Source organism: Lycium barbarum, chromosome 8 (genome assembly GCF_019175385.1).
Source record: "Lycium barbarum isolate Lr01 chromosome 8, ASM1917538v2, whole genome shotgun sequence".
NCBI classification, from domain to species: domain Eukaryota; kingdom Viridiplantae; phylum Streptophyta; class Magnoliopsida; order Solanales; family Solanaceae; genus Lycium; species Lycium barbarum.
Window position 1 is genome coordinate 104352625 of NC_083344.1, and position 121813 is coordinate 104474437.

General features: G+C 34.3%; 6 protein-coding genes and 2 non-coding genes across 11 annotated transcripts; 4 read left to right on the top strand and 4 right to left on the bottom strand.

Annotated features, from left to right (window-relative positions):
* Positions 1–5942: 5942 nt before the first annotated feature.
* On the bottom strand, positions 5943–9554 carry LOC132606507 (caffeoyl-CoA O-methyltransferase 5). Its single transcript, XM_060320042.1, has 5 exons — positions 9395–9554; positions 8909–8988; positions 8660–8804; positions 7018–7149; positions 5943–6443 (listed from the first exon to the last, which is right to left on the bottom strand). The coding sequence occupies exons 1-5, from the start codon at positions 9473–9475 to the stop codon at positions 6150–6152; spliced, it is 732 nt and encodes a 243-aa protein (XP_060176025.1). The 5' UTR covers positions 9476–9554; the 3' UTR covers positions 5943–6149.
* Positions 9555–24139: 14585 nt separating this feature from the next.
* On the top strand, positions 24140–24598 carry LOC132608068 (uncharacterized). Its single transcript, XM_060322140.1, has one exon. It carries the CDS (start codon positions 24140–24142, stop codon positions 24596–24598), a length of 459 nt encoding a protein of 152 aa, XP_060178123.1.
* Positions 24599–37888: 13290 nt separating this feature from the next.
* LOC132606508 (E3 ubiquitin-protein ligase MBR1-like) lies at positions 37889–48346 on the top strand. Of its 2 annotated transcripts, XM_060320044.1 has the most exons (7): positions 37889–38199; positions 41189–41343; positions 43442–45211; positions 45908–45958; positions 47508–47603; positions 47673–47816; positions 47927–48346. In XM_060320044.1, exons 3-7 carry the CDS (start codon positions 43496–43498, stop codon positions 48056–48058), a joined length of 2139 nt encoding a protein of 712 aa, XP_060176027.1. In that variant the 5' UTR covers positions 37889–38199; positions 41189–41343; positions 43442–43495; the 3' UTR covers positions 48059–48346. The 2 variants fall into 2 exon arrangements, with proteins under 2 accessions (XP_060176027.1, XP_060176028.1); XM_060320045.1 differs by lacking the exon at positions 41189–41343.
* A 2424-nt stretch (positions 48347–50770) lies between these two features.
* On the bottom strand, positions 50771–50990 carry LOC132608555 (small nucleolar RNA U3). Its single transcript, XR_009570462.1, has one exon. It is a non-coding gene; the product is annotated as a small nucleolar RNA U3 (small nucleolar RNA).
* Positions 50991–57547: 6557 nt separating this feature from the next.
* On the bottom strand, positions 57548–57620 carry TRNAR-UCU (transfer RNA arginine (anticodon UCU)). Its single transcript has one exon. It is a non-coding gene; the product is annotated as a tRNA-Arg (tRNA).
* A 3398-nt stretch (positions 57621–61018) lies between these two features.
* LOC132608069 (protein DMP7-like) lies at positions 61019–61663 on the top strand. The gene has a single exon (XM_060322142.1). It carries the CDS (start codon positions 61019–61021, stop codon positions 61661–61663), a length of 645 nt encoding a protein of 214 aa, XP_060178125.1.
* Positions 61664–61861: 198 nt separating this feature from the next.
* Positions 61862–67104, bottom strand: LOC132606509 (ABSCISIC ACID-INSENSITIVE 5-like protein 7). Of its 3 annotated transcripts, none has more exons than XM_060320048.1 (5): positions 66952–67104; positions 63511–64542; positions 62988–63059; positions 62874–62903; positions 61862–62272 (listed from the first exon to the last, which is right to left on the bottom strand). In XM_060320048.1, exons 2-5 carry the CDS (start codon positions 64510–64512, stop codon positions 62198–62200), a joined length of 1179 nt encoding a protein of 392 aa, XP_060176031.1. In that variant the 5' UTR covers positions 64513–64542; positions 66952–67104; the 3' UTR covers positions 61862–62197. The 3 variants fall into 3 exon arrangements, with proteins under 3 accessions (XP_060176031.1, XP_060176029.1, XP_060176030.1); XM_060320046.1 differs by lacking the exon at positions 66952–67104 and adding an exon at positions 65264–66910; XM_060320047.1 differs by lacking the exons at positions 62874–62903; positions 66952–67104 and adding an exon at positions 65264–66913.
* Positions 67105–82071: 14967 nt separating this feature from the next.
* LOC132606510 (cold-regulated protein 28-like) lies at positions 82072–94796 on the top strand. The gene is made up of 5 exons (XM_060320049.1): positions 82072–82259; positions 92185–92364; positions 92519–92756; positions 94143–94237; positions 94325–94796. Exons 1-5 carry the CDS (start codon positions 82119–82121, stop codon positions 94406–94408), a joined length of 738 nt encoding a protein of 245 aa, XP_060176032.1. The 5' UTR covers positions 82072–82118; the 3' UTR covers positions 94409–94796.
* Positions 94797–121813: the final 27017 nt, after the last annotated feature.

A 121813-nucleotide genomic window follows, 5' to 3' on the forward strand; every position in this document is an offset into this window, starting at 1 on the left:
TTTTTAACCGTTTAAGTTTTTGGTTGAGATAGTCACACACACAATTCAACATGAATAATAGCAGACAAAGATGTTGGTTCTTTAGCCCAATGGCTCACCAATTCATCTATGATTGATTATAACAATTATTGAGAAATTAAATTTTAGGGAAAATTTTAGAGACTTTCCTTTAGGTTTTGATTCGTTTCACTGGCCTTCCCTCCAGTGGCGGAGCTAGGATTTTCATCCAGGGTTCAAAAATTCTAAAAGGTAAATACACGAAGAAGTCAGGGGGTTCAACATCTATTATATACACATAACAAAATAATTTTAACTTTGAAAATACACTGTAATTTTTTGCCGAGGGGGTTCGGAACCCCCTGGAGCCAATGTGGCTCCGCCCCTGCTTCCCTCACGTTTGCAATATTACGACTACCTCTCCTATTTAAACTTTTTTGTAGCAGCTATTTTATCTTATTTTTATTAATGAAAAAATAATATATCTAGACTGATTTGCCCTCTCTAAGATCATACTCTCTTAATTAATTATTATTCTATCAATATATCCTTCAAAAAGTTATTTCTTAGGAATAAATAAATGAAATACCAAACATGTCCCGGACGTTTGGCCTCTTTTGTCTCTTCCATGAGCCATGTTTTAACTTTTTGGAGAAAGTATCTTGCCCACTAACCCCTGATTGATTAGAGAAATATAGAAAAGAAATAGATAAAAGAAATTTTCACCCAAGATTTAATAGTTCGTTCATTCTCGGTCTCGATAAAGTCCATCTTGTTGCAAGAGGAATGAACAAAAACAAATAAGTTTTTTCACAAATAAAAGTGTTAATGCTACAAACAATCCATAAAGCCGCCAGATACACCGGCCAAGGTTTCATGATGGTGTTAAAAATCAGTGAGATTTACTCTTCCTTTTTGATGCCCATGGAACTACCGTCAATGGTTTAATCAACGGAAAAGGGTCAAATATACCCCTGAACTCTGGGAAATAGTTCATCAATACCCTTTGTTACTATTGATCAATTATGTCCTTACCGTTATACTTTGGGTTCAAATATACCCTTCTTTTATACTTTGAGTCCAAATATACCCTTTATCCGTTAAAATTATCCAAGGTGGACATGAGATATGACGCGACACTAACAACTTGGTGAGGTGGACACCACATGGCATGCCACCTCACCACCCCAACCCATTTACCCCTCTCTTCCCCATCTTCTTCTACCACTACCATCTCTTCCCCTCTACGACCTTTGCAACAATTAGTACCACCACACCACCACTTTTTAAGGTCTTTAAAAAAAGAGACAAAAGAGAAAGCTAAACATAAATTTCTCTCCTCTATCTCTTCTACTCTTACCCTTTTTAGTTTTCAGTGGATTAAGGTTGTTGGAAGTCAGGAACTGAAAAGTCCGTGGAACTTTAAGGTTGTTTGTTCTTTATTTGCTTGTTTGAGCTCAAGTACTATAAAGAAAAGTTGGAATATTGTTTTGGAATATTGTTTATTTTTTAAAGAGTTCAGTGATATATGATATCTGTGAATTGAATATTTTGTGGGGCGAACAAGGAGGAGTTGCAGAAGGTCTATTGAAGTGGTATAAGATTTGAGTTGCAGTGTATATTCCTTTGTAGTTGTAGTTCTGATACGGAGGATTAAAGATAAAATCTTTTGAAGTTCTTGAAATTATTGAGAAATGGATAATTCAGATAGGTCGTTCAATAATCAAGAGGAATCCTGATCATTTGGGTAGTGCTAGTGGTTGCAAAGGTTGTGGAGGGGAGAAAATGATAGTGATAGAAGAAGGAAGGGGAAGAGAGGGGTAATGGGTTGGGGAGTGAGGTGGAATGCCATGTGGTGTCCACCTCACCGAGTTGCTAGTGCCATGTCATATTTCATGTCCATCTTGGATAATTTTAACAGATAAAAGGTATATTTGGACTCAAAATATAAAAGAAGGGTATATTTGAACCTAAAGAATAACGATAAGGGCATAATTAGTCTAATAGTATAATGAAGGGTATTAATGAACTATTTTCCAAAATTCAGGGGTATAGTTGACCCTTTTCCGTTTAATCAATTACTTCTTGGGAATGTTAAAAAGTAAAAGATTACCCGTTGGCCGAGGAGCAAAAGGAGGAATCCGCCCGAGGAGAGACGCGCAGTGAAATAGACATGTCTGTGAAGATGCAGACTTAACATTTTTTTTTATTAGTGATCTTAATTCCGTGAATTTTGAAGACGCGATCCCTTTGATTTAATTATACAAACGTCATCTATGCAATTATCGGAAGAAGGATGCATGCATCAAAGGAGTCAATGAATGATCACAGTTGATATGCATTTGATTTGAAGCTGACAAGGAGCATGGATCAAGACAGATATTTTAACTTAACTATGCTAAGTCAAAGTTATTGTTAGGATGAATAGTAGGGGCTGGCAATAGACGTTTTCCAGAAGGGCTTAAAGAATGAGATCTAAAAGGATGATAACTACAATTCAAACTCCATAAAGCAAACTACTACGGAAAGATGATAAAAGCTGTCATCCTCTTCAACACTAGATGGCCTATGCCCGTGCGTCAACACTTCGGATTATAATGTATCTATGTATATGTAGTTATGTTTAGATAGTGATAATATATATATATATATATATATATATATATATATATATATATATATATACACACTGCGTTCAAAATACGATTAATATAACATTGTAGTTTGTGCTCCGTATCTAAAACTTTATTATATTCATGTTTGCTACGAAAATTTATTAATACTTTTTAAAAGAGAAGAATCGTTTAAAAGAAAACTATTTTCCTCTCTTTGAGATAAAATAATAGCAATATTTAAGCATCAGTTGATACTTTCAATTTTAATTCGATTAATTTAAAGGTGTAAAATACTTATTATTTTTTATCAAATTTTGATTTGGATAATTCTAATTCAAATTATTAAATTAATTTTACATGTTTAAAACGAAACAAAGTAGAAATTGATTTTCTATTTAAACGAAGAAATGCTATTTTTTAATTTTTGGTAAATATTCTCGGTTTAGCTCATTTTACTTGTCGTGTTGTCTTTTGCATGGTTTTTTAAGGAAACGTGAATTAGAATTATAATTTGACTAATTTACCTTATTCATTATTTGATCTTCATTTGATATTGATCTCTTTTCACATTTATTACAGTAAGAATAAAAATAAAAAAGTAATTAAATTGTATCTTATTTTTTAAATATATAAATTTTAAGTATATTTATTTTAGTAAACATAACAAATAAATGACATGGCGGAATAACAAATACAACAATTAAATATTTTGAAGAAAAGTAATAATATGGGGTCCATGTTTTTTGCTTGCAATAATTTCATTTGCTTCTACTAATGGGTTAATATGCATGTGGCAATGAATCCACTATTATTGACTTGATGGGGATACTTTGGGAATTACATGAATATTGTTTGATTTTTTAATATATGGGGTGCACGTTTTTTTTTTTTTTTGACGTTGCCTTTTTTTTTTTTTAATATGGGATCTACTTTTTTTTTCATGAGTTTGGAGAGGGTCGGGTCCACCTTTTTTTTTCATGAGTTTGAAGAGGGTGGGGTCCACCTTTTTTTTTTTTTTTTTAAGAGTGACTGACGACGAAGCATGGGTAAACCGATACTTCTATACAGTAGAAAAATAGAAATATAATAAAGTATTTCTATCTACCTTTTAGAAGAGTTGGTAATATAAAATATAAAACGTCATTTTTTTACCCTTAAATAAAAAAGTGGGTGGGACCACAAAGGATTTTTTTGCCCTTAAATAAAAATGTAGGACCGAACACGGACGACGATCTTGCCTCTATAAACCGGCTCTTCTATATAGTAGTAATAGTAAAGTAATACATATAAAAAAAATTTATCAAATTTTGATTTGGATAATTCTAATTCAAATTATTATATTAATTTTACATGTTTAAAATGAAACAAAGTAGAAATTTGATTTTCTGTTTAAATGAAGAACTTCTATTTTTTATTTTTTAGTAAATATTTTTTGTTTAACTCATTTTACTTGTCATGTTATTTTTGACACGGTTTTTTAAGGAAACGCTAATTAGAATTATAATTTCATTAATTTACGTTATTAATTATTTGATCTCCATTTAATATTATTTTTTCTTTTATGACATTAATCTCTTTTCACATTTATTAGAGTAAGGGAAAAATGAAAAAGTAACTAAATTCTATGTTATTTTAATATATAAGTATTTTACGTATGTTGTTCTACAATAATTTCATTTGCTCCCACTAATGGGTTGATACGCATGTGGCAATGAATCCATCATTATTGATTTAATTGTTTGATTTTCTAAGCACTTTTTTTTTTAACATTGTTTGTTTTTTTAATATAGGATTCACTTTTTTTTTAATCTTGCTTGATTTTGTTAATATGGGGTCCACTTTTTTTTCCCCGTGAGTTTGGATGTGGTGAGTTCTACTTTTTTTTTTCTTCTCTTTTTTTTTTTTTAATACTGGTTGATGTTTAATATGGGTCCATCAAGAACTTCTATTTTTTAATTTTTAATAAATATTTTTTGTTTAACTCATTTTACTTGTCATGTTGTTTTTTACACGATTTTGTAAGGAAATTTCAATTAGAATTATAATTTCACTAATTTACCTTATTAATTATTTGATCTCCATTTAATAGTATTTTTTCTTTTATGACATTAATCTCTTTTCACATTTATTAGAGTAAGGAAAAAATGAAAAAGTAATTAAATTCTATCTTATTTTAATATATAAGTATTTTAAGTATGTTGCTGTACAATAATTTCATTTGCTCCAACTAATGGGTTGATACGCATGTGGCAATGAATCCATCATTATTGATTTAATTGTTTGATTTTCTAAGCACTTTCTTTTTAACATTGTTTATTTTTTTTAATATGGGATTCACTTTTTTTTTAATATTGCTTGATTTTGTTAATATGAGGTCCACTTTTTTTTTCCCGTGAGTTTGATGTGGTGGGTTCCACTTTTTTTCTTCTCCTTTGTTTTTTTAATACTGATTGGTGTTTAATATGGAGCCCAATTTTTATTTTTTTTAATATTAGTTGTTATTTTTTAATATATATGGGGTCCATAATTATTATTTTTTAACTTGGAACGGCCGACAAAAAAGGAGTTGATTGAACGATGAAAAAGGAGCCCAACCGGCTCTTCTAAATAGTTAGAAAATCAATAATTCAGAAAATTAATTCTGAAAATGACTAATAAGACTAGTTGATTTGAATTTGGGCCTAGGAGGAACAGGCCCACTAATGACAGCACCATTTTCAAATTGACTAGTAAAGATATAATATAATGTGTCGCAGCGAAATATATATCATTTTTTGTCAAAAAATTTAAAGCCACCTTGAGGGTTGGGGGTTAGGCATGAGTATGACCCCTACCTCATATATTAAAATTCAATAGCAAAAGGCAGCGAAATGTCTAAAGATGAAATAAGTATCATATTTTTCTCGTTCGATATTTAAAATATATTTAACCTGATTAACTCAAATTCATCCGAATAAAACTCGTTAAAGGATGAAGTGCTTTCTAACCGCGAGCCTTTAAAAAAAAAGAGAGAGAGATGAAATGCCTATTAAACCATGACCCCCTTCTAATGGTATCATGGTTTAACATTTGTTTCATCATTTTTATTTAACTTTCGTGTATAATTAGTCCTTACCGAAGTTTTTAATTCTAATTCTAGCAAGTCTTTCTTCTTTTACATTTTAGTTTAAGTAAATGATGGTTAAACTATAACAACTTACATAAAAAGAAAAACATATCATGCATTTTTCTTTTCGTACATTAACCTTTTTTGTCAACTAAGGCACTTTTAGAGTTAGAAATATCTAACTTCTCCATCTCTAATTAGACTTTGTAAAAGACATATAAAAATAAAATAAAATGTAATGCTCAATATTACTTTTAATTATAAGAAGTACATTAAGATGCAGTTTTTTATCATTCATTACAAATAAGGGGAACCCTCTCCCTAGCATAATAACCAAAAAAGAAATAACAAACATACATTTTTTTGGTTAATAGGAAAAGGTAGTTGAATAAGCTTTAAAAATAAAAAGAACCATAAGAATATTAGAATGATCAGCTGATACGGCGGCACAGGGTAATACCATCACCAACAGGAAGCATACAAATCTCAATCCTTGGATCAACGGCTAAGGCTTTGTTAAGTTCCAATACAAAGTCTCTATAATACCTTACATATTTTCTCATTGGTGCATCAGCTGGTGCAGCCACAGAACCATTCCATAGGGTGTTGTCATACCCAATCAAACCACCAACCTTCACTAAATCTATAATCCTTTTATGATAGTTGATGTAATTGTCCTTGTCAGCATCCACAAATATGAAATCATATGTGCCATGATTCTTTTCCTGTAACCAATTGAAAAATGAAAATTATATTAGCTTTAGTGTGAAGAAGATTTAGATTACAAGTTGGTTATATCGAAAAAAGATAATATTTTAAAAGTTAAAAGTTGTATTTTGAACATTAAATTTATGTGAAAAAGCAATTGTGATTGAAACGATTATTATATCATTTGAGAGACAACTCAAATAACGTTTTCAATATTTCACTTATATTTTATATACTGAATTATTTTTATTTATAAAATTAGCATATAAAAATACTCGATAACTGTCTGTTTGAATTAATATTGGTAATTTAGGAAAAGAAATTTGGCCAAACTTCTACAATAGCTAATTTTGAAAAATGATTTTTCCAAAAGTGTTTTTTCAAAAAGTATTTTATGTGAGAAGCAATTTATGTTTGTTTAATCAAATTGAAAAGCACTTTTGAGAAGCAATTACTGTTTGATCAAGCTTTTAAAAAGTGTTTCTAAAAGTTGATTAAATTATGTTAATGTTAAAAAAATAAAAAAGATAAGAAATAAATTATTAAAAGGAAAAGCAAATGACAAGTGAATTTGGGGAGGAGTAAACTCACATTTTCAACCAATTGATCAAGAACAGGCAAAGCAGGCCCTTCTCTAAAATCAATCTTGTGAGATACACCGGCCTTTTCAATTATGGGCAGGCCTATTTCGTAATTTTCCCTGTTAATGTCCATTGCCAATATCTGCCAAAAGGAGAAAAACATTTTTAGTCATGTTAATGGGCAAACGGGATTTAAAATGCAATTTAATTCATGAAAAAGGGATATTGGAAATTTAATTTTTTGTTTTACTTTATAGGCTGCACGTAATCTTCCTCCCAACAAGTCAATTTTTATTTGAAAGACAGGTGTTGCATTCGATTTAAAAGACTTCCCGGCTTTCACAACCAGTCACTAACCTCTTTCCTACCTTGCTAGTTCTCCAACTAATTGTATTAATATCTTTTTTAGTTTGATTGTGAAGCATGGTTTAAAAAGGTCAACTGAAAGATGGTATACATCCACATTCAATCTTATTCTTTTGTGGTTGACCCCAGTGCTTAACATCATTATATAAATATGATCACGTATACTTTATCTTTTGGGTCTTCAAATTAGACTTATTGTTGACACTTATACCCATTAATGTTGTCATTATAATGTAACAGTATAAACTAACGTATAGAAGCTAAATTCTGATTAATTACTTTTGGTCACTTGGTGGGGAATCCCCCATGACTCTTTTACATGTGTAAACTTTATTGAGAAAAAAATGAATTAAGATGCAAATTAAGATTGTAGTTAATTAGAATCTAGCTGTTGTAACTCCAACTCCACAAAAGGTGCATGTTTTAATGATTTAATCCTACCAAAGACGCTTCCTTCTTTTACTTTTCTTTACCAATAATGTGAACCACTCCCATCTAACAAGGATTTTAAATGAAGAAAAAAGAGAATGACAACTAAATATGTTTATTTAAGTCTCCTTTCCTCTCTTGCTTTCTTTCTTTAATGCAATTTAGTCGAATGTCTCCGTCTCCTCCTGGTAGGAAGTTTCATTTCTTTTCTCTCCTTCTTTGTATGTTTTCCCTTTTGTTTTTGGACATCATATGTTGGAGTTATCAAAGCAACTAGAAAACCCCCATAGCTCTTCTGGTTCCTACTTCCTAACTATATATTGGTAAAACTTGTATTGGATATGTTTACATCAAACCAACCCAACTTATTATAGCAAAGTATTTCATAAAGTGAATATATTCATAATTAATTTACCACAGTTAAGTGGTAGAGGCATATGTACAAATACATGTCTTTCATTTATTCATTTGGTGTAATTAAACACTCGGTACGGGTAAATTTTCACTACTGGCTCACTCTCATTTTGTGTGATACATTTTCTTTTTTGTCTTTCCAAAAAAAAAAAAGATATATTTCTATATTTTCAAAAAAAATTAACTTTAATCTTCTAATTTCACTCTTAATATCGTGATTTTATAGCCAACGAATATATGATGTGTTTTATACTATAGATTTCAAAAGTCTCTTTTTCTCATTTTAAACTCATCTCGTCCTTCTGTAAGTTCGAACCATCAAAGCGATCTATTACCAGTTTGATAAAAAAAATTGAATTTCCACGCAGTTAAACATCTTTACATAAAATGAAACGGAAAAAGTAAAAAAAAATCGATCATTTTCCCCTATGAATGTTATGTACCTTTCCATCATCAGGAATAGCAAGGGCAGTAGCAAGGAGGGAGTAGCCAGTGTAAACTCCGATCTCCATGGTGTTTTTGGCATTGATCAACTTCAACAACATGTTCAAGAACTGCCCTTCATCTGCTGATGTTGTCATTAGATTCCTGTGTTTCCAACAAACAAAAAGAATACATATATATTCAGTCAAAAAAGACAAAGAAACTATATATTCTGCAATAGCCATTAATTAGATATCAAATAAACTCACCATGGATGCTTAGCAGTCACCTCCCTGAGCTCTTTCATGGATTCTGGCTCTCTTGGGTATACACTGGTCTCAAGTATATACTACAACAAGAAGCGATCATCAATCAGAGGCGAATTTAAGATTTCATGTTGGATAGAGAGAGTCCTATTGCATCTACACTTACCAAAAAAGCTACATATATGACACTTTTCGCTTATTGAGAATCAATTTGACTAATATTTGAAGCTAAATCAAATTAAATTAACAAAGTATATTCTTAAATTAAAATTTAGATATTCAAAAACAATACGAAAAATATCATAAGATGCACTTCTTCTCACATCAATATAATGAAAAATGCATTCTAAAATGTTGGTCAATGTTCACATAATTTGAATCTCATTTACGAAAAGTACATAAATTGGGATGGAGGAAGCATAAACATAAAGCTTAAATCTAGACACAAGATTAAGAGAAAAAGAAAGTTGAGGAATATAGTTGTTATACCTGGTAAAGAGCATCACTTTGCAAAAGGCTCTTGTGGCCAACCTCTTGGTGTTTGGATACCTGATTACCATCCTCAGCCATTTCTTTGATATTTTCTTGTTTTTTTTTTTCTCTCTCTTTTTGATTGTGTATTTTCTATGTACTTCTGAGTTAGAAACCTATGGAATGGAACGTATATATAATTGAAACAAGCATTCCGGTTCAGACCGGTTCAATGTTTTTCCACAGTGCATTGACTTTGTCTCTTGATCTTATGTTTGTGCTTATAATTATCGTACATGCATGGACCGGCCGCCAAACCGGATTCGTGGTTGGTGAGTTTTGTCCATAGACCATAGTTGAGGCTATGTATGGAACCCACTCATTGTGGGACCAATGGAAGTAGCTAAGGATGACTCTCAGTCGTTAGATGACATCATCAGAACCCTACTTTAACGGTTGGATTTGATTCAAAGACTTGGTAAAAGCAAACATGAAAGGACCTGATCTGTAAGTATTATTCATGCAAAAAATGTTTTGCTTTTGTCAAATGTCTAATGTCTTAAAAAAAATACTCAGGCGTTTTGGGAGAAGTAATTAAGAGTCTGTTAGGCTAAAAATTACTTATTTTGAGAAGTGTTTTTCTTACAAGTGTTTTTCAAAAAAGTAATTTTGGTGACAAGCAGTTTGTGTTTGACTAATCTTCTTAAAAAAGTATTTTTGAGTGTCAAATTACGAAAAAGAACAATTATCAATGAACGTTTACTATCAAGATTATTTTACAGAAAAATTATTTAAATATGTATTATGAAAGATTTTAAGTAAGTTTTTGCTTTTATTTAATTAAAATTTAAAAGTACATATTAAAAATTTCAATTAATATAATACATATAAAAATCAAAAAAAAATATTGATATTATATAAACACGATGATTTAAATAAACTGAAAACCTACTGCCAAGTAAAATTCAAAATCATTCCACAAATTATAAAAGTCTATTACATACATTGCTAAATCTATACTACATAAAATAAAATAAAAATAATTAAAAATTAAAAATTAATGGATTAATGAAGGATATACTTGGTAATATATATTTATGGTAGGGATATATTTGTCTTGAAAAAAATAACTTTCTGCTACTTCTACTTGAAAGCAGTTTTACTAATTGGTCAAACACATCAAATATCCTAAAAAAGTGCTTTTTCTCCTAAAAAAAAGCGTTTTTGGCCTCAAAACCACTAAACCAAACAGGCTCTAATATTGATTAGTATTTTGATATTTTAATTCATGTATAAATAGAATTTGTTGTTAGAAATTAATATAGGAATAAATTTTTCTGTTTTGAGTTAAATAGGTTTCATTCTATTATAAATAAGGGTGTTGGTAGCTATTTTTCATACTGTAGAGATTCCAGAGAATAATAGCTTCCGCTGCCAGCAGACGACACCAGTCAATATGTGTCGCTCGCCTGGCAAATGATTATATTGGCAAATGTAGGTAATGTATATGCATGAAAAATAATTCTGCTAAGAAAGGAAAAGGAAGTTGAAGAGAAGTGCTTCGACATTTGAAGGTTAAAGGGAAAGTACTTCAACAATAATTAAAGGTTAATGAGAAAGTGCAACAAAAAAATTGAAATGTTTGAAGAGAAAGTACTCCAACAATTAAAAGTTGAAGATAATGTGTTTCAGCAAAATTGGGTGTTGGAGAGAAAGTGCTTCAACAAATTGAAGATCGAAGAAATAGTGTTTCAACAATTGAAGATTGAAGATAAAGTGATGCATTCAATAAATTGGAAGATGGTGATAAGTACATCAAAAAAATTGTAAGTTAAACTCAAAATAATACGAAAAAATAAGAAAAAGTTGCACTACTACCTAGAGAAAACCGAGCAAGAGGACACCAAATGTCCCTCATGTCGACGGAGGCCACAGCCACCCTTTCCACCACCCCAAATCGTCGTTCTTACCGTTGAATTATGGGAAAATGTTGGAAAAAACAGTTTACGATGGTAGGAAATCAAAATTGATTAGAATTTGATATTTTAATTCATATCTAAGTATGATTTATAGTCAAATTATATACATATAAGTTTCCTGTTTTGAGTTAATTAAGGTAGGTTTCATACTATTAAAAATAGGTGTGCTGGTAGCTATTTTTCATGGTATGGAGATCACATAGAATAATAGAGAAATAGTATAGAATTATAAAAAGCATTCAAAAGTTTATGATATTTATGACTAAAATATTATCCTTCAAGGCATATACGTGCTGTGGATATCCCAATGTTTTAAATAGAATATATGAAAAGGTTAAAAGGGAAAGTTGCACCTGGAGTTATAAACTAGGTACATGAGTTTTTTTTTAATGCGCAATATACTTTGACTGGCTCTAACAGATTAATGATCTGCTTAACTAAAAGGTTTGGTCAATTTTGCCGTATACTATTCTAAATAAATTTTGTCCTCCATTTCGCTTTTGGTCCAAAATAATTGTTCGAATTAATACAGAAACTTTTAAGAATGAATTCTCGTACTTTGGACCTCTTTATTATTTAGTTTCTAACATATAGGGAGCATGATTAACAAGCAAAGAGGGTTCAAGAAATTTTGTCCATTGACATGATTAATATAATCAAATACAAATATTCTAAAAGCAAAGATTGACCAGGGACAAAATTGACTATTTAATTTTTCTTTTGTTTTAAAAAGGTGTGGAGGTATGTTAGGGGAAGACAAATGTGAGCTACTTGGCTAATGACGGAGGTAAATTAAGGACGAAAATGAAACGGAAAATAAAATTATGCTATTTTGAATAGTTTAGTGGCAAAATTGACCCTTTTCCTCATATAGATAGATTGAAAACGTTACTGACAAGTCAAATTCCGTCGAAAACCAGCAATTTATAGTAATAAAAATTGTCATTTAATTTAATGATTACTCCTTCACCATATGATACTACTTCTTCACCAGATGATACTTGAGTTTTGGGTTTAAATCTCGCTATAGTTTATTTCTTCTTTGTCACTCTTGTCTTTTTGTTCATCGGTCAATCCCACCCCAACTAAAAATATAATTGTTAGAAGTATATTGGTGGGTGGGGAAAGCAATGGGGAACAATATGGCATGCCTTTGAAGTAGGACGTGCGCCCAAAAAGAAAGTTTGTGGGTATGGTAATTGATCATTGTCAAAGTTGGTGAGGGGTTGGTGCAAAGAATTTGGATCCACAATTATTTTGGTAAGAATTAATTGAATAAACAAAAAGAAACCTTCTTTTTGGAAAATAAATAAAGAAACTAACATGCCTATAGTTGGTAAAATGGTTACCTGACCACCATCTTCTTCTACTTTTTTCTCTTTCTTTTGTTCCTTTTTCTCTTTGTACAATGATGAAAGGTAAACTTAGTAGGCGTTTGGACATGCGGTTTGAAACCATGAGATGAAACTAGCGTTTGGACATGCATTTCATCTCATAGTTTCAAACCATGGTTTGAAACCCCAAATCATCTAAAAAGAAATGATTTGGGGTTTCAAACCATGACTTCAAAAATTTTAAATATAAAACTTGACTCATAAGTTTATATTTTATAAAAAAAAAGACCCATAAGTTGGTAAATATTTTTAACAGTTACTCCCTCCAACCATTTACCAACCTCATTAACTTCCACCAACCTTTATTTATGTCTACCATGTGGGAGGATTAAATTAAAGAATAGTTACATTACTATCCAAATTACATGTCCAAATATAATTTCAAACCATGTACAAACGGTTCCTTAGGGAGAAGGGACTCCACTTCTTTTTGTTTGTTTGTTTTTTATATTTTTGGAGTCAAAACTATATCTCTACCTAAAAATGAAATTTTCACCCTTTAATTTGTCAAGAATGTTGGAGTCTCGGAAGTACAATTGATATGTTTCTTGATAATATTACCCCTTCGATCAGTTTCAATTTATATAGCTTATTAATTTCGTTTATTGTCTGTTCATAAATAATATTTTTTTAACTCTTTAGTTTCAATATTTTTGTTTTACCCTTAATTATACTCCCTTATGTAAATAACGTGACGTGTTTAAGATCACAAGATTTAAGTGATATCTTAGGTGTATTAATATTGTTATATACATCTTAGTTTAAAACAACAAAATTCTAAGAAAAATATTAAAATTCGTTCCTACTGATACTACGACACATAAAAAAATTGAATAAAAGAATAAAATAAAGCATTTGATTCAAAAAGTCGAAAAGAGTAAGTAATAAACTAATAAAAAGACTGAAACATAAGCAAAATACTAGAAAAGATAAGAAAGATGTGTCCGAAATGAAAAAGATATTTCTAATTATGAGTTTGACTATGTCCACTAACACGATGAATTTTTTTTACAGCGATTAAAGTGTGACATATAACAACATGTAATTGAATCTAATAAGTTAATAATCTAGTACAATAAATAACATAAATAATATGATAGAATAGATAAAAATACACTCATAATATAAATATAAATATTAGTTAGTGTGTAAATAAGCTACTTAATTATAAGTCGCTCAAAATCTTGGTGACCAAAGTTTTAATTTCGTTGCTGCTGATGCGATGGAAATTTACGATGCAAAGTTTGGTAAATGTCACCAAACATACGATTTTAACAAAGCTAAAAACATCATGTTTGTAGATATTGTCTTTTTCGATCGCATTTACGTTCTTTATTATATCTCAACCGAAAATGCCTGGCCATAATATTTGACCCTAAGCAATACACTTATCTAGAGAAATTTAAGCAAATTCTTTCGAATTTATATTTTGCCATCACACTAAGATATTTTGATTATCGAAGTATCATTTTCTTATCCGGCAAATGTAAGAATATGAATGTGTAAATATAAGACGAGACTTGGTATCTTTTTGTTTCTATTCTCCTTCTCTTAAGACGTTATCTTGCATTCCTTCACACTTGTCCCTTATGTTTATCAAGCACGATAACTTGGATCCTCTTTGTTTAACTTTACTTATATTAAGTTCTTTTTATACTTAAATGAATTTAACTAATTATCCTCTTATAATTTTGAATTTAAAGAACAATAACTCCTTTATATCAGGACAGAGACCCCTCCTTAATTAAATTGAAGGTCAATAGTCAAACTAAGATTATCATGGTCGAAATTTTCTAAATGTTAAAAATGTTCCCCAATTACTAATAACTGTTAGTGTGGAAACATTACTTTAATGAGTCGATTTTATGTTTGGAATTTTCATTTTACTTTATGTCATGTTACATGTTTCATGGTCTATTATTTCAAAATATTTCATTGCTAGCAATTAAAGAGATAAAGCAACAATAAGAAGTTGATGACTCTAGACACCCTTACCAATTTCTTGAACACTAACAAATTCTCATCTTGAATGCTAACAGATTCTATACTCAACATTAACAGATTCTACATTTTTTATTTGAACATCTATCAATCAATCAATATTTATTATAAAGCTAGGCATAGACAAGGTGATGTGGCATCACTCTATGGCCAAGAAACCTATTTATCTTTTTTCTCCTTTTTTGACCTTTTCTCTAATTTTAAAATGAAAAACTCTAATTATATCTTAATTATTGGGTTTAATAAGGGACAGCTAAAAAGACAGCTTATTGAATTTAAGCTTGACATCTTCTAAGTGAAAATAGGGGAGTGCGAATGGCTAATTATTTTAACGTCTTTGATAAGAGAGTAATGGCAAACTTAAAGATGGTAATTAACCTGCTAAGTGGGAAGAGGAAATAAACGGCAGATATTAATTGTATTAAATTCATCAAATAGTGGGCATAAATTAGAGTTGTGTCGGTTATGAGGTAGGCTATATAGTTACTTGTGGTTGTTTGCATCCAGGAAAATTCTCCCAAGACCAACCAACAATGATTTAGTTGGAAAAAGAAGAGCACAACTGCACAAGGATTTCTTAGCCACTGCTTGACAATGAATGTGAAAAGATCTTTAAATTAACCTATTTGTGGCTTTGTTATATATTGTCTACTTGTGTAATTTGCTTATTTTTCATATTTCATAGTCATCGATTTTGTCACGAAGAGCAAGACCATTATTTAGCAAGGAGATTTTCAATTGTTATTTTTTTTTTTTTTGGGTTCAGAAGAGATTTTCAATTGTTGTCTAAATACAAGATCAACATTATTGTCCAGAATTTTTTTTTCTCCTTTTTAGATTCTTACATTTGAAATCCTCTAACATATAATATTGCGTTATTGCGTTATTCCATTATTTTTTCGCGGAGGTGCTTGTGCTTGAATTACTCCATTAAGTTTGCATAGTAAGATTTACATTCAATTGCTCAGTTATGACAAGATTAATTTGAAGAAACACTCATACTTCAGTTAAAAAGTTCAGGACTTTTACAACATACCAACACCATCAACCACAGTGTATATCAAGGTATGGTTTCTTAAACTACAAAAATATTTTTCTCCTATTTTTTTCCGTTAATTTAGGGTTATGTAAGTTATTAGATGTAATTTCCAATGTTTGAAGGTGAATGAAGTATTTCACGCCCCTTGAAACTGCAATTGAACAACGAACAAAGAACAAAGCAGCAGAGAAGTCAAAATCAATAACCTTAACAAGTCCCAAAAGAGAGAGTCAAGGCTATGTTACGAATGATAATCAAATTTGAGACATCTCGTGAAAAATTTCCTTTTTTCTTTCTATTGTATGCCTTTGTATGTTTAATCATCACGAGAACAAGTCACAGTGATTTAGTGAATGTAATCTATCTGTCTTTTTATAATCCATCTTTTTATTATGTTTCTCTTCACATTTTTTCCTTGTAGTGATTCTTCGTTAACTAGAGAACAAATGCTAAGATTCTAATGATGATATGAAGCTAAGGGTGAAAATGCTATGTCCTTATGAGTGATAATAAAAATCACATCTTTAATCATTACTGGAGTAGTACTGCTTTTATACTAACCTTTATTTTTCCTTTTCGTTTGGTAATTGCCAGGTAATTTTTATTATTTTTCTTAAATTTATTTATTTTGTCCTTGGGTTGTAATTGTTTTGGGATTTTAATTTTATTTATTTCCGTATCAAGCTGATGCTCGAGAGAAGTTAAGTCTAACAAATACATGCTATGTTCTTTTTCTCATTTTTCATTTTGCTCCATATCTTTTTCTTTCATTTTGTAAATTTACAACTTTTATACTTTACTAACATGTTAGTTCTGCTTTTTGATCATTTATATTGTTAAATTTCATTTCTTGATAGAAACAAATGCAGGAACTATACCTTTATAATTCTACTTATCTACAATAATTTTTATTGTAGTTTTGCTTATTCTTCCATTAGAATTTTATATTTGTAAAAAAAATATTTTATAACTGCGCGAAGCGCAGGCATATTCACTGGTAATATTGAAATAGAGGCCATGCCCCTTCGGCTATGGTTTACCGTTGCGATTGTTCCTTCGATTTGAGGTGATGACGAAAACTTAGAAATGCCAATAAGGCAAAAATTGACGGATGTTTCTTGATAGGACTAGACGGTCTATGCCCGTGCTGTACACGGGCCCAACACTTTAGATTATAGTGCATCTATGTGTATGTAGTTGTCTTTGAATAGTGATTATATATATATATATATATAGAGAGAGAGAGAGTATATATTATGTTTAAAACACGATTCATATAACATTGTAGTTTGTGCTTCGTATCTAAAATTTTATTATATTAATGTTTGCTACGAATACAAAATCGGCAAATTTATTAATATTTTTTAAAAGAGAAGACTTGTTTAAAATGAAACTATTTTCCTCTCTTTGAGATAAAACAATAGCAATATTTAAGCATCAGTTGGTACTTTCAATTTTAATTCGATTAATTTAAAGGTGTAAAATACTTATTATTTTTTATCAAATTTTGATTTGGATAATTCTAATTCAAATTATTAAATTAATTTTACATGTTTAAAACGAAACAAAGTAGAAATTGATTTTCTATTTAAACGAAGAAATACTATATTTTAATTTTTGGTAAATATTCTCGGTTTAGCTCATTTTACTTGTCATGTTGTCTTTTGCATGATTTTTAAGAAAACGTCGATTAGAATTATAATTTGACTAATTTACCTTATTCATTATTTGATCTCCATTTGATATATTTTTTTTACGATATTAATCTCTTTTCACATTTATTAGAGTAAGAATAAAAATAAAAAAGTAATTAAATTCTATTTTATTTTAAAATATAAATATTTTAAGTATATTTATTTTAGTGAACATAACAAATAAATGACATGACGGAATAACAAATACAACAGTTTAATATCTAGATTAGATCTCAGGCTAATATAAAAAAAGAAAGAAAACTGTATGGTTTGACTACTTAACTTTTTGAAGAAAAGCAATTTCATTTGCTCCCACTAATGGATTGATACGCACGTGGAAATGAATCCATCATTATTGACTTAATGAGATACTTTGGAAATTACATGAATATTGTTTGATTTTTTAATATGGAGTGCACTTTTTTTTTACATTATTAATTTGCACTATTTTTATGCATATATATATATTATGTTCAAAACACGATTAATATAACATTGTAGTTTGTACTCCGTATCTAAAACTTTAGTATATTAGTGTTTACTACGAATACAAAGTCTGCACTTTTTTTTGACATTATTTGTTTTTAATATGGGGTTCACTTTTTTTTCTTTTTTTTTTATATTGCTTGATTTTGTTAATATGGGGTCCACTACTTTTTACATTGAGTTTGGAGATGGTGGGTTCCAATTTTTTTTTTTTTTTATATTGCTTGATGTTGTTTAGTATGAGGTCCACCCTTTATGGGATGCACTTTTTTTTTTGACATTATTAGTTTGTACTATTTTTATGCATATAATATATATACATATACTATGTTCAAAACACGATTAATATAACATTGTAGTTTGTGCTCTGTATCTAAAACTTTATTATATTGGTGTTTGCTACGAATACAAAGCTAGCACCTTTTTTTTTAACATTATATTTTTTTTAATATGGGGTTCAATTTATTTTTTTATATTGCTTGATTTTGATAATATAGGGTCCACTTTTTTTTTTCCTTGAGTTTGGAGATGGTGAGTTCTACTTTTTTTTTCTTCCTTTTTTTTATTGCTCGGTGTTATTTAGTATGGGGCCCACCCCCTTTTTTTTAAGGGATAATGAACGACGAAGCATGGGTCTAAACCCATGCTTTATATAGTTTCTTCTTTTTTTATTTTTATTTTTTATATTACTTGGTGTTGTTTAGTATAGGGCCTACCCTTTTGGACATTATTAGTTTGCACTATTTTTATGCATATAATATATATATATATATATATATATACTATGTTCAAAACACGATTGATATAACATTGTAATTTGTGTTCCGTATCTAAAACTTTATTATATTAGTGTTTGCTACGAATTCAAAGTCTGCACTTTTTTTTTAACATTGTTTATTTTTTTAAAATGGGATTCACTTTTTTTTATATATATATTGCTTGATTTTGTCAATATGGGATACTTTGTTCAAAACACGATTAATATAATATTGTAGTTTGTGCTCCGTATTTAAAACTTTATTATATTAGTGTTTGCTACAAATACGCACGTGGCAATGAATCCATCATTATTGACTTAATGAGATACTTTGAAAATTACATGAATATTATTTGATTTTTTAATATACGGGGTGCACTTTTTTTTTGACATTATTAATTTGCACTATTTTTTTAATATTAGTTGTTGTTTAATATATATGGGGCCACATTTTTTTTTTAATTAAATTGGAACGGATATATATATATATATTAGAATTATGGGGCCCACAATTTTTTAAATATTAATTATTGTTTAATATATATGGGGTCCACATTTTTTTTTTATTAAATTTGGACAGACAACGAGAAAGTGAGCCGCTCTTCTTAATAGTAGAAATATGTGGCTGACGAGAAACCAGTATCCACAAATCACGACTTGACTCAATTTCTTGCCTAAGACTTAAAAAATATATTCAAGCCTCTGTAATTAATAAAGCTCTTATTGTTTTGATTTACGTGTACAAATCCAATGAGAATTTTTGCTCGTGTTTATTTTTATAAGGCCAAAGTCATAGATGGACCCCTGAACTTGTCCTGATTTTTTATTTAACCCTTTAACTCAAACGTTGACCATCTGGACCCTCGAATATAAAATAAAATGTGCCATTTGAACCCCTCGTGCCAGCTGGGCACACGCGTGCAGTGCACTGCACTGCTTTAAACAGAGCGTGAGTTACCAATTTTTTTTTTTTTTTTTTAATTTTTAATCATTAAAAATTAATTTTAACAAAAACTCTATTTTAAAATCTATTTAAATAATTGCAAAAATTGAAAAACCCAACCCATCCTCTCTGATAGGCCACTTTGCCGCCGCCACTGCCGCCGCCGCCGCTACTCCACTTCAAAATCTATTTAAATAAATCTCCGACAAAAAACGACACCATTTTTTTAATTATTTAAATAGATTTTGAAGCGGCGGTGGGGGTGGCGGAGGCAGCAGCGGCGGTGAAGTGGGCTATCGGAGAGGATGGGTTGGGTTTTTCAAAAATTTTTAAACTATTTAAATAGATTTTAAAATTAATTTTTCTTAAATTATTTTTTTTTTTGTTGACATGGCTTATTTTTATTGGTCTATTTTTCCATGTCACTGTAAGTGGACTGCATGCGTGTGCCCAGCTGGCACGAGGGGTTCAAATGACACAGTTTATCTTATGTTCGAGGGTCCAGATGGTCGACGTTTCAGTTAAGGAGTCTAAATGAAAAATCAGGACAAGTTCAGGGGTCTATCTATGACTTTGGCCTTTTTATAACTCCACACTATAGGATGGCGAATGTTTAATCTAACTATTTTTTTTTTCCAGGCACAATCGGCTACGAAAGTTACAGTCCCAAATTGAACATTCCAGAAACTTCTAGAGACCGGCGCCTGGATTCGACAATTGAGGTTGCTCCTGCTATAATTAAAGGGTCATCAGCAAAAATGTCTCGAGGAGCAGTTAAACGTAACAATCCTCTTTCAAACGATTTTTTTTTTTCCCACCCCGAAAATTTATAGTGTTTTCACACTTCCCCTCCAGTGTGGCTCGAACCCAGGACCTACCGGTCTTTCAAACGAATTAAAGAAGTAAGAATCTCGGGCTAGAAGCCCAAACCATTTAATTGCCTCTTTAATTTTAGGGGAAAGAACATGAATGTCCACTAAAAGCAAATAATTTATACATTCATACCCCTTTACTTTGATGCCACCTAATCTAATTACGGTAATGCCCCATTTGTTTTTTTGGGATGACGTCATGCTGTCGTCATCATGATGGGTGCGTCAGCTTTTTAGTCCTTTAGTGTTTTGTCCTTTTTTGGTTCATTTTGAAATGCTCTGGTGCTTTCGTTCACCTTTTTTCTTTCTTTCTTTTTTTGCCTTGTTCTTTTCTTTTCGTCTCTTTATTTTCTTCTTAAAAATTAAAAAAATATCAAAATAAATATTATAGCTAACTACTACTAGATTAATAAAACACAACAAGAAGTAATTAAGAAAAATATTAAAATCACTACCTTATTTATTAAGACCGTAAATTAATAAAGAAATATATAAGTTTTTATTTTTTTGCAAATAAATATAAATATAAAATACATTTTGTATTTTTTTTTCTTTTTATGTCAATAAAAAGATAACTGATATAATACTTTTTTTTCTATATCAATTATCAAAAAAACAAACTTATTCTAGCATAAAGTATATCAAATCAGTAGCAGTTGAAGTATATTTTTGCAATATATTATGATATTCACATAGTATATATCACATATTAACAAGGTATCATAAAAGATTGGTTCATTCCTTCAAAATACTATTCAGTCCTAAATGATACCTACATGATATATCATATACAGACAGGGTATCATAGAGGACTAGCAGTTCATTCCTTCAAGAAAAATACTCAGTCCACTATGATACCAACCTGGTATATATCATATACTCATACGGTATCATAGAGGACTGTCAATTCATTCTTTCAAGAAAAATACTCATTCCTCTATGATACCAACTTGGTATACATCATCTACCAATAAGGTATCATAAATGGCTTGTTCATTCCTTCAAAAGAAAACACTCCTCAGTCCTCCATGATACTAACATGGTATATTTCAGATACTGACAGAGTATCGTAAAGGATTGGTTCATTCCTTCAAGAAAAACACAACTTATTTCTTAAAAATTACCAAAAAAAAAGACACTTCTCAGTCCTCTATAATACCCACATGGTATATCATATACTGGTAGGATATCATAAACTGACAATTCATTCCTTCAAGAAAAAACACCCAGTACTTTATGACACCAATCTGGTATATTCATATACTAACAAGGTATCATAGGGGACTGCCATTTCATTCCTTCAAAAAAAAAAAAAAATCAGTCCTCTATGATACCGACATGGTATATATCATATACTGATAGAGTATCATCAAATATTGTATTATTCCTTTCTTATAGATGATGATGGTTTAATGTAGGACTGTCTCAGTCCATCAAAGAGGCACTTTTCAACAGTCCTCAAATGATACCATGATGGTATACTTACACTAAGGAGTGTCTCATTGAAGGACTGCACGAGTCTTGACCAAGTCCTTCATGATGCCATATCAGTATACTTATGTACCAGGATGGTATCATGTAGGACTGCTTGGTCCATCAAAAGGGGCACTATTCAGTAGTCCTCAAATGATACCATGATGGTATACTCATATAATGAGATGGTATCATGATGGGAATGAGGAGTATCTCATTGAAGGACTGAACCAATCTTGACCAAGTCATGCGTGATACCAAATTTGTATATTTATATACCATGATGGTATCATGTAGAGCTGCTTCAGTCTATCAATGAGACACTCTTCAACAGTCTTCAAATAATGCCATGGTATACTCATATACTTAGATGGTGTCATGATGGAACTAAGGAGTGTCTCATTGAAGGACTGAACCAGTCCTGAGCTACTCTTTTATGATATCATCTTAGTATATAAATATACCATATTAGTATCATGATACCATCATGGTATGTTGCATATACTGAGATGGTGTCACCAAGGATTGTCTCAGTCCATCAATGAGAGGCTTTTCAACAGTCGTCAATGATACCATCATGGTATATTCATATTCATTTTTTTAAAAAAAATCTCGGTCTTTTATGATACTTACATGGTACACCATATACCGATAGAATATCATAAAAGATAGGTTTATTCCTTCAAAAGAGATTTTTTTTTTTTTTAAAATAACAACCAAAATAAAGATTAAGCTTAATTTTGATATTTTAGTATTTATATCATTTTTAGCAAGTTTTAATTGTGATTTTTTTTAAAAAATAGAATCATATTTTAGATATAAGTTTTCTTTTTTATTATTCAAGAAACTAATAGAAACATATTTTCGATTAGTTTAAGTTTTAATACATAAGCTAGTGACATGGACAGTATTTTACTTAATTATTGCTTTTTATAATCTAATTATATAATTTTCTTAAATTTTTTATTAGTCTAATAATAGTTATCTAATATTTTTATCTTTAAAGAAGAAAAAAAAAAGAAGAAAAACAAAATCAAAAGAAGACGAAAGTGAAGAAAGAAAAAAAAACATAAAACAAAGCATTAATTACTGGGTGTTATGAATTATGTTACAAGATATTTGGATGTATTATTAAGTGTAAATTATACCACTTGCACATTAAGTGATAAAATACAACTTGCACTTGCAAGATGTATCTTAGTTGTAGCAAGTTATATCTTAGTTGTACTTTTTAGTTGTAGACTAGTTGTATCTTAGTTGTAGCAAATTGTAAATCAATTTGCACAAGTTGTATGTTGAAGATTGAGGGGCAAAATTCTTCTATAAATAGAGACCTTTGCCCTCTCATTTGGGACACCATCAACAAGTGATAATACAATATCTTCTTTCTCTCTACAAAGTTATTTTAGTTTGCTTCTCTTGTTTATTTCCAATTATATAGTTTTATAACACGTTATCAGCATGAGACTCTGCCGCCTCAAGAAATTTTTTGAAAGCTAAGGTATTATTTTTATTCTCTCTATTTTATGGCTAACCTTATAAAACTTGAGTTCGTTGCCCTTGATATTTTGGGCAAGAATTATCTATCATGGGTGCTAGATGCTGAAATCCATCTGAATGCTATGGGTCTTGGAGACACCATTAAAGAAAAAAAATATAGCATCCAACCAAGAAAATGCCAAGGCTATGATATTCTTGCGTCATCACCTTGATGAGGACCTAAAGATTGAATATCTTACTATTAAGGATCCGCTCATTTTATGGAAAAACTTGAAAGAAAGGTATGACCACCTGAAGATGGTCTTCCTCCCAAAAGCATGACATGAATGGATCAATCTAAGGCTACAAGATTTCAAATCAGTTATGAAGTATAACTCTGAGATGTTCAGAATTACTTCTATATTGACACTATGTGGAGAAACGATTAGTGATTCTGATAAGTTGGAAAAGACGTTCTCCATTTTTCATGCCTCGAATATGCTCATGCAGCAGCAATATCGAGAGAAAGGTTTCACAAAGTATTGTAATTTGATTGCTCATCTTTTTGTGGCTGAACAAAATAATGATTTGCTGATGAAAAATCACGAGAATCGACCTACTGGCGCTGCACCATTCCCTGAAGTGAATGAGGTGTATGCCCACTAATCTAAGGCGTGAAAAAGGTCGTGGCTCCGGTCGTGATCATGGTCGTGGTCGTGATAGTGATCGTGGTCGTGGTCGTAGTTATGATAATGGTCAAGGAAGAAATAATTTCCCTGGCGTTAATCATTCTTCAAAGAAAAATTACTACCAAAAGGGGAAAAATAAGGATGAGGGGCATGAAGTGCCAGAAGCACGTGACTTAGAAAATAAATGCTATCGTTGTGGTGGAAGTGGACACTGGTCACGTACATGTCGGACGCCAAAACACTTGGTTGAGCTTTATCAAGCATCAATAAAAAGGAAAGAGAAAAAACCTGAAGCTAATTTTATCTCTGAAGATCAAGTTGATATTACTCACTTGGATGTTGTCGATTTTTCCGAGCACACTGAAGGAAAAATAGATCACTTGATTGGTGATGGATCTATTGTTAAGAATGATTGATTTGCTTAATTTTGGTTTTTGCTAATTCGTAGTAGTAAGCAAACAAAGATCATGTAATCGTAGTACTAGTCTATTTCCATTTTCATGCTTATTCCCGTTTTTATCATAGTAGTAATAGATCATGTAATCGAAGTACTAGTCTATTCTCATTTTTATATGTTAAACATTTTGGGTTTTAAATGATAGTAGTAATATTTACTATTACTTTTATTTATGTATGTCATTTGAAGATATGCATATCTCTCAAAGTGAGTTTGAATTAAAATTCAATTGTGAAGGCATTTGTTTGATTGATTCAGCTACAACGCACACAATATTCAATGACAAGAAATATTTTTCTCATTTACTCATGGGCAAGATAAATGTTACTACGATTTCTGGTAGTACTAATTTGATTGAAGGCTCCGGAAGAGCCATCGTAAATTTGCCTAAGGGAACAAAACTCATTATAAACGATGCCATATTCTCTCCTAAGTCTCAAAGGAATTTATTGAGTTTTAAAGATATCTGCCAAAATGGATATCATATTAAGACAATGAATGAGATGAATCTTGAATATCTTGGTATCACCAGGAATGTCTCGGGCCAGAAATATGTTATAGAAAAGTTCCCTGCTTTATCTTCTGGCTTATATTGGACAAAAATTAGTGCAATTGAGGCACATGCTAATGTAAACCAGAAGTTTACTAATTCCAATACTTTCGTACTTTGGCATGATCGACTAGGACATCCCGGATCTATAATGATGAGGAGAATTATAGAAAATTCAAACGGGCATCCATTAAAGAACCTGAAGATTCTTTCAAATGATGAATTTTCATGTACTGCTTGTTATCAAGGCAAGTTGATTATTAGGCCATCACAAACAAAAGTTGGGATTGAGTCCCCAGCATTTTTGGAACGTATACATGGGGATATTTGTGGACCTATTCACCCACCTAGTGGGTCGTTTAGATATTTTATGGTCTTAATAGATGCTTATTCTAGATGGTCTCATGTGTGCCTACTGTCGTCTCGCAACCTGGCATTTGCAAAATTATTGGCACAAATAATTCGATTACGGGCACAGTTTCCTGATAATCAGATCAAGTCTATTCGCCTTGACAATGCTGCTGAGTTTTCATCCCAAGCATTTAGTGATTATTGTTTATCAATTAGGATAAAAGTTGAACATCCTGTAGCTCATGTTCACACTCAAAATGGTCTTGCAGAATCATTAATTAAATGTCTGCAGTTGATAGCAAGACCATTACTTATGAAAACAAGGTTGCCCACTTCTGTTTGGTGTCATGCAATTTGCATGCATCAACACTTGTTCGTCTCAGACCGACAAATTATCATAAATTCTCGCCGTTGCAATTAGTTTTGGGTCAAGAACCTAATATATCCCATCTAAGAATTTTTGGATGCGCTGTATATGTGCCTGTAGCACCACCACATCGTACAAAGATGGGTCCCCAAAGAAGGTTAGGAATATATGTTGGGTTTGAATCAACCTCCATTATTCGCTACCTTGAACCATTGACGGGAGATTTGTTCACTGCTCGATTTGCAGATTGTCGATTTGATGAGACACTTTTCCCAAAATTAGGGGGAGAAAGTAGTGAAATCAGAAGAGAAATTTTGTGGAATAATCCATCATTGTCTCATCTTGATCCACGTGCTTCTATTTGTGAGCAAGAGGTTCAAAAGATTATTCACTTGCAGAAAATAGCAAATCAAATTCCAGACGCATTTACAGATTTGAAAAGAATTACCAAATCACATATCCCTGCAGAGAATGTCCCAGTTCGGATTAATGTCCTTGTAGGATCATCTACTAGTGTCGTAGCTAATGAGTCCAAATCACGCCTGAAGCGTGGTAGACCATTGGGTTCTAAGGATCGAAATCCCAGAAAACGAAAAACCAATGAACAAGATGACACTACGAAAAAATCTCATAAAGGAATTCAAGATTTGAGTAATCCTATGATCCTTGAAGAGATCAATGAGCCTGAGACTCAAGAAAATGATGAACTATCAATAAATCCAATTGATGATGGAAACAATTTGAATCGATCAAAAATAGTGGTGAATTATGTTTATGCATATAATGTTGCAACAAGAATTATGCAAGATAGTGAGGATCTTGAACCTCAATCTATTGGAGAATGTCGACAAAGATGTGATTGGCCAAAGTGGAAAGAAGCAATTAAATCAGAGTTGAATTCACTTGCCAAACGCGAAGTTTTTGGACCTGTAGTCCAAACACCTAAGGGTATTAGACCTGTTGGTTATAAATGGGTTTTGTGCGTAAAAGAAATGAGAAAAATGAAATACAAAGATACAAGGCACGCCTTGTTGCAAAAGGTTTTTCACAAAGACCTGGTGTCGATTATAAAGAGACATACTCACCGGTTATGGATGGGATAACATTACGTTATCTTATTAGTTTCGCTGTCTATGAGAAAGTTGAGATGCATTTGATGGATGTGGTTACAACCTATCTTTATGGGTCACTTGATAGTGAGATATCTATGAAAATCCCTGAAGGATTGAAAATGCCTGAAGCATATAGTTCAAAGTCTCGGGAAATATACTCAATCAGATTGCAAAGATCATTGTATGGTTTGAAGTAATAAGGACGCATATGGTATAACCGCCTTAGTGAGTATTTATCGAAGGAAGATTATATAAATAATGCCATTTGCCCATGTGTTTTTATAAAGAAAACAACATCGGGGTTCGTTGTACTTGCTGTTTATATTGACGACATAAGCCTTATTGGAACTCCAGCAGAGCTTCAAAAGACAATTGATTATTTAAAGAAAGAATTTGAGATGAAAGATCTTGGAAAGACAAAATTATGTCTTGGTTTGCAAATTGAACATTTGACAAACGGTATCTTTGTCCATCAATCTGCCTGTACAGAAAAGGTGTTGAAACGATTCTACATGAATGAAGCATATCCATTAAGTATTCCGATGGTTGTCCGATCACTTGATGTGAATAAGGATCCGTTCCGACCTCAAGAAAAGAATGAAGAGATTCTTGGTCCTAAAGTACCATATCTTAGTGCGATTGGTGCACTAATGTATCTTGCTAATACTACAAGGCCTGACATAGTATTTTCAGTCAATCTGTTAGCAAGATATAGCTCTGCTCCAACCAGGAGACACTGGAACAGAATCAAACACATACTGCCGTATCTAAAAGGGACAACTGATATGGGCTTGTTTTATTCCAACAATTGCAGTCCCGATCTTGTTGGTTATGCCGATACAGGGTATTTATCTGACCCACACAAAGTTCGATCTCAAACAGGCTATGTGTTCACATGTGGGGGCACTGCCATATCTTGGCGATCTACAAAACAATCTATTGTGGCTACTTCATCAAATCATGCCGAAATAATAGCTATTCATGAAGCAAGCCGAGAAAGTGTGTGGCTGAGGTCAATGATACATCTCATTCGAGAAAAATGTGATTTAAAATGTGACAAAGTACCCACGATCTTATATGAAGATAATGCAGCGTGCATAGCCCATTAAGGGAAGGATTCATAAAAGGAGATAGAACGAAGCATATTTCACCAAAGTTATTCTTCACACATGATCTCCAGAAGAATGGTGATATCAACGTACAACAGATTCGGTCAAGTGATAATTTAGCGGATTTGTTCACTAAGGCATTGCCAACCTCAACATTTAAGAAGTTGATATACAAGATTGGAATGCGTCATCTCCAAGACATTACTTGATGTTTCCATTAGGGGGAGTGAAATACGTGTTGTACTCTTTTTTCCTTAACCAAGGTTTTATCCCATTGGGTTTTCCTGGTAAGGTTTTTAACGAGACAGCTAGCAATGCGTATTACCAGATATGTGTACTCTTTTTCCTTCACTAGAATTTTTCCCACAGGGTTTTTTTTAGTAAGGTTTTAACGAGGCACATTATCTATTAATAAAACATCCAAGAGGGAGTGTTATGAACTATGTTACAAGATATTTGGATGTATTATTAAGTGTAAATTATACCACTTGCACATTAATTGATAAAATACAACTTGCACTTGCAAGATGTATCTTAGTTGTAGCAAGTTATATCTTAGTTGTACTTTTTAGTTGTAGACTAGTTGTAGCTTAGTTGTAGAAAATTGTAAATCAATTTGCACAAGTTGTATGTTGAAAATTGAGGGGCAAAACTCTTCTATAAATAGAGACCTTTGCCCTCTCATTTGGGACACTATCAACAAGTGATAATACAATATCTCCTTTCTCTCTACAAAGTTATTTTAGTTTGTTTCTCTTGTTTATTTCCAATTATATAGTTTTATAACACTGGAACTACTCAAGCCAACGAAAGGGCTTGTCGGCCCATCTGTTAGTGTGAAGGAAAAGGTGCAGTCGGTTAATTTGTTTTAGTTGCACAGGTAATTACGTAATTAGAATAGAAGGGGGCATATCCGGGTAAATATTTTGCTCTTCGTGAGTAGTTTATGTTATTTTCCCTTAATTTTATTTTGTTTTGTTATTGTTTTATTTTGTTTTGTTATTGGGTCTACAACATAATTACCAACTATTTTGAGAAAATGACCAAAATGGTCCTTAATGTATGGGGGTTAGCCTATTTTAGTCCTTCACGTATCACGTAACCGATACAATCTTTAATGTATAGAAAATGTGATCATTTTAGTCCTTCATACATATCACATAATCGAAATAATCCTTAATGTATGAAAAAAGTGTTCATTTAAGTCCTACATATATAGCATATTCGAATTAGTCCTCAATGTATGAAAAAAATGATCATTTAGTCGTAAACCTTAAAAGTAACTGTGCAAGTCAAAAAAATCTTTTAAGTTTAACTAGCAACAAACATGAGGGAAGCAAAAACTACAATTTTTTCTCCTGCCATCACGGTGTGGGCCTGCAACTATGGAGTACATATTTTTCTTTCTTTCCTTATAACTTAGTTTTCGTTCTTGCATCAAAAGATATAGTTGGGCTATGATTTCAAAGGCAAAAACAAACGTTAATTACTGGTACAATATTTCCATTAAAAATGGCAAAAGTTGACTTTTCTTCTCATCATATAAGATGTGTTTGTGGAAGAAAGATTTCAATCCATATTTTATGTTTTTATACAACTCATGTGAGTTGCTAGTTAAAATTAACAAATTATTTACTTGCACCATTACTTTTAAGCTTTAGGATTAAAATTATCACTTTTTTTTATACATTAAGGACTATTTCGGTTACGTGTTATATATGAAGGACTAAAATGAATGTTTTTTTTCCCATATATTGAAGACTATTTCGATTGCGTGTTTATATGGAGGACAAAAATAATCACTTTTTCTATCATTAAGGACTATCCAGTTACATGATATATATGAAGGACTAAAATAGTCCAACCCCCATACATTAAGTACCATTTGGTCGTTTTCTCAACCATTTTTTCTATGTTTTCTTTTCCTAACCCAGATGAATTCGCATTACCAACTAATATTAAGTTAAGTTGACTCTTAACAACCTTTGCAGCGTTGTCATTAAAACAATGTTCAGATTTTGTTTGTATAAGTTCAAACGGAGATAAACAATTTCAAAAATCTACTCTTGGCAGCCTTAGTCGGATTCAATAATTTGGACTTTGCTAAGAAGAATTTTGGAACTTACAAACTTTTGGGCTTAAGACCCAAATAGGCCAATTTGCACGATTTTCCTTATTCGGGGGTGGTCTTTAATTTTTGTCCCTCAAATTGTTGGTCTTTAATTTTTGTTCTTCACCTAAAAATTCATGGGTCTAGGATTCGAACTCCGCTCAGTAAATTTTTTTTAAAAAAAATTCGCAAGGCAGAATTTGACTGCAAACTCTACCTTATAACGCAGAGTTTGCCTTAAGGTAAGGTAGAGTTTGAATCTAAAACTCTGCCTTGTGATTTTTTTGTTAATTTTTGATTGAGTGAGGATTCGAACCCGGAACCCATTGATTTTTAGGCGAAGGGAAAAAAATTAAAGACCAATAATTTGAGGGGTAAAAATTAAAGACCAGTATCTTTAAAGGACAAATCCGCGCAAAAAAAAATGAATATATTTCGAAAAATACAAAAGTCCATTTTGTGAAGAGACTATTTCATTCAAAAGTTTAAGAATCTCTCAGAACTTTGGGCTAATTTTCAGATTAGTTTTAAGGCCCCAAAACAGCTCAAAAACTATTTCCAAATTGAGAATAAGGGCCCAAGACCCAAACTTGTGAAATATTTTGGAAGGTTAACTATGTCTTCTTGAATTATTGAACAAATGACCATGCTGAATACGACAGCGAAATTTCTATGTATTAGAAGAGCTCAACTTTCGACTTGGCTGCTTCCATGTCAATAAATTTAAGACTATGGGTATATAACCCATTTAACTTTCAAGTTCACTTAGATGTGTCTTTTCACTTAGCATACGTGTCTTACAAATTTTTACTCATACCATTACGTGTAAATTGGATAGATTCATATCACACCTTTCTCTTCTCTTTTTTTCTTCCAGAGAATGTTCCTCCATTTTTGCAGGTGTTCTCTCTAGATTTCTTTATGTGCTTGTTCTCAAATGTGTTGGTTTTGCAGGTACATTCCTCGTCCAATTAATTTGCCCCTATCTTCTTCTTTTTTCCCATCATTTATTTCCTTTCTGGGCTTCTTTTGGGTTCTCTAAATACATAAATTTTGCAATTTAATGGATGTTGTGGGATAAAACTACGAGTGTGATTGGAAATAGATAGCAGCAAGGAAACAGACGATATAACTTCATTTGCTTTAGACATCTTTGGAGAGATGGATAGAAAAGAATGTATATATGCCAAAATAAGTTACTTTGAATATAAATAACTCAAGAATTAGTTTCATTAGTTAAATGAATGATAAAATTATGCAGTATTTCAATTTCGTTATAGTTATAAGATTTTTTTTGTCAGACAGTTTGATGAAGTTAGCGTTAAGATGTCAAAATTTATGTTGTCATCGGTCTTGATGAGTTGAGCCCTGAGATGCTAATGCTATATCAACAGTTATTGCCATCCTTATCTTTCTTCTCAGGGCCATTCAACTATATCAGTAGATTATACATTGAAGATCATACATGCAGATTAGATCATTGTATTGAATTTTTGTCCAAATTTTGAGAGAGTTTTCCCTCATATTGGAATTTTACAACTGTGAATTATATGGGTTGATGATTTCTTTGCCAGGGAACAACAGAAGAGGCAAGCTGCAGTTCAGACGGAACAGGGAAAAAGCCAGTCAGGAAGGTTTAATATCGAAACACGTACTTGATAATAATGAGTCGGATTCAAAGAAAAAGCTTCTAGCTGTTGTAGTTTCTCTACAAATTTTGGCAACAAGAAAAACAAAGATGCGATTAGCAAAGCATGGGATGCCTGTCCCCTTTTTCTTGATTTCTTTAGGTAACTATTTCAGCTCACCTTGCTGATGCAATTTTTGTCTGTTGAACACATTTAGACTGGATTATGGTTGAATTGATGGCAATATAACTGATCTTCATTATAAATACAAGACATGGTTGATTATTGATATGGCTCATTGTCTAAATAAACATCTGATTCTTGACTTAACTTGTGATCATGAAAGGAATCAAAGACTTCTCTGGTTCTTCATTTATCTATTGCAATCCCTGTTATAGCGATATCACAAAACATTCTTTACTTCATCTTAACATCACTTAATGGAAGTTGCTTATATTCAGAGAGTTGTATTTCTGCATAAGAGTCAAGAAGAGTGTAGAGTGCTTGGTTATTTTTGAAAAGGAAAGTCTTTAAACTCTTATCTGCAGTCATATGAACCTGAAGGAAAATATCTTGAGCTATTCTTTGGTGGAGAAAGGTTAAAAATCTTTAGGATAAGTTACAACTCCAATCTGTACTAAGACTTTAGTATATATTTTCATTTTCCGGTGATATCCATTGGCCCAACTTGTACCATGTCCACAATCAAGGATATGTTCCAGAAAGCTACAGTTGTTTATGTATTTCCGATACTATCATGAGAAAGTTAATATAGAGCTGAATAGTTAAACAAATAGCATATGTTTAGTATCGACAAGTTGGACGATCAATTTTGCTGCTGGTTGGATTCGTATGTAAATGCTTAGAAAAGGAAATGAAGTACCTGTAATAACAATGTGAAATTTCTCAATGTCTGGCAGATAGTGGCATTGCCTTATAATTGATATTCCTTGTGATAAATGTCCAGTAAACCTAATAACAATGTGAAATTTCTCAATGAATCTGGTCCCCTTCCATAGCAAACTCAGAACAAACAACTATTGGCAAAAGGTGTGACCTGTGATAGGGAGTTTTGTTTGTTGGCTTTGAGTAGCTGATGAATTTTTTAACCCAACCCCCAGGCACCGTCCGCTTTTTATAGTTCTGATTATATTCTTTTTAGGTTACAGCAATGTCATAAATCCGCATATAGATTTTATTTACAAGAGATGTGGAGTAGAGTAGTTTTTTCGATTCTTTAAAAAAGTGCTAGCTAGCATTGGCGTGCTTTCAATTAACAAGCTGATATTCTCCACTCAAACATGTATTTTAAGTAAATGGACTATTTAGAAAACTGAAGTTCTGTCAGAGTTCTTTTACCTCAATAACATGGATTTGATCTTAGTTTGCCTGAACAGTATATTCTCTCTTTTTTTAATTTTATTTTTATTTTTTGGTCTTTGAGACATCAACACTAACAATTGATCGGATGTTACTTTGCGATTGTGCAGTTACTTTCTGTCAAATGCTGCTAAAAAGAAGGCCAACTGAGCAGCACCATTTTAACTATGCAAAAACCATATAATATTTGAGATTGGATACTTTTACCCCTGATGTGTATATAAACAAATAATATATATGCTAATTAGCTAACAAATATGCCCCACCATGGGGCCCGTGTTGGCACGGGCCAACTCTGCCTAGTTGAATTAATAATTTAGTTCAAAGTCCAAAACTCATATAAACACATGAAGTCTTTTAAAGAAATAATCATATTTGCAGAGAATATATCTTGTGTATATCAGTTAAAGAGAATGACATACATGATGTTGATACCTGTTGTACATCTGCTACGTATATTGTGTTTATCAATGTATATCACACACATATTTTCGTAGATACACACACACATATATATATGTATGCTTTGAAAATATATACACACACAAATGTGGTACCCAAGTGATACAATTATATGCATAGAAATATATGTGGTTTTACAAGTGGTATATATCGATATTCAACTTAATACACTAATATACAAGTGGATATACATTCAAATTGTTGGATCTTCTGGTGTATTTTACTTGAAATTAATTCATCTAAACCACCTCTAAAATGCTCCAAATCATCCCAAATTTGATATATGAATTGCCAAAGATATTCCTAATTCTTTGCAAGACACCCACTCCGAACTGAATATAATTACGAAAATCGATTTTTTTAAATCTAAGCGTTGAAGCTTTTTTAATGGAAATTCTACTTTTCTTCTCCGAGTTCAGTCGGTTTTCAAGTTTCGAAGTCATTAACATCATCGGTAGAAGAAATTTTGACAACTTTTTAAAAAGGCATGCTTTCTCGCCATCGAATTTCCTTAAAAATCGATCAAAAACTACTGAAAAAAATCAGCACCTGGGTCACCCGATTCAATGTGTAAAGCTCGATTTCTTTAGCATATACAATAGGTGGATACAGAAATAACGATAGCGAGAACTACTAATTTAGTTCAAAGTCCGAAACTCATATAAACACATGAAGTCTTTTAAAGAAATAACCATATTTGCAGAGAATATCTCTTGTGTATATCAGCTAAAGAGAATGACATACATGATGTTGATACCTATTGTACATCTGCTATGTATATTGTGTCTATCAATGTATATCACACACATATTTTCGTAGACATACACAGATATATATGTTTTGAAAATATATACGCACACACATATGGTACACAAGCGATACAATGATATGCGTAGAAATATACGTGGTTTTACAAGTGGTATATACCGATATTCAACTAAATACAATAATATACAAGTGGATATACATTCACATCATTGAATCTTCTGGTGTATTTTACTTGAAATTAATTCATCCAAACCACCTCTAAAATGCTCCAAGGCATCCCAAATTTGATATATGAACTGCCAAAGATATTCCAAATTCTTTGCAAGGCACCCACTCCGAACTGAATTTAATTGTAAAAACCGAATTTTTTAAATCGAAGCGTTGAAGCTTTTTAAATGGAGTTTCTACTTTTCTTCTCCAACTTCTGTCGGTTTTCAAGTTTCAAAGTCATTAACATCATCGGAGAAGAAATTTTGACAACTTTTTAAAAAGACATGCTTTCTTGCTATCGAATTTCCTTAAAAATCGATCAAAACCACTGGAAAAAAATCAGCACCTAGGTCACCCGATTCAATGCGAAAAAGCTCGATTTTTTTTAGCATATACAATATGTGGATACAAGAATAATGATAGCGAGAACTAGGGGATATGCTTTGAGAGACTTTCAATTATGATTTGTGAGATTTAGGGAGATGAATTGAAAGAGAGAAAATTTTTAGGAAGCCAAATAAAGAGTGGTTCTAAAATTTGTGAAGCTATTTAAACGGACACTTTCTCGATTATGTGTTGCTAAATGTAATAGTCATGAAGTTTGCGGAAGGACTATGCAATGCCAAATATACAAGCTACGATTATTTTATGCCAATTAGGTCTCTTAGATGATATACAATGCCAATTTATCGTTAAAATTTATGAAAGATACACAATTCATAAAAAGTTCTGAGTCGATCCAATTTGTTAGGAATTGAAGTATAATTATAATATTGTACTCTAAGCCCAGCCAAACTATCTTAAAATTTCCTTTTTCATTTGGCTAAGATTAATTGAGTCATATATGAGGTTAGGTTCTGCATAAAACTAATATATATATATATATTATATTTGTAGGAAAAATTAAAGTCAAATATATTCAGCAGTATATACTTTATACTAAATATACATACACTATACATATAATATACATACCTATACACAACATATACAGCCAAAGTGTAAAAGTAGTGTATATTTTGTCCATATTGCTAAAAATACCATTAAAAGCTACTCCTAATAAGCTATAAAAGATTAAATAGACGGCGAAAGGATGTGGTGCAACGGACGGTTTGCTCCTTCCTTAATCAGAGATCTCGAATTTAAGCCCTGATATGAAAAAATCCTTTGGTAGGGAGCGCTTCTCTCCAAATGAGGCTCTACGCAGCGCGAATGCACTCTTATGCAGGTAGTGGACACCGGGTGGAAAACAAATCTATATATATAATATAAAGCTAGGCATAGACAAGGTGATGTGGCACCTCTCTATGACCTCCATTGCTATTTATCTTTTTTGTGATTTTTTTGCATTTTTCTCCTAATTTTCTGTTTTTTAAAAATTTAAAAGTGGCTAAATAATTACATGATTAAATGAGGAGGAAATAATTGCTTTATTAAATGGGGAGGAAGTTTGGAAGTTTCCAGCATATGAACCCACGATTTACTGTTACAAGAAGCTTGAAAGTTTCCGGGTTTCTTATTTCCCAGGTCCACATTTTCTCTTCCTTTCTAAAAGATACTCTTACTGTTTTTGTCTCTATGAAGTGTTATTCCGCTATCTTTTTTTCTTTACGTGTGTATGTGGAAAACATAATACTTAATTATAAGAATTTTTCCTCCATAACTCATACGTTTTATGTATGGCTGGGTTTATAATTTTCGTCAGTTTAAATTTCTATATTTCTTCGTCATTCATCATCTTCTTCCCATCTTTATTTATAATAACTATTGCTCTCTCTGATTGTAAAACCTGACTTATTTGATTGGGGTAAGCTAACGGGTCTTGGCTTTCGTGTCTTGATTGCAGAAGAAGATTCACGAGAGTTTTAGCAATAATTTGGTATGAAGATTATTACACCATCGAATACAAGATTGTTCTAAAAACTATTAGAAACTAGAAAAGGTATAGTTCCTCTATCCCAATTTATGTGATATTTTTTGCTTCTGAAGAGTTAAATTATGTAAAGTTTGATCAATATTTTAGTTTTAAACTACATCTTGCCGTATGACATGAGAAGATATCTATATTTCAATTTTATAATACTTAGTTGATTTAATCCAACATAAAAGCCAAATTAGTCACATAATTTGAGACGGGAGGAGTATATTTTTTTCCCTTTTAACTCAAGTGTTCAATTGTCCAATTGCCGCTTTTCTTCTTTTTAGAAGTTTGGTTTTAACTCTAATTGGGATGAGTTTTTATTTTATTTGGTGACATGCGATTAGGGTTGGATTGAATTTTTTTTTTGACAGATTTATGGGTTGGTGTATATCTGTTGTTATAGGATCTACCAAATCAACAAATTCTAAATGTTATTAAGATTCGAAAAGGGATCAATATAAAAGAATGACTAAACAAAAGCTACCATAACTCTTAAAACTCCTATGTGATTTTTATTCCTACCGATCTCTTCCCCTTGCACAACTACACGCGAGTTTGTTTTTTAAATTTTAAATCATCAGAAAAAAAATTGACAGTCTATAACTATAAAATATTTGCAGATATTGAGGTATCCATTCCTATAAACTTTTTGTAAATTTTTTTTTAATTTCAGATCGATGTGCTCAAAGAGAGCATCACGGCTAACAAGCATGTGTGTTCATAATTTTTTTTTATGGACAATGTATTCAATATCTTTGTGCATTAAAGAAGAAAAAATGGTTGGCGTTAAAAATATTCCTTAATGTTTTATTGATCGACCTGTAAATATCATTAATTTTCTTAAATTGCTTTACTTTGTACTTTTCGATTTGTAATCTTTTTGAAATTTTAATATTTTTGTTTTTTTTTGGGTATCAAGTCAATATTCTCAGAGAGGTTTAAGATATAAAAATATGTTATGCTTTTATACCCTTTTTTCGTTTTTTTCTTCTTCATATATTTCTCTTACTTTTGAGCAAATCTACAATTGTTATGCTTATTAGCATGTGTTTACTTTTTGTACTTTTATCTGTAAAATTTTATTTCCTTGGAAGAAATAAATACTTTAAACTAAATGGGGAGATTATCTATATTTATATTTATTTACGTCAAACTTTTTGTATCTTTTATTTTTCTTTCATTAAATCTATGATTCTTATATGTGTAAAATAAATTCTTTCTCGATCGCGCGCGGGCAAGTACACTAATAAAATAAATAAAAGATTAAATAGGCAGGCAATTATGAATGGTTAATCCTTCTGTTTGGTCCTCTCTTCCCTTACTCCCTCTTTCTCTAAGAACCACACCTACACACACAGCTGACAGCACCCAAAATGATTATTTTTCTCAGTTTGCTCCTCATTTATCCATATTCTTGATTTCCTAGCACCATATAACAAAAACGTCACCAAATGCATATCTAACTTTAACCAAATCCAATAATCTAAGCAACCTCTCTTCCTCTATACCAAAGTTTCTGCCCAGAAATTCCGGTCACTTAACCGATCATCTGATTCTCAACCTTGTCTCTTCGACCCATTATTTTTTCTCAGGTTGTCTCTTCGACCCATTAATTTTCCTCTTCATACATATATAGTCCAAATTCCACCTTTTTTTTTTTTTTTTTAATTCACTGGTTAGTTTTTGCTCTTTTAATTCATTTGATTCTCAGGTTGTCTCATCGACCCGTTAATTTTTATGCTCATACATATATATACACTAATTTCCACCTTCTAATTAATTATCTAAGTTCTTTTTTTTGGTATGTTTCCCTTGAATTCACTTGTTAGCAATATAATTTGGTTGATTTTTTTTTTTTTTAAAAAAAAAAAAAAACAATAATTAGGATCTGTAATTCTACTGAGTTGTAATAGTTGTATTAATATAAATTGGGTGATGATTAATTTTGAGTTTTTTAGTTGATTCTAAAACTTGGTCGGTGATATCGAGGATTTTTGTTTGACTTTATTGGTCAAAGTCGTTGAGTTTTGGTGATAATTACAAAGCTATGATATTATTAATTGCACCCACATTTGTGGCAAATTCTGGATTTTGTCTTTTTATTATTAGACAGCTCAAAAGTCTTTTTATTCTACTTAGAAATGTGCAATGTAAAGAACCCTTATTGTGTGTTTACATATAATGGAATTGAATAGAGTGGTAAAGCATATATATATGATTCATATAATGGACTTGGAATTGAGGTAGTTGAATCGTATATTACGTTGGAAGTTACTCCCTCTGATTGTCTTACTTTCCTTTTTAGTCCGTTTAGAAAAGAATGCGTCTTTCCTTTTTTGACAACTTTTTAATTCCAACTTTCCACATGGCATGTTTAAGACCACAAGATTAAAGGGTATTATGGTACATATCTTTAAGTTAAGGCCACAAGATTCAAAAGTCTTCTTTACTCTTTTAAACTCCGTGCCAAGTTAAAACCAGACAAACAAATTTAAACGTTGGGGGGTAATATACATATCCATCCTTAACATAAGGTATGAGGAATCTACTTTTCTATTATTTTTGATAAAATACCGAATAGTGTTGATGATTGCTTTCTCAGGCATGAGCATTCAAATTTGTACTTTTCATTTGAACATTCTAGTTTCTACTAAATATCGGGAAATAGCAGGGATTATGTCTCTCCTCTGGGAGACAGAACGGTTTCATCTTTTGTTGAATTGAGTTTGTGCTAATTGTACCGTGTTATTCGCACTGAATTCGTTGGTTATTCCCTCCCCTCACTTTGATAAATTTCTTAGTTTTATCTGTCTCGTCACTCGTGGTGTGCTCGTTTATACATAACCAAAGTGTATTCATTATTCAAAGATCTTAATCACTTCATTTATATGCTAGTGATGCTACTTTGTGTAAGCGATTCATTAGGACTACTTAAGCATCTAGTTTAGCACTAAGTACCTACCTTTTAAACAATCATTTTGTCCAATGAGTAATGACTCCATTTTTATGTTTTTGAATATTCAAAAGAATGGAGTGGTGTGATGCAAGGGATTATCACTTCATGTGTCATGTGTGAGCAATGTGCATCGGAGAAACATGTATTTTGGACAATGAGATGTAAAATGCTCTACGGAGAAGCGATCATTTTTTTATAATACAACATGATAGATGAAAAAGAGAAAAATAATGAAAAATGGTCTTTTTTCTATTAAGTAATAGACCTCCTCTTCATGTACTGTTATGTTCTCTTTGGCAACAACATTATCTTCTTCTTCTCGAGTTTGTAACACCTATACTACTTTTGTGTTTTGTCAGTTCTTTTTTTAATTTTCTTCTTCAAAGACAGGCTTTTTGTCTTTCTTCTAATCTGCAAGTCTCCCGCTCTCCCTCTGCCATTTCTTATTCTGAGCTTCTTGTTTGCTTCTCTCTTCTTCTATCCTAGTACATTTACTAACAATAAAATATATGATGATGGAAATGGTTGATTAATTAAAAAATTGAAAATCAATTTCGTGGTTAAAGTTATCATTCCATGGACATTGAAATAATGAAATTTATATGTTCATGATGCTTACAATTAGTTGTTTGACTACTACTATCGTTATTATATATTGGATTCTAAAGCTAGTTGCTATTTCAAGTATTAAGCACAAACTTCTTACTTCCTCTGTCCCAGTGTATGTGACTTGGCACGGAGTTTAAGAAAGAAAGACTTTTGAAACTTGTGGTTTAAAGCAAGTCATAGATGGCTATAAATCATTTTATTAAGGGTAAATTGGGAAATCTAAATTTGCATCATTCCTTTAGGGACAAACTAAAAACGAAAGCTTATCACATAAATTGGAATAGAGGGGAGGAGATGGTTATGATATTTTTTGTTTGAATTGTGTGCTTTACTTGGAAGAAGCGAGTACTTTGTTTTTGCTTTTTGCTTAAAGCCCTTGTGCTTCGTCCCTTTTACTTCGAAGAAGTGCGCTCGTTCTTGTTGCTTTTTAGTTTTTTGTTGATTTTCCATTTTGTTAGTTATTACCTTTATTCTTATTGTTCTTTTTTCTTTTGAGCTTGGGAGGTGGTTTAGAGGGAAAATCTAGACTTCTTTTTTCTTTTCTTTTGGGATTTGGGGGGATTTTTTTTTTTTAAATACTTATTACATTTATCTTTATCCATATTTATTTTTTTCTTTTGGGTTGGGGGTTGTTTAAAGGAAAAATCTAGACAAAGGTTAGTTGAAAATGCTTAGTTTACCATTCCTAGTCACCTTACTTTTGGGTATAAGTCTTAACCTTTCCTAGTCATTTTGGCAATTTAGTTATGTTTTACTCTTTTACTGTATTTAGCAGCTTCTAGATTAATACTGGTGACGTAACACTTGTTAAGGAGGTAATCATACCTTTTCATTTGTGCTAATTCAGTGGATTAACTTTAAAGAAATATCTCATTGGATACTCTGTGAAAATTTGACTTGCATGTAGCATATGTAAATCGCATCAACCAAGGCTTACTTTACTTATGAGGATCTTCCCATTTTTTTGGTTTTAAGCAACACCATCATCTTTACACTTTTGTCTGTCTCGAGTGAAGATTTGCAGATAGGAATGTTTCAAGAAATCGCTCAAGCAGGGGGATGTTTTGGGGCGCTGTCTTTAAGAGATTCAGATTTAGTCCAGGCAGCTGTCTTTTGTGGTCAACCCCAAAATTTTGGCTGAATATTTTAGCATAGTTAAGGTGCAGATTTGGTAAGTGCTAACTTGCTTATGTCAGCCAACGAAGCCAAAATTGATAATAGCTGAACAGTTTCAGTTCAAGCTCTTTATTCCAAAGAGTTTTTTCAAACCACTGATTATCACTTATTATTAGGAAAAAAGCTTCTGATTTTTCATAGCATGTCTGGTTATATTACTATTAGTACTTGCTATAACTTGACAAGTCAAAGTATTTAGGTGACGTTAGGACAGTTTTTTGGTAAATAGCTTCTCTCTCTCTCTCTCTTTTTTTTTTTTTTTGAAAAAATTGTTGAAGAAAGTTCTGTGAAAAAAATTTGTGTTTCGATGACCCTTTGAATAAATTTTTGGAGAACACTTGGGTTCGATTGGATGTTTTTCCAGAAACAAAAAACTATGTTTAACAACCTTTTACTTTGCAAAACTCTTAATCAAACCTTCCCGTCAATAATTCCATCAATGTTATGCAAACATCAAGACCAAATTTTTGAAAAGAACATGCATTAGCCTAATATTAAGTTTGTAACATAAAAAACATAGATGTAGCAGAAAAAAAATGGTAAATTTATATTTTTGAAAATTAGCTTAATGTTAAAGGAGTTTTATGGAACTTGTTGAACGTAACAGTAATGCAGAAACATAGCTGAAAAATTAAAAGAGCAAAATGACTCGGTAAAAAATGAGGGTCAAGGTGATAACATTGAAAATTTGTAGGCTATTGTGGAAGTAAGTTTGGTTTGGATTTGGCAAGAAAAACCTTCCGGCTGGCTTTTGCTTTTTGTTTTTCTTCTTTGAAGAAAATGCTTTTTAAAAGAAAAAATTCTTCTGATAATTAGACAAAGGATTTCTTCACAATAATTTGTCTTAAGCAAGACTTATTCAAGCAGTTATGTATCAACTCCAAGAGGCGAGAAGTATAAAACTAGATGGAAGTTTTGCATTATTCGATTATATTAAATATAGTTGCTTTTTCGAGCCGTGGAAACAGCCTCTTGCAGAAATGCAAGGTAAGACTGCGTACAATAGACCCTTGTGGTCCGGCCCTTCCCCGGACCCCGCGCATAGCGGGAGCTTAGTGCACCGGGCTGCCCTTTTAGAGCTTTAATTTCTTTTCAGATAAGCAGAAAAGAGTTGGGGTCACTTAAATCAGGTGCTTCAATGGATTCAACACATTCTTTAAGCAACTCTAATTATATTGATCATCTAGCAACTCAAGTAAATAGATCCTGTGTATCCCTCTATCTGTATGAACTTCTATTCATATCATCAAATCCTAAATCTTAGATGATGATCAGGGCCGGACCCACCCTATTAGGAGGGGGGTCACGTATCCCCCCTAACCTCGGGAATACCCTGTACATATATGGTATATATGCCTTAAAGAATGTATATGTATTTAAAAGGACCCCTGAGAGATATCCATTGCTTTGGTGCATTTGGTTGTTGTGCCCTTTAGGTCCTTATATGACACCTAAGGTTCGAGTCTCGCTTGCAACACCTTTATTTCTATTTTTTGTTGAGTTTGTTTTGTTTCCGTTCTAAACCTATTTTAGTTTCTTCCAATTTTGAAGTTTATTCTTTATACTACAATAACTTAGCATAATTATTAAGTTTTCAAAGAATTGCGCGCCAAACTTTCACATAATAAGTGACATATTTATATTAAGGCAGTGGTCATTGGTGCCCCCTCTGCGTCAAAATCCTGGGTCCGCCTCTGATGATGATGATCCTACTTCACGATCGATACATGTATTAGATAGCCGCATTTGTTTCCATATAACATAGCTCATATTGTTCTTCACGGACACATCAAAACTAGAGAAAAAAATTGAATGATCGTTGTTGGTCCTGTAATGTGAATGTAGAGAGCTTTCTTAAAGCTGTCTTTGTATATGTCATTTAATGCTTTGCAGCTGTATCATGTTTTTTCTCTCAGAATGTGACTACTATACACTATGTTTGCATAATCTAAACATATTCTTTACATAGTTGAAGTAGATGATTCATTTCAGTTTTCCATAAATTTTTGAACAGCTAACACTTAGATTATGTTGTAACATTTTTCCGTTTTTTTTTTTTGGCTCTCAACTTCTGTTAATGTTGGACTTTTCAGATAATTCCTTCACTGGTGCTCTTAAGGCCCTCGTGTTTCTCAAAATTGGCCCACATGCAAGGGGACAGAAGTATTTTGGACTCCTTTCCAGAAACTATTGATCTTAATCAGGGATCCGTTTCAAATAATGCTTCCGTGGATCCGACAGCTTCCTGGGATAGCTTTCTAAGTCCGGTAGAAAATCGATTGTCGAATTCCATGCTTTCTCCCGCTGGAAGAAATCCTAGTTATGTTAATGGTGTTAATTATTATGCTCAAAGCTTTAGTGGCTGGGATCAAGGTGAGTCCAGCTCCACTGCTAATTTGCATGACTGCACACGTGGCAGTGACTTGAGCATTGGACAAGGCTGGCCTTCTTCATCGAACGATTATGTTATTACTAATTCAAGGTCAGAACGGCTATTTGAACCTTCTAGTGTCTTCTCTACAAGCGGTTATGGTGGAAATCATCCAATTGGCAGGCCTCCTAGTGTATCGTCAAACCTTGCCTCGGATCATAGTCCAGTAAATGCTAATTTGAGTGGTGGATACAATAATGATGATGGTCGGCTGGTCATGCGAACAAGCGTACCTCCACTTCCGTACAAATCTGACAGGTCAGAAGCGGAGCGTCCTCCGGCTTTTGGTGCATCTGATCACAGTGGTACCTCTACAGGTAGTTCTGGTTATTTGGCACGGACCAGTGATATATCAGGTTCTTCTATGGATAAGTGGGGTTCGTCCGTCAAGCGCAAGGCAATTGAAGGTAATTCTGGACATTCTTTTGCCGGTGGAAGTTCAAGCTCCAATGCAGGACCTGAGAACATTGTACAGCATAACTATCCAAGTAGTTATAATGCTTCTAGCAGCTTAAACATACTATCACCTGCTGCAAATATTCAGAATGCTGGTTATCTGGAAAATACTTATCCAAGAAATGGGCTTGGTACAAGTATGTCTGCCTCTGATATATTTCCTCCTTTAAGTGCTGGTCGAATTGCAGAAAGCTCTGCAAGAAATTTTGGTGCAGCAAATCGTGTGAATCAGGATCTCATTACACCTGGTTTACCACCAATTGGGACTACTGTAGGGCATTCTAGTGTCAGCCCTGCCCATGTGCCTGGACCTGCCTCTAGCTCTTTGGACTTGAGACAACCATTTTCACTGCCAATGAATTCAGGTAACCTTGGAAGCCAGTCTCATGTGATGCATGCTCCAGGTCATTCTAGAGGTTTTCACTCCCTTCCCTGGGATTTACCTCCTAGTTCACGAGGTGGTAGTTCATCAATGATTTCTGGAGATAGAGGTGCTGCATTGGGAGATGAAGCTAACTTCAGTACTATCAGAAATAATCGGGAGGTACATCCATTTGTTCCTGTTCCTGAGTCAAGAAATATGGTACTTGACCCCACAAATTGGAGCTTAGCTACTGCAAACGCAAGCTCTTCTAGAAACAGTCCTAGTTCTGCAGTGGGTCCTGGTTCAAGAGCACACAATTCTCCTACTGCTTGGGCTAATCAGAACTCAGCAACTACTAGCCATCATGGATTACCAGAATTTGCTCCTTGGAATCTCTTCCCACCAGTTGAGCCTGAGTCTGGAAGTCAGAGAGGTCATTTTTCTCTGCTGCCTTCGGCTGCTTCTTCCTCAGAGGGGCCAGTGATGTCTTCCCGATCTAGTAGCCGTGGTAGCCGTCAACCACATCTTAGATCAAGTTTGATGGTTGATCCAGGTGATGATGTGGATGGTTGGCGTGCTTTAGCTGCTGATGTTGGGGGTCGACACAGACTGGTATGAGGTTTGCTTTCCATAATAATATCTAAAATTGTTGTATTTTGGTTATCTATGTAGGTATCTTAACTTGGCTGTCTTGTGTCTGGCATGATGAATGTAAAGATATTTGCTCCCGTATTGCTATTTTGTCCTCAAGATTTCTCTTTATTTATTGCTTGGTTTAAATTGCTTTACTTCCCGTTGGCTATTTGGTTATTTTTCTGCAGTCTTGGTCACTCATAGTTTTTAGGATAGGGGGATTTGTGCTGACCTCAACATGCATGTGGATTTACATAATATAGAGAACAAACGCAACGAGTAATTTTCCTCGTCAATCAGCATCTTGGTATCTTTATAATGGGATTGTAGAAGTATTCTCACAAATACTTCTCCTGGTCAGAAGTCAAAAGTTTGCATCTACACTATTTGGTCTATGAGTTTGAAGTGGCCTGTTAGCACTCATAAATGATCACTGTAGGCTCAACTGCAACTGATATGTTATGGTTTTACAAATAACTGTGCTTACCATGCTATTTAGTTTGTCCAATCTGTGAATTTGATTTGTAATGATTCCCAACCTATGCATCTGTCCGTGTTGTTTCCACATGTCTTGATTATGAGATATTTTGAAACTGCCAATAGTTTTTACTTTGCTTGCTGAATTGTACACTTTGTCAGTGCTGATTAATCTTTTCTCCTACTTATGTACAACAGATTCGTCAAGTCCTGAATGCCATGCGGAGGGTGGAAAACTTGAGATCAGAGGTTTTATTTCAATCCTTATAATTATCCAATGAATGTATTAGTTTGCAGATATGAGTTGCAGCTTGTTATCTGAGCAGTGTGTGTATACACACACTTTTAATCCTTATCAGATCCCTGAAAGTTTGAAAACATTTGCATTACCTAATACTGGTAAGCAAGGTAGGAAAATTATAGGCTTAATACATCGACAGCCCCTTAAGCTTGTCAGCAAATTATTTAGACACTCGAACTAAGGCTTGTTCAAATTGAGCAGCTGAACACATAATAAATGTTCCTATTAGACACTTCCTGTTCAAATTTTGAAAAATCTTTAGTGCATATTCTCAACCGTCCATTATGTAAATACGTTAAACACTTAAAATGTGTCACCTCCTTTAGTTATATGCATTTGCCTCAATAAGTCGTAAAACCTCATGCCTATTCCAATTGATGCTAATGCGTATACTTAAAGGAAATGACATATTTTATGTGGTTAACTTGACTACCTAATAGACACTTGAGAACACATGCAAAAGTTTTTTCAAAATTTAAACAAAAAGTGTTTAATAGGAGCACTTTATTATGTGCTCAATTGGAAAAAGCATTTGTTCAAGTGTCTAAATGGAATTTGCTAGAAAGTTTTAAGGGGTTGTCGCTGTATTAAGCCAAAACTATGTGGCCTGCATGGTAAACAGTATTGCCCGGAAGAGAACAAAAAGTACTTGTTATTAAATAGAGTGAGTTTGATGTTTTCCAACGATATTAAAAGAAACAAGTCTGAGTTTTCTGATTGCAATTTGGATGGATAATATTTGTCAGCATTTTCTATTAAGTTATATTTCCAACTTCCTCTATTTTTCCGTTTGTTTTCCTGCCAAGAGGTTTTAAGTTTTGGGAGCCAGTCATTTATAGCCTATTTGGCCAAGTTTATTTTTCCCTCAAAAGTACTTATTTTTTTAATAAGTATTTATTTTTAAAAAAGTGAGGTGTTTGGCCAAGCTTTTGGGAAAAAATAAGTGTTTTTGGGGAGTAGCAGAAGCAGTTTTGCAGAAGCTAAAAAAAATAGCTTTTGCCCAAAAGCACTTTTTTGAAAAGTACTTTTGAGAAAAATACACATAGAAACACTTTTTAAAAGCTTGGCCAAACACTAATTGCTGCTCAAAAGTTTTTTTTTAAATTAATTGGGCAAACACAAGCTGCTTTTAGCCAAAAGTACTTTTTTGAAAAGTACAAAAGTACTTTTTAAAATAAGCTGTTTTTAGAAGCTTGGTCAAACAGACTATTAATTAAGTCTCGATGACAAGATCTAATTGCATCTAATTTTTCATCATCAAGGTTCTAACTCTTCGTTCCTTTTTAGAAGAGAGCTCCTTGATCCAGACTTCCTCATTGGACAGGGTCCTCTTCAACCCTACATTCTTTATAAAAATGCTCATTACCTGATCCAACTGCCAACTGATGAACTTGATACTGACTGCCAATTAGAATAGCTGAATTTTTCTTGGCTACTTTATGCTGAATTCTTACTGGTGAATGGAATTTCTGGTGACTTTTGTGGACCCTTTCTCAGGATCTTATGTTGGTTGATCCTTTTATCAATGGAGTTGCTGAGTTCCATGATAGGCATAGAGACATGAGGCTGGACGTTGATAATATGTCCTATGAGGTAATGTAGTTTCGTTTTCTTGTCGCTAAATTTCTAGGTGCAGGTCTCACTGATTGCTTCGTCTATTAGGAACTATTGGCATTGGAAGAACGTATAGGAAATGTAAACACAGGATTGAGTGAAGAAACCATTTCGGTCAACATGAAACAGCGGAAGCATGAGTCTGTACGCCGACGGTCCTCATCCAACTTGGAACCTTGCTCTATATGTCAGGTAAGAATCTTACCTCATGTTTTCACATAACAGAGTTATAGTTGTCCTGGAAGAAACTTTTTGGCGGATTTGTTAGCTAAAGTTTTTCCTATTTCTTGCGATTAAATCAGGAGGAATACACAGCTGGAGATATCATGGGCATGTTGGATTGTGGGCATGAATTCCATACTAATTGCATTAAGCAGTGGTTAGTGCTGAAGAATACATGTCCCATATGTAAGATGACTGCCTTGGAAACTTGAAAGAAAACCCGCGACAACTATATTTTTGTCTTTCTTCTATTAAAGATGGTGAACGAAAAAAGAAAAATAAGGGAGCTTCTTGTCAACCTAGTCATACTGTATACTATGGCTTATGAAATCCTACTCATGATGGAACTGAAGGAGTTGTAAGTAAAAAGATTTGACTGTGTTGAGGGAATTGTTTATACCCTAATCTTATTAGTGTTACAGATATTTGCATAGAGTAATACATCACGAGGCCAATAATTGGCTTTGGTGGTATTGCCCATTACTTTGTTTGTTGTGGGATTGTAACACGACACATTTAAGGGGTCAGTAGTCCTATGGAATAATTTTATCGCAAGCACATACCTGCTCGTTAGGTTTCTCAACACTACCAATCGATTGACGAGAAAGTGAAAAGTGATCTGCACTCTAGCTTGGCAAAGAGAGATGGAGAGGAACTTGGATGTTGGGAAAAAATGCCTTTACATCATTGGCCCTGTTCGCGGAACTAACTAACTGGTCCTGATACTTGGCTCTGTGAATTTTTGACCAACAAAACATGAGAAAATTGAAAAAAACATTCTTAATTTTTTTTCTTTTCATACCAAACACACCCATTGTCTCCACTTTTGAGTCCACTGCCACCAATCTGATCTTTGCTACCATGAGAAAGGGGCGACGAATGTTGGATTGCCTAGAATGATGACTTTAATCAACACATTGTACTAGATGAATAAAACGAAAACACCCTGTAGGCAGGGGCGGAACCAGCCCTTCGGGTGGGGGTTCGGCCGAACCCAGTAGCTTTTGTCCGAACCATATATTTGTATTAAAATTTTTGTCAAATATGTACAAATTATTAATTAAGAACCCAGTAACTTTAAAGAATTAGAATTCCGAACCCACAAGCTTCGAATCCTGGCTCCGCCTCTACCTGTAGGTATCGTTGTGGAAGCTAGTTACATAACCAAAATTAAGATTCTACTAAGAACCGTTGCTTCATTGGTTGCAGAATAACCTAACGCTCTGATACTAGTTTTATCATGATTACAAACTTTGATCACGCGGCGATTGGCATTATGACACCCTAGGCGATTGGCATTATGACACCCTAGCAGACCTAACATATTCTTAGTCTAATACCATATATTTCGTCATAAGTTCTGATAACTTTAAGCATTTACCAAAACCATTCATATCGATTATTTGTAAAATTATTTATTTTAGTAGGTAATACACCATAATATTCAAGGTGATATTAAAGAGTTCGGAGCCTAAAGAGCATATTTTTGAAGCAAATAAACCAGAAGGGATTGTAAAAAATGAGACAAACCAAAAGAGATTTGTCTCAAATGGTGCTACGACTTACAACACTCTCAGCGGCCCACCAAACCAAATAGACGTTTGGTCTGTGGGCCCTGCATTTTTGTTAAAAGAAATTATTAGGGCCAATTTGCACGATTGTCCTTCATACGGATTGGTCTTTAATTTTTGCCCCTCAATTCGTTGGTCTTTAATTTTTGCCCTTCGCTTAAAAAGGTGGCCGAAAATACCTCGAGGTTCTGGATTCAAAACCCAGCATAGTTTCTATGAACCTATGCCTATTCGGGCGAAGCTACATAGAACCTATGTCAGAGATGGCAGACTTTACTTTAAAGCATAACTAAAAGTCTACCGGAAACGGTAGACTTTTAGTTATGTCTTAAGGCAAAGTCTGCCGCATAAGGTAGACTTTTTGCAAAAGTATTGCCTTGCGATTTTTTTTTTTTGGCTAAGCGGGGGTTCATACCTAAAATCTCGGGATATTTTCGGTCACTTTTTTGATCGAAGGGCAAAAATTAAAGACCAGCAATTTGAGGGGCAATATATTAAAGACCACCCCAAAAGAAGGGCAATCCACGCAAAAAAAATGAATTATTAGTAAGTCGTATGTTAGCCTACGACTTGTAAATTTTTTTTTTTTATAAAAATTAAATTATAAGTCGTTGGATAGCCTATGACTTGATACTTGTTTTTCTTCTTTTACTGCCAACTACTAGATTTTTTTGTCTACGAGTACTCCACCATTTACTCCTTTATTTACTTATTTAATTTCTTTGCAAATTACCTTATTGATGAGTTATACATGTTTTCATTTGGTTAGTATGTTGATTTAGAGGTAGTATGCTGTTTTTAGAGGTGGTTAGCAAGTATTTCCTTCGTATTAATTTATGCAACTTAATTTGAATTGGTATAGAGTTCAAAAAGAAATAAAAACTCTCGAGACTTGTGGCTTTAAACTGTTAAACATGTGATAACATTTGTATGGTTATAAAAACTTCTCATTAAAAACTAAACAAACTGTGTAAATGCATCATTGTTTTTGAACTAACTAAAACAGAGAGTGTATTAGTTAATTGCTGCCTTATTGATGAGTTATACATGTTTTCATTTGGTTAGTATGTTGATTTAGAGGTAGTATGCTGTTTTTAGAGGTGGTTAGCAAGTATTCCCTTCGTATTAATTTATGCAACTTAATTTGAATTGGTATAGAGTTCAAAAAGAAATAAAAACTCTCGAGACTTGTGGCTTTAAACTGTTAAACATGTGATAACATTTGTATGATTATAAAAACTTCTCATTAAAAACTAAACAAACTGTGTAAATGCATCATTGTTTTTGAACTAACTAAAACAGAGAGTGTATTAGTTAATTGCTGCCTTGATGGTGCAGCCAAAAAGTTTCAATAGTCTGTCAGACAACCATTAGACCATCCCGGCACACCCATGATTGGAGCCGAGAACGATCATCTACAGCACCATAACCCGAGGACCATGAAAGTTGTTAATCACGCTCTGGTCTAATGGACCTTGTTCATCCACCAAACTTGATTTCCTGTCTCCTTAGAACTCAAGGATACAGTGGTACGAGCCTATAGAACAGATCCCAGTGCTCAACATAAAAAAGACCTTTTTGTTGTGTTATTTCAGCGATGTGGGATAACTAGACGGTCCTTATTTTTCAATTAGCATTTGTTAGATTCGTGAATAGTTAAACTATATGTAGAGCCCGTTTGGATTGGCTTATAAGTTGCCTATAAGCTGTTTTCAGTTTTTTTGAGTGTTTGGCTGGCCAGCTTAAGGCCATTTTGTGCTTAAAATAAGCCCAAAAAATTAATTGGGTTGAGCCCGTTTGGATTGGCTTACAGCTTAAAGCTGTTTGCAGCTTATAAACTGAAAAAAATAAGTTGGGGTAGTCCAACTTATTTTTTTTTGGCTTATAAGCTGTTTTCAGCTTATAAGCCGCTTTAGATAAACTAAGTCAAATGAGTCCAATTATTTTTTTGAGCTTATTTTAAGCATAAAATGACTTTAAGCTGGCCAGCCAAACACTCAAAAAAGCTGAAAACAGCTTATAAGCCAACTTATAAGCCAATCCAAACGGGCTCTTATTTGACTTAACTTATCTAAAGCAGCTTATAAGCTGAAAACAACTTATAAGCTGCTTTTTTTAAGCCCATCCAAACAGGCTCGTAGTGTACTTTGATGGGTCTTTTCTTTCTCTATACTTCTGCGCAAAACATGCAAATCAACATTTCCTAAGGGGATCATTAAACATTGGTACAATATTGAGAAAGGCTCCCAGACAGAAAAGGAATAAAAGTTGATGTTACATAGGTTGTCTGAGTTGTAACCTAGCTGTTAGATAAAATGCCTGACAAAAGCAGAATTATTTGTCTGAAGTGTTGGAAGTTTAGCCTTCGGAATAAAAGATTGAAAAAAGTATCCAGTTCTTGTAGTACTTCTTATCCTCTACCACTCTGCCAATAACTATGAGTAATTCTAACAGTAACTGACTAAGTATGTACTCCCCCGTCTCAAATTATGTGGTATATTTCGGATTTCGAGAGTCAAATGAGTTTTTCTTGACCGCGATTTACTGATATATCTTTTAAATATTTTTGAATTGGTAATTATTATGACTTATAGGGGCGGCTCAACAGACTTGGTGACCTAAATCCAAAATATATTAAAAGGCCCTTAATTTTTTTTTCTTCATAAATTGATACAATAACGAGACACAAAAGAAGTCCACATGACTTTGATCTAGTGGTGAGAGCGCAACACGAGATGTGTGGGTTAGGCGCATGTCACAGTATGTCAATCTCTCATATACCAAAAAAATGGTATTTAAGTGAAAAAAGGTAAAGGTCGGGGTGTGCCTATTATCTACCGAATTTCGAACCTTGCGACACTTGCCTAGGGATTTCTTAGTTTAAAATATGAGACACAAAAGAACTTGCTTTCTAATGTATTTACAATTAAATATGACAAAACGAAATAGCTAATTAAAAAATAACTGAGTTGAATTAGAAAATGAAATCGTCATAAGCTTGCTTTCATTCCCATTTCATTATGTTTGTGACGAGTTGAGCTGGGAGCTAATGCTGGACTCTTTCGATTTCATTTAGTTGATGGAGTTGTTGTTAGCGGTCGTAATTCGAACTATTTCCATTTTGTTATTTGAATTGAGCTGTTAGTTCGTGTTTCTGCGAAACTGAACTGCAATTGTGTTGGATTGAGGCGAATTATAGTTTGAATTGAGCTGTTGATTTGGTAATTACATAGCGAGTTCATTACATACCTCAACCATAACTCAAGCACAGAAAGTGATTTTTCTAATGGGCTTATGTTGCGAAGGGCAGGATTTAAATAACGTGAATAGTTTAAAAAATTATTATGGACTTCCAACGTAAATTACTGGTCTGAACTATTATGAACTCATAGTAAAACATTCCTCATATTACGTGAACTTCACACCCTCCAAAAGCTCCTTCAAAGAGTTCTAACCGGCCATACATGCGAAAAGAATTTTGAGTGAATAGGTTAAAAACTCCTAAAACATCATTGGGACGAAAACTTTAAGGTTTATCAAATGAGAAAGAGTTTCAGGGTCATGATCGTTGTACCTATTTTATTTCCTGGGTTATTAGTTGACAGGTTAATATTTACTTTATGAGTATCTCTCGAATTGCTCACAAGTCTATTCAAGCTACTCTAACTTCTATATCTGTATGATTGTCAGAAAATAACAAGAATACATTTAAATCTCTGCAACAAACTTAGTAAGGCTAAGGGGTATATCTCTATCCTCAATAACGAAATGATTATCCTAACTCCTAAGGGATCTCGAACAAGCTCGATTTATTCTTATTACGCATGTAAGTTCCCTTTTTCAAGTTCAATTCACTATTAAGATATCATCAAACCGGTAAGTTTAAGAAGGAATGCATTGATTTTGTGTTAAACTATTGACCAAATAATCAAACAATTAAGCACAAGAATAAATATTAACCCAAAGATGGAAATGCAATAGATAAAAACTGTTGTCAAACCAACTATCATGTCTTTGTCATAACCCTAGAATTAAAGAGTTTAGCTACTCACGATTCGAGAAGAGTTGCAAGAATTCATGAATAACATAGGATTTAGTGATGAAAAAAAGAGGAAAAGAGAATAAACCTAAAAACGACGGCTTACAATGCTCAAGATATGTCCCAGTCGTTATTCATACAATAAAAACCTATATTTATAGTCTAGGGTTAAGTCTGGAATAAGTAAGACCAAATCCCGATCGAACTAGGAAAAACTGCACCGACACGCTCCTGTGCATCGCTCAGGTGGCGTGAAAGAGCAAAAAAAGTTCAGAGGCAGTGTCCATCGGCGGCACCTGTCCACAGGTGCCGCGAATCCTTCAGTGATTCCGCTTTTCTTTCAACTTTCCGTCTCTTTTCTTGAACACAATTCTTCCAAAACTTCACCAAAATGCTCGGAATTCATTCGTTCCTTCTCGTTGTACCTAAATATCACAAACACATCGACATAAGCTCAAATACAATGATTATATCACAAAGGTGTGATTAAAGTACAAAGAAATAGAGGGAAAAAGATGCGAAATATAGATATTTGTACCAAATATCAAGACATAAAATTATTCATTCAACAAACACACTCTTCTAGTTTCTCAATTACTTATTGTGCAATAGAATGTCGATAAATTGGTTCTTTTTCATCTTTTTGAGAATCCATGACACATAGAAAAATGAAACACGAGAGAAAATAAAAAAGTGATGAACAAAATCAATTCTTATTGAAGAATTCACCTTCTAGGTTTCTTAGCTAAGAATTGACTTTGTTCATCACTTCTTTATTTTCTCTCTTGTTTCATTTTTCTCTGTGTCATGGATTCTCAAAATGATGAAAAAGAATTAATCTATCGACATTCTATTAAACAATAAGTAATTGACAAACTAGAAGAGTGAGTTTGTTGAATGAATAATTTTGTGTCTCACTTTTTATACTTTTTTTTTTCTATGTTTTACTTATTCATGATATTGTTTATATGTGGCGGTCTTTGTTGTGCATCGATATGAGGGTTTTAAGATATATGTCTAAAATCATGTTCTTATTTCATTTTTGTTTTAAATATTTAAAAATGATCTTGATTATTTGAGATATGATTTTTAAATTTATCATGGATGCAATTTTCCTTTTCTTATAATGTATCTGATTTGTTTGATATTTAGTTTTCTATATGAATAAAAACAGATTCACATGTCTCACTAAATTTTTGATAAAGTAAAAAAAAAAAAAAAAAAAAGGTTGACACAATTACGTAAACCATGAAGGAAAATGATCTCTTACGTGGTTATAAATTTTTAACCACGCTCAACCCACACTTCTTAATAAAAGGAATTTGAGTTACAAAATTCATCGCACATTTATCGCTAAATATTTCGTAACTAACATGATTTTTTGATATTCTATCGTTAAATAGTATTAACTACTACTTTTTGATGTTTAGCGATAAAATTACTCGACCACCTTTCAGTAAGAATATATTCATTTCTATTGCTTTGCTAAAGCCTACAATAAATTCCAAATTTTAATTTTTTTCTATTTGATATTTCATACCTTTATATCAAATAAACTACAGTAGATTTCAACAAAGGCTAAGAGAAACATAATAACAGTTTAATCCGAAAACGAGTATTGCAATATCACTAGAATTTCAAGATAATCAGGTAAAAATAACTAATGTTACTCCTCCAGAGAGAGTTACAAAATTATTTTTCTTATTCCTCTTTACTGCAATAAACTTGTAATATCCGCTCTCATTGAATGTTTCTGGGGCTAACTCTACTCTTCATCATGTAATTTCTTAATAAAATCAGCAAAATCAACAGTTTTTCATTTTGCAAATGAAAAGAGACAAACAAAATCAATAATCTATAGGATTTATATTATTTATCTTGACAGTGCAAATAACGTTTTACGCTATAGCATATTAGTTACCATTCTATCTGATTATCAGTTTGTGCATTTAAAAAAATTTAGTTATTAATACCTAATAAGTGACATGATTATATACTTGTATTTTTTTTCACCTGTTCGGGCATAGAATTGAAACTCTAATATATGCGATGAGATGAAAACTGACCTCTACTTTCAATTAGTCAATCTTCTCAAACAACTTTTGGTCTTCACTGCAAGTTAAGCAAGTTTGATTTTCCATCCTCCCACTCAGCAATTTGTGTTGCAAGAAGAGCATTTTGTCTTCAAGCTTAAGTGTCTTGTTTTCTTTCTCGATTTCTCTAAGAATTCAAAATAGCATAAAAACATCACGAAGAATGTAAAATAAATAGAGTTTAACTTATATACAACATAAGTGTAACAAAAACTATACATAGTCAGGTCATTTAGAAGATATGTACAAACCCTCCATAAAAAGCAAAAGTTATAATCTTTAAAAAAAAATAAAAATCTGTTACAACAAGTAAAGTTAATCTGAAGTGTAAAATATCTTTACATTGTTAGTGGATAGAAAAAAGGAGAAATGAAAAGAAAAGAAAATGAAGAAGAAACTAACATAATAAATTCTTACTTTGAACTAGAACCTTTTTTTGCAGAATCCATTGGTTAAGTACAAACAAGAGCAGATTAAGAATAAAGAAGTTTTCTTCACTCTTTAGTTTGACATGTGCTTTGCTTATCAAAAGAGGAGAAAGCCCTTTAAATATACTGAGTTCATAAAGTCCTTACCAAACGAAATATTAGAGTGCTGATTATTGTAATAGAAAATTAATGAGTTCTGAAATTTTTGAATATCTTAAGAAAATGGTAAGTAATTGAATTTTGGGATAATAGCATTTTTATTCCCTAAATTATAGGTATATTTTGATTTTGGTCCTTGTGATATCTGATAAACCATATTTAACCTCCAATTAGTCGAAATGTGTGTTTTTTGTTCTTTTGTGTAAGAAGTATGTTGTATTTGAAATTTTAAACTACTTTTAAAACTATATTACCGTCAAATAAGGAGTAATAGTACAAGCTTAACATAATAAATGGGAATTAAGTGGCGGAGTGAATAATAATTCACAAGCAAATGAATCAACAGTACACATTTTTATCAGAAAAGGCTCAAATATGTCATCCAACTATCGGAAATGGCTCATTTATGCCACTTGTCAATAGTTTGGCTCATTTATGCCATCGAACTATAGGAAATGACTCATTTATGCCATCAAACTATAGAAAATGACTCATTTATGCCACTCATTAATATTTTGACTCATTTATGCCATCGCCCCGTTACCAAAATGACTCATCCATGCCATTTTTTATTAACGTCGGTTTTATAATACTAAATATGACACGTGGCCTCCAACTAAATTATGGTTGTGAGTGGGTAAGGTGTAGGAGTCGGGTTTTTTATTAATTTGGTATTTAAAATTAGGCTAGTTTAATTAAACGACGTAGACCTCTAATTGGAGGCCACGTGTCATATCTAGTATTATAAAACCGGCGTTAATAAAAAATGACATGGATGAGTCATTTTGGTAACGGGCGATGGCATAAATGAGTCAAAATATTGATGAGTGGCATAAATGAGTAATTTCCTATAGTTCGATGGCATAAATGAGTCATTTCCTATAGTTCGATGGCATAAATGAGCCAAACTATTGACGAGTGGCATAAATGAGCCATTTCCGATAGTTGGATGGCATATTTGAGCCTTTTCCGCATTTTTATTGATTGAAGGTTAAATATGCTTAGTCAATTATTATAGGAATAAAAGTTATAATCTATCAATAATTAAGGGACCAGAAGTGTTATTAACTCTTTACAAATTTTAGACAGGAAACATGAACCACTAGACAAGCATCTTGGCTTGAAAAGAGAAAACATGCACGTTCAAGGTACCAGCATTTTGCTTTGCACCAAAAAAACTTTAAAGAAAAATAAAAATAAAAGGTAATTCTACACACAACCCGGTGGACTCGAAAGTGCATATTTCTATTAATTGAAGGTTAAATGTATTTAGTCAAAAGAATTATCAATAATTGAGGGATATTTCTATTAATTGAAGGTTAAATGTATTTAGTCAAAAGAATTATCAATAATTGAGGGACCAAAAGTGCTGTTAACGAAAAACAGATAAGAAACAAACGCAATTGAGGCGCACACCCGGTGGGACTCGAACCCACAATCGCCTGATTAGAAGTCAGACGCCTTATCCATTAGGCCACGGGTGCTTTTTGAGTGCGTTGGCCTATTAGATCATTATTAATTTCAAATGCTCACTAATGTCAAACCTTCAACTAGGGGTGTACATGGACCGGGTTGGTTCGGATTTTTTAAACACCAAACCAAACCAATTGCGTCTGGTTTTAAAATTTATATACCAAACCAAACCAATAAAATTCGGGTTTTTCAACCTCGGGTTTTCTCGGGTTGTTCGGGTTGTTCGGTTTTCTCGGATTTTTCGGGTTTTTTTTCGGAATAATCTTGATACAAAACATATAACTTTTACTTTAAATATTTCTCTAGTCCTAGTAAGATACAATTATATAATTAAGGTGTTTCTTAAGAAAATAACACAAAATGTGAGAAGAGTGATGACATTGTATTAAAATATTCAACAAAAGCTAATATAGTCGGTCAAAATAAATATTGCTAATTAATAGGCCATAAAAGAAAATGACCATAATCTAAAAATACTAAGTCATGCTAAAATAAGTATTAATTATATGACAAAGAAAAAAAAACTTAAGTTATGTATTTTTACTCTCTAAATCAATTATGCAAAACTAAAGAATAAATATCCAACATTATTGTCATTTCTAGTGATAAATTGAATTTCTTTTGTTAGGATTAGTGTTGAGTTGGTTTTGGTTTGGACTTTATTTGAGTTACTAACATCCATAAGATATAAAACTTATTGACATTCAAAATTCTAAGTTCAAGCTTGAATAATATGATAATAGATAAAAAATTACAAAAAAATTTAAGAAATATTTATAAATTACTTTACAAATAAATATTTTTATGTATAAAATATTTTAAAAATTGAATACATGTAATGTCGGGTTGGTTTGGTTCGGTTTGACTTTTTTTAGTTAAAACCAAACCAAACCAATTATGATCGGGTTTTTTTGTCCAACACCAAACCAAGTCAAACCAAACCACTAGTCAGGTTTTTTTCTCGGTTTGACTCGGTTTATCGGTTTGGTGCGGTTTGTCGGTTTACTTTGTACACCCCTACCTTCAACACGTCTGTCTAGACTATTGAAAGGATGGGAAAATTACGCTCGATGTCCATTTTTGAAAATATTTACATTATTATTTTTGAAAGATTCATGTAACACAATTGCATATCTCCGACCAGTAAATTCTAAACATCATATTACTATTTTAACCAACATTTAGATATCATTACTAATTTTTATTACTCAAAAATTTCATTAACACACTATGTTGTTTGCTAATATTATTATCAATCTCTAGTAAATGTATCATTTCTTGTTACTAAACTAAAATATTTTCCACTAAGCAAAACAGTGGAACATATTTTCCAAAGAGATAATTACGTTGTATGTTAATTAAGGTAATAATGTTACTAAAATTGATCCACTTTTTTAAATCTTACAAAAAATGACCCAACCTCCTTTTTCTCTCGTGCTCTCTCTCTTCCGTGCCTCCCCCCCCCCCCCCCCCCCACCACCACTCATATCCGCCGCTGCCGTAGTCGGAAAATCCTCCTCCTCTCTCTCGCTCTCTCTCCTCCGCAAACCCTAGATCTAGTTCGCCTCCTCTATTTACTCCGCCTCCTACATCTACCACTGGTGGCGTTGGGTTTGGTTCAGGTTGTTTGGCCGGAGATGGAGCAGCGGCGTTGTAGTTGTTGCACGACGGAGCTCCGATGATGAGTTCTGGAGAGAAATCCCGGGTCGCGCCGACGGCGAGGAAGTCGCCGGAGGTGGAGAAACCGGTAGGTGCAGGGGTAGTGGGTGTATAATAGTGTATAATATCGTATATGGGTGTATACACAGCTCTTATACACTATTATACATGTTTATACACCAATATACATACTGTAATCAGTCCAGATCTATGTTTTATACCTACTTACACAATATTGTATAATTGTGTATAAATGTGTATTAGTGCGTATTTTCGTGTATAATATTGTATAATTATATTTTTTTGTGTATATACCTAGACATTATACAATATTTGTATAATTGTGTATAAATATGTATACATGCGTATTTTCGTGTATAATCTTGTATAGTTATATTTTTTAGTATATATACCTACACATTATATACCTTCAAACACCTATATACATAATGTACCTGTTCTTTTGTTATGAGTGTATAACACTGTATAAATGTATTTTTGAGCTAAAACTTTGCAACGTAAGTTTTGAGCTACTTTTTGTAATGTAAGTGAGCAAATATATTTCTGAAATTTTCCCTTTTCCGAAAGGTAAGTCATTTTGGGAAAATATGATTTTTTGTCACGAGTCAATGAGATTGGACCAATTTCCTTTTGTCTTCAGTTATTGGATTCCTAATACCTAACACATCATTGACCTCCTATCCTAAAAATTCTGCTATGAACTTCTGCTCCTCTTCCTTCTTTTGCATCACATTCACGTTAATTAATAAATACAATCGAAAGCATAATTAAAGATTGAAGAGAGGGATTCATTGCTATGTTGAGACATTAAACTTTCAATAAAATATTAAACGTCACTTGTCTATTTTCTGTGTTTTCTTTCATAATAATGTGTTGTGTACTAATTATCCTCATTGATTAGAAAGAGAAATAATTATGGAGTTATAAGCTGAATGAACTCTCCCACCTAATATGTCAAGTCTTGGGTTAGGCTCTTCAGCTCTGCTTAAGAACATTTTATTTCTTGCTCATCTTCTTCCATAAGTTGTTTAGGTAAAACCTTACCTGCACTGACTGTGGGATTAATTTTGTATCATATTTGGTAGAGGTAATAAATCTATACCTCGTACCAAACAAAGTATAAAGTGCATTACAAACTTAAAGATGAGATATCCCATCTTATCCCATTAATCCTGGGATTATTTTATCCCATCTCCTAGATGGGATAAATTAGTCCCAAGAGATGGGATAAATTAGTCGGATTATAATCCTGGGATAATTTTGTCTACATACCAAACGACCACTGAGTGTTTACACCAAAGATATATGTCATGTTTTCGAATATAGAGACTTTTTTACAACCATAACATGTATCTTTTACATCGTTAAATTACTTAACCACGGAAGTTGTATTGATTTGGTGTAAACATCAAGTGCGAGTAAATTTTTATCAGCTGAGGTTATTTTTGGAAAAGAAAAAAAGAAGAAAAAACACACACAAACCAAAAAGAAGGGGAGAAAATGTTGATTCCCTCTTACGCCACCATCCACCTTAAAACAAAAGAAAACTCAACCCAATAATGATACCTTTCCTAGAATTTGATCTAAAGGAAGTAAACATGAGAAGAAATGGAATGCCTTCTTCCCTAAACCTCAGCAAGTAAGCTCTTTCAAGATCATTCTCTTTGAGTAAAGCTTTTGATATAATGTTAAGACCACCTTCAGAATTCAACAATCCCACCAATTCAAGATGGACGACAACAACTTCATGTACCAATATTTAGCTGAAATTGAGGAACCTGATGAGAGTGAGAGTGACTTCTATGTCCCAGATTATGATGATCAAGAAGAGGATGATTCCAACTTCATTTACATCATCAACACAATCTTAAGTGGCACCGCTCGTCTCAACGTCCTCTTACCCACTGCCACAATCCTTGCATTCACCATATTTGCACCTATATTAACCAATGATGGCCAATGCAACAAGTTTGAGCAATGGATGACAGCGATTTTCTTGGTCATATCGGCTGTTTCTTGCGTGTTTTTCTCGTTCACTGATAGCTTCAAATCGGCTACTGGGAGATTGCATTATGGGGTGGCAACTTTTAGTGGCATTTGGACTTTTAATGGGAGGAGGATTAAGCCTTGTGTGCCAAGAGATTATAGACTCAGATGGTCTGATATCTTCCATGCATCACTTTCATTGATTGCTTTTCTTACCTTTGCAGCATCACACAGTGATGTGCTTCAGTGTTATCATTTTGTTGTTCCAAGAAAGGCCGTCAATACCGTTCCATTGGTGATTGGATTTGTCATTAGTCTTCTTTTTGTGATTTTTCCTTCTAGGAGAAGAGGAATTGGGTATCCCTTCTTGTTGCAAAGTGATATATAATGCAGAAAAACTGAGCTAATGTTGTTCTGAGCTTTTCATTATACATGAAAAATGAGAAAATGTAACGCCCAAAAATACTTTTGTCCCAGTGTGTTATCTTAAAGTTGCTAGAAGCCATGTATTAGTCTTTCTTTCTTGAGCTATAATTTGATACATGGTATTCTTGGCACCCTTGTGATGTGTTCTTGAACCAAACAAAAAGCAGAAAAAGCAGAAACTTTATACAAGAAGCTCATTTACATGATATTAATAATACATATATATAGTACATGGCACTCTCACTTATGTACATATAGCTACCAACAATATGGTGAAAAAAGATCCAAATCAGATCATAACTCACATATTACAACTCTTTTGCCATTTACATGATAATAGTAATACATACGTCTAGTAGGACATGCCACTCACTTATAGCTACCAACAATATGGTGAAAAAAGATCCAAATCAGATCATAACTCACATATTACAACTCTTTCGACAACTCTAACTATTCTCTAAAATTGTATGCTGGATGTGGCGCCGGTGGAGGTCTACCAAGGTCCTGTCAGTGTCCTTTTCAAGCATTTTAACTTATTTCCCCATGACATATTAGTTTTTTCCAATAACTGCATTTTGATAGAATAGAAGAGTTAACAAATGACGGGGGCATTCGAACAGGCAATCACGTTTAACTAATCACATGCATTTGTCTCAATCTCTCACGTAGACACATTCACTTTTAAAATTGCGACACCTTTAAGTGATACCATTTTCACAAGAACGTATGATTATGATATTCACCCAGGTAACATGATGAAAACCATTGCTAGTTTCCTTGAAACATTATGGGATAATTACATTTTTGGACCGCTCAAAAGAATAATAGCCAGCAAATGTATACGTTTTGTAAATTAAGTATTATAATAATTATACATATTGTATGCACAAAATATACATATAATATACATACAATAAACATAATCAGTGTATAAGTTGTGTATATTTTCGCTGGCACCGTAATTAATTTTGGCCGATGGGCCAAAATGAAAAAATCCCAAATATTAGTCTATCTTCTGATATACTATAGGATTTATTTCATTAGCTTACCCTATGGATCATATTCTTTTAACTTACAATCGTTGTATCCAGTCCATAATGAAGCAGGAAAGATAGATAGTTATTGACTCACAACAAGAGGTACTTGTTAGTTGTAAAAGAGGTTACTACCTGATTTTTCTGCATGTCGATAAATTCAGCCTGCGTGAAACATTCAAAAGCAAGCAATTATCACAACTACTTTCTTGTAGTGGTGCTGTGAATTTCAATTCATTGTCAACATACCTGTTTTTTCTGCAACTCTTCATTAATTTCTTTAAGCTTCTCCACTTCAGCTTCCAACTGTAAAGTATAGGCCTGCCATAACGAAATATCATAATGGAGTCATTCATACAAAATCCAATTGTATAAACACGTTCAGTCTCAAAATTTGACTACAACTGAGATTCAAGATTCTAAAGCTTTAGTGAAAAGCATATACACTTCCCACAAGTCAACCTGCAAAGTTAAATGTATTTGCTTCATAAATTAGATACTAAATCCCTATGTCAAAGTTCTTTATGTATTTATGTTTTCCCGGGAAAATGTTGTGCTTATCGGCTTCACTTAACATTTAGCGTGTCATTGTTGAATGCAGATTTACCAATGTTAAATAATATAAATGCATTTCTCTAATAGATGCTCATCGAAAGGCAAACAGTTCAGTTATGTTTCTCTCAATTGTATGAGTCAGTTTTATTGTGCAACAGCATAAGCAAAAGAAACTTTGAAATAACTCAATATGTAAAATGTTGACATATTAGTTCACCTGCTTCCGAGCCCTTGATCTTGCTGCGGACTCTCTGTTCTTAATCATCCTCTTATGCCTTCTTTCCACAACTTTTTCCAATGAGCTGCACGATCTCCTCCCTCTTCCACCTTCACTAAATGCATAAGGTGAAGGTGAAATAGATGTATCCACATTGTTCTTAGCAATCATGTCGAGTGACAGTTGATTTCCAGCGGATCCTCTTTTTACTGATGTAAGTGTAACTCCACCCTGCATAACACTGCCTTGAACAACCGGAGCCCTTGCCCCTGGGCTAGCCAGCTGGTGATTGTTCTCCAATTGCATAGGAGATGCAAAGGCAACATTCGTTTGTTTTGGAATAAGAGGTTGCCGCTGCTTTGGCTGTTGTTGGGAAGATTTTTCACTAACCACATTCAACACGTTATTCTCAGCAAATTGATTACTCCAAAGTCCAGGGCTTTGAGTTGGTTGCTGAAAACCGATGTTTAGAGCATTGTTGTTAGTACTCAGTTGACCTAAAACACCGGTGAATCCAACATCGTTTGAGGCTCCAGTTGGTTGAGTATCTTCTCTCACCACTCCTGCTTTTACCAAAAACTCCTCCAATGTCATTTCACCCAAGTTAGATCGTTTCTGCCCAATATTTGAACTAACTGTTGTCTCTTTATGGAAATCTTTCCATACTTCATCGACCGTTTTCTGACTAAGTGTCCGAGGCAGTGCTAATGAACCTTGTCTCTGCAAATTTCCCGCAGCCATACTCACATCTCCAACACCAGTGGAAGATGCTAAGCCTTGAGACGACTCTTCAGCTGTCCAAATATTCTTCAAGAGGTCCTCCAAATTCATTGACCCAAGATCTTTTCCGAGACCGCAGGTAGTCTGGAGCTCATCAAATGTCAAGGAGTATATGGAAGATTGTCTAGCTAAAGGAAAATTACCACTTCCCATTGACTTCCCACCATTGCTTTCTGTATGTGGCGTGTCAATAAAGTTCTTGAAGTTCAAGTAAGATCCCATTGTACAAGAACTCTCAGCGGAGATTGAAATCTGACCAAAAGTTCAGTAATAAGAACATTATCAGAAAAACTAAACTTAGTATGATACTATGTATCCTCAGCATCTTAGTAGTTCAATTAGAACTCCAGGTTCTTATTAAAGGCCTTAACCGCAATTCAAATAGAAAATTTGAATGGGCACAAATCTCTGACGAATTCGAGTCTTATGCTTCAATATAAATGTATAATATTGAAGATTAGAAATGCTACAGGGATGAGGGGTCGTTTGATTGCTGGTTAGGAAGTGAATTATTCATGTATATAAAACCAGCGCAACTAGTATCCATGTTTGGTAGCATTTTAGTTGCTATGTATAAAATTCAGCACACCAAGTACGGTGTTTTGTTATCAGTTTACAATCCCGCATAATTAAAACGTGTATAAGTTATGAGTCAATTTTATGTATTATTTTTTGCAGGGTAGAAAATGGAATAACTAATACTTATGAATTAGTAATACATGAATAACGAAACCCTGCATAACTAATCCCCGCATTACTAATATTTGCATAACTCTAACCAACAACCAAACGACCCTTGAGGGTTAGGCCCAAATTCACACACACAACTCATTGCCAAATTGAAGATGACTCTTTGACTTACAATAAAGATGCAACCTCTAGGATCTTACTTCACTATAGCTGTGAAAAACTGAAAACAGCAGTAAAGAAAATAGAGCTATATGTACAGACCACGGTTTTGACCTCAACTCACTTCAGGGCACTCTTCAAATGAGTGCGGACCAAATTTTAACAGCACCCTAAACTTCAAGATCAACAACAACAACATTACCAGTGTAATCCCACAAGTGCGGTACGGGGAGAATAGGATGTACGCAGACCTTACCTCTACCTTTGTCAGGTAGAGATGTTGTTTCCGATAGACCCTCGGCTCAAAAGAAACATAGTCAATGTAGGATTGCAAGAAAAATAAAAGAGCAAAACATCAAGATTACAAAACAAATGAAGCAACACATAGTAATACACACATAAGGGTATGGATCTACGCAATACCTAAATAATACTACTAAGAAAAGGAGAAGAGGAGATGGAGAGGCTAGCCCCCCACCTCTCTCACACACCGTGCGACAAAACTCAACTACTTATTAACCTTCTATACTGATCCTCGACCTCCAAATCTTCCTATCTAAAGTCATGTCCTCGGTCAGCTAAAGCTGTGCCATGTCCTGTCTAACACCCTAAACTTCAAGACCAAAGGTTGATTTAAGAATCAACTTCAATCTCAAACTCATTCAACCAGTGTCAGCTGTAAGTGAAATAAACTCCACAACGAAGACAAACAGCATAAGTTTTATCAAAACAAAGAATCTCGATTTATTAGTTTTCTACAAGCTTATCTTTAATCCGAAAAGAAAGATTCAATAACTTGAAATAAGAATACTAATTACTAACACAATATTCTAATTTCAAAAACAAATCAAAACCAAAACATTATATGCAAAAGGTTTGATCTTTATTTTTATCTATTCGTGAGTGAAAAGGCTTGATCTTTATTATGTTTGTTCTTAGCAGTATCAGACAAAAGAATATGTCAAAAATATCCAGGAGCAAATAAATAGTAGTGGACAGGACAGTTAATTAGTCCTGTGCAAGCTCATTTCAAATCAGGAAAAAGAAGAAAAGAAAAAAAACTTCAGATATACCCTGGAAAAATGAGAACACTCAATTACTACTACTATATTCAATGTTAGAACCCGAATCGAAAATCAGAAAATAATCGAGAAAAAGGTTTGATCTTTATCAGGTTGTTCTTAACAGAACAAACAATAGACTATGGCAAAACACCTACTCATTTAAACCCCTCTAAAAGAATAAGCAATTACTACAACACCACTCTAATAAGAAATTCAAATCAAGATCAAGAGAACAGGTTTGATCTTTATTAAGTAGTTCTACTACTTAGCAGAACAAACAATAGAATATGTGAATTTGATTTGAATTCAATAAGAATACGCAATTACTACAAGAAACTGCAAAGAATTAGCGACGGAAAATATTCTATAGCAAAAGATTAAAAAATCCCATCCTATTCCAATTTAATAGGAGTTATTTAGCGATAAATTTCATAACTAATTTCATGTTTTCTAGTTAATATTCTAACAAAAATTAATCAAAATAAAAAAAATAAAAAACTTTATTAGGTTGTTCTTATGTGCCGTTTGGATATGGTTTGAAAATCATAATTTAAAATTCAGTCTTTTTAGATGATTTAAAATTTTATCTCATGATTTAAAATTATAAAATAAAATCACATGTCCAAAAACTAATTTCAAACTATAATTTTAAATCATAATTTCAAATCACATATCCAAACGCGTGCAGCGGGACAAAATAAGATAGTTTGGAAATGCAGAGAAATAACAGTACAAAACACAAATTCACCTTTTTTACGGTAGAGAGAGAGAGAAAGAGCAAGCGTGTCGATCTCTTCTTCTTCTTCGCTAACTTTAAGGCTTTGGTATAATCGACAAGTGTCTCTCTCTCTCTTTTTAAACTTACAGTTTCTCACTCTTTGGGATATTTTTTTCAATTGAGATAGGTGATGGATTCAACACGTGGGCCAATAAGAGAATAATATATCTGTTTCAATTTATGTTAATTTATTTAATGGGGAGAAAATTAAAAAAAGATAGAAAATTCTTAAACTTATAATGTTAAATGAATCACATGTATTTTATATGGCTATAAATTATTATATAAACGTAAATTATTTTTAAATATAAAAAGAGATTATTTTTTTTGGCAAATATGTACACAACAATTGAAACGGAGTGGGTGTTAAATTTGATGTGATTTTTAGCCAATTAAATAGAGCAAAATGGAGAGATCTAATGGTGCCCGACAAGGTAGTTGGTTTGTTTTTATTTGTGTTTTGTCTTAAAGGGACTTTAGGAAAGAGGGAGAGTACGCAAAGAGATGGGGTTTGAGCTGCGCTTAGCTAACTCTGGGACTCCAAGTGGGGCTGGGTTAGGTCAGATGCGTTTCTTAATTTCTCTTCCGTTGAAAAAGGGTTTACAAAACTTAAAGATAATATTTCACCTAAGTGTACTCGGTTTTTAAACGGTCTTTATTTCTTTTTAAGAACCTTGTAAGTACAATTTCGTGCTGAGGCGGATTTAGAATTTTGAAATCATGGATGCACTTCTAACTTTAACATAAAATTGATGTTTGTCGTAATGTCAATTGACGTGAACAAAATTAAGGGTTGTTTGGTTGCTGGTTAGGAAAGAAATTATTCATCTATTAAAACTAGCATTGGTAATATTATGTTTAGTAATTTTTTAGTTGCTATGTATAAAATTCGGCACACCAAGTACGGTATTTGGTTATCAGTTTAGGATCCTGCGCATAACTTCAACATGTATAAGTTGCGAGTCAATTTACACGAAAATGGAATAACTACTACATGAATTATTAAATCCTACATAGCTAATCCCTGCATAACTAGTACATGCATAACTCTAACCAACAACCAAATGACCCCTTAATGAATAATGAATCGAGGGAATTAAGAAGAAATGAATTGCCAGAAATCTTAGGTTTACTAAAAATGTATTACCAACACAAATTCAACACTTTAGAAGTGTTGGGTGTGCGAATAAAGTACCACATTGGTAGCTGAAAAGAAAAAAAAGCTACTTATAAGGAGTTGAGATACTCTTAATGATGTGAGACTTTTTGGGAAAAACCGTGCGGGCTTGGCTCAAAGCGGACAATATCACATCATGTTAAAAATATCTTTGGACCGTTTTAGCCTAACAAGAAATTCCTAAGCTTCTCTATCTAGAGATGCACGAAATATCTTTTTCTCCCAAAAACATCATTAACTATCTACATTGCATCTTTTTATTTTTATTTTTTTTAAAGGTGCTTTTACTTATGCCAAGCCTACTCTCGCCACTATGTTGTTGGGGGCACGGCCAATGATACTTACCCGATATAAGCTGTTTATTATATTCATGTTACACTTTGTTGCACTTTTTGTACAAATATCGATCCCTGAACTAGTGAAGCACCTGGTCAGCCTTAGGAGCTGATTTCAAGACTACCGTGGCGAGATGTTGTTTCGCAAAACCCAATATTGTCCTTCGTTTGATGTCTTTACCGTTTCTATCTTTTGAAACAAGGTTTATATTTTGAGACTAGATTTATTTATACTTTTAGCTGCTCATGATTTGTAGCACCAATTTTAAGGGCTTTTATGTTATTTTCCGCAGTTAAGACTTTAAATCCTTGCTTTTGGTTTAATACGTATTTTCCAATCCATTACATTGTTGTACACGTAAACTTTTCAAGTACTCATCAAAGAATACATGCAATGATGTTGCCACCAAAAGAAGAAACCAAGTGAAGAACACTCCAATTTGAAGTCTCACTCTGTCCAAGGATTTAACTGACCAAATTACTTTGCCGAACTAATACTGTAAACACAATTCATTCACCTATAAAAGAAATTCACCAACAAGCAAATAAACAAGTGACTAGAATAGAAAAAGAAAAGAACTTTTTCTAGCTCCTCTGATCTCTTGACTTTTTTTCTCCTTCACCCGTTTTTCTTAATTTCTAAAAATGGCACTAAGGTGCACTACTCTCACGTATGATACCAACAATTTGTCTCCTATGAAGCTGATGCATGGGAGAAAAAGGCCCTAGTCCATTCCGTAATTGAAAAAGGACTTGTACTGAAGGGGACGTGAAGAGATTCGACACGTCCTTGAAATGATTGAACGGATGAACTGGATATAGTTTACCAAAACCCAGGACTTGTCTCATTCCTAGTTCGTGAGTTCTATGCGAACATGGATGTCGAAACCAATACTTTCACGATTCAAGCAAATACTATTACTCCCTCGGTCCCAATTTATGTGATATTTGACTAGGCACTGAGTTTGAGAAATTAAAGAAATGAAGACTTTTAAAATTTGTGGTCTAAAACAAACCATAGATATTTGTGTGGCTGTGAGTCATTTCCTTAAGGTAAAAGAGAGTTTTAAGTTAAATTATTTCTAAATATAGAAACGTATCATTCTTTTTGGGACAGACTAAGTGTATCACATAAATTGAGACAGAGGGAGTATTTTGGATCCGACGGTCATTAATAAGTTGTATGGCTTGCCAAGCCGAGATGATGCCGAGTTCCACCAGCTTTTGACCCTTCCGAACATGGATGTAATATGTCTGTCGCAAGAATTATGTTCCTTTGGTGTGGAATGACACACATATCCGAATGACAGAAGAGTTTGGTTTCAGCAGAGAAATTTCAAAATATAGGTTTTGACTTTCCTGTAGCACCACAGCAGTTTTTTTTTTGGGGGGTTTTTACAGAGAAGCTGCATCTGAAGTAGCACCATAAAAAGATATTTATGGGGAGTATGTTGAACCTTGATCTTGGACTAACAACGTGTTCTTCTCTTCTTCTTTTTCATTTACTTTTGATTAAAAGCATCTAACAATTTGTTCTTCTCTTCTTCTTCTGTTTTTTTTTTTTTTTTTTTTAATTGAGTAATACTAATAATATCTTCATATTATAGGGATTGGATGTAATACAAGCACCTTAAGCAATTATGATAAAAACATGCATTATTAAAATAATGTAGTATATAATTTTAAACTTTGTTTTGACAAGGAAACATTTCCATGATCACAACAAAAGAAAATTATAACCTGAAGAAAATAGAGCTAGTCACGTATTTTCTTCAAACTCTTATTTCTGCGGAACTTTTATTTATTTATACTAGTAATTGTGTTGGCTGAGCTGATGAGTCTTCCATATTTTTAATTTTCTCCTTCCTCTTGTTGGTTTTTCAGTATTCTCCCTAAGGGATCCTTGCATTTATATGATTGTCAATGAGCCACAAGTTATTCTAAGAATACTATGACTAAACATTGTGCAACCATTTATTACTTAGACATGTTTTCTGATACTCCTAATCAACCAACTAAAATATCTCACTAGATATTTATTGGGATAATTACATTTTGAATCGCTTAAAAGAATAAGAACATCAAATGTATAAATTTTGTATTTCAATATATATATGCACATATTGTACACAAAAAATATACATATAATTAAATTGTGTATTTTGGCTAGCGTAATTAATTTCGGCCGATGGGCTCATCTTATTGATCTTAACCTCTCTTGATTTTAGTTTCATGCATCTTTCATTATTCTCCAATTTAAAAGTTTTAAAAAGGTAATCCTCAATTTAATTTCCAATCTTGACTCCGATAGTTACTTTATAAATTCACTTGAAGGGAAAAAATAATACAAAACTAAATAAGAAAATACGTACTCACTCATCCCAATTCACATGATACTTCTTTTCCCTTCATTTTGAGACATTTTAAAATACTTATTACCAAAGCACTACTAATAAGTTATATTATACTTTATAAAACTTCAAAAAATCGTATTCGTTGAAAAGATTTTAATTTAGAATTTTCTTTTGAATTCCATTTTGATTATTATCATCGTATTTTTTCGAAGTGGAGACGATTTTATTTGTTGATAACCACTTAGTTGGCATTACATGAATTGATCACACTTAGATTTCCTAATTAACTAGATTACTGCATGCGGTGGAAGAGACTTTTCTAATATTAATCAAATTAATATCACTTCGTATTTATAATATAGAAATTACTTGTAGACATTCAATATCTATACAAAATCAAATAATTAAATATTTAAATTTTAAAGTACAAATACATATTATATAATTATTTTTAAATGATAAAAATCTATATGTAAAAATATATTATCTTGTACTCTGTCCCAATTTATGCGATACGTTTTCTTTTTTAGTCTATCACAAAAAAAAGATATTTTTTTACATTTACAAATAATTTAACGTAAAACTTCTTTCTACTGTAATCAAAGAAAGGGACATAGAAAGCAAATAGTGGAACTGCAATCGTTTAGGGACAAAACTAACAGAAGAAAAGGAGATAAAGCTAGAGATTAGCTAGAGATTGTAGAGTTTTATAAATCATTGATGGGAACTGCTAAAGATTCACTACCTGCAGTATACAAAGTGGTAATGAGAAATGGTCATATTTTATCATACCAACAAAGAGTGGACATGTGTATGGAGGTAACAGAAGAGGAAATTCACAGAGGGTTGTGCTCCATAGGTGAAGACAAAGCACCAAGGGTGGATGGATTTAATGCCTATTTTTATAAAAGAGTCTGGCCTACCAATAAACATGACATCATTGGAGCAGTTCAGCAGTTCTTCACCACGGGTAAATCGTTCAAAGCCTTCACTTGTACTTCTATCACTTTGTTGCCAAAACTCCCACCCTCTCATTGTGAAAGAGTATAGGCCAATAGCATGTTGTACTATTATATATAAACTGATAGCAAAGGTATTAGCAGCTAGAATGCAAGCAATTATGCCAATTGTTATTAGTCAGGCCTAGTTTGGTTTTATACCAGAAAGGAAAATAGCAGACAATATCTTTCTAGCACAAGAATTGATGAAAGGGTGTGCTAGGAAACATATGTCACCTAGATGTATGCTAAAAATAGATTTGCAAAAAGCATATGACTCAGTGGAATGGCCTTAGCTAGAATAGGTATTGCAATGTCTAGGCTTCCTAGATCAATTCATTTCTTGGATCATGGAATGTGTGAGACCTGTCCATTATTCAATAGTAGTAAATGGAGAACCATCCCCACTTTTGATGCTAAGAAAGGACTCAGACGAGGAGACGCAATCTCACCTTATCTGTTTTCCATCTCAATGGAGTATCTTAGTAGGCTCTTATATGATCTTAAGGGGAATAAGGAATACAAATATCATCCAAAATGTGAGAAACTGGGCATAACTAATATGTGCTTTGCTGATGATCTCCTTTTGTTTGCTAGAGGGGATCTACCCTCAATCACGGCCTTACAAAATTGTTTTACGAAGTTCTCATCTGCCTTTGGGTTGCAAGCAAATATGGGGAAGAGCTGTATATACTTTGGGGGAATTTCGATTTAAGAGAGAAATACTATTGCACAACAACTTGGTTTCAATGTAGGGGAATTGCCTTTCAAGTACTTGGGCATCCCTTTGTCCACCAAGAAGCTCTCTTTAGTTCAGTGGATGCCTTTGATAGAAAAAATTATGGCAAGAATTACCTCTTGGACAATAAAGAAGTTATCTCATGCAGGGAGGGTTCGACTAGTATAATCAATGTTATTTAGAATCCAAGCTTATTGGGCACAATTGTTTATCATACCAGCTAAAGTATTGAAGACTATTGATGCTTAGTATAGATCATATATGTGGGCTGGCACAAATTTCTTTACTAAGAAAAGTCTGGTAGCTTGGGACAGCGTTTGTAAACCAAGAACAGCAGGAGGACTTAATCTTATTAACATTCATCTATGGAACAAGGTAGCATTGGTTAAAACCTGTTGGGACCTGGCAAATAAACAAGATAAGTTATGGATGCATTCTTTCTATATCAAAGAACAACCCTTTTTCAATGCTCCTATTCCACAACAAGCTTCCTGGATGACCAGAAAACTTATGGAGACAAGACATATATTACAAGAACTTCATATCAGGGCTTTAGGGAATAACAGTGTGATCAAGCAGATTTCTCTACAATTGATAGGAGACAGACCTAGAATCCTTGGCAATGTATGATCTTCAATAATGCATCTAGGACAAAGGCATAATTCATAGTCTTGATGCAACTTCAAGGTAAATTACTCACATCAGACAGACTAGCTAAATGGGGTATGAATGTGGACCAAAAATGTGTTCTCTGCTAAACTCAAAATGAGTCCAGAGATCATCTCTTTCTTCAATGTGAATTTTTATTGAAAGTATGGCACAAAGTACTGATGTGGATACAACAACCAAGCTTTATGAATAGAGACTGTGTACAACCTCTTTAGTGGGTTATGGTGAAAGCTAAAGGTAAATCTCAAGCTGCGCAACTGTTTAGAATGGTTTACATTGAGACTGTCTACGCATTGTAGATAGAGAGAAATCAGGGAGTGTTTGAAAAGAAAAGAAGAGAATGGAAATTGATAGCTAAGGAAATTGCATACACTTGCAATTTACGAGCATCTGAAGGCATGAGGCAATATGAGTACCAACTTAAATTTTGATTTCTATATTGTTCAGCTAGCTATGTAGTATGTTTAATGTTGCTTTTCTTTTAGTCAAGAGTAGCCAGTTGAGTTGACGTGGCTACTTTTTGTAATGTTCACTTGGTGATTAATACAACCGTTTAGTTACCACCGAAAAAAAAAATCCTTTTTGCCCTTAATGAAATAATTTACAACCACACAAAATATATATGACTTGTTTTAGACTGCAAATTTCAAAGTTATTCATTTCTTTGTCAAAATTTTATTGTTTAGTGTATAGTAGCTACTGAATTTCTCTCTCATTTGCTTTCTCTCTCCTCTGCCCTCCAACTCTCCACCCCACCCGCCACTCCACCCCACCCGCCACCCCGTCAGGCGACCAGATCGCATCACTGTTCAGGTAACTCCGGCGACCAGGTAACGCCGGCCACTTTTCCGGCCAGATCTACTTTTTTCTCTCTTTCCTTTTCTTCTTCTCCTCTTCTTCTTCTCTTCTCCTTTTTTCCTTTTTTTAGCTGCTTCTGCCGCTGCCAGAACACAGCTGCGTCATCGCCGGAGACTTTTTCCGGCACCATTTTTCGGCCAGCCCTCTTTTTTTTTTTTCCTTTTCTTTTCTTGTTCTTTTTTTCTTTCCCCCCCCCCCCCCCCTCTCTTCTCCCGTTTCAGGTCTCTGTGAGCAGAATTCCGGCAGTGAACAGTAACTCAACAGTGAATAGTGTGAACAGTACTCGGACATTGAACAGTGTTTTCCGGCGGCGACCAGGTTCAGTTCAACTGGAGTTGGTACCTCCGGTTGCCACATCCATTATTTGTCCATACACTTATAGTTACATTTTGCTAACTTTAGACTTTTGAATAATTTATTAGTTCATACTCATTTTCGTGGCTTTGCTTAGTGATGGTAGACTAGGGTCATGTTCTCGTTCGGGGACGGGGGCGAGGGTTAGGAGGGGTAAGTGGGTTAGAGGAGCGTCTAGGTTGAGAGTAGGATCTTGGAACATTGGGACGTTAACGGGGAAGTCCATAGAGCTAGTTAAGATTCTTAGGAAGAGGAAGATTAATATAGCTTGTATCCAAGACACCAAATGGGTAGGTCCTAAAGCTAAGGAGGTAGACGGGTATAAGTTGTGGTTCTCTGGTAGGTCGAAGTATAGAAATGGGGTGGGCATTTTAGTAGATGGTGAATTAAGGGATTATGTGGTAGAGGTTAGGAGAGCCACTGATAGGATGATGTCGATTAAGGTGGTCGTCGAAGGACTCACTGTGAACATTATTAGTGCATATGCGCCGCAAGCGAGTTTAGGCGACGAGGAGAAGAGGCGCTTTTGGGAGGATTTAGATGAATTAGTGGGAGGCATACCGCCTACTGAGAAGCTATTTGTGGGAGGTGAATTCAATGGACACATCGGGCCTATTTCGGGAGGTTATGATGAGGTGCATGGAGGCTTTGGCTTCGGGGACAGGAATGGAGGAGGAGTCTCACTTTTGGATTTTGCAAGAGCTTCTAGGTTGGTGATAGCCAATTCGAGTTTCCCAAAGAAGGAGGAACACTTTGTAACCTTCCGTAGTTCGGTGGCTAAGACTCAGATAGACTTTTTACTCCTTAGGAAGGATGATAAAGGTTTGTGCAAAGATTGTAAGGTCATTCCGAGCGAATATCTTACAACCCGACATAAGCTCTTGGTGATGGATTTAGCGATCAAGATAACGAGGAAGACGAGGGTCGTGGAGGACCGACCTAGGATCAGATGGGGGAGTTTGAACACGATTAGTGCCCTGGAGATGGGAGAGAAATTGAAGGATATGGGGGCCTGGGATAGTAGTGGGGATGCGACCAGTATGTGGGATAAGACGGCTAGTTGCATTAGAGTGGTAGCAAGGGAAGTATTGGGGGTCTCGACAGGTAGTCGTGGTCAGCATCGAGGGGACTGGTGGTGGAATGGAGAAGTTCAAGGGAAGGTGGAAGCAAAGAATGTGGCGTATGCGAAGTTGATAGAAAGCAAGGATGAGGTGGAGAAGTGGACGAATACAGAACTTTATAAGATGGCGAGGAAGGAGGCGAAGTTGGCAGTTTCGACGGCAAAAACGACAGCTTTTGAACGCATGTATGCTGAACTAGAAGAGAAAGGAAGGGACCAGAAATTGTTCAGGCTAGCCAAGGCGAGGGAGAGAAAGGCACGTGATGTGGATCAAGTAAAGTGCATCAAGGACGAGCATGGCAAAGTATTGGTAGAGGATACTCTCATTAGACGGAGATGACAGTCATACTTCTACAAACTCTTGAATGAAGAAGGGGACAGAGACATTGTGTTGGGAGAATTAGAACATACAGGAAGGCGTCACGATTTTGGGTATTGCAGGTGTATTAAGGTTGACGAGGTTAAGGGTGCTGTTCGTAGGATGCGCAGAGGAAGAGCGACCGGACCTGACGAGATTCCTGGGGAATTCTGGAAGAGCGTGGGCCCGGCAGGTTTGGAGTGGCTGACTAGGTTGTTTAATGTCATCTTTAAGACGGCATTGATGCCCGAAGAATGGATGGCGAGTGTAATGATCCCTCTATACAAGAATAAGGGAGATATCTAGAGTTGCAACAACTATAGAGGTATCAAGCTGCTAAGCCATACTATGAAAGTGTGGGAAAGGGTGGTGGAGATGAGGGTGAGGAGAGGTGTGTCTATTTCAGAGAACCAGTTCGGATTCATGCCGGGACGCTCAACTACAGAAGCCATCCATCTTGTGAGAAGGTTGGTGGAGCAGTATAGGGAGAGGAAGAAGGACTTACACATGGTATTCATCGACCTAGAAAAGGCTTATGATCCAAGACAGATCCTATGGAAATGCTTGGAGGATAAAAGTGTACCTGTGGAGTACATTAGGGTGATTAAGGACATGTATGAGGGAGCCAAAACCAGGGTAAGGACAGTAGGAGGAGACTCAGAGCACTTTCCAGTTGTGATGGGGTTGCATCAAGGATTAACTCTTAGTCCGTTTTTATTTGCCTTGGTGATGGATGAATTGACACGGCAAATTCAAAGTGAGGTGCCATGGTGTATGTTGTTCGCGGACGACATAGTCCTGATCGACGAGACTCATAGCGGAGTTAACGCTAAGCTGGAGAGTTGGAGACATACTCTGGAGTCTAAAGGGTTTAAGCTAAGTAGGACCAAGACAGAGTACTTGGAGTGTAAGTTCAGTGAAGCACCTCAGGAGGTTGGCTTGGAAGTGAGACTTGGTACCCAGGCCATCCAGAAGAAAAGTAGTTTCAAGTACCTTAGGTTTATTCTGCAAAGCTGCGGGGAGATTGACGATGATGTCACATATCGTATTGGGGCAGGGTGGATGAAATGGAGGCTTGCTTCCAGAGTGCTATGTGACAAGAAGGTGCCACCAAAACTTAAGAGCAAGTTCTACAAAGTGGTGGTTAGACCGACTATGTTGTATGGGGCGGAGTGTTGGCCAGTTAAGATCTCTCACGTTCAAAAGATGAAAGTTGCCGAGATGAGAATGTTAAGATGGATGTGTGGCCACACCAGGAGTGACAGGATTAGGAATGAGCATATTCGGGATAAGGTGGGGGTGGCCTCGGTGGAAGATAAGATGCGAGAAGCGAGATTGAGATGGTTTGGGCATGTGAAGAGGAGAGACACAGATGCCCCAGTGCAGAGGTGTGAGAGGTTGGCCATGGATGGTTTCAGACGAGGTAGGGATAGACCGAAGAAGTATTGGGGAGAGGTAATTAGACACGACATGGAGCAACTACAGCTTACCGAGGACATGACCTTAGATAGGAGGGTTTGGAGGACCCAAATTAGGGTAGAAGGCTAGTAGATAGTCTCGTTTTCCGTTCTTATTAGTAGTCGCATTATCGCAATATAATTTCTTCTGCTCAGATTTCTGCTATTATCTGTTATTTCCTGTGCTTTGATTATCCTGTGTTATCTGTGTCGCTTGCATTATTTCATTTCATATCGCTTTGATTCTCTTAACCTTATCTGACTTCTTTTTATGCTTTATTGAGCCGAGAGTCTTTCGGAAACAGTCGTCCTACCTTGGTAGGAGTAAGGTCTGCGTACACTCTACCCTCCCCAGACCCCACGATGTGGGATTTCACTGGGTTGTTGTTGTTGTTGTATTCATTTCTTTCTTAAACTTCGTACCTAGTCAAACTATATCACATAAATTAGGACAGAAAGAATCTATCAGTATTTGCTACGTGCCTACAAAATATCGTATACAAATATTCTGTCCGTCCCAATTTGTTTGACACTTTTCGCTTTTCGCGAGTCAAATGAGTTGTTCTTTGACCATAATTTTTTCATATGTTTTTTAAATATTTTAAATTATTAATTATGGCAACTTATACTCTTATAGTACTTTTTACGTAGTTTTCAAATATGTAAATTTTATTTCATTTTTTTTTTAGATTCTATGTTAATACACACGATCAAAATTAATAAGTTTGACTCTCGAAAAGCGAAAAATATCAAATAATTTGGGACAGAACACAGAAGGAGTAGTTTTTTTTCGACTATATATTTTTATTATTTATTATTATATATAAACGGTGAAGGAGGACGAACACAGTGATACGCTCAAATTACACCTATAATGGTATAACGCGGACGTGGTCAAATATAGTAACCCAACGAGGTTGGGGTCGAATCCCACAGAGAATATGGTGTGAAAAGTTTACTAAACAAGTATTATACTAATCTTGCGGTCCTGGTGTATTCCAGAAAAGGGTTTTATAGTTGATTTGGTTTGTGGACTAATGTAAAGTGACTGGAAATTTAAAGTTGTAAATATATGGGTAAAAAGAACCAAGGTTGTGTCCCCGTCAGATAAAGTGTATGATCATGGGTATCGATCTTGATATACTTCTAATGGACTGTTTGTATGAATGCACTTAATCTCTATGTGAATCTGAACTATTTCCCAATAAGAAAAGATTATCTTTTTCTATGCTTTTTCCAAAGATAAAAAAGTATGCATGAAGAACGGTTAATTATGCCAAGTAAATTCCTCTTATTCTCTAAGTGAATTTATTAAACAAGGTTTAAAGCCCTGCGTTCTTGTAATTTGTTCTTACCTAACCCTAGCTATTTTCCCAAATAAACTAAAGTTTATAGCGTTAGCTAATGTTTGCAACCACTAACTATATGATGAAAACGAAGAACAAATAAACCCTAACAATCCATTATGCGTATATCTTTCACGATCCCCAATCATAACACACTCATCCTTGGGTTCACAACCTTAGTAAAGGTGTTTAGCTACTCATGGCAACAAGAAAACAATAAAAGATTGAAGATTGCATAATTGAAGTATTGTATTAAACTTACGAATAAAACTTGAAAGTAATGAATGTAATTGTCTGGAAATCTTCAAAAGCAATAACAACTCAAAGTAATTACTACAAGTCTAAAACTCCAGATGTCTGAAAAACTAAAACCTAAGCAGGTATTTATACAAGTAAAACTCGGAATAATCAATCCAGTCTTGTTCCAACTCGGCTTACACTTCGATGGGTCGTCTTCGTACTTCGACGGTCGTCGACATGCTCAACGACCATATCGATGATCTAAGTATACTTTTATCACTCTGCAGAAACTCCATCGTCGAAGCATTTCGACGGACCGTCGATCGTGTCGACGGTGCAAGTCGACGATCTGATGAATTGTCACTTCGCAGGAACTTATCGACGAGGCAACTCGACGGACCGTCGAGCATGTTGACGGTCTGTCCTTATGCTTATCAGAACAGATTGCTTCTTTTCCTCGTTTTTTCGCTTTTCGAGCATTCTAACTTCAAAATACCTACACAAAACACATCAAACTAACACAAACTTGCTCGAAAACAAGTAAAACTTAGAGTTAAAAAGCATTAGATGTGCCAAAATTCCCGGCACATCACACAGTTGTACCAACTTGTACAAATAGTTACACGAAATGTACTTTTGGTGCAGAGTCAATGTGAATTGTACTGTGTAATTGGGCCCAGTTCATTAAATGATTTCATGATTGTTTGTCAATTATACCCTTGACCTACACCATCCATTCAATTTTATCTTTTAGGCAAAGTGGTAATTTAATTACTTCATCATGTTCCTGTCTAAACGCGTGTATTCCACTTTCAAATCATATGTGTTTGTCTTTCTCCCTCTTTCTCTTCTCTTTGTGACTCTCTCCATTCATCTCTCTTTTCTTGGATCTTAAATTTCATCAACTTCTTCCTGCTGCAATAGTCATCTTTATAATAGTTCTTCTGATTTACTCACGCATATTTGGATTTATTAGATACCTTTTCTATTTATATTTTTCTATTATATATAAGTGTCCAAGAGGGACGAACACAACAATACCAAAATGTATAAAAAGCTGTCTGAGTTGTACATTAAATTTGAACTTATTTCAATTGTACTTTGTTTTCCCCCTTTTTTTTTCAGTTGTGGGTCCACTTCATTTAACAAGTACTACTACTTGGTTTGCCACCTATTCTCTGTACACGTGTAATCCACTTTTACGTTATCATATTTCTTACTTGTACACTTCATTTTATTACTCTATTATAGAAAGCACATGAAATTGTACTCTAAGCAGGGACTAACATGTGTGCATTTAAGAAATTTAACATTTATTCTACCTCTTGTGTATTTATTTTTTAGGTCCTCACGTGTCTGCAGTATCTCAATTATCCTTTCATTTGGCATATACTCCCTCTGTCTCAATTTAAGTGTCTAAGTTTGACTAGACACGGAGTTTAAGAAATAAAGATAGACTTTTGAATCTTGTGGTTCTAAATTAAAAATGTGTATAATATAATAAAATATCCTTTGAATCTTGTGATTATAAACTTGACATGTAGGATATTTAAATTGTCAACTTACTAAATATAAAAAGAGGCGGACATAACCAAAATAAGACAAATTTTAACAACAATTGAGAAATTAAGGGGAAAAATAAGAGAAAACGAAATAAAATATGGAGACTCACTAAGGAGAATCGCGATATCCTTTGCAAAATATACAAACCATAAAGACTAACCAAACTTATTTTTCATGCCACTTGGACATATGTCATGGTACTAAATATTTATTCTCTTGTCCTATATACACGTGTATGCACTTCATTCTAATCCTCCTCTTTTGAGTGAAACATATTTACACTCTCCGATTCAAAATAATTGTTTACTTAACCTTTTTCACATCTCTTAAGAAATGACTAGCTCCTAGAAAAAAATAGGTATTTTGACTAAACTACCCTTAATTAATAAAATTTTTGCTTATTTATTGTCTTGAATAAATAGAGGCAAATCTGGAAGAATACAATTAACTCCTTCTTGATTATGTAAGTTAACACTTATTTTGAACCACAGTAAAAAGGCTAAGTGGTCACTTATTTTGAATGGAGTACCTTTTTATTCCCTTTTTCCTTCTTTGACATTACTTTACTTATTTTTATTCTCCTTTGTATTATCTGATTATTGTTTCTTTACATTTTTAAAAATTTATTACTTTATATTTTCATTTAGGAATTTGATAATTTTACTTATGGATTAAAACTCTATGATTTACGATATTATGTCTATCTTTCTAATTTTGATTTCTTTGTAACAATTCTTTTAATCTATAATTGTTAATATGAAAAATTCTAATGTAACTAATTTAACCCTTATTAACTTATTTTTTGTTTAATTAATTTTAACAATATTTTATTAGATGAATATCAACTTATCGGGATACATATTAGATATTAAAAAAAAAAAACTAGAATCAAAATATTAATTTTTCCTCATATTCTTACTAATTTGCTTTTTCCCATCGATGAACAAATTTCATTGATATGACAGCGAGGAAAAAGTCCAACTCTTTCCATCTCAAAGACTTAATTCTATGATACATGTTTGCGATTTCAAAATAAAATGATTTAAAACACATGAAACTTATTTGCATTAATGTTAAAGTTAGAAGATGTATTTAATTTTTAAACCCCACTTTTTAATTTTAACTAAAGTAATGGTATGTGAAATACATTTTGTATATAGTAGAAAATTAGAATGTTACTAAAAGTTGTTTACAAAATAGTAACTTTAAAAACTAGATAAAGTGAATAATCAAATTAATCATGTTGGAATACATATTTTGCTACTATTTTTATAATATGCGGGAGGGAATAATAAAAAGGTGTAAAAACCAGCGTAGATCTGAGATGCCCCACGTTTCTAGAAAGTTCGTCACTTTCCAAAACTGTCCCTGGGAAAAATATCTGGGTATCATTGGCTCTTCAGATATTATCATCGATCCTGCTGACGTGTCGACATGCAACGTTACCACCACGTGGAAAAGCGTAGCCACGTGGGCACTTCTCGGGCCCCACCACCCCCACCAAATAGGGTTCTTTTTTCTCTTCTTCTTCTTTCGAGAAGACCTTAACATTTAACGGCACATCGGAAAATGGAGAGAGCCCACTGGAGTAACTCGCCGGCGCCGGTGACTGAGAGTTTCACTGATGAGTCAAACTCCGGCGAGTCTTCTTCTCTCGCTCTTGAGAATTTCAAAGATGATTTGATTCACACTGCAAATAATGCTACCACGGTAATCTTATATTCTTTTACCTTGTAATTTTCGGGTATCTCTTATATATATTCAGATACGATTTGTTTAGATTTTTTACCTACTTCGGCACACTTTCCTTTTTAGTCTTTTATCAAATATCTAAAACTTATTTTAGACTACAAATTTAAAAAGTCTTTGCGTATTTTCTTAAACTCCGTGCCTGGTCAAATGGTACCAGGACGGAGGGAGTATTTGCTAAAGGATCACGTAGTTGATTATATTTTCAGTGTTTTCTTATGTATTCAGAAAGGTATTTGCTTATATTTTGAGAATCTCAATGATGATTTGCTTCAGAGTAGAAATGCTACCAGGGTAGTCATTTTTGGGGGAAAATTACGCTCTATGTCTACTGGGAGAAAATATTTATGACACGTAGCCCATACTTTGAGTTTGTTACCTTGTTTAGCTCATAGTTGTGTATAAACACCTTTTATACAAGGTTGATACATTATATATAATGCTTTTACCCAGGTATAATGTTGTATATTGGACTCCGTGGCGTAATATATTATGTTGGGCTGTATATTTTTGAAAATTTCCTTTTTTTTTTTTTTTTTTTTTGAATTAACCTTTTCCTGATAATTTTTGGTATATCTAATCAGTTAATGAAGTTTCGTGTATCTTCAATTCGTTATGTACTCGATAAGTATTTACTAAGATTTTTCTCAGTTCTTGAAGATTTAGCGATGCATCTGTAACACAATTTGCTGAAACTCAAGTAGTGTTGAGTCGATTGAACTCAAGTATCCTTAATGTTTGAAATGTTAAGTTCCCAAGATTTAATAATGTGTTAATTCCATTTTATATTTACTAGTAGAGAAAAATTACACTGGTGATCTTCGTAGTCTGCATGCTATTATAGCCAGAGCAAACCGAGAGTGGATATAAGAAGGATATTTGCTGCATGGAAGAATTAGATGAAGGATTTAAAACTAGTCCATTGTAATTTCAGAATCCCAGCTGAGATAATCGTGGAGAGGCTTCGAGAAGGTGCGATGTGAGTGAATTGAGAAGTAGCGACTGTCTTCATTAAATGTTTTCTGAAAATACATCACCCGCAGTTATCTTTTCGTGTGTAAGAATCCAGAGGGATTGTAGGTGTTTGGATGGAATTTCAAGACTCTCTCAAAGCTAAATGCTTACTTAATCTTTTTTGCTGTACTAAGTTAGCTCCTGTAAGTAGTACTTACCAATTTTTGGACATGGTTAGCTCCCTTTTTTTTAGATTGACACGTTGTAATGGGGCTAACATATCTCTTTTGTTTTTCGAATTTCATCTTCTTGTAAATATGCATCTTCTTGATGCCTTTTTTTAATGAAATACATTACTTCATAAAAAAAAAAAAATCACGTGTGGTCCTTTATATAGTCATTACAACCTCCATTTAACCAAATAACTAGCTAGCTTAGCTATTAAATACTCACCTACTTAAGCTAATCAACTAATCGCACCGTAAAGACTATTTACCCTTCAGTTCACTAATTTAGAGATCGTATTGACAATATTATATGTGGTATGTGTCTTTCCCGAAAAAGCTCTGCGTCAAATCTGAGGAAGAGGCAGTTAATACAATTTTCGTGTATCTTCATTTAATAAGATAGGTACTTTGAACATGTTATGATGCAACTGTAACATAATTTTCTTAAAATTGCATTGTTAGATCTTTTGTGTATCTTACTGTACTCAGATCAGTATTTGTTTATTTTTTTAATCAGTTGATATAATGCTCATGTATATTATGTCCTCAGATAAGTATTTCTTAGGATATTCTTTCTCAGTTCGAAGATTTTGAGATGTTCCTGTAACATAATCTTCTGTAAATCATTTAGTTGACATGATTGTACTCAAGTACCCAAATTTGAAGTTTCATGTTTTTGGGATTTAATTAATAATTGTTAGTCTCATTTTTCTTCTACTAGAAGTAAAAATTCACTCTGGTGACTGTCCATGTCTTAGTTGTCCTTGTGCTATTATACCCATAGGAGAAACTAGTACAAGAAAGATATCTCTTGTATAAAAAAACTGGAGGAGGGAATTTCAGATGGTTCTACAATGTGAAGATCAGATTGAAGATTTTATACGTAGGTGTTTTATACTTAATGAAATTCTGCTTCTGATTGCGTTACGAAAACATCTTGCATGGCATAAGTGGGTTTATTTTAAGATGAAAATGACCTTCACTTATCCAAAAAAAGGGTGCAAAGTGACTTCTAATTGGAAAAGAAAAGCGCACTCTATTGTTGAATTTTGTAAGGCGAAAATAGAGTTCTTTGCGGTAGGGGATGGTCTAAATATATTTCAGCTTGCAATTACTACAGGCTGCAATTTTTGCTCACACAACTTTTGTCTTTGTGAAGCCGCAGTGGAGTTGTAACAAATGTCAACCATCCTGTGTAAGAGGGCACCTTTGTTTGTTGTTCTTCTCGTTTTTGATCCGTCTCTTTCTCTGGTATTGAGACTGAACCAGTGGCGTAGCCAGGAATTTGGCTAAGAGTGTTCAAACTTATAAAGTAAATAATTTTCATAATGAGTGGGTGTAACAAAAGTTTTAAATCACACTACATAATATTTAGCTTTGCCATTTTGCTTTATAGTTTGTCCTCAAAGCATTATTCAAGGACTAAATTTGAAATCTGTATTTTGTGGATTTTCACTGAATATTGTTGTTAAGCAAAGAAAGCCACTCAAGGGAGTCTAGTAAAGAAAATCACTAGGCACCAGTAAAGAAAAAGAGTCGGAAGTAACAAGAGAATAGAAAAAGAAACAGAGAAGAACGAACCAGCTAGTAGCTTCGTCGGCGTCCGACGGGTGGAGATGATGAGGTTTTAAACAAACTTCTTGGAGTAATTTAAAGAGTTTAAGTTATATACATACTATAAATAGAAAGGAATTTTTACACTGATAGTGTATATAAATTCTTTACATTGATAGTGTATATAACTTAAACTCTAACTAAAAAGCAAGTCAAACGGACTTTACTTTTAAATAAAAGTAGCATTCTTATATGTGCTTCGGTGTGAGTAACATCAATAAATTTTTAGATAAATTTTTTATAAATTTAGTTGAAATATTTTCAGGCATATATTAATGGGACCACAAATATAAACATCTTTATTAGAATTAGAGTTTATACTGAATTGTGTTTTCATTATCAATTTTCTTATTAAAAAAAAAAAGAAATGAAAGGAAATTTTCACTTTTATAACTCTGAAGTTAAGCGTGCTTGGGCGAGACTAGTACTAGGATGGATGACCCACTGGGAAGTCCTCGTGTTGCATCACTCCTTTGCTTGCCCTTTTGCCGAGGGTCAACCGGAAACAACCTCTCTACCTCCCAAGGTAGGGGTAAGATCTGCGTACACTCTACCCTCCCTAGACCCCACTTTGTGGGATTTAACTAGGTGTTGTTGATGTCTCTGGGGTAGGAAATGGTCTCCTATCAAAAAGGGAAACCCGATGCACAAAGCATCTCGCATTAGCAGGGTACGGGAAAGTGGTCTCCTATCGCCACTAATAATTTTAAATAGAAAAAAAAATGACTTTTCCAAATCTTTGATGTGTAAAAATTAAGACGTCTTGTAAAAGGGACATAAAACTAAAAACAAATTTGTAGAGGATTACGAAATCAATTGACCGGGTTTGGTAAGGTTTAATACATAATTTTATATGTCTTAATACATTTATATATTTAGTTTTCTTCTTTCATAAGATGGTAAACGTTTAGACGATATTGGTGTAATTTGAAATTTCAAGGTCTGAGCAAAACCTTTCTAGTTTACCTGTTTAAGACTAACATTTACTTGAAAGGATACTTAAAAGGAAAGAAAGTAAAAGAGGTATTGGCACCAACTAATCTTCCTTTGACTTGACGCAAGATCCAAACAGCTATAACCCGAGTATCCCGAAGAAATGCAATGCTGGTCAAACTTCCTGTTTTTAATTAAAAAGAAAGAACGAAAATTCTTTACCACAGATTTGAACCCGTGACACGAGAGTCAATTTGAACACCCTTCGCTACTGAGCTGCAGCACTCAGATGTTCCAAGAGTGTTCTATACGTTTTATCTGTAAATTACAATATTTGACCTATATATCTGATATAATTTTCTGGCGAAGGGTGTTCGACTGACCACCCTTGGTATAATATAGCTCTGCTGCTGGACGGAACAGGTGGGGTTTAATCATATGACCAGGAGCTCTTGCGCTGTAAAATTAGCTAATTGAAAATAAACTAGGAGCATGTAGAGGATTAATCATGAAATTTAATCTTCATCTTCCCTCATGGTTAGCCGTTTCCACAACTTCTCAAAAAAAGGATTTCCACTGTGCATTACTTGTACCTGAGTCACTTTCTCATTTTTATTAGGTTTTCAGATATTCGAACTAATCGATAAAAGGCTGGCTGTTGATTATCTCATAATTAGCTTTAAATAGCTGATGTAATTTTAGAATAGACTTGGCATATCTGGCAGAATTGTCTTTTCTAATTGGCACTAACCTATGCTGATTCATTTGTTTTAAGTAGTAGTAGTTAATCATTATTACTAGTCATTGCTGCAGAATATCATTTATTACGTAGTTGCTTTTAGAACCCAGTCTTCTTAAATGCTATGACAATCATTATTCAATATTAACTAAATATTGCCTAGTACCTTTTCTGATTAGTAAAGTAAAAGTTTATTGCAACCATAGCACCCAGAAGGTGCCTCAAAAAGTTAAAGAAGAGCTGGACCACAACCCTTCAAAAATGCAAGGAATCCGGGAAATCCAGCAGTTGATCATTTTCATATACTACCTAATTTTTGCACCAGAAATACAGATTCTGTAGACATTTAAGCTTTACTAAAGAGATGGATGTTTCTTTATCCTCAAAACACCTATGATTTCTTTCTAACCTAACTGTCTAAAATATACATAGGGGATGACTCTCCACAGGTTCTTTTGCTGCTTCCATGCTCTGCCCCCTATCAGGATTTGTTTGCAGATACCAAGTTCCTAGGCATTATCCTCACTGCTCCTAACAGGTTCGAGAACATACTGCCATATTTGCCAAATGAATCTACAGAGTAGTTGTAAGTGTCTGACAGATTCTGAGATTTCTTTACAGAAGAAACACCTGCTGCATAAGCTTAGCACCCTCTTTTGAAGGTTTCCCTGCGTTATACAAGCTTCATGCATGGCTATCCAACCAAACCTGGCCACTTTAGGAGGAACCTTTACCTTCCATATCATCTTCCATGGCCGTTGCCTTTCACTCCTCTTGCCTGTGAGCACGTTGTAGCTTGATCCAAAATGATACCATCCTTCTTGGCTGTCCAAAACAAATCTATCAAGAATTTTTTATGCACTTCTTGGATATTTATGGATACTAGTGGAGATGCATTCAAATCACTTGCTGCCCAGATGGTTTGTCTGAAAGCACAATGCATGCTTAAGGATACTTTAGTCTGAAGAAGTACTTTTTTTTTTTTTTTGATAAGTAAAGATTTTATTAAGTATCAAGTTGGTAGAGAAAAAAAGTACAGGACCTAGCCGCAAACTCTTTAATCCATATTACATATTATCTCCTAGCAAGTGTAAAAAGTCCAAATACTTCTCCATCCTATCTATAGTACTGCTATTACACCAAAAGTACAGATTTTTAATGCATTTGTTTTTTACTCTAGAAATCTGTAACTTCTTCCCATCAAGGCATGCCTTGTTTCTTTCCAGCCATAAGGTCCACATTATGCAATTGGGAATAGTTCTCCATATTGGTTTTAAGATCTTTTTAACCTCCTGAGATTGCCACACTTCCAACAGGCTACTAATTTTCTCTGATATGCCCATTATGCTAAAGAAGAGTTCCCAACATTGCCTTGAAATCTGCAATGCAAGAAAAAATGTTCAACTGTTTCCTCCTCCGAATTGCAGAAATAGCATCTACTACACAAGGAAAAACCTCTCCTTTGTAACTTGTACTGTGTTTGGCAAGCATCCCTAGCTGCTAACAAACCAAAGAATGCTGCTTTCATAGGTGCTTTGGTTTTCCAAATCATCTTCCATGGCCAGTTAGGAATTCCTTGACTATACTGTTGCAACAACATTTTGTAGCAGCTATTGACTGAGAATACCTTATCCTTGCTGTTGACCCAAACTAGCCTGTCTGCTCTGTCTTGTTCTATTGAGCATGAGTCCAATTGTTGAAGTAGTTGGCAAAAACTGTCTATTTCCCAATTATTTAGATTTCTTCTAAACGTAACACTCCATCCAGTTGCTGAGTTAAAATTTACAATATAACCCTCTTTATTTGAGGCACAGTTGAACAAGTCTGGAAACCTGCTCTTGAAGCTCTCATTTCCACACCAAGTGTCCATCCAAAATTTAATCCCCCTACCAAGTCTGAAGAAGTACTTCAAAGTTTTCCTAGTCTTAACCCAAGAATTATATAAACTTAAACTTTTAAAAAGTACTCCTACAAAATGCAGTTGTTCTCAAATACCTTAGGTTCCCTAGTCTCTGCATGCAAATCTAGTTGTATTGCCTCCTTCGGTTAATTTAACTTATTTCTACTAAGATTTGGTACATGTTATTAAGGAGGTGAAGTAATTTTATCTTATCTTCCAATATCGGCTAAGAGCAACTACTCTATAGTGGAAGTTTCTTGCAGATATATATGATGCTTTCTTTTAAAGGGCTGACTAATATGACCACCTGCAACAGTACCCTAACTAACGGTAGTGCGCTTCTTTCTGCTTTCTGTAATTATGCGATACCTAGTCTACCAACTTTTTTTTAACATATGGCTGTTTGGTTCCAGCTGCCACAATAAAAGTTGACATTATATATGAGCTTATCAAGTCAATCATGCAACAGTATCGTTCCAAGTACAACGAGGAGTAATTTGACCTAATAAAGTTTTCTTAGTTCATTGGGTGATTACTGTCTGTAGTTAGCTTTGTTTCTATTTCCACTACAGGAAAGGAAGAGAAGCATGAGAAAGTGAAATGTTTTTTCAACACTAAATCATAGATAGAAGAAAGGAGAACCACTATTCCAACCATAAGAAAGAAAAAGTAAAACTATTATTAAGCATAGAGGCTGTGAGGCAACAAATGCCACATTGGAAGCTTTTCAAGAACGTCTTTCTGACTTCAAGAGACAGTTAGGTCCTCCTTCTTGGGAGTACATGGGGGATAGAACCCTCACTCCTACATCAAGAAATAGAAGGAATATGACTAACAATATCAGCGATGAGAAACTGAGGCGAAAGCATCGTCTGCTGATGGAGAAGGGGAAACTTTTTGGCCCTAACATTATTATGACAGTCAAAAGTAAAAGTACTGTTTTGGAAATGGGATGCAGTGTGAGGTACGGGTAAGGTTTGCGTACACTCTACCCTCCCCAGACCCCACTTTGTGGGATTTCACTGGGTATGTTTTTGTTGTTGGATGCAGTGTAGATAGTGAATGATGTTTCTGGGAGTAGAGGATCTTTGTGGATCTCTAGAGAGAGTAGTTTGGGGACTGTTGAAGTGTTGAATTTGCGTCAGAAATATATTTTGTAGTAAACCTAATATTTCCCGGCACTTCATTTCTTCCTAATTTCCTTTCATTTCTTCTTAATTTCCCCCAATTCATTATTCATTAAGTTCCTCTGTAGCTCTCGGCAAGCATTAGTATTTTTTTAAAATTTATCATGCAAGCACTAGTTTTTTCTCCCAAAGGTTTCTATGTTAACATGATTTTAATGTCTTCCAATTTAGCTTTCGTATTCCACTATAGTTTCCTTTGCTACTTTAAATTTAATCAAATTTGAATTCTCCGTGATCATCTCTTTCATCCTTTATAAGGTTAAAAATTATGTTTTTATAAGTTCAAGTTGTAACAAATCACGTATGTCTATTTAAAAATTGCATATTCACGTGTTTTCTCCATACTACCTAGATTGTCAGGAAAAGAAGAAAGAGTACAAATGCAATAACCTGCACAAGCAAGGGCTGGTGGGAAGGTAGAAAATGCAATGGGCTAGAACTAGAATTCTTTTAAGTGTTATGCCAGTGTTAAAGATTACTGTGTATTAAACCGTTCTAGCTTTAGAGGATCTCAAAATTTTCAAACATTTTAGTCAAGCATTTAGTTTCTCCAAACATTTCGCAGACCCCCAGGCCCACCCTTATGAAGCAAAAAGTCTTGTTAAAAGTGCTTGCTGCTCCTGGTTTCTGTGCATATTACTTGCCTGTTGAAGTGTAGTATTGCTAATTGAAAGTATTGTCATGCTACTGCTTCATGAATGTGAAAAAAGTAAGTTCTCGGTATGCTCAGTTCACTTGTTCAGACAAATTTCATGTATCTGTGCCCTCATAGTAGGTGATGTCTTCAGCTTGGCGTTTGTTCTGATTAAATGTTGATGTATCGGTTCAAGGGATGAAAACACAATGATATATGACAATGGATTTTTGTCTTTGCTTCATTGTTGTCATGTGCCTACCCCTATGTGAATTGAAATATAATGATCCCGGAGCTTGAAGTTCAACCCGTCATAGAAAATTGTTAAAAATATGGATCTTAACCTCAAAAGCTAGCTCATAAGGTGAGGATTGTCCAAGACCATATAAGGAGACAACATCCCATTTCCTCTAGCAATTTAGGATGCTTGATACCTTCCCTCCCCCTAGCATGCCTTGGTTGGACATCTATATAATGGAAATATTACATCGGGGGCCCGAACGCCGAACATTAGGTAAACCAAGAACAAGAATAGACATGGCTTTAATATTATGTTATGAAGATGGACCTTGGATCTTACTCAACGTCAAAAGCTAGCTCTTTCGCAAGAATGTCAAGAATGTCTAAGGACACAACGGCTCATTCCTTGAACAGATGTGGGACTTAACCCACCCCACCACCCACACACTCAGACCTGGGTATCTGGTTAGCAGGGACAACATAATATAAGAGCCCAACATAGGTAAAACCAAGTATAGTGATGTGTTTGGCTTTGATACCATGCAAAAGAAAATAGTCATTGGGCCTAAGTCAACCTCAAATGATAGCTCCTGGGATGAGCAAGACCATATAAGGAGAGAACAACCTATTTCCTCAACCATTGCGGGACCTTTTTGCCCAAGAATAGAAGTGTGTTCTCCTTAAGTTTAAAATTTAAATGAGATGGTACAATCTAACAAAAATGAGCAACGTTTTAATGTTTCCACATGTGATCACAAATATATAACTGGACATACTTGGTAAAAGTAAACCTATTTTGATTTACTGTGAGTGTATAAATATTATTTTTTAGTATTTAATTAGGTTGTCATGAAATTCATCAGATTCTCCCATCGAAAGATGAGGGGCATTTTTTTTCTACTGCACATAAATTTTTCTTGTAGACACATTAAACTACAAGTTATCCTTTTTCCCTCTGCATTTTGTTGTTTGGTCTCCTATTAATTCATTTCTATGTGCTTCTGCATGTTCTTGATCCTTCCATGTCCACGCATCTGAATTGACTTGTCAAAGCTTCTCAGTTTGCCACTTCTCTTTCGCATTCTTATCTTGGATTAATTCATTCATTTTTTATACGTGTACTTTTCCCTGAAATATATCATCTGTTTAAGGTGCTACGTAGTTTAGCCGTGGCTAGGTATGATATCCTGGAATTTTCCTTAACTGGTGCTATCGTTATTGGATTAATTTAGCAGATAACTGGAGATATTTGACACTTTGATCTTCAGGAATATCAAAGGACACATTCTTTAATCTCTTTCTCACCCCTACACGGGCACCACCAATGTTATTATGATCATGAGCTGTAGGAACAAAGCTGATAGAAAGCTAAAAATTGAAACTGAGATGCTTCTCTTTCACTAATATGTTAAAAGTTAGAAAATTCATGTACTTGCATGTTTCATATTTTGACTTCAGGATGAGTGCACAGGATGGACAAATGAGAAGCATAATACATTTCTTGATTGTCTTGAAACATCGTTTGTTAAGCAGTTGCACAGATCAATGGTCTTGCGTGCTGGTTGTGTGGAACTGAATAGGAGTTCCAGAACTTTGTCTAAAAAGCTGTCTTCCAACAATGATAAAGCTACTAAGCAGGTCAGAAAACCAATAATACTCAAATTTTCTGTTTTCTAGAGATACAAGATATGCTATTATTTAGCTGCTACACTTGAAGAGTGATCCCCTCCCGCTCACTCCACAACTGTCCCAAAAGAACAGCTTGCTTGAGAGTTTCCTTTCTCTATTTCAGTTCACTGCTTGGCGAGATGGATGTTGGAAGATCAATATTGAGAGTGACCAACCTGCGCTGTTGGTCAGGCAGGGTGATGAGTACCATCACGTTACGGATCTCCAATTATGTTCTAGAATCTATACCGAGGAAAAGCAAAGAAGAGAAAAGATGACTTCCTCTTATGGACTCGAAGAAAGATCGGATCTGCCCCTTCCCATCCCTGCAGAACTTCAAAAACCAGTTAGCAGAATTGCTGGTAAGCCACTTCATCATATCTATATGCATATTCTTCTTACTTCAGGAGTTAGAGGTTTTTAGCTATTTTAGTAAATCATTTATGTCAATAATTTTCTTTTGTTGCATCTCTCTCTCAGTTTTGTTTGTTCTGTATCACAAGGATTTTTCTGGAATTGAAGCATAAATGAGCATTCAGGCAGGCATAGTTTAGGGTGGTTTTGCATTCATTTACTGATCAATAACATCTAAACCTGCTCCTTGAATGCTCATATAAGGTAACTGCATTAGTTCATGTGCTAACAGTTCCTTTGATAAGTATATATTTTGTTTGCATGTGGTCAAGAATGGTTGAGTTCGAACATGCATTGACCTGCTACTTAAATCATCTTCTATAATTTTTGGTTTTCCAAGTTATTTATCAGTGTGGTAAGCAGTTTGTTAGGATGACTGTGGCAGAGGACATTTTCCTTTACGATAACAAACTAAACTAATTCATTTAGTTTAAGTTAAAGTTTTCAATTGGTATGTCTTGAGAGGAGTTAAGAGGAACGGTGCCAGAGTGGAAAGATGAATACATCACAGATGCTTTGGCTTCCTTAGTATTGTTTCTCCATGTTTTAGTGGATGTTGCTGGTGTTAACGTTGTTTTCTTGCAAGCTCTAGAGCAATTTTTGCTTAAACTTGGTCAGGTCTTGAAATCCATCTGTGACCAAGGACTAAAAAGAACAATTTAAGTTCGAATAGTTTCCTTATTGTAGATTTAACTCGAACCTTGTAGTTATGGCCGCACCTTCCTTTCAACCTTCTGAAAGGTTTGGGCTTAACGATATGAATCATTGCATTTGATGAGTAACTGATGAGGAAATTTATTTGGAAACATGCTCAATGAAGGAAAAGAGGATTTTTGTATAAACGTTTTGAAAAGTAAGGGGCTACTAATGCGTATCTGAATGCTCATAACTCATAACCGCACGGGATATATGTATAATAACACTTGTTCAAGTTCTGCAGTTACTATCCAAATTCTGCAGTAATCATTTTGCCGATACCCACTTATATTACCATTTCCATTTGGATAGAACTTGAGGTGGAAAATATCACTGGGAGCCAGTGTTGATTGTATGGTTTCCTCTTCGTTTTTTTTTTCCGATTAGTTCTCTTAGGTTTTTCTTTTCTGTGTGGGGCATTGCTCTTATATTTTCTTTTGTTGTTTTCTGGGGTGGGGGTGGGGGGGGGGGGGGGGGGGGTTGGTGAGCATGGTCTTTCATGGGCGGAGGATGTTCTAAGAATTTGTTTAATGCTTGATTCCTGGTTTTGGGAAAACCAGGGTAATGCTATTTTTATAGCTCATGTGAATTATACTTCTGTTAGTTTCTTTGATACTGAAATTTAAATATATCCGCAGAAGGTTCAGGTCAGAATTTTGCGGATGAAGATTCTGAAAAAAACTCGAGGAGTGAAAAGCTAAAGACAGCCATGATGGATACTGCAGATGGGCAAGTAATGTGCATTGACCTCTTATCACTTCCAAAACTTAAATAATGGGTTTAAAGGTCCCATGTCTAATCAATATACATGTTCTTTTAGATTGTTCCGACAGGGAAGTTTGAGAGTCCAGGAGTTGCTAACTCCTTGTTCCAGATAAAGGAAGAAGTAAATCTTGAATGTTAGTAAATCAACCACATCTTTGTCCCAACTCCCAAGGTGATGTGAATTCCACTTTGAACGGCAGCTAAGGCATAGTGTAACGCCGGAGCAACACTGCTTTACAAACACAAGCATCTGCCATCAAGCTGTTGTGTGTTTAAAGAGACGGCATTTGACAAGCTTGAAGGTGCTGACTACTAAAGATGAGTTGTGTTTTTCTGTAGAAAAATGGGTCACTTTTTAGCTAATACAGTAGCGACTAGGAAAAGAATCTATATCACATCTGCATAGAGTTTCTCCTTTATATTATATTAAATTTGTAAATAACATATACTTAGAGAAGAGGTTATGAGATGAAGTTTGAGAATTTCGACTTTTGTGTTTTGTGTTATACGAAGTTCTTTTATTTTCAGCAGTAAAATCACCAATTGAGCAGTTGCATAGTTTCTGTTTACCCCATAATGATCACCTAAATTCAGGAACTGTTCTCAGTTTCTTGAAATACAAGTTAGATATTTAGAAACTACATTAGAAAGAATTATAGATTATACTCTGTTAAAGATACTCCAATGTTCGGAAAATATTAGCCAAAAAAGAAAAGGAAAGAAAACCGTTTTACTCAGAATAATTATAGTACCAGATAGAGACAGAGGAAGTATTTTTGTCTTTTTTTTTTTTTTTAAATTTTTTATCTTGCTTTAGGTGTGCTGTTGCATGTTATATGCATAAGTGTGCTGGTTTACCTGAGCACACTATAAGAGCCGTTTGGACATCGTTTGAAATTATGGTTTCAAACCGTGTTATGGATATGTAATTTAGATATCTTAAGTTGTATTTTCTCAGACATAAAAATCCCACAAGTTCTGAAAACCATCAAAACATTCCCACTTCTTATACAATCTTACCAAATGACAAGTCATAGTTCATAACAAAATTAATACGCTACTAGAAGGCCTTTCTAAAAAATACAACATCAATTGATCAAACTTTAGTTCAATAAAAACGAAAATTTAACATGAATAGTAATGTAACAACTCTTAATTATAATCCTCTCATATGATAGATATAAATAAAGGTTGGTGGAAGTTAATGAAGTTGGTAAATGGTTGGTGGGAGTAATTGTTAAAAATATTTACCAACTTATGGGTCTTTTTTTATAAAATATAAACTTATGGGTCAAATGTTTTAAAAGGCAGTTTCAAGACTCGCTTCGGGACGAGGCACTGGCAAAATGCCTTGGGGCTCACGTGCGGGGCTTAGTTCCTGTGAGGCTTACGCTCTAAGGGCCTAACTGTACGCCCTAAACATGCTAACGTCCAACGCTCGGGGCTCGCTTAATAGTTCTTACACAAATTATATGTTAAATTGCTTAATTAAAATCGTTGACCCTCATATTTCTTTAACAAATGAATGATAATTAATAGTTTTTCATCTATAAAAATAAGAAGATTGAGTGTAACTCAAATAACAACTCGTAGTATTTCATATTTACTATTTGAGAACATCGTGAGAGTGAATATCACTTAATATTTCTTTTAAAAATACATAGCCGTTTGTACATTTTCACTTGTCATTGGTCTTTTATCCTATGCATCAAAATTATCATATATTATTATTTCGTTATTTGAAAGTAATTTTAATTTTATTCATGAAGGAATTACGTTTTAATTATAATACTGATAATTATTGATATAAAATGAATAGTATGATAGTAATATTGTTTTAAGAAATAGTGATTTTTTTCATTATTTGAAAGTTAAGATGTTAGAGTTGATTTGTGTTCCATAATAGCTTTTATTTCATCGTATTGTTTATAATTATAAAATTATGTTATATATATTTACAAGTTGTAAGCAGGGGTGACTCAAGGGTGAGACTAGTAAAGCTTTTGTTTTAGGCCCTCAAACTTTTGAGGCCCCAAAAAAATTTTATCGATGAATTTTATGATTTAAGTTTCTCTTAGATAATATTGAAGATTGTAAAAGAAGTACAAAATATATATATACAAAAAGAAAGAAAAAACACTATCTAAGTTTTAAGAGCAATATTTTAAAACTTTGAAGTAAATTATTCAAATCTTCATATTATTAAATAAAGTTTTTACAATAACATCCTAGGTAATGTCTTTAAAAAACACGGCTAATATCTTATTGACTTGAATTGATCCTCACTAATATAAATATTGTTACTATATGTCATTTATTTACAGTTTTCTTTAATTTCTTATGTAATTTTACCTATTTAAAAATATTTATTGTAATTGTAATATTTTATGAAATACTAAAAATAAATACCCATTGGGCTTACGCCCCGTGCCTCGGGGCTTACACCTCGCCGAGGCATATATAAAGCGCTCTGCCTTATGCTCTCGCCTTTTAAAACACTGTATGAGTTAAGTTTTATATTTAAAATTTTTGAAACCATGGTTTGAAACCCCAAATCATGCCTTTTTGGATAATTTGGGGTTTCAAATCATGGTTTGAAACCATGAGATGAAATGCATGTCCAAAAACGCTGGTTTCATCTCATGGTTTCAAACCGCATGTCCAAACGCCTACTATATCTAACATGGCAACATATTTTGAGGAAAAAGAATTCAATTTTTGACTCAATTATTCTTTCCTATCTTTGTTTTTGTAATCCTTTGGCATGAAATGTGTTAAATTCATACATGGATCGAGATATTGAAGAATAACAACTCACCATTAATGGTGAACGAATAATTGCAAACAAACAGCCATGAGAGGAGAGAGTAAAACTGGAGAGAAAACATCTCATATCATTGAGAATGCAAAACTATAAATTGTATACAAGTGTGAGGAGGTATATATAGACAATCCTAACCGACTATCCTAACTAGCTTGACAGCTGGATCTGAGCTGGATTAACTAACTAATAGCTGCCCATGAGCTAACTAACTACTGAACACAGTTGCTAATCGATTGAGCATGTGAAGCTAACTATGATCTTATATGATAGATACGTAGATATACATGTGGATATACAAATGCAGACTTAAGTCTTAATACCTCCCTTAAGTTGGAGGTGAGGTGAACACTGCCAACTTGCCTAGGATGGTATGATGCTTCACACCAGTGAGAGCCTTGGTTAGAATATCAGCTAGTTGATCACCAGTGCTAATATAATGAAGAGAAATGAGACCCTCTTGAAGCTTAGTTCTGACAAAGTGACAATCCACCTCAATGTGTTTAGTTCTCTCAAACAGGATTCTTGGCAATTCGTAAAGCTAATTGACTATCACAAAACACAGGAAAAGGATCAGTAAATGGAATAGTTAGTTCATCAAAGAGTTTATGCAGCCAAACAAGTTCTCCAACCACTTTTTTGAGGGATCTGTACTCAGCTTCAGCTGATGAGAGTGATATAGTATCTTGCTTCTTGCTCTTCCAACTGATAGGACTCTTCCCTAGAAGTACAATGTAACCAGAAACAGACTTTCTAAAGTCAGGACAAGAAGCCCAATCAGAGTCACAGAAGGCTTGAAGTTGAAGATTAGGTGCGCAAGACATGAATATACCAAAGGTAGGATCATTTCTGAGGTATCTGAGCATGTGAAAAGCAGTTGATAGGCGAGGTTGTCTGGGATCTTTCTAGAATTAGCTCAAGTGTTGTACTTCAAAGGCAATATCCAGTCTGGAGTTAGTGAGGAATTTGAGTTTGCCTACTAATTGTTGACACCCAATTTTATCCCACTTTTCCTCTAATCAATTTCCTTGCGCTTCCTAGACATTAATAATCTATTTTTACCTATTGTTGTAATTATTTCCATTTTTTATACAGCTACTTTATTGGTAGTACTATTATTAATATTACTATTATAATCGTATGTTGTTATCATTCTTGTGTATTAGTAGTAACTATAATAATAGTCACTATGCTAATTACTACCAGTATAGTTCATATTACTAGTATTATTATTTGGTAGTATTTCTATACGTATATTATCTAGTTTATAATATTCATAATTTTATTTTGGCTATATATATATATATATATATATGTTTAAGTATATATATATATGTTTAAGTATATGTTATAATTATAACATGTTTAAGTTATTAAGATGATAAAGCTCAAAGAAATTATTTTGAGGTAAGAAAAGACCACCTTCCTTACAACCCAAAACCATGTCTTATTAGACACCAGAATCAGCCCAATTGACCCATTTCTTTTTCTTTTCCCCCAAAATAACACAGCAGCCCAAAGTACCTTTCAAAATAGCCTTATACATTTAGTATAGTTTTCCAAAGTAGGGTTTCAAACCCTTTTGATTCTATCCAGCAACCACCCCTACCCCTTTCCCTTCTTGGGCTTAATTCCAAGGCGTCTTCATACCTAAATCAGAATGGTTTCACCATTTTCAGAAAAATCATTCTCTCTCGCCTCTGCCATAAGATTTGTTCAAGCTAAAAGCCAATTTTTTTTTATTTTTTTTTGAAGAAATCTACACTTTTTAGAGATAGGACTTTTTTTTTCAAAGAGTCCAAGCCTCACCCGTGACCTTCTTTATTGTATTCAAATTTCAAATCTGAAAACTCTAATTTTTGCCTATAAATATCTCTTTATGCTTCAGCCGAAAGGAAGTTTTTGGAAACCATAAAAAATCTCTCAACTCTTATCTATCTACTTTAGTTTATTTACAAATTTTAGTTCTCATTTTGTTGGTGGAGTAGTAGTGGATCTAAGACCTCAAAGCCTCAGTTCATTGCTCTCGTGGAAGGTAATAACCCAGCACCATTCTTTTACCTCTTCTCGTGTTAAAATCGTTGTGTTTGGTTAGAAAAATGGTGTTATGGGTCCATTCATTTTGACGATCTGAACACGAAATGTGATGCATTGGTTAGCTTATTTTCATGTATTGGGAAGCTATGTTTTTCTCACGTCTTTGCTTTCATCTCGTTACCAAAACCGCCCCTTTGAAATCTTAGGATAGTATTTTTATTTTCTTAATACTGTAGAAATTAATATGTTCAAGTCTTTCTCCTTTCAGATGAAATATGGATGCATATTTTATTTTATTTTTCTGTTTTGTTCGGAAATTATTATGTTTAAGTATCATCTCTACTGATCTGTGTTAGCTACCATAAAATAAGTTGCTTTTTTTGGGTTATATTCAGTCATTGCCAAGTATAGACTTTTATGAATGAAAAAATAATATTAAAATAAAGTCTAATTAAGTTTGAAATCCTTTAAGCTAAATCAATATTAGTAAAAGAGATTTTAAGCCTTAGAATATATTTAAACATTGATTTTACGACTTTTGAACGTCTCCCATGTATCATGATTTGAGGAATGTTATTTTTATTACTTGTGTGGGCGAGGGTTTTTTTTTTTTTTTTAAAAAGTTTTTTTTGTCTTTTACAGTGATGAGTCTAGTAATGGAAATACTTTAGTATACCTTGTTGTTTAAGGACATATGTATTCATAGATTATTATATCATGTCAAGTTTACTCCATTTTAAACCCACGGTTATATTAGTGCAGGTAGTTAGAATACTTAAGGTCTGTCTTGCATTTGTTCTTGGTAATAATATGTTCCTGTTAAATATTAGTAGTACTCTAAAATGATTTTACTTAACAATCTTGCTCGATAAGAAAATTAGTTATTTTTCTCTAATCTTTTTCTTCCTCCTCTTCCTTTTGCATGAACACTTTGGAGCAAACACTGGGTCTTAATACAAGACTCTCCTAAACCCGACGATGGAGTCGATCACTACCGCCGCATATCCCCGATTAAAATTTTCCCTTGATCCCTTGCACTATATCAACAGTGAAGGAATAGAGAGTCTTCATTTTTGGCTATTGGATAAAGAAATTTATTAATCATGCTTTAGTTATTTTCATTACCATTTAATTACTATTTATCCTTGTGTGATTAAGACCTTCACTGCTTTCGGTTCATCACATTTAGGACAAAAATAGTAACTTATTTCAATGACTAAGTTCTAACTAAAAGGTCTTTAAAATAAGCGTTCTAATTAATCTTTTAATTAATTTGGGGTAGTATCTTAGCTTTAATAACCAATAACGAGTTTTATTGATTAGTGATGCATGAAATAACCATGAAAAATAGCTTTTGCAGTACGTTTGTTTATTTGTCATTTCAAGACCTTGAACCTAGTTCTTATAATTCAGATGTGGTAATTCTTTTCACAACTTTGAGTCAAGAATATTTTTAAACAAGTCTTAAGCTTTCTTTGGTCAAAAGCACAAAGTCTAGCTTTATACAGGAAATGATGTTTTTAAAACTATCCCCAACTTTGTTTCAAGTGTATTTTCAAAAGTCATGTCTTTAAATTCAACGGTTGAATCTTCCTTCAAAACATAACTTGCATTTTAGCAAATAAAGTTTCATGACCTTCCTAGCCTTATTTTAATTACTCTAAGTCCGGTCGGTTAACCGTTCTAATACGGATCTTAAAGGGTGCTTAACACCTTCCCTTTAGATTAATTGAACCGTTACCTAGAATTTTAAGTTTAGTAGACTTTAAATGGAGTTAGTATTAAGTAATTGATAGGTGTCCTAATTCACCTCTAAATTAATTAGGTGGTGACTCCTTAAGTTAGTTAATTAAATTAGGAATCACCAATATGTTGTACTCTAATTTTACCCGGTTAAAATAGGGTATAACAGCTTGGCGACTCCACTGGGGATACTTAGGTTCTAACCATAACGGGCTTAATTAATCACTTTTTAGATGTTGTGTATTTATTTACTTTGCTTTTACTATGAACCTTTACATGTGCTAATAATTGTTTTGTATGATATAAACTGTTTATGTGTTACTGTTTTAATATAAACTGTCATACCGTTTCACTTCTCCACTTCTGGAAATTCACACAATCACACGTGCACGCGAGGTGTGTTTTACGCACCCGCAAAATTCTTTTCAATTTACCCAGGTTAGGAGAGTTGGCATATGCGTGGGGTGTCCAGATTTCCGTGTGACTGCGTAGCCTTCTCACTCGAGTAGTCCGCTCGGGAACCTTGTGTCTAGTGAACCCACTCTTAGTCTACCTAGCGTAGAGCGAAACCAAAAACCTTGTACGAAACATGCATCACTTTAAACCTAGGAAGCTTAATACCTTTGGCGTATTAAGTACATTAGTCAACCTTACCAAATGCCCAAACGAATCTACGACTCTAAGTGACACTATCACGATTTATGTGAATTATTTGAAGGACAAATGTGTCGAATATGTGGACCTAGTACTATATAGATAAATATTTCAGGAAAACAAACATTTTGTTGCAGGTTGTTGTGGAGTATCTAATTAGTGACCAAAGTTCCAAGATAGCCGAAGAAATTAGTGGAGGCGAAGGATTGAATAAATTATATTGGCTTTAAATTTAGTTGTATTATTGATTTGCATGTAACAATTTTTTTTATTTATTTAATATATGTTTCTTGTAAATCAATTTTAGGGAGAGTTATGGAATGATACATAAAAGACATGTTTGTCCTTCAAATATTTGTTAGGCCTACCTCTAGCACAAAAGGTCCCTTGCATAATAGAGCACGATTTTTATGCAATAACATGATTATATGCAATAATTACTTTATCTAATATGTGTTTTATATACATCTTTTATTTCCACGTACTAACTCTTTCACCTGTTTTCTTTTCCTAATTTTTTTCTCTCTCTCCATTTCTTTTCTCTTAAAAAATTATTTCCAAAATAAAAATGTTGACTAACATTGAATATTGAACTAACTACGAATCCGTGGAAGCGGACCTCCTACTCTTACTTTACTTTTCTTAGTTGATCCAACTCTTCTTGAACGAGCTTAATCTTTCTCAATGAGATACTTTCAGTCCGCTCTATCTTACTTCCGTCCTACAGTCATACTAGTAGGCTTTTCCTCAAGCACCTACCTTTCCCACCACTTTCAAACAAAACATTTCCTTTCATCTTTTGTTAGTATTGGCGTTCTTCGATGCTTATGACATCATACCCCGACGATAGCTAAGCGTCAACTACATAGAAATTCCATCACTTCAACGAGTGCGGTCTTCTATTATTTCGTTCCTCCGTTCCTTATTTAGATGTGCTACAATCCCTATTAGGTCAATACAATTCAAATTTTATCTTAGAAACACTATAGGATATACTCTAGAATTCTCACTTTTCAGTCAAAACAAACCTTAGGTCTACCATACTCGTTATCCCTCTAATTAATTCATCTTTCAAATTTCGAGAATCAATCTGTAAAATTTTCAACCAAAAAAAAAAAAAAACCTCGCATAATGCTTCTCAAATCCACGTCAGCCTTAAAATGGTTATCCATCCATAATCGTGGCATCTTACTCGCGTATATTTGGCCTATACTTTGTCAACTTTTTCAACAACACATCAATAGTTTTCTACCCTATTCAAATTCGGTCACTTTCACTCTTCTATCCTACTGATATGTACATTGTGGTCTCCAAAAGCTATTAGTTCATCACAAAATGATCATATTCTCGCGTTGTTCCATTTCAATCAACTTCATATATATTCAGAACTACGTCTGGCCTGATTCCTCTCAGATATGTAGGAAACACACATAGGTTCGACCCATTTGTTTAAAAAAAAAAGAAAAAAAATCCCAATATCTTTGTTCTTTCCCATCCTTCACTGTGTCGAACTAAGCTTCGATTTGATTCTTGATACGTAGATAGCCCTATGAAAGTTCTGTCTTAGCTTTGTTCAAATCCAAATGTCCCCAAGAACGAAAACTAGGGCAAAATTTTGAATCAATTTAAAGAAAAAGCTTTCTCTAGCATCCGAAATTTCTAATATTCCGCTATTCAAAACCAACTGCCGTCAGAACTAGAAACTGGGCAGATTTTCTTTTAATTCAGTCAAATAACCTTTCCAGTTTCTCCATTTTACACAATAGCCAAAACTGGGGCAGATTGTCAACTGAATCCTCATAGTTCAGCAAAGTAGAATCCGATACCTCAAGTCAAATGCCTTCTTAGTCAGTCAACAACCGATCTTAACAATAAAATGAAGATTCAAAGTCAATATTTCGTGTTCAGTGCGAGTCAACCAATTTTCTTTAAACTCACAATTTTTCTTTGATGAGAAAAGCTCAAATTGATATGAACATGGTGCACTATCAACTCAACTTCAACCTGTGCACATGGACGTGGATATGATCGTATATTTAGCTTCCTCAAAAGCAAATATGGACGCATATTTTACTCGACTTCAACTAGTGATAGACGTGGATTCTCAAGCGTAGATTATGAGTTTGAATTTCTTCAACTTCGTCATTATTTTATGCATATTCATATATTCAAAGTCGCTAACAAATTTTCCTAGCATGTGGTATTTCATTAGATGACAGGATTAAAACTTCGTATCATACACCAATTCATGGATGTATACATGGATTTAGCTTACTTCAAAGTGAACGTGGAAGAATATTCAACTTCTCGTCAAATTTCGATCGCAGATGGGGACATGGACATTATCGTGGATTCAACTGGCTTCAAACTCTTTTCAAGTGGATGGTATTCAAATCCAATACATTTATGTATTTTATCATCACTAACATTTGTTTTTTTAGGTTGTGACCTTTTGTGGGTGTGATCGTGAATTTATCTTCTTCAATGTGGATGCGGACGTGATTGTGGTTGTGGATCTAGCCTGTTCAATATGGATGTGGGTTTAGCTTGATCTAAACGTGGAAGATATTCAACTCTTCATCAAAATCTAACCATAGATGTGGACATGGATTTATCTCCTCAACCCAGGAGTGCGAGCGTAAATTCTCTCAAATTCAACTATTTACATATTTTTACTACTAACACTTGTTTCTAGCTTGTGGCATCTCCAATGGATCGTGAATACATGGTCGTGGGTTTAATCTTCTTCAAAGTGGATATAGACGTGGTCATATATTATGAATAGATATCGGGAACATGGATACATTGATTTATCTTTCTTACACCATACAATTTACGAAAGTGGACGTGGATTTATATTTCCGAATTGTGGACTTTGTGGAAGTGGACGTGTATTTATCTTTCTGCATTATGAATATTGTGGACGTGGAAGTGGATTTATCTTTCTTGCATTATACAATTTTTTAAAGTGGATGTGGATTTATAGTTTCACACTGTGGATTTTGTGGATGTGGACGTGGAAGTGGATTTATCTTTCTTGCATTATACAATTTTTGAAAGTGGATGTGGATTTATAGTTTCACACTGTGGATTTTGTGGATGTGTACATGGAAGTGGATTTATCTTTCTACATTATGAACATTATGGACATGGACGTGGATTTATCTTTCTTGCATTATACAATTTGTGAAAGTGGATGTGGATTTAAATTTCAGCACTATGAATTTTGTGGACGTGGACACAAATTTATTTTTCTACATTGTAAATATTGTGGACGTGGAAGTAGATTTATCTCTTTGCCCTTAAAGTTTGTGGAAGTGGTCGTGGATTTATATATTTTTTTTGGAACCGTGGAATGTGGACGTGAATTTATATTTGTGTATCGTGAATTTTGTGGATGTGGACGCGAATTCATATTTTTTCCTACATCATGAGTTTTATGACGCGGGCATGGATTTCGTGGATAAGGACGTGGATTGATATTTATGCACTATGAATTTTGTACATATAGACTCGAATGTGGTCATAAATTAGCTCCCCTTAAAAGTGAAAGTCATCATAGTTTTAGCTTTCCTTAAAAAAAGACGTGGATGTGGATTTAGCTTTCGTTAAAGTAAATGTGGATGTCAACTTAATTCATCTTCAAGTGGAAGCCATAATTTCAATTCATCTCTGAAGTATGATGTGGATACAACTTCCGAAACATGGGTTACAAGTGTAAACTTCCTCAACCCTGTCTTATTTACATATATATTTCTTTATCGCTAACAATTGTTTTTAGCTTGTGGCTTTTTGAAAATGACAAGATTAAAGTTGGCATCGCATATCAACTCGTGCATCATAATCTTATGCAGTGAACTAGGGCAATTGCTGAAAGTTGAGTTAAGCTCGTTAGCAAGAGGTCGAAGATCTACTCCTATACTACATTTCCACAAATCCGTGGATCTATAGGTATTTCAAATTCTTTTAAGTTCGGTCATGGCCATTTCGCTGAATTCTTAAATCACCTAGCCCAGTCTTTTGGTAATTCAACACTAGGGCAATTTTTGAAATCGACAACTGCATATCTACCTGATTCTTATTGAACCCGAGATAATGTAGGCGACTTGAAAATGAAGTTTGATCATAATTTTTTCAAACTTAAACTTCCCCGAACCTTATATAATATAACATTTCCAACATCTGTGTCACTACAATCCTTCCAAGGCCGTACATGTTGATCGGGACAAAATTGGCTATTACTTCAACTTCTTTGCCCGAAAATTCTTTCATCATTTTCGGTCAAAGAGGGGCAAGCTGTTGACACCCAATTTTGTCCCACGTTTCCTCTAATCAATTTCCTTGCGCTTCCTAGTCATTAATAATCTATTTTTACCTATTATTGTAATTGTTCCATTTTTTATACAGCTACTATATTGGTAGTACTATTATTATTATTACTACTATAATCGTATGTTGTTATCATTCTTGCGTATTAGTAGTAACTATAATAATAGTCACTAAGCTAATTACTACCAGTATAGTTAATATTACTAGTATTATTTTTTGGTAGTATTTCTATACGTATATTATCTAGTTTATAATATTCATAATTTTATTTTGGCTATATATATATATATATATATATATATATATATATATATATATATATATATATATATATATATATATATATATATATATATATGTATATATATAGTATATGTTATAATTATAACATGTTTAAGTTATTAAGATGATGAAGCCCAAAGAAATTATTTTGAGGTAAGAAAAGGCCACCTTCCTTACAGCTCAAAACCATGTCTTGTTATACACCAGAATCAGCCCAATTGGACCATTTCTTTTTCTTTTCCCCTAAAATCTACACTTTTCTGAGATAGGACTCTTTTTGTTCAAACGGATCTTTCAGAGTCAAAGCCTCACCCGTGACCTTCTTTATTGTGTTCAAATTTCAAATCTGAAAACCCTAATTTTTGCCTATAAATATCTCTTTATGCTTCAGTTGACAGGAAGTTTTTGGAAACCATAAACAATCTCTCAACTCTTATCTATCTACTTTAGTTTATTTACAAATTTTAGTTCTCATTTTGTTGGTGGAGTAGTAGTGGATCTAAGACCTCAAAGCCTCAGTTCATTGCTCTCGTGAAAGGTAATAACCCAGCACAATTCTTTTACCTCTTCTCGTGTTAAAATCGTTGTGTTTGGTTAGAAAAATGGTGTTATGGGTCCATTCATTTTGACGATCTGAACACGAAATGTGATGCATTGGTTAGCTTATTTTCATGTATTGGGAAGCTATGTTTTTCTCACGTCTTTGCTTTCATCTCGTTACCAAAACCGCCCCTTTGAAATCTTAGGATAGTATTTTTGTTTTCTTAATACTGTAGAAATTAATATGTTCAAGTCTTTCTCCTTTCAGATGAAATATGGATGCATATTTTATTTTATTTTATTTTTCTGTTTTGTTCGGAAATTATTATGTTAAAGTATCATCTCTACTGATCTGTGTTAGCTACCATAAACAAAGTTGCTTTTTTTGGGTTGTATTCAGTCATAGCCAATTGTAGACTTTTATGAATGAAAAAAATAATATTAAAATAAAGTCTAATTAAGTTTGAAATCCTTTAAGCTAAATCAATATTAGTAAAAGAGATTTTAAGCCTTAGAATATTTTTAAACAAAAAGTCTTAGAATATTTTTAAACCCTTAAGTCATTATTTTTATTACTTGTGTGGGCAATTTTTTTTTTTAAAAAGTTCTTTTTGTCTTTTACAATGATGAGTCTAGTAATGGAAATATTTTAGTATACCTTGTTGTTGAAGGACATATGTATTCATAGATTATTATATCATGTCAAGTTTGCTCCATTTTAAACCCACAGTTATATTAGTGCAGGTAGTTAGAATGACTTAAGGTCTGTCTTGCATTTGTTCTTGGTAATAATATGTTCCTGTTAAATATTCGTAGTACTCTAAAATGATTTTACTTAACAATCTTGCTCGTTAAGAAAATTAGTTATTTTTCTCTAATCTTTTTCTTCCTCCTCTTTCTTTTGCATGAACACTTTGGAGCAAACATTGGGTCTTAATATAAGACTCTCCTAAACCCGACGATGGAGTCGATCACTACCGCCGCATATCCCCGATTAAAATTTTCTCTTGATCCCTTGCACTGTATCAACAGTGAAGGAATAGAGAGTCTTCATTTTTGGCTATCGGATGAAGAAATTTATTAATCATGCTTTAGTTATTTTCATTACCATTTAATTACTATTTATCCTTGTGTGATTAAGACCTTCACTGCTTTCAGTTCATCACATTTAGGACAAAAATAGTAACTTATTTCAATGACTAAGTTCTAACTAAAAGGTCTTTAAAATAAGTGTTCTAATTAATCCTTTAATTAATTCTGGGTAGTATCTTAGCTTTAATAACCAATAACGAGTTTTATTGATTAGTGATGCATGAAATAACCATGAAAAATAGCTTTTGCAGTACGTTAGTTTATTTTGTCATTTCAAGACCTTGAATCTAGTTCTTATAATTCAGATGTGGTAATTCTTTTCACAACTTTGAGTCAAGAATATTTTTAAACAAGTCTTAAGCTTTCTTTGGTCTTAAGCTTTCTTTGGTCAAAAGCACAAAGTCTAGCTTTATACGGGAAATGATGTTTTTAAAACTATCCCCAACTTTGTTTCAAGTGTATTTTCAAAAGTCATGTCTTTAAATTCAACGGTTGAATTCTTCCTTCAAAACATAACTTGCATTTTAGCAAATAAAGTTTCATGACCTTCCTAGCCTTATTTTAATTACTCTAAGTCCGGTCGGTTAACCGTTCTAATACGGATCTTAAAGGGTGCTTAACACCTTCCCTTTAGATTAATTGAACCGTTACCTAGAATCTTAAGTTTAGTAGACTTTAAACGAAGTTAGTATTAAGTAATTGATAGGTGTCCTAATTCACCTCTAAATTAATTAGTTGGCGACTCCTTATGTTAGTTAATTAAATTAGGAATCACCAATATGTTGTACTCTAATTTAACCCGGTTAAAATGGGGTATAACATTAATTTTCTGTAGTAAGTAGAATCATTCAGGGGTTATCCTTCATGAGCTCTCAGTTTGATGGTAGGATCAAATGGAGATGTGAGAGGGGTTTGAAAATCACAATGACACTCCTTGAGAAGATCCATCACAGACTTCTTTTTTGAAATTAAGATGCCATCATCGTTGTGTTGTACAGTACTTCTAGTCCCAAGAAGTAGTGGAGTTTCATAAGATCCTTAATTTTAAACTGATTGTGGAGGAAGGACTTAAGTAGTGTGATTTCTTCAAGATCAGTGCCAGTTAGCAATATGTCATCAACATAGACTGCAACAAAGACAACTGAAGTATCCTATTTTCTGTGAAACAAAGAGTAGTCATGCATAGAGTGACTATATCCTCTAGAGTCCAAAGCTTCAGCAAGTTTGGCATACCATTGTCTGCTGGCTTGTTTCAAACTATAAAGTGACTTGTTGAGCCTACAAACAAGACCAGGATTCTGAGTATCAAGACTAGGTGGGATTATTTACATCAAGCTGGTAGATATCCCAAGACCTTTTGGCAGCAATGGCAATAAGTGACTTGACAGTAGTCATCTTGACAACAGGACTGAGAGTTTCAATGTAATCTATTCCATAATGCTGAGTGTATCCCTTCACAACCAATCTATCCTTGTATCTTTCAATACTACCATCAGAATTATGTTTTATCTTGTACACCCATTTACATCCAATGGCCTTCTTACCAACATGCAATGGTACTAGATCCCAAGTGTTGTTATCATGAAGAGCTATGAACTCTTGTGTCATGGCAGCTTGCCATGCAAAATCCAAGACTGATTCTCTATATAATGATGGTTCACTATCATGACAAATGTTCATGGAAAGTAACTGACTTGTCGGAGCTAGATCAGTAGGGGAAATGTGATGTTTGTTATACCCTATTTTAATCGGAGTCAAAATAGTTTACAACATCCCGGTAATTCCGGGGTTATTTAAAGTTAAGAGTCGCCACCTAATTACTTATGGTGAATTAGGACACCTAAGGTTGATTAAAGTAATTATCTAAAGTTGATTTTAAAGTCTACGAAACCAAACGATTCTAGGTACGAGTTCAACTAACCTAGAGGGAAGGTATTAGGCATCCTCTGAATTCCATTAATAATGATTAACCGACCGAACTAAAATTTTATTAGGCTAAGAATGCAACTATAATGATTTACATATTTGAGAAAATATCTTGTGAGTGTTGCTAAGGTTATAGTAAAAAATATGAACATGCTATTTTAAATAAGATTTGTGAAAAGGATAATAGTTTGTATAAAAAGACTTTAGTTATAAATAAACCAAGGGAAGTATGGATTTGTACAACATTTTATAAATATTTGGAGAAAGTAGGTTATGCCGACTAACAAATTTAAAAGTGTTATTGTAAGATTAATATCGGTACAGTTTAAAGGTTTTATAAAAATACTATTAGTTCAACATAGATTATGTAAAGGTTGTTTTGACAAATACATGTTTCAAGTGTTAAAAAAAGCTAAAGTGAAAAAGTTATCCACAGAACTAGTTTGCCTTTTTATTTCCCAAATAAGTTTACGTTTGTATAAAAATTTGTAACGTTTTAAATTTCTAAGATAGTAAAAGTGAGTCTTGATTCTTTTAACTCAAAATATGTAGTCATGCTATTTTGAAAATCAATTATTCTAATAAGAAATAAATGTTATAGATACTATGAATAATTTAACATAAAAAGGGAATGAGACCTATGAACTAATTGTTAGTTTCTCTTTTAGATTAGCCACCCATTATACTAAACTATCCCACCAATTCCGCTAAGGTTCATTCTAGCTAATTTAAAAAACAAAATAAAATGAAGTGTTAGTCAAACAATCAAATACACAAAGATGATAGAATGGCGGAAATGTAAAGAAATTCAAATGGGCTTGGCCCATTTTGGGCCGCTGCTGTCCATTGCCGCTGTTATGGGCCTTTGCGAATGGGCTGACTCGGGAAGAGAGTTCCGTTGGGCTCTAGCCCAACATTGATTGCGGGAAAGGACGAGTCCCTTGGACTTGTGTGCGAGAGGGTCATGCACAAAAAAAATGAAAAGAAAAAAAGGGATTAGTATGTGATCAGATTCTTAGTAATGCAAACATCCGTAACTCAAGGAAGGAAACTTCAAATACCATCATCTAAAGGAAATGACATAATCAAACCAACAAATATGCAGAGGCAAAGTCATGGCAATGGTTCAAGATTCAGCAGACCGCATGTGTGTGTGTGTTTCTAACTTAGTTAGATGAGTATTAGAGTGTGCGTAAGCCCAATGACATGTACAAGTAACAAATAAATGAATAAAGCAGACCCAACATAAATGGAGCAGTTTCAGTTCGGTCACGGGCAGAAATGGTTTAAAACAATATGAAGCAAGATAAGATGTGATATAAGGAAATCAGATTTCGGATCTGAGGGCAGAGTGATGTAAGCAGTGCCAGATCGACATTTTGGTTCATGATAAACATTTCATTCACAACTACAGAGAAGGCGTAAATGGACATGATTCATGAGCGCAGTTTAGAGATATACAATCTTTTATACTAAATATACTATAGTGTCTATGCATAGGCCAAAAATGAAAATCACTTGTAAGGCGAAAACTTATGCCCAGCTTAGATAGAATACATTAATCTCCTATAGTAGCATACAGAAATCGACGAGAACATTCAATTTGCATTCAAACCATATGAAATTTAGACTAAGCATGTACAACATCAAGCAGATTCGGATAACATATAAGTAGGCAGAAAGTTGAGCACATTCCTTTACTCGTCTAACATATAGGCCTTATGTGTTACTTCCTGTTTTGACCATATACCCAATATACCTAAGATATACACACCACGATGTGTATATCAGATGTATATCGAACGTATATCCTCTTCTTACCTTGATAATCCACTGTATATCCTATGTATATTCAGTTTTAAAATAGGTTCTAAGTCCGGGAAACTCAGTCTAATCATCCAAATTACAGTAGACATCTTTCAAATTCATTTAGTAATTAATATTCTATCCTAACAGCTCCCAAACATCAAACAAATAGCATGATAACAAAGAAACTACATAACCACCAGAAAATGGCAGAAATAAGCTGAGATTTTAACTAAAGTAGAAACTAACGACTAAAACAACAAGTGTATCGAGGCTCACCTTTTTTGTGTGCAGTGAACAGGGGTTGTCGAGGTCTCGAATCTATTCTTGAATACGACGAACGATTTCGAAACTAAAGTTGGGTAAACCGAATATCTTAGTCGCGGCTAAAGTTCACCGAGATAGAACGAGGTTTTTTTTTTAGCAATCTTAAAGTTTAGACTGCCAGTTAAAAAAATGCTAAGGATCTTTTTTTTTTTCGATGAATCAAACCCGATAATAAGAAAAGAACAGAGAGTAGGGATTCGTTCTTTTTCTTCGGCTGAGGCATAAGATGGTATATATAGGGGACCAAGGTTAGGGTTTTGGGTATTCAAAATTCAAATTCAAAAAAAAATCCAAAAAGGGGTCACAGATTAGAATAACATAGCAGAGATTTGTGGGTGGCCGTTTTTCACCCAAATGGTGCAACAAACCTGTTGCCATCGAAAGACCAAAGCAAAATGATAGAAAGGGGAAATTCTCTTTTGTTCAGAACGACAGAGCGATAGAGACGATTTTTGTATAGAAATGGTTAGATAAACCTGTATAAGGTTAAAGGAGGGTTTGGTTTTGCTGGAAGTGGAGAGAGGAGAGAGAGAAGACGATGGGACTATGAGAGTTGCACGAAAATAGGGTGACAGGATCTGGGATGGTCGAAAGAGGGTTTAACTTTTGCTGATAATGGAGAGGGAGGAGGGAAAGAGAAAGTAGGGAGAGAGGAAAGGGTTGCGCGTGGTTGAAGAGGAGAGAGGGAGGGACTGATCGTATGTGTTAGGTTTAGGGGGAATAGGGGATGAAATGTATTGTGTTGGGCCGGGTCGGGTAAAGGTATGGGCTGGTCGACTGGTGGGCTGGACGGGTAGTTTTTAGGCGGGTAGGGGAATAATGTGTAATGGGCTTGATGAGTTTGGGCCATTGATTGGCTGAAAATATGGCCTTTATTCCTTTATTTAAATTATTTTTGGACTTCTAATTTAATAACTAGTACAATGTTAGTGATTAATATGTAGAAAACAAAGGACACAAATTTCGAAAATAAAATGATGACGAGCCATTAAAAATTGTGATAAAGTAATGCTCGTAATGTTGATAGTAAAATAGTGAAAATTAATAATAGTGAAAATAAAGTGTTTAGCTCGTCAATAAATTTAGAAGTCCAAAAAATAAAAATAAAATAGGAATAAAGGAGGGACGAAATTGGGTGTCAATAATGTTTGTAGAGGAAAGAAGCTAGCAAGGAATGACTAGATGGTGGTTTGAGTTGAGGAAGTGTGTAATCTTTAAGGTGAGATGGCAATTGGTGTGTTCTATTAGATGCTCTAGTTGATACAATAGGGGATGAGGTGCTAGGTATGGATGCAGGTGATATATCAAAGAAATGAGAGGGTTAAGTGGAGACATGATTGAATGGTGAGAATGCACAGGTGAAGGTGAGTGAGTGGATGACATATTTGAGTGATATGGTGAGGACTTGTTGGTTCAATTTGTACAGAAGTGGCAGGATCAGGATTATGACTCTGAGTAGTAGAAAAATCATGATCAAAAGGTGATGCACATGTATGAATAGAAGATACAGGATCAGATATGCAAAAGGGAAATATGCTCTCATGAAAAATTACATTTCTTGAGGCATGAATTTTCTTGGTTAACAGACTTAACACTTTGTATCCTTTTGTGACAAATGGATATCCTACAAACACGTGTGGAGTTGCCCTTGGTTCAAATTTGGTTCTATATGCTTTTGGGGTAGTAGGATAGCACAAGCAACCAAAACTTCTGAGGTGAGAGTAATGAGGTTTCTGATTCTACAATATCTCAAAAGGACATTTGGATTTGAGGGGTATAGAAGGTAGCCTATTAACAATGTGAGTTGAAATTACTATGCACTCTCCCTAGTACTTAATTAGTACCTTAGATTGGAAGAGAAGTGCCCTTGCTATTTCAAGCAAATATTTGTGTTTTCTTTCTACAATACCATTTTGTTGTGCTGTGTAAGGGCAGGATTTCTGATGTACGATTCCTTTGGATTGGAAAAACAATGTAGACTGAGTGTTATTGAATTCTAGACCATTATCAGACCTAAGTGTTTGAACAGTAGTTTTGAACTAGTTTTCAACAATGTTTACAAATGCCTTGATAACATGTAAGACATTGCTTTTGTAACTAGGTAGGTGAGTCCTAGTAGTTCTACTGACATCATCCACAAGGGTGATGAAATCCTTGAAGTCATTATGAGTTGAGGTTTGATATGGACCCCAGACATCAACATGAAGGATCTCAAAGATCTTGGTAGTGTTATGTGTTTTAAGGGTAAATGGTAGTCTAGTTTGTCTTGCCATGGGGCATATGGGATAGAAAAAAGGTTGTATAAAGAAAAACTCCACTGGTATGGAGGAAATACTTTTCATTTTCACAAATGGAACATGGCCAAGTCTGTAGTGCCAAAGTAAATCATCATCAATTTTGTGAGACACAGAGAATATACTATTAACATCATTGTCTTTATTATCATGAATGGAGTTTATTACAGATGAGTGGGGTTGATGGGAATGGAAATGACCCTGACAATGTACTTTACTAACATGAGATGAAAAACTAGAGACAGGAGAATGACTAGAAATAGGAAATAATGCTTGACTCTTCTTTTGATCCTCAGAACTGTTCCTTTGTATGCAGTCTGAACAAAGGAAGTACATGCCATCAAAAACTCTACCAATTTCCAAAGGCCTCTTCATTGAAGGGCCTTGCAGAATACATAAAATGTTAGAGAAGGAAGCAATACATTTAAGATGCATTACCAAGGAGTGGATAGAAATTAAATTGTACTTAAAGGTAGGGACAAACAACACTTTATACAGTGTGATCTGAGTGCTAATTTTGACACTTCCAACTTCTGTAACTTTCACTCAATATCCATTTGGTAATCTGAGCAATACGGGGTATGGTAAGGTGATAAGGTTTGTCATGTGGTTCTTGTTAAAGGTCATGTGATGAGTAGCTCCGGAGTCTAGTATCCACAAGTCACTTCTATTCTTGAAACATTCACATGATGGTTTACTAAAATCAATAGATGAGTTAAAAGCCATAATACCCGCAAATTTGATTGCTCCACTGTTCATCTGCACCTTATTTGTATTGTCTGTGGTGTTGGTGATGTGAAACTGTTGCATCATGTTGATAAGCTGATCATATTGTTCCTTAGCGATACTTGGTACTTGATTCTGCACTTGGTCTTCAGCTTCTCTATTTTCACTTGCACCAAATTCACCAACTGCATTAGCTGCTATACTTTTGCCTTTCATGAACCTTTGATTGACATTTGATTTCTTTGTTGATAGTTGTTAAAGTGGTGGTTTTAAGAGCTGTTACTGTGCTGATGATTGTAGTTTGGATTTTGTGGATATCCATGCAGCTTATAACACCTGTCCTTGGTGTGACTTGGCCTTCTACAATGATCACAAAACAACCTAGGTCTGTTATTTAATAATGAGCTACTAGCAGTATAGTTGGTTCTAAAGTTCTTTACACCTAAACTTGAACTTGCTCTTGAAGAGGAACTTGCTCCTAAGGATACTACATTCACACTCAATGAACTGGACTCCATGAATAGTTGATTATTTGGTTTAAATTTTCTTTGTTTTTCATCCTGAATGAGAATTGCAAATGCTTGTGCCATAGAAGGCAGGGGGTTCATCATTAATATACTTCCCCTAATCATGGTATAGACTTCATTCAAGCCCATGAGGAACTGAATCAACCTCCTATCCTGTTTATCCTTATGTAAGTTCTCCTTAGCACCACAAGTGCATGTACAACTGCACTGAACTTTAAAGCTTAGACTACTCAACTCCTCCCAAAGTTTCTTCGTCTTGGTATATGATACGCTCAAATTACACCTATTAATGGCGTAAAGCGGACGTTGTCAAATATAGTAACCCAACAAGGTTGGGGTCGAATCCCACAGGGAATATGGAAAGAAAAGAGTACTAATCGTATGCGATATCGGTCTTTAGATGTTTTAATCCTATTCCGGATAGTTTGAATTGATTGTTGAATAATGTAATTTAATACTTTGACTTAAAATGTAATTAATGTGAGAGAGAGAGACTAAGGTTGTGTTCCCCAATTTGATTAGATATTATGCTTCAGGTTTCAAAGTGATATACTTCTAATGGTTGTTCTATGAATATGCACTTGGTCTCTTAAAGACTTCTTAATGTTTCCCAACAGTTAAGCAGTATTTCCTCTTTATGATTCTTCCGAATATAAAAGATTTACAATCGAAGAGCGACCAATGATGCCAATTTAGACTTATTCTTATTCCTAAGTTAGTCTATTAAACGAGGGCGCCTCGAGTCATTGTTATTCAATCTTACCAATATTGACTCTCTTTCCCAAGAAAAGTCAATATAATGGCTTCGGCTAATGCTTGCAATCATTACCCAACGTTACAACTCAAAGATAGAATAAATAACAACAACCATTATGCATATATCAATAATAGAAACCCATTCACATAATACCCATCATGGGATTCACAACCTTAGAATTGAAATTAGCTACTCATAATGTTTCTTGATAGAAAAAACTTAAAGATTAACATAATACACTTACAATACTAATACAAGATGGAATGAGAGTGAAGTTGTTGCCTTAAATGCTCCAACCACTTCAAGATTAAAAACCTAGGGTTTATGCCTCTAAAATAAAATCTGAATGTTGAATTAAAACCCTACATTATGTATTTATAGAGCCAAAAATCGCGCCAAGTTTCCGGACAAAAATGCCCTTACGCCGCATTGTTACGGACCGTAATTCAGGTTACGGTCCGTCCTTCATTTCGTCATTTGACCACTTTGACGTTACGGCCACCATGTGACGGACCGTACCCTGTGTTACGGTCCGTCCTTCTGAAGCGTAAGTGGTGACAATTACTTGGCAACTCTCTGGAATTTTGGATGATGTTACGGTGAAGGGTTACAGACCGTAACATGAGTTACGGACCGTAACACTAAACTGTAACATTGAAGGTTTTATTGAAACTCTCTGGAAATTTAGCTCATGTTACGGTGACATGTTACGGACCGTAACATGAGTTACGGACCGTAACACTCCACCGTAACACTGATGGTTTCAATGAAAACTTTTTGGAAATTCAGGCCCTGTTACGGTTCAAAGGTACGGACCGTAACATGAGTTACGGGGCGTCGCTTAGCTCCAATTTGTCCGTTTTTTCAGCATTACTTCTCATTTCCAATCCTTAGTTAATCAACCCTATAAAACACAAAAATAACATAAGAAACAATGTAAAAACACTTAAAATCAAGCAACATGTCTAGTTACAAAGGCATAAAATGTGCTAAAATTCACGGCACATCAACACCCCCAACTTAAGCTTTTGCTTGTCCTCAAGCAACTACAACAATACTCACTACTAACACACGACATCTTAGCAAAATAAGAATGACTACGGTGGATTTGGCATGTGTTGTTAGCACGGACTCTTCGATCCAAGAAAAATATTTAGGCTCTTATCCATCTCCTGTTTGTGACACAAAACGCACATTTCAGAAAAATTTCAATTAACTATGCAACCTCAATTAATGACACAATCATAGTCCGGGGGTCTCTATGCACATGAATTTCAACTTCCGGAAAGCCAGTTACTTTGAAACCTACAATCCTCATGCCCTCACATAGACCAAAGAATGTCCCAACACATATTTACGACATAAATGGGACAGAAGACTAAAGAGACAGAAGAACACTCACACTCACAAAGAAATTTGCATACCATGCGTGCACAAACCATAGGCTTGCCTTTATTTTCCATGCATTCAACTCTGAACAATTTGATCGTGATCACATTAGGAATTTTTGGGCTTGTAACGTTGGCTTAGGGACGGGTAGGATGAATATTTGGGTATCGGTGACTCACTCTCCTCGACACTTTTTTTTTTTGACTTCATTCATCATTCTTCCTATCATTTCCGACCCTCCATCTTTAGCGTGGATTTATTTAGAACTTATATACCTATATGCTGAATTATGTCCCTTTATATTCGTGATCACCCCCAACAGGCCTTTGGCCTCATTTTCCGCATCTTGACTTATCACCCCCAACTTAGGCTTTTAGCCTCATTTTCCGCACTTTTGACTTGTCACCCCCAACTCAGGCTTTTAGCCTCATTTGTCATTCTTCCGTGTCAAGGAGGGACTTGGTGCCAAATGGGATTATTCACAGAAGGGAAATAGGTTAGTTCATGGTTAATCGAAGAAAAAGTCTATAGGCTCAAAAATGGGATACTAGGGATCATTTTCTGTACGGGCCATGCTCATTTAAGATACTTGGGGGTTAATACAAAGAAAGCCTAAGATCACTTCACAATCAAATTCTCCTTAGAATTCACGCACGACCAACCGGGCAAGTTCTAGATTGCAAGCATCATATGCAAATAGAAGCTAAAAACTCACCACACAATGGTATAAGGATTGTTTAAATATTCCGACTTCATTTCCGTTTAAAGATTTCATATGCATAAACACCCTTTCTTTGCAATGTCATTAAAAGAACCATACATGTCAATATCAACAACTCATTTTTGATGTGTATCACAAATTATTTTTCGGAGGGATATCATTGAACTTGTAAAAACCATTTATATCTATGCTAGAAACACGGACCACTACCACTTAAGTCATCATTACTTTACTTCTATATTAAACATCCTAAACATGCTAGGTTTAACATACACATAGCATTCTTCGGGAATAGAAACACATAGCAAAGAACAGCCGAAGAACGTCCTAACACATACTTGCTAATAAAAATAATACCAACAAAACAAAACAATAACAATTGTCTTAAACACATGCTTATTATCACAATTTTGGGATAAAATACCCATCAAAACAAAAAATACTAAAAACAATCTCCAGTATACTAAAACAACTATCCCAACAACCAATCAGTAAATACTACACCCCCAACTTAAAAGCATGCATTGCCCTCAAAGCATCAAGATAACGCATTTAAAAAAAAATGGAGGGCCTCCCTGGAGCGTACTAGGCACTCGGATCTGTCGCAGCATCATGGGGTGGAGCAGTGGGTGGGGGAGAAATACGGTGAGCCGGCTCAATGGGCTGAGCTGAGCTAGAAGTAGCTCCTGCGGTGTCGGAACTTAACCGGGACTCCTGGCGGATTCTTTTCAAAGTACGCCGCTCCTCTTCCTCATTCTGTGGGCGCAACTCAGCATATGGATCAAGACTTTGGAGAATGGGCTCGAGATCTGGCGATGCTCTGCTTCGCTTCCCTTTGTCCACAGAGGGGATATCCTCCTCCAACTCCTCGTCGTGCTGTTCCTCAACCGTGTCTTCGTTGTCGTCATCCCCTAGTAGGCTCTGAACCGGCTGGTATAGGCTCTGTACCAACTCCGTGTGTACTTTAGGAATCTGGTCTGTCGCCACAGCCACTTCCTGGGCCTTCAATTTCTGCACATCATCCTTGACAGACCGCAACTCACTCTGAATAGCGCCCAATTCCAATTTAGGGTGTGTCCTAGTCAGCTCAGTCATCCTGCCCTCAATACCATCTATTCGGGAGTGGATTTGTAGGTGGTCCGCAGCCATTTGTTCTTTTATCGGTCGCAGCGCTGCATCAATAGCCCTTTTTGTGTATAATTTTAGTTCAGTCATGATCTGCTTGACCTGCCTATCTGTGCGATCCGCTTGCAGGACCACTGCCCCAAAATTGTCCCGGTTGAACATCATTTTTTTCGCAAGCTCGGGTGGAACTCCTGGTGTTGCCTGCGGTGTTGCTGGGCTTGCTCCAGTGGAAGAGGTCGGACCACCCGAAGTAGGTGCGGCTGGAGGTGGCATAGGCTGTGTAGCATGATCAGCCGGTGGAGCCTCAGAATCTGTGTGCTGATCCGCAGCAGCTCCCTCTTCACCCATGATAGCCAAGGGTATAACATCTGACCCCGTAGGCCCCTCCGGCACCTCAGAAACCGATGCAGAGGGCAACGAACCCTGGCTGAACACCTCATCTTTCCCTTTTGTGATGTCATAAATATGGCTGGCAATCACACTGTGATCGATATGGGGTAGGGGTTCTGGTTCTGCACGCAAGCATAGTAGCGTAAGCAGGCATGGATGAATGAGGGAAGTGGCCGGCTGGGTGGCTCTCTCTCGGAGGTCTTCGGCTATCAGTCGTCCGAAGTTGCTCTTATATCGCGACATTATGGAAGCCACAAGAACAGCCCTGTCTGGAGTCAAATAATTATCTGATTGGGTAGGACGGATTCGGAACAGAACAATTTTCCACCAAAACTTTGCCTCTGGCGTTAGGGTGTTTTTCCAAATCCGCGTGGTGGCTGTCAACTTTGGCACTATGGCCCATTCAGGATCTGTTGTCCGTGCAATAACAGAAGCTACCCATTTTCGAACGGGGATTGTATCCTTCTGTTCAATTTTGTAGGCAAACTCCCCTTCTTCCGCTGCTGTAGGCTCTATATAATCTTCCCCGAATAGTGTTTTATTTATAGCCGATGGAGAGACATCTATCTTCTTTGTCCGGAATACAACCTCATTCATTGCCGGTACTTGAGTTGCTCGCTGCCCTTTCTTCACTACTTTGAATACAGCTGCCCCATATGAAGCGTAGAATTCCCTAACAAAAACCGATATGTAGGACCCAACGGGGTTTTTCAAAAACTCCAACTTGTGGAATCGGATAGTATCACTAATGCCGGGATATCCTTCTATTCCATCGAAGATGACATTCCGTTCCTCGAAAATACTCCGCCTTGGGTCCATTCCCTCACCTTTTACCCGCTAACACCCCTTGTTATACAAATCTTCAGATCCCTCCACATTAAACCGGAGGATCTTCTCAGTCATAGCTTGCAGCCGAATGTCAAGTTTCCTTCTTTCCTGTTCGCGCACTTTTTCGCGCTCCTCCGCAGTAGGCTGTCTAATGGGTGGTTGAGGTCGGTGTGTTGGTGTGATAGCCCGCTGGGGTTCACTTTGGCTCGACGAACTCGACGAGCTCGACTCTCTTAACTCCTCAGTCGAGGAGGAACTTTCTCATTGTGGGTCTGGTTGGCTGGGTGCAACTGGTGGGGGTGGCTTGCTAGGTGCGACCGACCTCTTTTTAGGCCTGGCGTCCTTGATCAGATTGTCGTCGCGCAGCCGTGATGTTACCTTGCTTGCAACACGACCTTTTCCTTTTTGCTCGACCTTAGGTGAAGCCTTCTTTGATTGTCGTGGTTTACCCATACCTGTGGAAGGAAAAGTTAGATATGATGTACGAGAAGTTGTAAAAATTTTACACCTTATGAATTTAAGCCAAAGACTTTAATTAGGTCAGGTACCGTAACACAGTCGACGGACCGTCGATGGTGTTACGGGCCGTATCTTCATCCGTAACTGAAATGGTTCAATTAAGCAAAGGGACCGTAACACAGTCGACGGTCCGTATCGTAGGATACGGTTCGTAACGTCTCACCGTAACATGATCAAAATTTTTAGAAAAGTTATTGGAAATTTGAGAGGTGTTACGGTATGATGTTACGGTCCGTCACTCGTGTTACGGTCCGTAACACCTCACCGTAACGTCTGTCAAAATTCCATAAGGTTTTCATGGAATCCATCGATGTTACGGTGTGGTGTTACGGTCCGTAACATAGGATACGGACCGTAACATCCCACCGTAACATCAGCCAAATTTCCAGAAAGTTTTCATGGAAATTATCGGTGTTACGGTGCGATGTTACGGTCCGTAACGTACGTTACGGTCCGTAACACATAATGACGGGCAACGGATTAGCAAACAAATGACTTGGCCAAATTTTCTCGTTTTAAGCACGAGGCCAAGATTTTCGACTTAATGTCCCATGGGTATGTTGTAAAACAATATTATATCCCCTCACATGCCTCGGGTTACTCAGACTTCACCCAGTTTTATTAAAGTTTTTATTGGGGACTTTTATCGAACAGTTGGGTGGCAAACCGATTTAGTAATTTCAAAAATGAAACCTTTAACCGGATTTGCCC

Bases quoted from the DNA above. Each gene is read 5' to 3' on its own strand.
- LOC132606507 (XM_060320042.1), bottom strand. From the start codon at position 9,475: ATGGCTGAGGATGGTAATCAGGTATCCAAACACCAAGAGGTTGGCCAC. The intron at 8,989-9,394 runs GTATAACAACTA...TTCTTGTTGTAG, and splicing joins AAAGTGATGCTCTTTACCAG to TATATACTTGAGACCAGTGT. The intron at 8,805-8,908 runs GTGAGTTTATTT...TTGGAAACACAG, and splicing joins GTGACTGCTAAGCATCCATG to GAATCTAATGACAACATCAG.
- LOC132608068 (XM_060322140.1), top strand. From the start codon at position 24,140: ATGAGGTGTATGCCCACTAATCTAAGGCGTGAAAAAGGTCGTGGCTCC.
- LOC132606508 (XM_060320044.1), top strand. From the start codon at position 43,496: ATGCAAGGGGACAGAAGTATTTTGGACTCCTTTCCAGAAACTATTGAT. The intron at 47,604-47,672 runs GTAATGTAGTTT...TTCGTCTATTAG, and splicing joins TTGATAATATGTCCTATGAG to GAACTATTGGCATTGGAAGA. The intron at 47,817-47,926 runs GTAAGAATCTTA...CGATTAAATCAG, and splicing joins AACCTTGCTCTATATGTCAG to GAGGAATACACAGCTGGAGA.
- LOC132608069 (XM_060322142.1), top strand. From the start codon at position 61,019: ATGGACGACAACAACTTCATGTACCAATATTTAGCTGAAATTGAGGAA.
- LOC132606509 (XM_060320046.1), bottom strand. From the start codon at position 65,338: ATGTTGTTGTTGTTGATCTTGAAGTTTAGGGTGCTGTTAAAATTTGGT. The intron at 62,904-62,987 runs GTATGTTGACAA...TGTTTCACGCAG, and splicing joins AAGAGTTGCAGAAAAAACAG to GCTGAATTTATCGACATGCA. The intron at 62,273-62,873 runs GTAGTAACCTCT...ATCAAAATGCAG, and splicing joins TCGACATGCAGAAAAATCAG to TTATTGGAAAAAACTAATAT.
- LOC132606510 (XM_060320049.1), top strand. From the start codon at position 82,119: ATGGAGAGAGCCCACTGGAGTAACTCGCCGGCGCCGGTGACTGAGAGT. The intron at 92,365-92,518 runs GTCAGAAAACCA...TCTCTATTTCAG, and splicing joins ATGATAAAGCTACTAAGCAG to TTCACTGCTTGGCGAGATGG. The intron at 94,238-94,324 runs GTAATGTGCATT...ATGTTCTTTTAG, and splicing joins TGGATACTGCAGATGGGCAA to ATTGTTCCGACAGGGAAGTT.